The 144,179-nt window shown below is 37.8% G+C and overlaps 1 protein-coding gene and 2 long non-coding RNA genes across 3 annotated transcripts; 2 read left to right on the top strand and 1 right to left on the bottom strand.

Annotated features, from left to right (window-relative positions):
* The first annotated feature begins 33,936 nt into the window (after positions 1 to 33,936).
* Positions 33,937 to 102,866, top strand: NDFIP2 (Nedd4 family interacting protein 2). Its single transcript, XM_058682278.1, has 11 exons — positions 33,937 to 33,955; positions 35,088 to 35,200; positions 37,851 to 37,912; positions 38,645 to 38,986; positions 68,372 to 68,528; positions 74,949 to 75,082; positions 80,439 to 80,532; positions 89,168 to 89,292; positions 93,858 to 93,924; positions 96,770 to 96,875; positions 99,524 to 102,866. The coding sequence occupies exons 4-10, from the start codon at positions 38,714 to 38,716 to the stop codon at positions 96,871 to 96,873; spliced, it is 954 nt and encodes a 317-aa protein (XP_058538261.1). The 5' UTR covers positions 33,937 to 33,955; positions 35,088 to 35,200; positions 37,851 to 37,912; positions 38,645 to 38,713; the 3' UTR covers positions 96,874 to 96,875; positions 99,524 to 102,866.
* A 1,039-nt stretch (positions 102,867 to 103,905) lies between these two features.
* LOC131483970 (uncharacterized) lies at positions 103,906 to 128,951 on the bottom strand. Its single transcript, XR_009247969.1, has 3 exons — positions 128,855 to 128,951; positions 117,354 to 117,389; positions 103,906 to 104,626 (listed from the first exon to the last, which is right to left on the bottom strand). It is a non-coding gene; the product is annotated as an uncharacterized LOC131483970 (long non-coding RNA).
* On the top strand, positions 128,858 to 135,723 carry LOC131483978 (uncharacterized). Its single transcript, XR_009247971.1, has 3 exons — positions 128,858 to 129,308; positions 132,522 to 132,601; positions 134,839 to 135,723. It is a non-coding gene; the product is annotated as an uncharacterized LOC131483978 (long non-coding RNA).
* Positions 135,724 to 144,179: the final 8,456 nt, after the last annotated feature.

Genomic DNA, 144,179 nt, shown 5'->3' with positions numbered 1-144,179 from the left:
GGGCTCTGTGCTGACAGCTCAGAGCCTGGAGCCTGTTTCAGATTCTGTGTCTCCCTCTCTCTCTGACCCTCCCCCGTTCATGCTGTGTCTCTCTCGGTCTCAAAAATAAATAAACGTTAAAAAAAAAAATTAAAAATAAATAAATAAATAAATAGCATGATAACCAATGATAAGGTTATGGGATACATTTTCAATATGCCTAAAAATGAACTAAGGACTGTTAATAGGCACCAGTGATTTTATTGGGGGGCGGGGGGGATGTTAGTGTTCTAAAACTGACTCATGGTGGATGGTTGCACCACTCAATAATGTTACTGAGTCACTGAATTGTACACCTGAAATGAGTGGATTTTATAATATGTAAAACATATTTCACTAAAGGCATAAAGGTATAAATATAGGAAAAATGTATGAGTTAAAGAAATAATTGACTGATTTGAGTCAGAACCCAGAAACAAAGACCAGTGAAAGCAACTTTTAAATGTCATGATTTACATAAATAAGAAATAACTTCTAACTCAAGGGTTCTTAACCTTTTCTTATATCGTAGGCCCTTTTGGCAGTCTGGTAAAGCCTGTGGATTCCTATTAAGAATAATGTTTTGAATACAGAAAATATATAGGATTACCAAAAAAGTAACTATATTGACAACGTTATAAAATATTATTTTTCTGGAGCACCAGTTTGCCTCAGTCAGGATAGCACGTGACTCTTCATCTCAGGGCCATGAGTTTGAACCCCACACTGGACATGGAGCCTACTTTAAAAAAATTATGTTTGTAATGTAACAATATATGAATTTTTAAAAATATGCTACATAACAACAGATTTCAAATATAGGCAAATCAAAGTTAAATTGTATTTTTATAACACTTATCCATGTGAAGGCCATTGTTACTTAATATGAATAAGAACGATAAACTTTCTTTGACAGGGCAATGTGTATGTCATGTAAAATATCCAATTGATTTCCAGTTTGGGGTTTTTTTGGTTACAAGTGTTGACAATCCAGATTATCAAAAATATATTATCATAAATTTAATTAGTTTCCAGAGGTTGCTTAACAAGAAGTGGATAGGTTCCCCCAAGGAATACCAAAATTCTTTGAAGCTGTTGAGTTAAAGTTCTATTATGAGGTTATATAGCTTCCATAGGTGAAGGCCCAGATTAGTACTCCAGTGCAAGAGTGTCCATGGACAGGGAGGCTGAAAGCTAATACCATAGTACTTTTGAGGAGTGATCAGCATAAATAATATTTTAATATGTCTGTAACAACTTCACTGTGGTCTGAAAGTATCTGTGGATTCTAATGGTGACAAGGTCACAGGGACCAAGATTTCTGCCAACATTCATGTTTGAAGGACTCTCTAAATTTCAGTTAAATGTTACTGAAAATAAATTTTGTTTTTACCCATCAAGTTCAAATACCCTCTGAATTCTATCCATGGACCTTTTGGGTACCCAAGGAGTTCCGATTAAGAACTCCTGATATAAACAGATAGATAAATTGAACAGAATTCATAAACTCTCATATTTTGGTTATTTGGTACAGGGTTCCTAAAGACAATGTAAATACATCTTTAAGCCAGGCTGTTTTAAGAGAAAAGTCAAATTCCCTGGGTTTCATCTGTGTCAAGTTTAAAGACTTGAAAATAGGGGCACCTGGGTGGCTCAGTCAGTTGAGCGTCCAACTTTGACTCAGGTCATGATCTCACGGTTCGTGAGTTCGAGCCCCGCGTCAGGCTCTGTGCTGACAGCTCAGAGCCTGGAGCCTGCTTCCGATTCTATGTCTCCCTCTCTCTCTGTCCCTCCCCCACTCATGCTGTCTCTCTCTCAAAAATAAATAAACATTCAAAAAAATTTTTTAAAAAAGCACTTGAAAATAGAGTCCTAATTCTCAGTTTCTTTCAAGGTCTTCCTCATAAAACATGGTCAAACGACTTAGTGCTGTTAAACAAACAAACAAACAAACAAACAAACAAAACAAAACCAAAAAAACAACTCCAATGATGAGACATCTCTTTCTGCTCTTTCATTACTAGGCATTCTTACAGCTTTGGTTTTTTTCTGCCTCATCACTTTGACGAGAAGAAATTGATCTCTTGTTTTTTATTCTTATTTCCAATTTGGGGCTACCTTTTTAATTTTTTCATTCTCATCTATATTTAGATGTTGAATTCTTTTTTTAGATGTTGAATTCTTTTTAAATTCATTGCAAGTGGGAGAAGTCCAGTTACTGTTCTCAAGCAATTAGTTCTTTCCTATTACAAAACTCAATTTAGTCCCAAACTGTATTATCTGCTTCTTTAGTTCTCTGAAAGAAAAATACTAGAGATGAAGTTTCTGCAATCTATATTCTAATCAAAAGAAAAATTCTTGGAATTAAGATATAATGAAATATACTGCTGGAAGTCATATATGTTTAATCTTTTTAAAATGTTTTTAATTTATTTTTGAGAGAGAGAGAGAGCATGAGCAGGGGAGGGGCAGATAGAGACAGAGACACAGAATCTGAAGCAGACTCCAGGCTCTGAGCTGTCAGCACAGAACTTGACAGGGGGCTTGAACTCATGAACTACAAGATCATAACCTGAGCTGAAGTTGGCTGCTTAACCGACTGAGTCACCCAGGCACCCCTGTTTAATCTTTAATCTACGTTGTGCCAAATCAGGTACTCCTAAGACTATGTCTCTGAGCCTCAGTGCTGGTTATGTAGAAAATGAGTGGTCATGTTCTATCTAATCTCTAAAGTACATTCTACCTCTAAACACTTAATAAGTCATGACCATATCTTACACAGTCATCAACTGGACTATGTTGGTGGCCACCTTCCCTTGATCTGGCTGGTTTGTCTACCCCTAATCCCCTAGCTGTTAGGAGTATTTGCTGTTAGCAATTCATAGATGTCCCCATCTCAGGCAAATTGCTCTCTTCCTTTCAGCAGAACAGAGAGAGACTGGAGCAGCCACACCCTTGAAGGGCTAACATGGGGCACATAAGTTGGCCCCTTCCCTCAAGATGGAATGAGAATTTCCTGGGGGACTGGACTAAAGTTGAAGTTAATGTCTTGATGAGATTACATCCTTGCTAACCTTTATCCCATGTGCCGCCTTGCCTCTCTCACTCACCTCTTGAGATCACTTCCTCAACTAATCATTTCAATAAGAATCCTCATCTCAGGCTCTGCTTCTAGGACTTGATACAAGATAACCTCTTACAGCAGGCATTCAGCAAATCTTTGTGGAATGAATGAATGAATGAATGAATGAAGTTAATCTGTTTGGTGTTCATCATAAAAGTTTTAGACAAAGCCTTAGAATGTCTCATGTAGTTTTCCGCAATTACTATGTGTTGGGAATATTTCCTAGCAAGTACTATGAATATGTCTGTAAACTTGCTTCTTTCTGTCTTTTCTGATAAAATTAATTAGTTCGTTTGCAGAAGGAGCTTCCCGCAGATGCTTATTCAGTGTTCAGCCGAAGATGGACTTAACCACTGGCCCAAGTGATCAAAGTTACAAACTCAATATTTAGGGAGGAAAGGAAAGCTGCTAGCTCATGTTCCCAGAGTTCAGCACCTTTAATTAATTATTTATTTCTAATATAAGGGGGTACATTATCAACTTATTAGCAATACAATATTAAGAATGTATGAGAAGACAGTGCAGTAAGTGCCCAAATGTGAAGCTAACTTTCAATTATTCAGTGATAGAGAGGAGTCATGTAAATGAGTAGGTTGGAACAGATTATACAGCTTGTACCAAGCCACAGAGAACAGACAAAACTCATTTATCAACATATCTTGTTTTAACTAATAACCCAGTGGTTTTTTTTTTTAAGTGGAAAAAGCAGTTGTATAAATTTTTAAACTTTTCACTGGAGGGGAATTCTCTGTAATTACTCTTCAGAACAATCGCAAATACAAGAGCTGCTCCTGTTTTCTAATAGTAAAGTCCCAGATACCGTGGTTTGGATTCTAGCTCTACTGGTGTATGGACGCTTTCTCTACTCAGCTCTAGGTATCAGTTTCCACACCTCAAATTTTTATCTTTTAGGGGGTATTTAGTTGTTAATGAACACCTGTTTGGAGATCATTAGGACATTCTCCATTAAATGTAGTAAAAGTTTTATCATTTTTGCATTTGTGCTTCTTGCAGTAGTATGGTTAAGCTGGAAAAAAAAATGTTTTTCCTTAATAATTTTTCCATGATTAGGCTACATTTACATGTTATTGCGGGGATTTACGTTATTACAGTCAAAAAGCACTAAGATTTTAGTGATCATGAACAGAAAACTCAATTTTCTTTTGTTTATTAAAGAATGTAAGAGAATATATACGTATATTGTTTATTGTTCTGCTTGTTAGAGAATACAGGATTGATCTACCACTGTGGTCTTCAGCCCAGTGAAATCTGAATATTTTAAATTTCTTGAGTGAAATAACTGTTTCTTAAAATGCTCATATTTCCCACAGTGCCTAGCAGACAGGAAGCATTTTCAACTCACCTTGAAAAAAAATACTTTAAAACCCCTTGTGTTTGTTTGATAGAGCTGTCCTAACAAAGTAACACAGACTGGGTCATGTACACAACAGAAATTTATTTCTCATGGTTCTGACCACGGTATCAGCAAGTTGGGTTTCTTCTGAGGCCTGCTTGGATTGCACATGTGCATCTTCTTGCTGTGTCCTCACGTGGTCTTTCTCATGTGTGCATGTCTATGTCCTGATCTCTTCTCATAAGGACACCAGTCGTATCAGATTAGGACCCACCCATATAGTATCTTAATTACCTCTTTAAATGCTCTATCTTCGGGGCGCCTGGGTGGCTTAGTCGGTTAAGCCGCCGACTGCGGCTCAGGTCATGATCTCGCGGTCCGTGGGTTCAAGCCCCGCGTCGGGCTCTGTGCTGACAGCTCAGAGCCTGGAGCCTGTTTCAGATTCTGTGTCTCCCTCTCTCTGACCCTCCCCCGTTCATGCTCTGTCTCTCTCTGTCTCAAAAATAAATAAACGTTAAAAAAAACAATTTAAAAAAAATAAAATAAAATAAATGCTCTATCTTCAAATACAGTCACATTCTAAAGTACTGGAGGTTAAGACTTCAACATATGAATTTTGAGGAACATAATTCAGCCCATTACATTCCTTTATGTTAGTCTCATACATTTTAACTCTTATCGTTTGTATACTAAAATAAAAATAAATACTTAAATTATCTTTTTTATTTAAAATTTTGATTTTAGGGGTGCCTAGGTGGCCCAGTGGTTAAGCATCTGACTTTGGCTCAGGTCATGATCTCGTGGTTTGTGACTTCGAGACCCATATTGGGCTCTCTGCTGTCAGAACAGAGCCAGCTTTGGATCTTCTGTCCTCTTCTCTCTCTCTGTCCTTCTCCCACTTGTGCTCCCTCTCTCTTTCTCAAAATAAATATACATTAATATATATACATATATAATTTTTATTATATTTCACTTTTTTTTATTTTTGAGAGAGAGAGCTAGTGCAAACCAGAGAGAGGAGCAGGAGGTGAGAAGGGGGGGTGGGGAGAGAGAGAGAGAGAGAGAGAGAGAGAGAGAGAGAGAGAATCTTAAGCAGGCTCCACTCATGCCCCACTTCAGGTGAGCCCCACTTCTTTCTCTCTCTCTCTTTCTCTCTCTCTCCCTCTTCCCCTCCTGGGATTCTCTCCCTCTCTCTCTGCCCCTTGCTCATTTGCACACTCTCTCTCTCAAAAAAAAAAAAAAAAAGAGTCGGACGCTCAACCTACTGAGCCACCCATGTGCCTCTTAAATTATTTTTTTTCTGTTTTTGTGAATATATGTTTTATTTTTTTTCTATTTTTTTATTTTTTTAAATTTACATCCAAATTAATTAGCATATAGTGAAACAATGATTTCAGGAGTAGATTCCTTAGTTTCCCTTACCCATTTAACCCATCCCCCCTCCAACCAACCCTCCAGTAACCCTCAGTTTGTTCTCCATATTTAAGAGTCTCTTATGTTTTATTCCCCTCCCTGTTTTTATATTTTATTTGTTTCCCTTCCCTTATGTTCATCTGTTTTGTCTCTTAAAGTCCTCACATGAGTGAAGTCATATGATTTTTGTCTTTCTATGACTGACTAGTTTCACTTAGCATATATACCCTCCAGTTCCATCCACGTAGTTGCAAATGGCAAGATTTCATTCTTTTTGATTGCCGAGTAATACTCCATTGTATATACATCCCACATCTTCTTTATCCATTCGTCCATCGATGGACATTTGGGCTCTTTCCATACTTTGACTATTGTTGATAGTGCTTCTATAAACATTGGAATGCATTAGTCCCTTTGAAACAGCACACCTGTATCCCTTGGATAAATGCCTAGTAGTGCAATTTCTGGGTCGTAGGGTAGTTCTCTTTTTAGTTTTTTGAGGGACCTCCATACTGTTTTCCAGAGTGGCTGCACCAGCTTGCATTCCCACCAACAATGCAAAAGAGATCCTCTTTCTCCGCATCCTCAACAATATCTGTTGTTGCCTGAGTTGTTAATGTTATTCATTTTGAATCACATTTGACATGTGATTTTGATTTGTATTTACCTGATGCTGAGTGATGTTGAGCATTTTTTCATGTGTCGGTTGGCCATCTGGATGTCTTCCTTGGAGAAATGTCTATTCATGTCTTTTGCCCATTTATTCACTGGATTATTTGGTTTTTGGGTGTTGAGTTTGAAAAGTTCTTTATAGATTTTGGATACTAACCCTTTATCTGATATGTCATTTGCAAATATCTTCTCCCATTCTGCGGTTGCCTTTTAGTTTTGCTGATTGTTTCCTTCACTGTGCAGAAGCTTTTTATTTTGATGAGGTCCCAGTAGTTCATTTTTGCCTAAATTATTTTTAAATAAGAGTTATGATTATAGCATTTGTTTTTTCTAGCATTTGCTTGGAAAATTAGGTATACCAGTTACAATTTAGTAGCTGTTATAAGCTATATAAATGTTCCATATGTGAAGAAGCAAATATTGATGAGGCTAATGAGAAAAATTGAGCTTCCATTTCCTAAACACTTCATATAAATAAAATACAGAATTCTCTGAGACAAATCTAGGACTTTTAATTAGCATCTCTTTTATTTATTTAGTTTTTGAGAGAGAGAGAGAGCACAGGAGAAGGGCAGAGGGAGAGAAAGAGAGAGCAGACTCCACACTCAATACAGAGCCTGACTTGGGGTTCGATCGAGTCGGACGCTTAACCAACTGAGCCACCCAGGCACCCCTAAAATCACTTTAAGTGTAATGTAAGTAAGGAAAAACCTGGGAGTGTTCTCAACAAAATTCCTTTACTTGTTGTAATTATAATGAAAGGCATTTCATTTATATGAGAAACTTTTGTCTCAGGAAAGGTAAAAAAGATAATAAACTATACTTTGGAATTTTGTTTTTTTAAAAAATAATTATTTAATTAATTTTTTATGTAAGGCGAGTCAAGTGAAGTAGTGGGAGTGGAGAAGAAACAAAGAAATCTGTAACTGGCTATGATCAATTAATTGTAAACACCACTGCACTCAGACCAGCCTCTGGCTTTTTTTTTTTTTTTTTTTTAACCAAAAAAGTTTGGATCATCTGAAGATGATACAATATCCTGGGAAAATGGAAAGAAGGGGATGATTATCTTCTTTATGTGTTATGTATGCAAATAGGTGACCCAAGTCACCTATTACAGAAGGCCTCTATATCAACTTTATAAAATATGGATATCTTGCCTATGGCAAACATATATATTTCAAGAATGTGTACTTGATATTCGATTGAGGCTGTTCAACTTAGGGTTAGCTATAGCCTTTTCATAGATGCTATTATTAGGTTGAGAAAGTTCCTGTCTATTCTAGGTTTTGAGAGTTTTTATCATAAATAGGTGTTGAATTTTGTCCAATGCTTTTTCTGCATTAATTGGTAGTGATCCCATGGTGTTTTTCTTTAGGCTGTTAGTATAGTGAATTACAGTGATTGAATTTCTCATAGTGAACCAACTAGCCCTGTATTCCTGGGACAAACCCCACTTGGTTGTGATGTGTTATTCCTTTTTATATGTTGTTGGATCTAATTTTCTAATATTTTGCTGAGGATTTTAGCATCTATGTTCTTGAAGGTATGATTCTGAATTTTCTTTTCTTCCAGTGTCTTTGTCTGGATTTGGTATGAGAGTAACTCTGGCCTCATTACGTGAGTTGGGAAGTGTCTTCTATTCTATTTTTCTATTTACTTCTACTTATTCTATTTTTTGCTTCTATTTGCTGGAAAGAATGTATTGAATTGTTTTTATTTCTTCTTTCAATGTTTACCAGAATTCTGTAGTAAAATAATCTGGGCTGGATATTTCTTTTTCAGATTTTAAACTATGAAGTCAATTTGTTGAGTAGTAATAGGATTATTCAGATTAAATTTTAGTAGTTTGTAGTTTTCAAGGATTGGCCCTTTTCATCTTAGGTGCATAGGAGTTATTAAATTGATGTGCACAGAATTATTTATAGTATTCCCTTTTTATTTTCCTTTCCTTATTATTCTTTTATTGTCTGTGGGATCTATAGTGATATCCTCCCTTGCATTCCTGATATTAGTATTTTTGTACTATTTCCTCCATCTTGCTAGAGATTTATAGATTCTGTTTATCCTTTAAAAAAATTTTTTTTGATGTTTATTTACTTTTGAGAGAAAGAGACAGAACGTGAGTGGGGGAGGAGCAGAGAGAGGGAGACACAGAATCTGAAGCAGGCTGTAGGCAGTCTCTGAGCTGTCAGCACAGAGCCGGACTTGGGGCACAAACTCACAGACCGCAAGATCATGACCTGAGCTAAAGTCAAACGACTACTACTGAACCACCCAGGCGCCCTTCAATTCTATTTATTCTTTTCAAAGACCCTCCTTTTTGTTTCATTGGCTTTCTCTATTGTTTTTCTGTTTTCTCTATTGTTTTCTGTTTCAACTTGGTTGATTTCTGCTCTAGTCTTTGTTACTTCCTTAATTCTTCTTGCTGTGGGTTTCTCTCTTCTTTTGCTAATTCCTGAATTAGAAACTTAACATTATTGATTTGAGACTTTTCTTCTTTTCTAATATAAATATTTAATGCTATAAATATCCTAGTAGGCACTGCTTTAGCAATTGTCTTTCAGTTTTAAGATTCATTGTATATTAAGATTATTAGCCCTTTGTCCATCTTATATGTCACTAGTATTTCTCCCTGTTTGCCAGTTTATGACAAACTTTACGTTTTTTTTGTCATGCAAAATTTTTAAATTTCTATGTAGTCAAAATTATTATTTTCTTATTTGTCTCTGGATTTTGAATCGTGTTTAGAAAGTCTTTCATTACACCAAGGTTAAAAAGGAATTCACTCATGTTTTCTCTTTTTAAAAAAATTTTTAAAAATGTTTATTCATTTTTGAGACACAGAGAGAGACAGAGGGTGAGCAGAGGAGGGGCAGAGAGAGAGGGAGACACAGAATCTGTAGCAGGTTCCAGGCTCTGAGCTGTCAGCACAGAGCCCGATGTGGGGTTCGAACCCATGAACTGTGAGATCATGACCTGAGCCAAAGTTGGACACCTAACCGACTGAGCCACCCAGGCACTCCACTCATGTTTTCTTTTAGTACTTTTATAATTTTTTAATTTATGTTTAGATTTCTAATATATTTGGAATTTAGATATGGATCTAATTTTATCTTTTTCCAAATGGTTACCTAGTTGTCCAAGTACTTTTATGTTCTGAGGTTAATAGAAAACTCAGCAACCAAAAATGAATGAATAGATAAATGAATGACAAGATTGTTGAGAATACAGACTCCTCAGGAATTAAGTTTGAGATCATTCCACCAAGTGAAGAGCCCCAGGTAGCTGATATCTTTCCTGAGAGCAAACAAAATATGGAAAGGATAGTAGAAGAAAGAAGTCACAGATGTCAACGACAGTCTCATGGCCAATTACAAAAGCTGGGGCTATAGCAGCTTTGCATATTTTCTATTTGCTTAAATGCATATATTAGTGATTTTTTTCCTCTCTCATTTATGATTTTATATACGTGTTTTTGAAGGTTACATTTACAGTTTAGCCTTTAGATAACAGAATATTCAATTGGACTATGATTGAATTATAATACAGTAACTCTTGGCATTGTGTGTCTCTCCATTTTGGGAAGAGGGTAAGAACTTTTTCACGTGTACAGAGGACAGCTGTAACTTACTGGTGGAGAACTTGAGTTGTTTTGTCATAGAATAGAGGTCTAAATGTGTGGAGAAAAGTGTATATGGAAGCTGAATAGCCAGAGGATGGGCTGTGAGGTTATCGATTTATTGTCTGTCAGCTACAAATCCACCATTATTTGCCCTGCTTTGTAATATTACAGCTGGACTTTAAACACTGGTGTGACCCTCCAGGCAATAGCAGCAGGAACATACTTCTCTTCCAGATTCCTGTCTTCCAATATTATTCTTTAGAGCAGATTAGCAGCTGGCTGTTCAGAGGAGCTCCTGGCATACCCTAAGGTTATGATCTCCCTACCAGAGAAGCCTGAGCAGCTCTGGTCTGCCTACGCTTTCAGGCAATGGTGTATCACTTCTAGAAACCAGCTCCAGCCCACTCACAACTGCCAGCAATGGTGCACCCTTTTCTGCAGACCTATATTCAGTCAACTTCTTCGGCTACCAGCAGGCTATGTGCTACTGTGGTAGCCACTTTCTCTCTGAAGACATCAGAATCTCAGCCTGAGCTATGGGATAGCCTGCTTCTGGTGATTAGTTCCTTTATTATCTATGGTTTCACAGTCTTTGTACAAAAAGTAGCTGCTTTTTTACACCTAACATTTCTGGACTCTTTTTATTCATTTTGGTAGATGACCACCTTCTACTTTCTAGCAATTCTTTATATTGTGTTATTCCTGTTCTAATAACTGGTGTGATTTCTGTCTCCTGACTGGACTCTGACTCATAAACCCTTTGAAAAGAATATCATTTTTTTGAATTGTAAATTGCCTATTCTCATTGGTTTACTAGGTTAAGAATAAATGTCCTATATCAGATTGCATTTTGTTTTATAGTGAACTTTCTGTTCTCTAAGCTCCTGTCCCCAAAAAGAAGATGTGCTATGGAACTTGATTTCATCTATTATGAAATACACAATAACAACCTTTGTACTTGAGTAAGTGTAAAAGTTTTGTTGAAGCATTGTCATAAATAATTGCCTAAAGTCATGGAGTGAAAATTGATGACGGTTCGTAAATTTTATCGGTTGGTGCAAATGAATCAGCAGCAAGTTTACTGTTTTTTAAAGTCTTTCATTTTCAGAACTATGAAAAGTTCATTGTAACTCTCAGTAGTTAGAAAAAAGCAGTCACTTTTTTTTCTGCAACAGACCTTTTCAACAAAAGGATTTGTGACAGATTCCTGAAATCTAAACACAATGCAAAAATTTTGGATGGCTTTTTTTTTTTAAAAAATAAAAACCATTAACATATAACAATCAAGACAAATACTGGCCCTTAGAGTTAGACTGAGCTTTCTACTCTCATTAAAATAAGCTGCAGGGGTGCCTGGTGGCTCAGTCGGCTAAGCATCCTAACCATCCGACTTCAGCTCTGGTCATGATCTCACAGTTTGTGGGTTCAAGCCCCGCATTGGGCTCTGTGCTGACAGCTCAGGGACTTGAGCCTGCTTCAGATTCTGTGTCTCCCTCTCTTTCTGCCCCTACCCTGCTTGTGCTCTCTTTCTCTCAAAAATAGAATAAACATTAAAACATTTTTTTTAAAAAAGCGGCAAACACTAATGTTATAGAGAAGTAGTTCTCAAACTTTAGTTAAATCACCTCCTGGGCTTGTTAAAATCTGGGTTGCTGGATCCCGCCTAAGAGTTGCCTATTCAGTAGTCATAGGGCAGGACCAGAGAACCTGCATTTCTAACAAATTTTCATATGATACTCATCTGGGGTCCCCACTTTAAGAACCAATGTTTTCTAGAGCAACCACTCAGGGCCTACTTCCTCTATTATCTCCCATTTCTCTCCCTTTCCTTCCATTTAGTCCCAAACTGTTTGCACTTGGTATTATTATCTGGGGTTCCATATTCTTCACACCATATTCTGCCTTAAATTCCTGTAACTCTTTTTCCAACATTATTGCAAGGTAGCACATTTTTTTTCTCTTTTTTTCCTCAGTCACCTGACCTTGACATTTCCCATTGCCAAAGACTTTTAATTGCCTGCCCTAATGTTCAGTGTAATATTATACTAACTTAAATTGCAGCCCTGTAGCCAGTGTCCCTCCTTTTCCCCTCTCCCTCTCCTTGAAGATCACAAACACACTCTTCTATTCCTAGTAATGAATGGTAAGTGTGAAATTTGGAGAGATGAGTTCAGGGTGTGTTGATCTTTTCAAGTTAGTCCATGCTGGGAACTAGGAGGACATGAAGCATTCCTTAATAATCCAATTCGAATCCTCCCCAGAATCTATCATTTCAAAAATTTATGGAATGATCTTATCTCTTCTGAATGTTATATAATCTTTATTTTACTCCTTCTCTGCATCTGTCTTTCATGTGTCATGTGGGTAGCAGTGTTAAGAACAGGATTGCAACATTTCCTCTATGTTTAGACTTGATATTTCTTTCCTACCATGGTTCCTGATGCTTTTCCTCACTTCCTGCTTTTTATGATCTGATCTTTGCCTCTTGCTCCTAATGATTGATAAAATTCTTCTGATACTAACCAGAGGATCATATCCATTTATATGTGTCCTCTCTGAGTAAGCCCTATTTCTGGGACCATAATGTAATGGCTTAGTTTTGTAGAAATTGGCTTTAGAGTAGCAAAAGTAAGCACTCTGACATTCATGTGTTATACATTTTATTGTGTAACTTACAGTGATACATTTGCAGGAAAGAATAACAGAAGGTATGAAGCTAGGGAAGTCTTTCTTAACTAATTCCAGGAGAGAATCAGGCCTTATTGCAATAAGGCATCCCTTGCATGCAACGGATTGACTTCTCTCCTATGCATCTAGAGTGGTACTAGTTATGGAATCAACTTGGGAAAATTAAGAAAATTGTCACTCAAATCATTTTTCCATGTTCTTTGGTTGACATGGGTAGAAATATGGCTTCTAGTGTCCCACAGAATGGTGCCTATGGTTTTGTGATTGTTCAGGGTAAGGTCTTGCCACACTAAAGAAAGTCCCCCGTTGGAGCAAAGGCAGATTTAAGCTCAAGCTTTAGGGGTCTTTGCTTGCTTAAGCCTATCCCCAGGCCTTTGGAGAGACCATATAAATTTTGAATTTGTCAGTTTTTATTTCTTAAATAGGGCCCTGCTCCCAAACTGACTACATTTCAGACTGCAGAAAACCTGAATCTGTTACTGTTCTTATTCAAACTATGTTCACCCGAAACTCCAGGATAATTACCTTTTATGGTTTCTAAACTGTCTTAAAAGTACATTACATGCATCTCATCCAGGTTCTAGGTACAATATTTACTGTCATAAATACCATATTGCTACATGGTACATCGGTTATATAAAAATGACTAGGGCTTATCCATGTAGAGTGGCACTGCAGTCATGTTACCTTGGCAGTATGCAACAGTGACCAGTCTGCAAACATGCATGCGGCATGGCAGGCCTGGCTGGGACCCATCACATGTGGGTGCCAGCCTTAGGAGCTTGAACTTCGTGTTCTCCTTTCTTTTTCCTCTCTTTTCCTTTTCCTTTTCCTTTTCCTTTTCCTTTCCTTTCCTTTTCCGTTTCCTTTTCCTTTTCTTTATCTCTTTCTTTTTTCCTTCCTTCTTTTTTTTGTGAAATATAACAGAAAAAGAAGGAAGAAGGGAGGAGAAGGGGAATGCAGGGAAGTGAGCAGAAAGGAAAGAAACAACTTGCTGTGTATGGTATTTTAAAAATCATCTCACTTTATTTAGGCACATTACTGCCCTCTGACATTGCCCATAGTTACATGCTTTTATTTCCATTACATATACATACGTACACGCATGTGTGCATGTGTGTGTGCATGTGTGTATAAGTAATATCACAATCAAAAATATAACTTAAATGAGAGATTACTAAAAAATTCACTGTGAATCATATTGTTTCTTTTGATATCCCCCCATTCACTCACTCATACTAAACCAATAACACTCTATAGTCTAGAGTATTTATTGGTGTGATTACTGATGCCATTTGAACTATATAATGAGAAATAGATTTCTGGAGTTGCTTTTTTTTTTTTTTTAAGACTTCTGGAGTTTTAAACCCTCTTGAGCTATATAGGAGCCTTAGAATCTGTTCCTCTGAGTTTTTTGAAATATAGTTTCTTAAATTTAGGAAAATTGATTTATTTTAGATTTTAGACTTCCCAAAATTAGATTATGCCCAGTTTTTCTCTCCAGACCTATGACAAACTCTAAAATTACAAAACTTAAGCTCTTTAACACTGTCTCTCCTACGTCATCTCCTGCCATTCCCACCTTCGCACCTTGTGTTCCAACAAAATTGGGCTGCTTAAAATTCTCTAATCCAGTTGGCTCCAGGCCAGTGACAGGAGTTGAGGACATTCACAAAGACACATGTTTCATAGCCCCTCCACGTGGGTACTCCACTGTATGGGAGGTTAAGTTGCAAATAAGCATGCCAAGATCTCCAACATAAGATATCAATTCTAAAAGGTGGAGGATATTGACCTGTAACACTTTTAAGCTATAATATAAAATAAAACAAAGAAACGAATATACCGGAATCATGATTTTTTTTAAAAAATCCATTGACATTGCAGAATAGTACAGAGATCAGGTGCTGCAACTCTAGCTGCATTGGGAATCCTTGTCATTCCAGGAGAGGTATTGTATGCAAAGCTATGAATAAACAGATCCCAAATAGAATGCCAAGGATTGCAGTTCTGTATCTTATTTTGGACAATTACTGATAGCATTTAGTGGGAAATACAGTGGACTATACCACAGAAAATAAGATCTTCCTCCTGCACGGATTTTTTCCCCCGATGGAAAGAAAATATTTAACTGAGAAGCAGAATAGAAAACCAATTTTATATAAATGATATGCAAAACAAAGTTACTGATTTTAGACTTAATTTAGCTTGTGTTCAAATAAGTAAGGAGATGCCTACAAGAGAAATGACCAAAAATAAATGAAGTAAATAAATAAAGATAGGAGTTATGCTTGTCCTTTAAAATGGCCCTAAGGAGAAAGAGGATGAGTCATAAAGCACCTCAGCAGAGCTGAAGATTGGGGCAATTCCCCAGAACTCTGTGTGTGGGGAGGTGCGGGAGGAGTATGTTACTACTGAGCTAACAAGTACCTGGCAACAGCAGGGCAGTGACTCATGGCAGGGAGTCTCTTCTGAGACAGGAAGTGGCTCAGCCACTGCTAGACCCAGTCCTGAGATCTGTGTCTGTATAATGAAATTCTACCTGAATAAAAATGTTGGCTAACCAGTTGGAGGGAAGGGTGAAGCTGTGATGTTTGTCCCTGCCCACCCAAATTGTCCTAGAACTCCATAAAGAGAAGTTAATGCTGTTAGATCATTTGCGGGGGGTGGGGGTGGGGGTGGGGGTGGGGGGGGTGGGGGGGGAAGGGGTAGAAAGAGAAAAAGAACAAATCCAAGGCAAATTCAATAGCTAGATAAGGTGTAAAGATTTTTGGCTGGGGCAACTAGGTGGCTCAGTTGGTTAAGCATCCAACTCTTGGTTTTGTCTCAGATCATGATCTCACAGTTCATGGATTAGAGCCCCGCGTGGGGCTCCATGCTGACATTGCAGAGACTGCTTGGGATTCTTTGTCTCCCCGCCCTGCCCACCCCCCACCTCTCTGCCCCTTCCCTGCTTGTACACAGGCTCTCTTTCTCAAAATAAATTTAAAAACTTAAAAAAAAATTTTTTTTTGGCTACTTGGTTGGGCTTTTAGGAAAGACCTAACAACAGCAACAAAAACCTGAGAGAGTTACAAAGTGTAAGTTTAGCCCAGTTAGGAAAGAGGGTCATAAAGAACGAAACTGAGGGAAATCATTCTGGGTGATAAAGTTTGTGGACCTCAATTATTACTGTGCATCATATCAAAACAGAAACCCTCTTTCTAAAGCAGTGTGATTTACTTCTGAACCTAAGGAATCCTATAGCCAGAAAATTAGAAGACAAAATGAAATATAAATTGATCTTTTGGTTCTTGTGAGAGCTCAGATATAAGAAAATAGACTTCTTTTCTTAGAAATCATTCTCCATCTGTTATATTGTCGAATGCCTGCTGTAAACTAATCCACACAATTTGAGCTGTATCTGAATTCAAAAATTATAGCCCCACTCCGCGTCGCCCTGCCCCGGGGGCTCAGTTGGTTAAGCGTCCAACTTTGGCTTGGGTCGTGATCTCGCGGTTCATGTGTTCGAGCCCCGCGTTGACAGCTCAGAGCCTGGAGCCTACTTCAGAATCTGTGTCTCCCTCTCTCTGCCCCTCCCCTGCTCATTCTCTCTCTCTCTCTCTCTCTCTCTCTCTCTCTCTCTCTCTCCCAAATATAAATAAAAACATTTAAAAAAATGAATTCAAAAATTGTCGTTCCATTGATTTAGACAAGGGCAGTCCTGAAGCTACTTTGAGAAGTAAAAAGTTGGATCCTAAATCATTCCTGATGACGTTAGAAAGTGGGTCAATGCATTATTTCCTCATATTTCTCTAAAGACTTTTCAACGAACTTTTCTGAACCAATCCCCAAATTCTAATATACTGGTGCATACCTAACCCCCAAGATACTGCATTCCTAAAAAATAAAAATAAAAAAACAGGATGAAGTGGAAAATGGTAAAGAAGAGTTCTTAGAAATTATACAATAGACAAAATCTTGGTTAGAAGAGATGAAGGATAATGTTAAGAAAATCTCCCAGAAAAATAGGACAAAAGGACAAAGAAAAAGACCTTCAAAACTGTAATGGAGCCTAAGGATTGATCTAGGAGAACATCTGAAGAAAAGAGTAGTTCCAGAAAAAAGAGAACAAAAAAAATTTCCTGGAATTGAGGTCATGAGTCTTCAGATTAAAAGGACCCCATTGATTACTACCAGAATAAATGGAAAAAGATCCAAACCAAGGCATACAGTCATGGAATTTCAGAATATCAGGGATGAAAGAGTCAGACTTGCTAGCAGTAATTTAGCATCCTAAAGGACAGTATAACTATTCTTCCATTATTTGTGAGACAATGATTTTCACCTAGACAAGTTAACAGTCAAATATGAGGGTAAATGAGGACATTTGCAGACACATGGGAATTCAAATGTATGACTTTTGTAGGAAACTACTGGAGAATATACTCCAGCAGATGAGGGAGTATACATGATAGCAAACTTCAGAGACTACAGGAAGAAAGGGATCCAACACAGGTAGGGTCCCCCTCCCTGTTTTTATATTATTTTTGTTTCCCTTCCCTTATGTTCATCTGTTTTATCTCTTAAAGTCCTCACATGAGTGAAGTCATATGATTTTTGTCTTTCTATGACTGACTAGTTTCACTTAGCATATATACCCTCCAGTTCCATCCACGTAGTTGCAAATGGCAAGATTTCATTCTTTTTGATTGCCGAGTAATACTCCATTGTATATACATCCCACATCTTCTTTATCCATTCATCCATCGATGGACATTTGGGCTCTTTCCATACTTTGACTATTGTTGATAGTGCTTCTATAAACATTGGAATGCATTAGTCCCTTTGAAACAGCACACCTGCATCCCTTGGATAAATGCCTAGTAGTGCAATTCCTGGGTCGTAGGGTAGTTCTATTTTTAGTTTTTTGAGGAACCTCCATACTGTTTTCCAGAGTGGCTGCACCAGCTTGCATTCCTACCAACAATGCAAAAGAGATCCTCTTTCTCTGCATCCTCGCCAACATCTGTTGTTGCCTGAGTTGTTAATGTTAGCCATTCTGACAGGTGTGAGGTGGTATCTCATTGTGATTTTGATTTGTATTTCCCTGATGATGAATGATGAGCATTTTTTCATGTGTCGGTTGGCCATGTGGATGTCTTCCTTGGAGAAGTGTCTATTCATGTATTTTGCCCATTTCTTCACTGGATTATTTGTTTTTTGGGTGTTGAGTTTGATAAGTTCTTTATAGATTTTGAATATTAACCCTTTATCTGGTATGTCATTTGCAAATACCTTCTCCCATTCTGCGGTTGCCTTTTAGTTTTGCTGATTGTTTCCTTCACTGTGCAGAAGCTTTTTATTTTGATGAGGTCCCAATAGTTCATTTTTGCTTTTGTTTCCCTTGCCCCCAGAGACGTGTTGAGTAAGAAGTTGCTGCAGGCAAGATCAAAGAGGTTTTTGCCTGCTTTCTCCTTGAGGATTTGGGTGGCTTCCTGTCTTACATTTAGGTCTTTTATCCATTTTGAGTTTATTTTGGGGTATGGTGTAAAAAGTGGTCCATGTTCATTCTTCTGCATGTCGCTGTCCAAGTTTCCCAGCACCACTTGCTGAAGAGACTGTCTTTATTCCATTGAATATTCTTTCCTGCCTTGTCAAAGATTGGTTAGCTATACATTTGTGGGTCCATTTCTGGGTTCTCTGTTCTGTTCCATTGATCTGAGTGTCTGTTATTGTGCCAGTACCATACTGTCTTGATGATTACAGTTTTGTAGTATAGCTTGAAGTCTGGGATTGTGATACCTCCTCCTTTGGTTTTCTTTTTCAAGATTTCAAGATTGCTTTGGCTATTCGGTGTCTTTTCTGGTTCCATACAAATTTTAGGATTATTTGTTCTGTGAAGAATGCTGGTGTTATTTTGATAGGGATTGCATTGAATATGTAGATTGCCTTGGGTAGTATCAACATTTTAACAATATTTTTCTTCGTATCTGGGAGCATGGAATCTTTTTCCATTTTTTTGTGTCTTCTTCAATTTCTATAATTATAAGCTTTCTATAGTTTTCAGTGTAATAGGTTTTTCACCTCTTTGAAATCTAACCTCTTTGGTTAGATTTATTCCTAGGTACTTTATGGTTTTTTTGTGCAACTGTAAATGGGATCGATTCCTTGCTTTCTCTTTCTGTTGCTTCATTATTGGTGTATAGGAATGCAACCGATTTCTGTGCATTGATTTTATATCCTGCAACTTTGCTGAATTCATGAATCAGTTCTAGCAGTTTTTGGTGGAATCTTTAGGGTTTTCCATATAGAGTATCATGTCATCTGCGAAAAGTGAAAGTTTGACCTCCTCCTGGCTGATTTGGATGCCTTTTATTTCTTTGTGTTGTCTGATTGCAGAGGCTAAGACTTCCAATACAATGTTGAATAACATTGGCAAGAGTGGACATCCCTGTCTTGTTCCTGACCTTAGGGGGAAAGCTCTCAGGTTTTCCTCATTGAGGATGATACTAGCATATGGCTTTTATGTTCTCGAGTTATATGATCCTTCTATCCCTACTTTCTTGAGGGTTTTTATCAAGAAAGGATACTGTATTTTGTCAAATGCTTTCACTGCATCTATTGAGAGAATCATATGGTTCTTGCCCAATTGTTTTGTTGTAGTAAACTACATAACGTAAAATTTACCATCTTACCATTTTAAGTGCAGAGTTCAATGGTATTAAGTCCATTCATATTGTTGTGCAATCATCATCACTATCCATCTCTAGAACTCTTTTCATCCTGCAAAACTGAAACTCTAGTCCATTAAACAATAGTTCCCCACTACACCCTTCCCTCAGCCCCTGGAAACCACCATTCTACCTTCTGTCTCTATGATTTTGACTACTTTAAGTACTTTATGTAAATGGAATCCTACGGTATTTGTCTTTTTGTGACTGGCTTATTTCACTTAGGATGACACTTAATGTCCTCAATGTTCATCCATGTTGTAGCATGTGTCAAAATTCCCTTGCTTTTTAAGGCTGAATAATATCTCATTGTATGTATATACTGCATTTTGCTCATCCATCCCTCTGTCCATGAACTTTTGGGTTGCCCATATTTTAGCTATTTTGAATAATGATGCTATAAACATGGGTGTACAAATAACTCTTCAAGAATCTGCTTTCAGTTCTTTAGAGTGAATGCCCAGAAGTGGAATTGGTGGATTATAGTAATTTTATTTTTGATTTTTAAAGAATCAAATGGTATGACAATACTGCTTCCCACAATGGCTGCACCACTTTACATTCCCACCAACAGTGCCAAAGGAGTCTATGTTCCCCACATTCTCACCAACACTTATTTTCTGTTTTGCTATTGTTGTTTTGTTTTGTTTTTGATAATAGCCATCTTAATGAGTGTGAGGCAGTAAGTTGTTTTTGTTATTAGGTTTATTTGGCCTATTTTAAATAATTGGATAGCCTAAAGTGATTTTTAAGTATGTTTGTGGAGTTTTTTTAGTTGTTGTTAGCAAATAATAAATAAAACACACTGAGCTCATATCCTGAATATTGATCTCTAATGTTTCTGACACCAAGTGATCGGTCACCTTGAATTGATGACAACCTTGAAATCTGGTGTTAAAGTCAGAAAAGACAATTGGCTTTTTTTTTTTTTTTTTGGTTTAATGACTCCGTATTTGATAATATTAAGGGTTATTGTTAAGGGTTTTTTTTTTTCAGTTTGCTTTTAGCTATGATATTGGATATTTTGATTACGCTTTAAAAAAGAGTTCTATACATGAATTCAGCAAAGTTGCAGGATACAAAATCAGTGTACAGAAATCAGTTGCATTCTTATACACTAATAATGAAGCAACAGAAAGACAAATAAAGAAACTGATCCCATTCACAATTGCACCAAGAAGCATAAAATACCTAGGAATAAATCTAACCAAAGATGTACAAGATCTGTATGCTGAAAACTATAGAAAGCTTATGAAGGAAATTGAAGAAGATATAAAGAAATGGAAAAACATTCCGTGCTCATGGGTTGGAAGAATAAATGTTGTCAAAATGTCAATACTACCCAAAGCTATCTACACATTCAATGCAATCCCAATCAAAATTGCACCAGCATTCTTCTCGAAACTAGAACAAGCAATCCTAAAATTTATATGGAATCACAAAAGGCCCCGAATAGCCAAAGTAATTTTGAAGAAGAAGACCAAAGCAGGAGGCATCACAATCCCAGACTTTAGCCTCTACTACAAAGCTATCATCATCAAGACAGCATGGTATTGGCACAAAAACAGACACATAGACCAATGGAATAGAATAGAAACCCCAGAACTAGACCCACAAACGTATGGCCAACTAATCTTTGACAAAACAGGAAAAAATATCCAATGGAAAAAAGACAGTCTCTTTAACAAATGGTGCTGGGAGAACTGGACAGCAACATGCAGAAGGTTGAAACTAGACCACTTTCTCACACCATTCACAAAAATAAACTGAAAATGGATAAAGGACCTGAATGTGACACAGGAAGCCATCAAAACCCTAGAGGAGAAAGCAGGAAAAGACCTCTCTGACCTCAGCTGTAGCAATTTCTTACTTGACACATCCCGAAGGGCAAGGGAATTAAAAGCAAACATGAACTATTGGGACCTCATGAAGATAAAAAGCTTCTGCACAACAAAGGAAACAATCAACAAAACTAATAGGCAACCAACGGAATGGGAAAAGATATTTGCAAATGACATATCGGACAAAGGGCTAGTATCCAAAATCTGTAAAGAGCTCACCAAACTCCACACCCGAAAAACAAATAACCCAGTGAAGAAATGGGCAGAAAACATGAATAGACACTTCTCTAAAGAAGACATCCCGATGGCCAACAGGCACATGAAAAGATGCTCAACGTCGCTCCTCACCAGGGAAATACGAATCAAAACCACACTCAGATGTCACCTCACTCCAGTCAGAGTGGCCAAAATGAGCAAATCAGGAGAGTATAGATGCTGGCGAGGATGTGGAGAAACGGGAACCCTCTTGCACTGTTGGTGGGAATGCAGACTGTTGCAGCCACTCTGGAAAACAATGTGGAGGTTCCTCAAAAAATTAAAAATAGACCTACCCTATGACCCAGCAGTAGCACTGCTAGGAATTTTCCCAAGGGATACAGGAGTACTGATGCATAGGGGCACTTGTACCCCAATGTTTATAGCAGCACTGTCAACAATAGCCAAATTATGGAAAGAGCCTAAATGTCCATCAACTGATGAATGGATAAAGACATTGTGGTTTATATACACAATGGAGTACTACATGGCAATGAGAAAGAATGAAATATGGCCCTTTGTAGCAATGTGGATGGAACTGGAGAGTGTGATGCTAAGTGAAATAAGCCATACAGAGAAAGACAGATACCATATGTTTTCACTTTTATGTGGATCCTGACGAACTTAACAGGAACCCATGGGGGAGGGGAAGGGGGGAAAAAAAAAGAAAGAGGTTAGAGTGGGAGAGAGCCAAAGCATGAGAGATTCTTAAAAACTGAGAATAAACTGAGGGCTGATGGGGGCGGGGGGAAGGTGGGAGGGAGGGGAGGGTGGGTGATGGGTATTGAAGAGGACATCTTTTGGGATGAGCACTGGGTGTTGTATGGAAGCCAATTTGACAATAAATTTCATATATTTTAAAAAAAGCGTTCTTAGTTATTGTGGTAATCATTTCACAATATATGTAAGGCAAGGCATTATGCTGTGTACCTTAAACTTATGCAGTGCTGGATGTCAGTTATATCTCAATAAAATTTAAACAAAATAAAAACAACAACAAAAAAAAATCATCTTTCAGAGATACATACTAAAATGTACATAGACAAAATGAAATAATGTCTGATATTTGCTTCAAAATAATCCAATGGAGGTCAGGGTGAGAGAAGACAAGTTATAGATAAAGGTTGGTTATTAATTGATAATTGTTGAAACTACCTGATGAACCCAGGAAGATTTATTATATCAGTCTCTCTACTTCTGAGCAAATTGTGATTTTTCATTATACAAAGTTTGTTTTAAGCAGAGTTTGATCTATTAAGTATTTAAAAAGATAACAGGGTTGCCTGGGTGGCTCAATAGGTTAAGCATCTGACTCTTGATTTCAGCTCAGGTTATGATCTCACAGTTCATGAGTTTGAGTCCCTCGTGAGGTTCTTTGCTGACAGTTTGGATCCTGCTTGGGATTCTCTCTCTCCTTCCCCCCACCCCTCCCTCTATATCAAAATAAATAAATAAACTTTAATAAATAAATAATAGAGAGATAAATGAACAAATAAGTAAGAAGATAACATTTGTTAAATATGATAGGAGTAAGTTTTCACTTAATGCAGAAAAGAAAAATGTGAAATAAAACATTTGTATCACACTCACATATCATTTTTCTTACATTTGATCCTTACTATAGATGATTAATTTAGTTCTGAAATAATATTAAGTTTGTAGTATACTATAAAAAAAATTTCTGGTTACCAAAAATTGAGTAATTTATTGAATAAAATGGAGGCAAAAAACATAACTCATGAATTAATGCATAATCCAAACATGCCACTTTCTGCCTAAAGCCATAGTACAGCTCCAACCAACAGAACTTTCTGCAATAATTAAAATATTCTATATTAGCTCTATACAATATTGTAGCCACTAGCCACATATGGCTATTGAGCTGGCTGGTGTAACCAAGTGGCTAGTGGGACTGGGAAATGGAAATTTAAATTTTATTGATTTTCACTTATATTTTTAAGCACTTTTGATTATATCTGAGAAATTATGTTTTTCAGTGAAAATGTACATCCCTTGGACATGTGAAAAATAAAATTATAAACTTAGTCCCACCATATATTAAAAATTGGTAATTAGAAGTCCTACTACTTGACCTAAAATACTTTATAGTATTTATAGTACTTTATAGTATGTTAAAATTTAAACAGAAGGCTGTATAAATAATCTATAAATAATATTACAGATTTTAAGAGTAGTTAATTATTGTATTTGTCTTGTTTTAAGATTTCAGTATTTAGCATACCAAATATGCACTTAATAATTGCGTGTGTATTTAATGTGTTGTAGGTTAATACATTTAATTCTTATACCAATCCTATCAGGTAGGTACACTATTTATATTCCCATTTTTCAACGTTTTTTTTTTGTTTTTTTTTGTTTTTTTTTTTTAATTTATTTTTGGGACAGAGAGAGACAGAGCATGAACAGGGGAGGGGCAGAGAGAGAGGGAGACACAGAATCGGAAACAGGCTCCAGGCTCCGAGCCATCAGCCCAGAGCCTGATGCGGGGCTCGAACTCACCGACCGCGAGATCGTGACCTGGCTGAAGTCGGACGCTTAACTGACTGCGCCACCCAGGCGCCCCATATATTCCCATTTTTCAATGAAGAAACTGAGACACAGAGAAGAAATAACTTACTCAGGTTAATGCTAGCAACTGGTGGGACTAGGATTTGAACACACAAATTTGGCTTAGGTCTACATTCTTAATTGCTTTGTATGTTTCCTCTCTTGAAATAAATTACCAGGAAAGGAGTTAAGAAAGAATAATTAGTTAGTTGTTAAAAACATGTTCATAAATTTAGAGATTTTCATCACCTTGGAAAAATTGTATGTAAAGTATTATAAGTTCTAGTGGAAAAGGATATAAAATTGAATATAGAGTATCATTGACTATGTTTACTCTCTCCATTAGCCCCCTAAAAAAACTATGTCCAGGAAAAGAAATCAGAAATAAATATTTTATCTATTTTTTCATATATACAGATTTCTAAAATTTTAAAAAATGTTAATTATAAAACTTTATTATAATCATAAAGCATACTTAAATTTTCTTTATGGTATAAATTAATATTTTATATCAGATAAAATAAAAAACTATATTATTATAAAAGTTCATAAAAAATTTGTCTGAATAGTTTAGTTGTTTATTTTCCCAGATGCTAACTCTGAGAATTAGTTCAGTCTGAAGATGCTTTTATTTTTAATAAGTTATTAATTCCATATTCCTTAAAGATATGATTCTACTTACTTGTTAGAAAAACAAAATGAAACATTTTCTCCCTGAAGAGACAAATCACTGATACTCCTTAACCTCTTTGAAGTTGGCAAATAGATTGGGGATAGAGTAAAAAAAAAAAATGCATGTTTCACAAATGATTCTTTTCTTCCTTGGGTGATCTGAATATTTTCTTTTATTTTTTTAAAGTTTATTTTTGAGAGAGAGTGGGGGAGGGGCAGAGAGAGAGGGAGACAGAGGATCTGAACCAGGCTCTGCACTGACAGCAGTGGGCAGGATGCAGGCCTCAACCTCACAAACAGTAAGATCATGACCTGAGCCAAATGCTTAACTGACTGAGCCACCAGGTGCCCCAAGTAATTTGCACGCTTTAGAAGTCAAAAATACCTTTTGCATATGCCATATGTATATGACCTGAGATGACTTTTTCACAAAGCAGGTGATGCAGGAGATACATTGAGTACGTTAGTCTGGACTTCTGAGATGAATGGCACAGACTCTTGAATTGTTTGCCATCAACATGAATCATTATGTTACTAGCTACCCTTTATTTAATAGCAATTATATGACAGGCACTACACTAGGTATTTTGTTATCTTATTAAATCCTTACCCCAGTGAGATGGGTAATTTCATTTCCATTTTACAAGTGGGGAAATTAATATGCAATGGGAAAATGCAACTTGACCAGAGTCAGTTGCTATGTAAGTGACAGACTCAGCTTTCAAATTCAGGCCTACCAGGACTGGTAATTGTGAAAATTAAATAAAATAACCCAAGTGGAAACAACCCAAATGTCCACTGATGGATGAATGGATAAATAATATGTGATATATACATACAATGTATATACATACAATGTATATACATACAATATACAATACAATATACAATATACAATGTATATACATACAATGTATAATTCAGTGTTAAAAAAATGAAATTCTGACACATACTATGACGTAGATAAACCTGAGGACATTATGCTAAGTGAAATAAGCCAGACACAAAAGGATGAATCTATGATTCTACCTACATGAAGTACTTAGAATAGTCACATTCATAGAGATAGTAGTGGTTGCTGGGAGCTAGGAGACAGGAATGGGAAATTCGAATTTCATGGGTACGGAGTCTCACTTTGGGATAATGGAAGAGTTCTAGAGATGAATCATGGTGGTGGTTGCATAACAGTGTGAAAGTATGGACTGTGCCCTTAAAAATAGTTAGAAGGGTAAATTTTAAATTTTTTTTTTTTAACGTTTATTTATTTTTGAGACAGAGACAGAGCATGAATGGGGGAGGGGCAGAGAGAGAGGGAGACACAGAATCGGAAGCATGCTCTAGGCTCTGAGCCATCAGCCCAGAGCCCGACGCGGGGCTCGAGCCCACGGACCGCGAGATCGTGACCTGAGCTGAAGTCGGACGCTCAACCGACTGAGCCACCCAGGCGCCCCTAGAAGGGTTAATTTTATGTTATGTATATTTATGTGTTATGTTATATGTTATATGTATATGTATAAATATATGTTATGTATAATAAAAAGTAACTTAGGAAAACTCTTCTTTTTGTTTTTAGAGAGAGAGAAAAAGAAAGTGTGAGCTGGGAAGAGGGATGGGGTGGGGGGAGGGGGAGAGAGAGAGAGAGAGAGAGAAAGAGAACCTTAAGCAGGCTCCATGCTCAGCACAAAGCCAGACATGGGGCTGGATCCCAAGACCCTGGATCATGACCTGAGCTGAAATGAAGAGTTGGGTGCTCAACCAACTGAACCACCCAGGTGCCCCCCCACCCCCACTGCACCTTTTTTTAACTAGGCTTTATAACCAGTACAGAGCACAGCACAGGGCTTGAACTCACAACCCTGAGATCAGCACCTGAGCTGAGATCAGGCGTTGGACACTTAACCGACTGAGCCACCCAGGCACCTCATGAAAACTCTTTTTAATTCCTTTTTTTGGTGGGGGGCGGGGGTGTCTGGGTGGCTCAGTTGGTTAAGCAGCAGACTTCAGCTCAGGTCATGATCTCAATGTTTGTGAGTTCACGCCCTGCATCAGGCTGTGTGCTGACTGCTCAGAGCCTGGAGCCTGCTTCAGATTCTGTGTCTCCCTTGCTCTCTCTGCCTTTCCCCAGCTTTTGCTCTCTGTCTCTCTGTCTCTCTGTCTCTCTCTCTCTCTGTCTCTCTCTCAAAAACATTTTTTTAAAATGCTTATTTATTCATTTGGGGGTGGGGGGTGGGGAGGAATGGGCAGAGAGATAGAAAGAATTCCAGTCTCTGCACTGGCAGTGCACAGCCCAGTGCAGGGCTCGAACTCAGAACTGTGAGATCATCACCTGAGCCGAAATCAATAGTTGGACACTTAACTGGCTGAGCAACCCAGGAGCCCCCTCATGAAAACTCTTAAGTAAAGTTATAGCCCATTATAGAACCAGTACAAGGTTGAGAATCACGAGACTCTATCTGTAATAATAAATGAAAGTGGGGCGGGGCGCCTGAGTTGGTCAGTCAGTTAGGCATCTGACTCTTGGTTTGGGCTCAGGACATGACCTCATGGTTTTGTGGGTTCAAGCCCTGCATCAGCCTCAGAGCTGACAGTGTGGAGCCTGCTTGGAATTCTCTGTCTCCCTCTCTCTTCTGCCCCTCCTCCACTCTCACTGTCTCTATCTCTCTCAAAATAAATAAATAAACTTAAAAAAAAAAAGTGGGAAAGAGATCATTAGTGACATGCTATTTAAGTGGTCAGACCTAGTTCTATTTACATTTAGTATAAACCAGGAAAATATTCATGGAGAAATACTAGAGACTTTCTAAACCTCATTTACAAAGTATGGCATTTTTTGTTATCTCTTGGAATATTTTTTTTTTGATGTTAAAGATTCTTAAGAAACAAGACAACATTCTATGAATGGATATACTATGCATCTATTGCATGGCAATCAAATGGAGGCTTCAATCAATTACAGTCAACAAGTCAATAATGAGGGCCTACTTTATGCAAGGACCCATATTAGGTACTGAAAGCAAACACATACATCCTATCCTCTGTAGCCAGTGCTTGTAGGCAGGGGAAGTGAGCATACATAAAAAAAAACTGTAAAAAAGACAGGCGAGCAGGCCAAGTGGCTAAAGCCTTTGAAAGGAATGTTGAAAAGACAAGGCAGATAGACAGTCTGGCACTCTGACAGACATGCACACACTCACTCACTGAAACCAAAGGTCAGACTTAAAAAAAAAAAATCCAAATAGACCAGATGCTGATGGATAGTTTTGCACTAACTTATTCCTCCTGTCACTATTTTAGGATATGATTTTTCACCTTCTACTCCTGGCATTTTAAGCACGTGCATAAGAGAAGGCAGAAAGTGAAGCAAATTACCTATATCTGTCACTTGCCTGAAGCCTACTTCCTAACTCTGAGAAGAGTGAAAAGGGATATATGTGTATATATGAAGGACCCATTATCTCCGAAAAAATGAGTTACTGCAAGTCCCAAATAAACGCAGGTAATTAAATAGAAAAAAAAGCAAATGACCAGATCAACAAAATGATCTCCACATGATTAATAATGATATCAAAAAGGAGTTCGACTTTATTAATCATCAGAGAAGTCAAAATTGAAATCACAATGAGATACAACTATCTTCCCATCATGATGGTCTAAATAAAAAAGACACCATACCAAATGTTTGTGAGGCTGTGGCTCAGCTGGAATTCTCATACATCGATGAGAGGAGGGGATATTGGTATAATCATTTTGGAAAACTGGCAGTACCTACTCAAACTGAACATATACGTACTCTAAAATCTATCATATCCACTCGTGGGAGTATACTCAGCAGAAATAAGTACATGTATTTACTGAAATATGTACAAGAATATTGTTAGCAGTGTTGGCCCTAGTAGCCTTGTTATGGGTTCAATTGTGTCTCTCCCTACCCCCAACTTACATGTTGAAGTCTTAACTCCCAGTGTCTCAACTGGGGCCTTATTTGGAAATAGGGTCATTGCAGATGTTCTTAAGGTGAGGTCATAGTAGGGTGTGGCCCTAACCTGACTAATGACCTTTTAGAAGGGGAGATTTCGGATACAGACACACACACAAGGAGAATGCCTTTGTAAAGATGAAGACAGAGATTGGGGTGATGCTTCTACAAGACAAGGAGCACCAAAGTTTGCCAGAAATCCGCCAGAAGCCAGGGGAAAGGCATGGAATAGATTCTTCCTTACATCTCTCCAAACAAGCCAATCCCGATGACACTTGATCTCAGACGTCCATCCTCTAGAACATGAGATAATACATTTCTGTTGCTTAAGCCACTCAGTTTGTGATACTTAGTTATGGCAGTTCTAGGAAACTAATATGAGCCCCAAATTAGATGCAACCCAAATTTCAATCAGCTGTATTTATTCAGCAAAACAGATAATTAAGATATGATATATTCTTGCAGTGAAATACTGCACAGCAACAAAATGAACTAGCTACACCTATACTCAACTGTGTAAACAAATCTTACAAATATAAAGTTAAGCAGAAAAATCAGACTCAGAAGAGTACATATACTATGATTCCATGTATATAAAAGTCAAAACTATAAATTAGTCCAAACTACTATATGGTGTTAAAAGTCAGGATTATGGTTACTGTTTGTCTGGGAGAAGACCCAGGAATTAGGCCAAGGGTTTTTCTGAGGTTCTGGAACTATTCCATTTCTTAATATGGGTTCTGGTTGCATGGATTTTTTAGTTTATGTAAAATCTGTGAGCTGTATGTACACTTACAAAATGCATACAAGTATGTATATTTCTTTTTTTTGTAATGTTTATTTTTGAGAGAGAGACCGAGCATGAGCAATGGAGGGGCAGAGAGAGAGAGATGGAGACACAGAATCCGAAGCAGGCTCCAGGCTCTGAGCTGTTAGCACAGAACCTGACATGGGGTTCGAACCCATAAACTGCAAAATCATGACCTGAGATGAAGTTGGACACTTAACTGACTGAACTACCCAAGCACCCCAAGTATATACATTTCAATAAAAAGTTGTTAAAGTAAACAAACAAACAAACAAAAACAACAAAAACAAACAGAAAATTCCTTTTACCTCAGTTGTTGGTGACCTTTGGTAAATTTCTTGAGACTCTAGGTCTCAGTTTTCTGATATATAAAGTGGTAGTAACAATAACACTTATTGCATATATTTGTTGTAAAAGATATGATGCACTTAGCAAACTGACTGGCAGCATTTAATGAATGTTAGCTATTATTACCATAATTATAATGATTGACAAACATACTTCTGGATGATAAACAAATGACATATTTTCTATGGTTACACATATTGGAGTCTTTTATTTATGACTCCTGCAGAGCATACGCCCAGACACTTAGCTTAGAAAAAATAAGATGTGGCCAAGTTGGGAGGCCTAACCAGCTTCTGGGTTCTTTCAGCAAGTCTCCATCTTCTCCAAACTATAATATTTATTCCACATTTTAAGTATAAAAGGCATTAAACATCACTTTTTTTTCTCTTGCAGTCACTAGAAAATGAAAGAAAGGAAAAGAACCTCCAGGATTAATATTACTTTTTATTTGTATGGCTACATTTCATTTGAGCTTCACAACAGGCTGTGAGACAGAGAGGGAAGGCATTAGTATTCTGATATTTAAGAGGAGAAAACCAGCTCAGCAGGTTAAGTGACTTGCCTAGGAGCCACACTGTTAAGATATTCAGAGTTGGGACCAAAGCTATTAGAAAATTAGGCGGCTAATTCAGGAAGTAAAAGGAGGGTGGGGTGCCTGGGTGGCTCAGTTGGTTAAGCACCTGATTCCGGCTCAGGTCATGATCTCACGGTTTGTGGGTTCAAGCCCACCTCAGGCTCTGTGCTGACAGTTCAGAGCCTGGAGCCTGCTTCAGATTCTGTGTCTCCCTCTGTCTCCACCCCTTCCCTGATCACACTCTGTATCTCTCTCTCAAAAAATAAACATTGAAAAAATTTTTTTAAAAACGAGGGTAATTTAAGATGAATAGTAAGAGAACCTTTGCTTGAGCAATGATGGCAAATGGAACTTTCTGTGATGATGCAAGTTAAACATTTATGGTTAGTATCACTGAAGAACCAAGTTTTTAATATTAGTTTAAATGTAAATGATCACCTGTAGCTATCATGTGTATGTGCAATGTATATCATTTCCAGGAATCATGACAAAGTCCCATGGTCAAGGGGTTGAGGCTGCACTGAGAGCTGGCATCCTGTTCACTGTATGTGTTTAGGTCATCTTATATCCCAACCTTATCTGAATGGACATGCTTGTATGGGATTGGGATTGTTTAGTTTCTAAGCTTGCATGCAAGCTGTAACTTTAGTTGTAACTAATGTTAGGTATCTATTGTATTTTCAAAGACTATCTTTTTGGAGGGCTCATTTATTGTATGTTAAAAAGTAGACTTTCATGGGGAACCTGGTGCTAAACCATTTGTAGACGACCTGCTTCTGCATTGGGGTTTCATACTTAGCAGAGCAGATCTCTCACTGTGATCTATTCAAAGTCAGGCCTCAATTAAAGGGTTTGAAAAAAAATATATATGAAGAGGGGCACGTGGCTGACTCAGTTGGAAGAGCATGTGACTCTTGATCTTGGGGTCATGAGTTCAAGCCCCATGTTGGGTGTATAGATTATACTAAAAAATATATATATAAACTTTAAATAAAAGAAAAAAGAGGGGCCCCTGGGTGGCTCAGTCAGTTAAGTGTTGACTCTTGATTTTGGCTTAGGTCATGATCTCATGGTTTGTGAGTTCAAACCCCATTACGGGCTCTGTAGGGACAGTGCAGAGCCTGCTTGGGATACTTTCTTTCTCTCTGCCTCTTTCCCTACCCCTCAAAATAAATAAATAAGTAAACAAATAAATAAATACATGAATAAATAAATAAAAAGGACAAGAGATAAAACAATATTTAATATCTGTTTATAAAATTTTTAAAAAACACACACAAAAAGGACCAAAAAAAGTAGATGTTTTACTTGTTCTGAAGCAGCAACCCTTGAAAGAATTAGCAACAATCTTAAAATTTATCCTGTTTGGTGGCAATACATTTCACTATAATATTTCTTCCAAAAGAAATGTTGACATGTTGAGTTCATGATGCGTTGGAGTTCTAGATTTATTTTTACTAGTAATGTTTTGGAGGGCCGTTTCTTGTTGGATGTGGTAGGAACAGTCAATGGGGTATTTTTTAATGTTTTATAAGTTACCACATTTGAACTAAGCTGGAAGTGGAGTGGTAGTTTCACAGATAATCACTTCAAGGCACATTTACCCCTCTCAGCCTTAGTTTCGATATCTCCAAAATGAAGGTTTTGGAATAGGTGACAAGGAAGATCCCCTGAAATGCTAAAATTTTATTAATCCATGAAAACACACATTTCTCTCTTTTTCAGACATTTGGGCTCTAAGGAAATTTCAGTGACCTGTGAGCCAAATCATCTGTTGTGTTCAAACTGAAGGAATTAAATTTGATTTTCTATTCTATGTGCTATATTTGTAAGTACACATGTGTTTTTCGTAACATTTATGCTTTTTTTTTTTTTTTTTTAATTTTTAAATGTTTTATTGTTTTTAAGACAGAGAGAGACAGAGCATGAGTGGGGATGGGGCAGAGAGAGAGGGAGACACAGAATCTGAAGCAGGCTCCAGGCTCTGAGCTGTCAGCACAGAGCCCAACGCAGGGCTTGAACTCACAAACTGTGAGATCATGACCTGAGCTGAAGTCGGACGCTCAACAGACTGAGCCACCCAGGCGCCCCTATGCTTTTGTTTTTAAAAGTCAGTATCTGGATGCTATCATCTGAATGTTTGTATCTCTCCCCTCCCCCCTCCCCAAATTCAAATATTGAAAATCTAATGCTGAAGTTGATGGTATTAGGAAGTGGATCTTTAGGAGGTGATTAGGTCCAGAGGCATTGGATTAATGTCCTTTTAGTCCCTAGATAGATCCCTCAGGACCCCTTCTGCCATGTGAGGATACAATGAGAAGTTGGCAGGATGAAACCTGCATGGGGTCCCTCACTAGAACCCAACCATGCTGGTATCCTGATTTTGGCCTCCCAGCCTTGAGAGCTGTGAGAAATAAATTTCTGTTTATAAGCCACCCAGTCTATGGTATTTTGTTACAGCAGTCTAAACACACTAAGACACTGGATAAAGAAGATTTGAGCTTGATGTCTTTATTGGGGAAATCATGCCAGATTTCTCAGTGATCATTCTTCGTAAGGAGAATTTATAGACATTTCATGGGAGCTTCACATATTTTTGACAGGTGAAGTGGAATAGTATAAATATTTTATTTTTTCTATGATATCTAGCATATATAAAACAACTCCTTTTTTTCATTATCTTGACTTACTTAGGCTCTATAAGGCCACTAAGTTTGTTTGTTTGTTTTTCCCTATTTGAATCTTAAGGCCAGGAAACAGGTATGAATTTCTTCTTAATTATGGAAAAGCAGCATCTTGTAAGTCACTCTGTCTCAATACTGTCATCATTTCGTCCCTTCAGATATTGAATGCCCTTTATCCTCACTACTGAAACGAGGCACCTTTATCATACGGCAACCTTATTGGTAATGTTGTACAATGTTGTTAATAGCAAAGTGGCATTCTGACTTCAGATGATTTAACAAATGAGGCCTGGTTCCTGTTACAGAAGGAGAGCAAACAATGTCTTAGATGTTACGAAAATCTTGATATATAAGACATTTGTCTCTCCTAGTATTTTATACACACACACACACACACACACACACACACCCCTACATGCACACAAACATAGTATTTGTCTTCTTCCATGATCATCTTGTAGGTAGTTAGTCAAGAGAAACCTGTCATAATAGGCAATGTACTCAGTGCCAATTCTGCTCTTCTATGATGAAAGTGATTATCAGGCTTGCAGAGAAAACAGGAGACAAATAACACATAAAATCCTGCCTTAAAATGGTCAAAGAACAGCCTTCTGTACTCAGGGTAAAGCAAAGAACATTTTAATAATTTATGAATTAGCCCAATTTTATTTTATTTTATTTTTTTTAAATTTTTTTTTTCAACGTTTTTTATTTATTTTTGGGACAGAGAGAGACAGAGCATGAACGGGGGAGGGGCAGAGAGAGAGGGAGACACAGAATCGGAAACAGGCTCCAGGCTCCGAGCCATCAGCCCAGAGCCTGACGCGGGGCTCGAACTCACGGACTGCGAGATCGTGACCTGGCTGAAGTCGGACGCTTAACCGACTGCGCCACCCAGGCGCCCCTGAATTAGCCCAATTTTAAATACGTAATCCCTAAGGCAAAATGGCTGTTGATTTGATTTGCTCATGACTAAACAAAAATGAAAATGATAAATAAAAGTAGTGTTAGGACAGCTTATCAAAATTCAAATATTTTCTAATTGTTGCCTGGTGATGCCTCCATATATATAACAGTATGTATTTAAAATAAAGCTGATAGGAAATACTTATTATGGAAATTTATTTTAATCTCTAAGCTAACTCTCTGTACTTCTTTCTCTCTTCTGTTTCTCTCTCTCTCTATTTTATAGAGACAGTTTCAGCTTGTAGTATTTAATAAACATGGGATAGTCAGTTTTCTGTGTCAGCTTGGTTAGGTTATAGCTCCAATTAAAACTCAAACACTAATCTAGGCATTGCTGTGAAGGTACTTCTAGATACTATGATCAAAGTCCAAGATCAGTTGACTTTAAGGAGATTATCTTCTATAATCTGGGTGGGCTTGATTTAATTTGTTGAAAGGTCAAGAGCAGAACTGAGGCTTCCCTGAGGAAGAAGAAATTCTGCCTGTAGATAGCAGCTTCTAGAATCTTCTAGAGTTCCAGTGGCCTATACTATGGATTTTGGATGTTTAGCCAGCCCTCACAACAGTTTAAGCCAATTCCTCACAATAAATCTCTTCATATATATCTTCTATTGGTTCTTTTTCTTAGGTTGAGTCCTGACTTATAAAAAACATGAGCTGTATTTTAGATTCTTCCTATATTCTTACTATATTGATATTCAACATAGTGTATGAGAATAAAGAGAGAGACAGGAAGTAGATACCTGATTGTCAAATTGCTCACTCAGATTTCCTCTCTTAAATTATAGAGCTGAACAGATGACAGGAATCTCAGAACCAGTTAAATAAGGAACACTATGTGAAGCTAAATTGAGATACAAGCCTCCAAACTGCTAAAAGATCCACATACATGGTAACAGAGGTAAAACTTTGGAGTAATAATTATGCTCATTTTCATTTACCAAAATGACACAATAGTTTCTGGTATTTTCTAAAATCTACTTCAGAATTTAGTGAGCAGAAAATAATGGCTACTGAATTTTTTTAGGTAGAGTTAGAAATCTTCAGAGAATGCAATTTTACCTCTTTTTAATCATTCTCTAGATAAATATACAAAATCATACATATTCCAAATGCAATTAACCATTAGGATCTATGGTCACACTAACCATCAGCAGCTACTTGGGGAGTAGTTTTATGTTGTATGTTCTACGTTGTAGTGGAAGTGATAAAAAACTAGAAGTCAAGAAGTAAGGAAAATTTGGAGCATTTGCCTACCTATGATTTAGGCCTGTGTAGAAAGCCATGTGCTGGCAAGGGCACGTCTGTCCACTGTTCTTTAACTGGTGAGAATAGCAACAAAGAATCCTGGCACATGTACATGCAGTTTAGCATATCTGGTTTGAACTAGGAGGAGGGTATGGAGGATGATAAGAAATCAGTTTATCTCTAAAGGGAATGGCTCTGCTTCTGGGAAGGTAGGAGGGATTCCCAGTGGGAAGTATATCCCAGGAAAAGGGGTCTCTATGACTAGATAGCATCACTCTACAGAACTTCAAAGTCATTCTTGGTGGGAAGACTGTAGATACATTATGCCCACATGAGAAAATGGTAAAAATGGAGGGTAATGGGGGCGGGGAGGGGGGATTATTCTGGGGATGACGCATCAATTAATGTGAAAAGACTGTTGTCACTTCATACAATTTTGATATTAACCATGTTTTATCACTTTATGTCTTGGCACGTGTTTAGTTTGGGTTCTCTAGGAAGCAGATGCTGATATGAAGTTATGAGTACAAGAGATTTATTGGGGAGTTAACATCTGTGAAAAAGAAAAGGATTGGGCAGGGAGAGTCATCACAACATACTACAAAGCTAACAAAGTCTCTGCCAGGTTAGCAGGGAGTTCGGAAGCAAAGATTGCCTCTTAAAAGGATGTCAGGCAAAAGTGGCTCCACCTGTACCACCACCAGTTGATGGCCAGATGCCACCCTGAAAATAATACAACCACAGGTTGAAAACTGAAGGGAAACCGGGCAGAACAGCTGGAGGTTGTTAGTTAATCACACTCCTTATAACGAGTCACAGAGTATTTTCTTGATAGGGAATCCAGGCAGTTTATCTCCATGTCTGCCCCAGTATTGCAATGTGGCTCTGGTAAAATTTTGGGTGGCTGAGTATTTGAAAATGAAAATTGATCAGGCCAGAATAAGAGGTGTTCGTGAAGGGCATTAACATTCTAAAATTCCACCTGAAGTATTTTATAGTGGTATACTACCATCAATTCCTTAGGTGACTAGAGTTGTCACCACCAAAACATTAGGGGTTGAATACATCAGATGTTGTTAAAAGCTTCTAAAATGATAAGAATATTGTTTCTCCCATTTCATGCTCCCAGTGGGAGAACTCAGGGCTTCTACTTGTGATGGCCTGTTACAGGTCATACTGGCTTAGTTGTGAAATGGGCAAAAGGAGCTCAGAGTGGCTCTTTTTGCGATGGTAAGAAAGCATCATTCATTTCATGTAGATCAAAAAGGTGGGATTTAAGAAATTCAGATTGGCTCTTTGTGATGCATCACTATGGGGGAGGGGTATTTTATAGCATAGTGCTTAATATAGTGGAGACTCTGGAGTCTGTGACCACCTGCTAGTGATTTGGCTTTGGACAAGTTTCTGAACCTCTTGGTGCCTTAGTTTCCTGACTTGTTAAACAAGGATTATAGTTGTGCCTACATCATGGAGTTGCTGTGAGGTTAAAATCACATAACATATGCAACGCCTGGCTGGGGAAAGGCTCAATATCCATTAGCTGTTATTCTACTTCTTTCCTCTTTTTCTCTTCCTTTTCTTCACTGAAAAAAACACTTTCTGTTGAATTTTGTTGTCTGCTGTCTAGATTAGCAAAATGTTCACAAAGCTTGGGAGGAGGGTAAAATTGAAAGAATCTGTTACTTTAACAGGATTCAGGATGTTTGCTTTTGGTCTTTGCTTTTCACCATTATGTTCTCAGTACTGTTCTGGGTATGCTAGGTGCAAAAAATGGCCACTGCGCTGAGCAGTAGTCTATTTGAAAAACAACAAATGGGCATATAAATGATTAATGAAAACACAAGCACATATAAAATTAAGTTCTAAAGGAACAGTGCAGACCATAAGTGATGTAGGAATCTAATTACATTTTTCTGTTTCAACACTGTGTGTTGTTTTGACTATTTAAAGGTGGTATCATTTGGGGTGAAACTGTGAAGGTGACCTCTTGTACAATAATACAATAAAATGTCCTATGTTTATTGTCTTCGAATCCAAAATACATGAATTTATATTAAAAGAAAACAAGTTTAAAGACATTTCAGTGTGTTATTGCCTCCTTTTATTGTTAGTCTATTCATACTCTCTACCATTAGATGTGTTGAGATGGTAAAAATAGGAAGAACTGGTCAATGCTTTGAATAAAACTATCAAGAAAGCTTAAATGTTTTTAGCTGATTATTTCTCAGTGAGTTTGTCCTTATTGTATTTTTGCTATTTTAACTAGCTTATCAGACTCACTCAGTGTCTTTTTTTTATTCCAGGACTCTCCTTTGGAAATTCAGAAAGGAAGTAAAAAGTAAAGGAGATCGCTGGGCCAGCTTATGTGAGATCATAGTTTTTGGGGTATAGAAAGGTTAAAAGATACTTTACTTTGTCCCATCATACTCTTCTACTCCGTAGAAAAACATGCTTTGTGGCCTTTGGGAGATACTCTCACATAGTAGGTCACGTGTGCCTAATCGGACACTAAGACTGTCTTACAATGTTGCACACCAAGTGATTTCTTACTGTTATTTCCTTTGGCATTACTGAAGTGAGTACGATGACAAAATAGTCCTATCGTACTTCCCTATTTTCTTGTATCCTTCCAGTAACCTAGGGCTCTAGAGGCCTCCTTCCTTGGCGAGACGTGAGTATGGTTGAAGAGTCCCTGTTAGATTCTTAAATCTCATACTACCAAGAAGGAGACAAAACAGTATTTAAAAAGATATCCTTTACCTCACTAATGATTTTGAACGAGCGTTTTAGGAACGTCTTAGAGACGGATCTCCCCGCATTGTCCTAGCCTGGGTGAGTTATAAGAGGAAGTGTTGGGTAAACGGATGACCCATCCTGAGGTGTTCTAGGAATGCGTTCCCTTCCTCCTCGACTCCGGTGTCTGCGTGGTGTGATTGTGTACCCGCCTGTGCCGGCGCCGAAACCCGTCCAATAGAAAAAACCTATCAAGGACGGTGATTTTTTTTTTCCGTCCCTTTTGCCACCGCCCACTCCCGGCAAGCAGACAACCTAGACAGTTCCCCGGACTTGTCTTACTTTTCCATTTCCTCCCACCCAGCCAAACCCCCCCGCTCGCGACGCGAACGGACGCCGGAAGACCCCACGAGCATGCGCGACCACTGCGAGCATGCTCAGTAGCTCGCGCGGCGTTCTGGAGCTTCGCCGCGCGGTGGCCGACGCGGAGGTTTCCGCGACTGCTGCGGGAGCGACAGGAAGTGAAGCGGCCCGGCCGGGCGACCGCGGCGGCAGAAACAGCAGCGGAAGGGGCGCTGCGGCCAGGACGTCGTCGACGGGGGTGGACGAGGGGTCCGAGAGCCGGGAGGACTCGCCCGCTCGGAGGCCGGGTCCCGAGCCGGGCAGGATGGATCATCACCAGCCAGGGACTGGTCGTTACCAGGTGGTGAGTTCCTGCGTCCCGGCCCCGGCATTCTGCGCTGCCCAGGACCCCAGAGCTGCCTCCCGCCGTGGACCCGGGAGTCCCCTTCCTCCGGCTAGAAACTGCCTAATTCTTCTTTTTTTTCTTCACACCTTTCCTTGTGGAGCTTGTCTCTGACTCCTTCGAGACCCTTTCCTCTCAACCCAAGGCTCCTCCTGCCTCCCCATCCCTCACCCGCACCCTATATTTGGCTGTAAGATACCCTTCTCCCTCCCCCTTCCTAAAAGTTCTATTTGTTTTACTTCTCACCTTCTTGGTCATTCCTTATTTCCTGACCCAGTCACTTCTGAGATATTTCCAGTGGATTGTCTGCTGGAAATGGTGCTGAGTTCACATACCTGCTGGGAAGAGGATCGCTGTCAAAAATGGAGCGGGTAGGGGGGAAGGAGATGTAAGCACGATGTAGGGTGGGATGTGGATTCGGTGAAAAATGTGGGTTGAAAAATTGTGTAACTACGGAGAATAGTGGTGCTGATCTGTGTCTTCAGCTCTAGTTAACCTTGCCATTTTGTCCTGTTCCATTTTGTTAGTATTCAGATTTTATTTCTGTTCTCATTTGGGGGGGGGGGGAGGTAGGAGAGGAAACAGGTTTTGCTAGAAAAAATGCAAATCCTGTTTGAAAATTATTTTTCACTAAATACAGGGTTTTCCAGTTCAACCACACAAATCTTTGTATGTTAAATGAGTGAAAAGTGTCCCTCTACATTTTCAGTGTCAGTTTCTCTAATGTAGTTTTTCCTGTAGTCTTAATTCTGGTAGTGTCGTTAGATTTCTCTTCTAAACCCTCTTTAAAAAATGGGCTCAGCAATAGTTGACTGTTTGGTTGTAGCTAGGTAGCATGTTATAAACTTTCATGTGGTAATTAAACCTTTTCACTAAGGAAGAATAGGAAAGCATTAATATGTAGCATTGATGGTGCAATTAATAGTGCTGTTTGTGAAATTTTGCAGATGTAGATATATTAGTGCAGATTTCACCTCTCAAATATGTATTTGCAAATGTGAGACTTAATTACGAACAAAGAATTCCTATCAATAAGTGCATTTTGACGAATACGAACGAAGGCTACTGAAAGATGAAATTCCAACGTATGCAGTTGTGCATTTGTCTAAGATATAAGCTCATGATGCTTCCATTTCATTTGGTTTACATCCAGTAAACCTTCAAATGATCTATGTTGAATTTTGTGAAAATTTATCTATTTTCAGAACGGTTTAGAAAATATTGCTGCCACTGTGGAAGGCATTTTTCTTTTCTTTTCTTTTCTTTTCTTTTCTTTTCTTTTCTTTTCTTTTCTTTTCAATGTTTATACTTTTGAGAGAGAGAGGGATGGAGGGAGGAAGGGGGAGGGGCAGAGAAAGCAGGAGACACAAAATCCAAAGCAGGCTGCAGGCTCTGAGCTGTCAGCACAGAGCCTGACACGGGGCTTGAACCCACAAACCATAAGATCATGACCTGAGCTGAAGCGGGATGCTTAACCGACTGAGCCACCAAGGCGCACCCCTGGGTAGTTTTTTTAAAAAAGACCTTTTTTTGCAGATGTTAGCTAAAATAAAATGCAGAAAATATTGAGTACTCTTTCCAGTGTCTTTTTTCTAATCCCTTTCTTTTCTTATTTCTCTTTGTTCCCTTAATGGCATTAGCTTTATTTGAATTCTTTCTCTTTGGGGTTTTGTGTGTCAGAATCAACTGTGTTCTCATACACAAGTCACTACTCAAAACATTTTTAACTGATGTAGCTGTGTCTTAAAATAATTTGTTACAGTTGCTTTCAGTAATTATGACTAGTTGAGATTTGACTTAATTATTACCAAAAAAATGTTTTTCTGACATCAGTGTATTGAAATTTACTTACCCAGTTTTAAGATATTTTTCTTTTTTTCTACAACTCCTTTTGCAACAAATGGGTATTTGCAACAAATGGGTATTGCATACCTCCCCCCCACCCCCCACGCACAACTGGAGATGTGTCCTACATAAACTTTGAAATAGACTTTGAATGGGTGGAAGCATTCCTTCAGAGCAGAGGGCAAAAATTGGTTCTTGTAAAGATACTACTCATGGTAGGATATCAGTTGTTTTCTTTGTAAGGCAAAATGTTTGAGAATCTTAGCATAGTTTAAATTTGGATTTTAATTCCTGTTGCTTTGTAATTACATAGCTATTTCATCTGTCTAGTGTAACTCTGGGTTTTATTGAGGATGGCCTGATGAATAACTATATCTAGGTATTCTGAAGAAGCAGCTGAATTGTTGACTATTAGACTATTTGGGGACAAGTCTGCAGCTCTGGATTATATGATGAACACAACTGCTGTGTAGTTGTCTTTACTCAGTTTTTTTGAAAACTCTGGAATGATTAATAAATTATTGATCAATAAGTAATTTCAGTTGTTAAATGTTAAGAGCTAAGTAGGAGACAGGCAGATATGTTTAGGAGTACAATCGTCTGTAATGTTAATTTATCTCTTATTGATAGAGTTAAAATTTAGGTTTCCATATTGGAAAGTTAGTGGTGATGACCGTCAGAATGACTCACGACCATTAACCAGTGTAAAAGTTTAATGTGGAAACAGCTTTTTCTGTGATGTCTTCTTCCCTTCCATTGTTATAGGAGTCTGAATTTTGTTAAGTAAAGCAGTGAATAATAATGTAGAGCTACAAAAAGCCTGAATTATTACCCTTCTAATTTTAGAAAAAGCTAGATATGCTATATGGTTTCCTTGTGTTACGGGATTAAGTTTTGTTTGGTAGAAAATGAGCAATGTTGCCAAACTATGTAGTTGATTTAGCTTGGAGTTGTTAGGCCACATTCTAACTTTGATGTTTTCTATTGTAAAGGATTATGTACCTATACCAAGCTGATTACTAAGGTTTCAGAGATGTTCTGTATACAGGTTAAGTTAGCACTGTTGGTTGTAGCAGTAGTTTCCCAAACTGTTTTCCAGAATGATGGTGATAGATGGTCTTAGAAGATTTATGGCATATATTAGCATGTTAAAACATATATTTGCATATTAAAACAATGAGAAATTCTGCAGTGAAGACAATGGTTTAGATATTTAGTCTAGCTCTTCCTAAATTTTGATCACAGATTTTTAAAGAAAATTTTGAGATTATATTAACATTTCCAAAATGTTAGTTTTCTGTGAACCTAATGAAGTATTCATACTGTAAAGATCTAGATACTTTGGCCTTGTATCTGGAGAATTAGAGTTGTCCTTGATAAATCAGGGAAGGGGATTAACTGTTGATGGTTAAAAAAAAAACACGTTTTAAAGTCATCTTGGCTTATATTTAGGTTGTGCTGCTTACAATTTGTGAGCTCTTACCTTAGTTAATTTATTTAGCATTTTGAAGCCTCAGTTTTGTCATATCAGTACCTACCTCATAAGGATTATTATGAGAATTATACGTTGTAATATACGTAAAAGATGTAATACAGAGATTGTTACGTGGTAAATATTATGAATAACATAAGGTATGTAAACTGTAAAGTATTATATATCAGTTTTTGTTTGTGACCACTTTTGTATTTTTTTTATTCAGCAACAGGAATATCAACTACTTCTTTCTTGTTCATGTCAAGTACTGTGAAAAGTCTTAAGATTTGACTTTATCCTATTGACAGGCTAAGAAGTTAGTTTGCTAATGTTTCATGGTTACTCCCAGATGAGAAACAAATAGCATTCTTACTCATAGCACAGCGAGCTGCATGAACGTCAACATATTTGGGTACATTTTCCTTGCACCCACATCCCATTATGGTGATGGGTCTAGATAGATGCGCTTGGTGGGTCACAGCACAGGAACTCAGGACAAGGCTCTGGCACTTTAGCAAGCAACAACATTGTAGCAAGCAACAAACAACAAGCTAGTTAACCTCTCCCTAGGAGTACAGTTATGTGCTGTGGTAACCTTGACCTTCTTTGTTGCCTAGGTGACTTATTACAAGAATCCACTCAGTACCAGGAAATAGGTAAGTTTTGCAGACTTTAACACTCAGCAAGAATGTGCACAGACACTTAGGCCCATGGCAGACTGCCATACCCAATAAATAGTACATGTTCTGGGTGAGATAATAGATGGGAATTTTTAGGTGTAGTTATTTACTTTTGTTTTCCATGTTAAGGAAATATTGCAGTCTTTTACCCTATGTTGCTGTCTAGTTTTGCCTTCTTTTCTTGGCCCACCTCTGTTCCTTTGATCCTTAATTGTTTGTTTCCTTTGAATTTATCAGGATTCTTTGGTTTATATTCTTACCACACCACTTTTACATCATCAGAGTTGCCCATTGCTTAATCCAATAGATACTTTTCAGTTCTCATCTTACTTGATTTCTGTTACATTGACCCTGGGAACCTTCTTATTCCTGAGAGGAAGAAGCTTTCTACTCTTTACTTCTCTGACTTCTCTTTGTAACTCATTTTGTACTTACTCCTTAAATGTTAATACTTTCTAAGGCATCAACTATTGTAATAGCTTACTTACTACTTTCTTCCTTCATCCGACCATTCTTCAGAATGTCTTTTGCACTGTGTGAGTCCTATTTGTAGAACCTAAATTTTATTTTCATTTCTCTGCTCAAAAATCTTCAGTGGCCTCTTAATTGAATGACCTGTTCCCCACATTTAATATTAAAACTTTAAAATACATGTATAGAAATGTTGAAAAATTATACTGTTAACCCCCATATACCAAATACCAATTGTAGGATCTACAGTTGCCAGCAGTTAATTTTTTGTGTTGTATACCTGTCAGTCCATCTTCTTCTTCTTATTTTTTGATGCTTTCAAACTTGCAGATACCTTGCAGTGTACCTCACTGCAAACCACATGCTTATCATTAGCCTAGAGTTTGATATTTCATGGTTCTCTTTCTTTGAGGTTAACATTAACATAGAGTGAAATGCATAAATCTTAGGTGCTTTATTGGATGAGTTGTGACAAATGCATACACCTGGTAACTCAAGTCACTTTCAAAATACAGACCAGGGATCACAAACTATGTTCCAAGTACTGTTTTGTAAATAAAGTTTTATGGTAACAGCCATGTCTATTCATTTACAATGGCAGAATTGAATATTTAAAACAGGGCTACTGAAGTATTTATTATTCTGCCCTATAATATAGAAAATGTTTATAGAAAATGTTTATTGACCCCCTGATAGAAAACATTACTATTACCCTAGAAAGTTCCCTCATGACTCTTCCCTGTTGATTCCTATTCTCTAGTTGATCGCTGTTCTGATTTTTTTTACTTCAAATTAGTTTTGCTTATTCTAGAATCATAGAGCATATAGTCAGCAAAACTTCTTTCACTCTCTATGGAGTTTTGGAGATTGATCTGTGTTATTGTGTATATCAGTAACTCATCCTTTTTATTGGGGAATAGTTTTTCATTGTATAAATTGAATGAATACACTAAAGTTTGTTCATCCATTGCTCTGTTGTTGGACATTTGGGTTGTTTACAGTTTTTGGCTATTATGGATAAAGCTGGTAGGAATTTTGTACAAATCTTTTTATGGACATATGTCTTCATTTGTCTTGGGTGGAATTACTGAGTAATAGGGTAGGTGTATGTTTACTTTTATAAGAAACCATCAGACTTTTTTGAGTAGTTGTACTATTTTACACTTCTACCAACAATGTATGAAATTTTGGTTGCTCCACCAACTTCCAAAATTTTGGTGTTGTCAGTCTTTTTAATTTTAGCCGTTCTGGTTGACTGGAATTTTGAAGTATAAATTTCTGTTTTTAATGTACAGACAGAATGGATGGGTCTTCCCATACCTGTACAATGCAATATCTTAGCAGTTCCCCCTCTTAATTTTTATGCACTAACTGCTGTTGTCCAGCAGTACTACTTATTAGTTCTGTAGCCGTAACGTATTCTCTCTTTTACTTCCTTGATTCTACATGTTTGTTTATCGTCTGACATTCTGTACCACACCCCTCTGATTTGTTTGCCTCGTAAAATACTGTTCTTAAATGTGAAAACTACGAAACCATAATTGAAAGGTAGGGCAAGTTACTTGTGTCTGTCATCTACATCAAGGCAGAGAAAAGTTGAAAATCACAGTATAGTTATAATGAATCACGTTTTTGTATGTCTTTCTGCTTTCTAGACTGGTGTGTTTCAGAGGTGCATCAGGGTTCCTGTGAATGTCTGATTTTTATCTCTTTAAAATAGGTTTTAAACGTATAAAAACTGTAATTAAGGAAATTCGCACTCAGATGTACTTTATATCACGTTTCTACAGCTTGAAGATTAGTATTACGTTATTGTGTGTCGTCAGGGTAATTTGTTTTTGAATGGAGGGCGTAATTAGTTTCTTTGGCTATTTCTGTGCTTGTAGTGATATTTACTGTAAGTGGGTTACTGATTTGATTAGAGCAGCTCTTTTTTTTTTTTTTTTTTTTTTTTTTTTTAATTGTACAAATGAACAAGAAACAACAAGTTTTGGTGAGGACGTGGAGAAATAGGAACCCTCGTGCACCGTTGGTGGGAATGCAAACTGGTGCAGTTAGTGGAAAACATTATGGAAATTCCTCAGAAAGTTTAAATAGAACTATCGTACAATTCAGTAATCACACTACTAGGTGTTTATCCTCAAAATACGAAACACTACTTCAGAGGGATGCATGAGTCCCTATGCTTATTGCAGCATTATTTACAGTGGTCAAGTTATGGAAGCAGCCCAAGTGTCCATCGATAGATGAATGGATACAGAAGATGTGGGATGTGTGTGTGTGTGTTTATGTAAATATAAATCAGCCATAAGAAAGAATGAAATACTGCTATTTGCAATAACATGGATGGAGTTAGAGAGTATAGTGCCAAATGAAATAAGTCAGAGAAAGACAAATACCATATGATTTCACTCATGTGGAATTTAAGAAACAAAACAAACACACTAAAGAAAAAAAAGACAAACCAAGAATTAGATTCTTAACGGTAAAGAATAAGCTGATAGATAGTTACTAGAGGGAGGTGGGGGTGTGTGAAATAGCTGATAGGGATTAAAGAGTACACTTAAGATGAGTACTGAGTAATGTATAGAATTGTTGAATAACTATATTGTACATCTGAAACTAATATAACACTGTAAGTTAACTGTACTGGAATTTAAAAAGCTTAAAATACTCTTAAAAATTATACAAATGAGTATACTGTATTAGCAGACGTAATTGGAGGTTGAATCAAATGCTAGTCATTACTTAGGGCGTATTTGTTCATTACATGAGCTAGTAATTGTAAAAGATTTGTGCAGTGACAAGTAAATGCACTGGAATTGTATCATGAAAATACCACATTGTAGCTTATATGCTTATTTTATGTTTTGAGTGCCTCTTGTCAGATTTACACTTAAGGTATGGGAACAGTGTTAGATATCATTATTGATTATGAAAAAGAGGTCCTATAACTTATTTATTCAATATATAATTTATGAAGTATCTCTGCCAAATTCTGTTTTAAGTGCTGGTGAACAAAACAGCTAAGTTCTTGTCCTATGGCTTATACTTTGGTGGAGGAGGTAGAACTAGGTAGTTTAAAGAAAATGAAGCAGGCTTGTGGGATAAATAATACATTTCATCAATACTAAAATAGCAGTAAGAGAACAGTAATGACTTTGCATTATGTCAGGAATATGCTGAGAACTCTGCCAAGTGCTTTATGCATATGAGCACATTTAATCCTTGGACCACTTCTATGAAATAATGTCATGATCCTCACTTTGCAGATGAGAAAAAATGAGACATGAAGAGGTTAAATAATAGGCCCAGCTGTGATAGATCTTGTATTCAGATTTAGTTTTAGTTTTTTTGTTTTTTTTTAATGTTTATTTATTTTTGAGAGAGAGAGAGAGTGTGTGAGCAGGGGAGGAGCAGAGAGAGGGAGACACAGAATCCGAAGCAGGCTCCAGGCTCTGAGCTTGTCAGTACAGAGCCCAGTGCGGGACTCGAACCCATGGACTACGAGATCATGACCTGAGCTGAACTTGGACACTTAACCTACTGAGTCACCCAGGTGCCCCTGTTTTAGTTTTATATTACTTTGTAGCAAACTACTCCATACACAAGCATTTTATTATGTTTCAGGATCCCATGGGTTGGCTCTTATCAACAGAGTGGTTTTTCTGCACCATGCGATGTTAGCAGGGTCTGCAGCCATTTTGTGGCTTTTTTGGATTGAACACTCACTTGGCTAGCAGTTGATGCTGACTATTGATTGGGAGCCCAGCTGACACTGTTGACTCACTCATTTCAGTTCTCTTGTGTATTAAAAGTTAAAGCAGTCATAGGTCCAGCCGAGATTCAAAGGGAGAGGAAATGAACTCCATCTTTCAGTGAAGGAGAGGCATGCATGTACATGGTGGTAATAAATTAGTAGTGACCATCTTTGGAGATGTCACACCAGTTGGTTTGACCCCTTGGTTGATTGGAATCAGGATAATAGAGAACTGTATCCATTCTGAAGGTATGACAGTTAGGATGAGACTTGATTGAACTGTTGTAGTTGGTGAGTATTTCAGGTGTGGTAGTGGCCTATGGTGGAAGTGAATTTATTTAAGAAATATGAAGAAAACTGTGGTAGAGCAAGATGAAGGGAGTTGGCTCATAGTGCAATGGGACAAACCATAGTAATTTCATGAATTTGATTGAAGAATGGAACTTTCACTTACAACTTCAGTTTATAATTTTTGTTTTATGAAAACAGTGAAGTCTAGCTACATAATTTGCAAGGTCCAATGCCAAATGAAAATGTGGTGTCCTGCCCTGGGGCAGTCCCTTTCTGTAGGTCTGCTGTCTCAACCCACAGCAGATGGACAACTCCCAATGGATTGCATCCTCCATGCTAGGACTTGCTCCATACATGAATCACCAATAGGAGAAGACCTTGCTGGTTTGCCTGTGAATGTGTCATGGTGATACCAGCCTGGGATGGGGTGCTGTCTACTTCGCCCCTCTACTCATGGGGCAAAGGTGGGGAGATCAAGCTGAGCCACAGAGTTCAGCTGACTGAGAATTCTTCCTTGGGAGGTGGGCTGCTTATGAACCAAGGTTCTAAGCCCCTGGCACATGGTCTATTGTCCCTTTGGAGTTCACTTATAAAACAGAAGACCATGGGGGAGGGGAAGGGGAAAAAAAAAAGTTGCAGAGAGGGAAGGAGGCAAACCATAAGAGACTCTTAAAAACTAAGAATAAACTGAGGGTTGATGGGGGGTGGGAGGGAGGGGAAAGTGGGTGATGGGCATTGAGGAAGGCACCTGTTGGCATGAGCACTGGGTGTTGTATGGAAACCAATTTGACAATAAATTTCATATTTAAAAAAAACTCAGATTCAAAGATAAAATTATTAAGGATTTTAAGATGGTGACCACAAAGCATTAAACCCCAAGCATGGGGCCTTTTTGAGGCAGGATTCTGTGTGACTACACTGGTCATGTGCTCATGAAGATGTCCCTGAAAGTGGTCTTACTATGAAGGGGTGGTGATGATGATGATGATTATGATGATGATCTAGACCAGGTGTTGTCAAACTTTCTGTAAAGGGCCAAATAGTGAATATTTTAGGCTTTCCAGGGTAATGTGGTCTCTGTCATAACTTCTCCAATCTGCCGTTGTAGTGCAAAAGTATCCATACTTAATATGTAAACAAATTGATGTGGCTCAAAAGCAGTGGGCTGGATTAGACCTGCTGGCTGTAATTTGTCCACCCCTGTTGTAAATGATTTGGGAATGTACCTCAATCAGTCCTGAATTTGGGGCCCTTTGCCAGATGCTTTTGCCAAATTATTTATTTCACCCAGTCTCCAAAACAAACCCTTAGGAATGTGGTAAGGTTGTTTTGTGTCACTTACTTGTAATCGGGCAGCTACCTAGTCTGTCACTAGAATGGGGGTAGAGATGAATGGATAGTGGAATAGAGTATAACATTTTTCTGTGAGAATGGCAAAGACAGGTTTCTCATGTCTGGTAGAATCTTCATTCTGTTGGAGTGGTCACGTCATTGAAGCCATTCTTGGCCCTCTTATTTGAAATAACTACACTTTCTTTACAGTACTCCTAATTCCACTTTCTCAGTTTTTCCCATAGTACTTATCACCAACTGATACTCTAAATATTTTGCATATTTAATTCCTACCTCCTCCTTTCACCACAGGTGTAATCTTCATAAGGACAGGGATTTTGTCTGTTTAGTTCACTGCTGTATCTTTCAATACCTCGTATATGGGAGGCCCTTAGAAGTATTTGATGAGAGCGAATAAACAAATGATGCTAGCTCCAGACCAATTTCGTACACTCAAAACCTTGCTTATGTTATTTTATTCTATTTTTATATTTGTTTTTCATTGTTACTGACACTTGGGATCTCTAAGGTTGTTGTCGTGGTGGTGTGTGTTTATGTTACCTTCCAACTTAACATGTATTGCCTTGTCTTTCTGTGTATACATGATTGACACCCCCTAGAGTTGTTTATTAACCCATGAAGCCATTTGCAGTGGCCCGGCTTAGTGTCTTCATTAACTATGGAACTGTGAGTACTCCTTTGGTTTTCTCATCTGTTTTATATTGGTTACTTAACGACTATTTTCTTTTTATTCTTTCCTTAATGTCAGACTTACATTCTAAAACATTGTCTGATTATGTGTGTATTAATATTATTTCAGAATTTTGTATATATTTTATGTTTATAGGCCTGACAAGTTTATTTATTTATTTATTTTTTTAATTTTTTTTTTCAACGTTTTTAATTTATTTTTGGGACAGAGAGAGACAGAGCATGAACGGGGGAGGGGCAGAGAGAGAGGGAGACACAGAATCGGAAACAGGCTCCAGGCTCCGAGCCATCAGCCCAGAGCCTGACGCGGGGCTCAAACTCACGGACCGCGAGATCGTGACCTGGCTGAAGTCGGACGCTTAACCGACTGCGCCACCCAGGCGCCCCTAGGCCTGACAAGTTTAAATAACTATAGAATACATTCTATTCTGCTGATGTTTATTAAATGTAAATTTACTGACAAGATCCTTGTAATTTGGACTAGCCTACCTAGCATGTGATCATAATCCATCCTGTGTCTGTGTTTTCATGTCTTGTTGTTATGGTTTCTTCCAGAGTTTGATTACATAGCTGGAATTAAGGTGTGGATAAAATTCTTGTTAAAGACATGCCAAATGCAAGTTGGGAAATGCTGCAGTAGTCTAAGATTTACTATCAGATTATTTCAACTTGCTTACTTTTAAGATTTGTTTGAACATGAACAATTTAATATTTTAAAGTTAGGAATGTGCTGTCGTTTAGTTTGTGATGTTTCTCCAGTATTACCAGTTACATTATATAAAGAGACTGCTGTTTAGCATAGGCTTTGAAAATCAGGAAATAAACTGGGTGGTTTTACCTCTTTACTAATTTTGAGGTGCTTAGGACTTATAGACTTTAGATGTTGGACTGAAGAAATCCAGTAGTGACAGTTTTTATAGAACATTGTTTTCACTTAGAGCTTTCATTTATATCAGGGTAACTTCTGTGTGATTTCCCCAAAAGAGGAAGGGCCTTGAAATAAATCTTGACCCTTTTTGAGTTTTTGTTTAGAGAACAACATGAGCCTCTGCTTGATTTGTTATTGCGCTGTGCACTAAAGATATTTTGAACTCTTTTTACTTTTGTTCTCTTGCTCTGTTCCTCTCTAACCACCACTCCGAAGCATGCTCTCTTGCTTTTTGGCTTTTGAACATATTATCCCCCCTTTTTCTTATGTCCCTCCTTCCTCAGGATTAATTTCTGTTCTTTATTCAGATCTGTTTAGATGTGCTTTCCTCCAGAAAATCTTCTCTCACTGTCTGCTTCCTCCCTCCCCCATTTCCCACCCTTTACTACCTACCAAGTTCTGTGTGTTATTTTAATACTGTGCATGGATCCCTATCATAGTTCTTGTTCTTTGGTATGTATTTTGTAAACCCAATGGGAAGTAAAGCTTAGGTCTGTTTTGTTTGTGATAGTGTATATCATAGTTCTGAACCCATTATAGATGCATAGTGCATACTTATTGAAGAAATAGATCAGGCCTTTCTGAATGATTTCAGGTGTATGCATGAGTTACTGGTGTATTATCTTTTATTTGTAAAGTGAACAGTTTTCCAAAGACCGTTATGACCAAAAAACCCAACAACGATGTTTTGCCTAGCCTATACAATGTTGATATTCTTGATGTCCATAATTAGGGTAGGTACTTTCTTTTAGAATAGCGCTGAGGAATCTGTTTAGATGAATTCTGCAATTTTTACATAATTCTTCATCTGACTGGTGGCTTGTATTTGCAAGATAGTGAACCATGGTTAGGTTATTTGATCTACTTATGGAAAGAAGGAGAATAAACTGTTTCCATTTATTGTGGAAGTTAGCTAGTGATCATTTTCTTCAATATTCTCATTTTATAGATTAACTGAAGGAGGAGGGTCTGTTCCAGGTTGTGCAGCAAAGGTGGGAGGACAGATGTTACTTTATTACTTGCAAACATATCAGTTAAGTTAAAATATATTACATTTTATAATATATGTTACAGTAGTAGATATTAATATTAATGTCAAATACTGAGAAATAGTCCCCTTTTCCATTCTTTGTCCTCTAAGCCATTCTCCTCAAAAAAAAAAAAAAAAAATCTTTTTTAGCTGCTTTAACTCTGCATTTTTAACATATATGTATATTCATTTACTTATTGATTAATTCTACAGTTGATCCTTGGACAACGTAGGTATAACTTGATGTTACATGTATTATATACTGTATTCTTATAATAAAGTCTTCTAGAGAAAAAATCTTTTTTTATTAACTTATTTATTTTTATTAGAAAGTGCACAAACGGGGGAAAGGAGAGAGAGGCAGAAGGACAGCTAGAGGGAGTGGGGGGTAGAGAGAGAGAGAGAGAGAGAGAGAGAGAGAAAGAGAGAAAGAGAAAGAAAATCTTACGCAGGCTCCATGCTCTGCGCATAGCCCAACATGGGGTTTGATCCCATGACCCTGGAATCGTGATCTGAGCTAAAATCAAGAGTTAGACGCTTAACTGACTGAGCCACCCAGGAGGCGCCCCTCATTATAATTTTCTTAAGATTTTCTTTCCTCGGGGCACCTGGGTCCCTCAGTTGGGAGTGTCTGACTCTTGATTTCAACTCAGGTCATGATCTCGTGGTTGTGAGATTGAGCCCTGCATGGGGCTCCGTGCTGGGTGCGAGCCTCCTTAAGATTTTTCTCTCCCTCCATCTCTCTCCAAAACAAAACAAAACAACACAAAACAAAACCCAAGAAAGTTATAATGGAAATACAATTACAGTACTGTATTTATTGAAAAAAAATCCGCATGTAAGTGGACCCACACAGTTCAAACCCATGTTGTTAAAGGGTCAACAGTATTTTCTTACATGTCCTCCTTTCCCCTTTCAGATCATGATCTTTGTAGTCTCACCTCTAGCGTTCAAATCTTGGCTCCTCACTATAGGCACTGTAACCTTGGGCCAGTTACTTAACCTCTCTATGCTATAACTTCCTCATCTATAAAGTAAGGGCAGTACAAATGCAGGACCTACTTCATAAGATTATTGTGAGTATTAAATATATGAAAGGTACCTAATTTTTAAATTAGTAATAGTGTTTACATTTTACGACATGAAAATATTGCTCGTTACTGAGTCAGGTGGTGTATTCTGTGGAACTTTTTAATATTTTTAATAGAGTTGCCTAATTTTTATTTCTTTATTTTTCTCTGTATCTGAGTTAATTCTTTGCATACCCAATGGTGGTTTTTCAGAATTTGGTCTTCAGCTGTATTCTTTGTATCAGATAATTATTATTTTGTTCTTTGAAGACAGTCTTTCTAGAGCCCTTCTTCCTCCTTTTTCCATTTGTACTGTTTTCTAGGCTTAGTACAGAGCTATCATACTGAGACTTCTTTGTGTAATACTTTGCTATGTTGGATCCTGTTTCTTGAATTACAAGTCTTACTCTGATTTTGATTTATTCTTTTATTTCATTGTGACATGTTTTCTGGTAGGTTCCTAAGAAAAGATGCTTGGAGGTAAAATTCACTCAAAAAGTTTGTTGCTGTTTTTTTTCCTGTTTTTCTGCTCAGATTCTCTGTCATTTCATTGATTTCAAGGTAATTTTGCTTTACTTCCTGGAACATAATTATAATAGCTGCTTTAAAATGCTTGCATGGTGACTATAATCTGAGTCATCTTGGAATTGGCATCTCTTGATTGCCCTTTTCCTGGAGAATGTTTTATATTTTCTAGTATTTTTTATTTCTAGTAATTTTGGATTTTATCCTGGATCTTCTGAGTTTTGCTGTGGTCCTCTGGAGAATATAGCTGTTTTGTTTTAAGAGCCATCCTCTCAGCTTTAGATTTTAAGTACTGCTTCACACTATGTGTGCAGTGGTTCAGATATGATATTAAATTTTAGGCCTTTACTAATCTATTTTGGGTTAGTCTTAACACCTACATGGTTCCAAAGGTAGTGATGTTTCTGTACTTTCTGGCCGGTTTGGCTGCATTCCATGCTTCTTTTGGCCAGGAATAGGATTTCTATTGGGGTTTTAGTAGCCCAAGCCACAGTGGTTTTCCACAACTGTGGTTCTACCTCAGAGCAAAGCTGCAAAAAGAAATAAAAGGCGGGTGGTGGTGGGGTGCTGGTATTTTGTGCAGGTTGTTTCATCAAGTTTTAACTTTCCTCTACATCCCTATTTTCTTTAGTGTTCAGAGTGCTCAGGCAGTTGGGTTGCTTTGTATGTTGTCCCAAGTTTTTAGTTGCTATCAGTGGGAGGGTTTGACTTTAGGGGGCCTATACTGCCATGCTGGAACTAGATCCAACTGTAGATTAGTGAGATTTTTTATTTTCTACTCCCTACGTTAACTTTCTTTTTAATATTTTTGTTTTGTTTTTCTTTCATGTTGGAGATTTTCTTTAAATTGGGTACTCCTCTAAAGGAGATATTTTTCTAAAAAGATTTGTGTTTTATAAGATGTGTTTATGTGTTCTTGACTTACATAGGTGGGCTTCAGTGTTGTATTATTTCTTGGTGAACCAACCAAGAATTAACAAATGTTAGTGTCTGCAATTTAGTTAGGAAGCTATGGCAATAGTTTAGGTAAGAGATAGTGGTGGCTTGGATTAGAGGAGTGGCACTGAAGGGAAGTAGATGGGTGGATTCAAAGATGGGGTGTGTGTGCGTGTGTGTGTGTGTGTGTGTGTGTGTGTGTGTGTTCGTACTTGAATCAGCATAAGAAGTACTCAAAAAGGTCATTTTGTGGCAGAATGGATTACTACCCCTGATTTTTTTATTGGAGGCATTTTGAATTAGAAAGAGTCTGAATTTAGAGACAGTACAATCTGTATTTGAATCTTGGACTCTGCTTCTAACTAGGTGTGTCAGTTTAATTCATACTTGTTCCACCGTGCTCATTTTACTCAGCCATACTCAGAGGGTTATCGTAGAGACAAAAGTGGGTGATACATGTAAAGTGGCTTTGTCTTGTTTTTTTAAACTAACACTTATTGGAGTTTTACTGTGTCAGGCATTATTCTAAGTGTTTACAGGTGTTAATTTTATAATTCTTACAGAAACCCTGTGAGTAACCATTTTGTGTTTAAGATGATAAAACTGAAGCCCAGGTAGATCACAAGAGTTAGTAAGTGCTGGAGCCTAGATTTGAATCTAGAAAAGTTGATTCCAACCCCGTTGTGTTTAAACCCAGTATGCTTCTTATTTTTAGCCCAATTCAGGTGATTGAGGATGGGCTCAGAACTGTTTGTGCTAGTATTTTATTTGTCTATACGTAATATATGCCTACACAGTGCTATTCATTGACTCTAGTTAAAAGCAAAATTACTGTATAATGAAATATGTACTTTCAAGTCTTTCACTGTTTTACTTACGCTAACTAAAGATTTCTTTTAAAAGCAAAATTCAGTTTTGCAGAGAGTAAAGCATTTAGATTACCAGGTTTCCCCCTCCCCCACCCCCCCCGAAAAACCTATTTGGTAAATTTGTTTTATTATGTGTGCTGAGATTTGCTGACAGTTGGAATTTGAGTAACATAGAGAACCACCTACTCAGCTTCTCTCTGGGAAGTAATTTTGCTCTGGTTTCTTCAGAGGCACAAGTTATAACATGTTTTTGTCTTGTGCATCTTTGCTCCTAGGGCAAATCAATACAGTAATGGAATTCACGTGTGTAAATTTTTATTAGAAAATGCCAGCAGTCACATCAAGTTGTGTGGAAAACCTAGGCATAATGGTGTTTCTGTATTGACCATGCCTTTAGAAATGTGGCAATATAGTGATCACTATAGCATGAGAATAACTAATATTTATATGGGAGTAAAGAAATATATAGTGTGAGTCAGTGTAGAAACACACGATTTTTTGAAAGGAACAGAGAGAATGTGTGTGTGTTTGGCTTCTGATATTGTGAAGTTATTGAGATTATGTATTTCATTTATCAGCCAACTTTTGAAGGTTTGCTTTCGCACGTAACACTGATGGATGAGTCCTTTGACTTTTGCCTGTAGTGGCATCTTGGCATTTGCTATCCTTCCTGGATGAATCATTAACAGCTTGTCTCATAATTGTTATTACTGTATTTAGTTTTGCTTGAGGATTCTGTTCATAGCTTCTCTGTGTTTGCTGAGGGAAAATTGATGTTTCAGGCCTGGGTCCTTGCTGGTCTTGGCTCTCTGGTTTATCTGTGATAGACGATACAGACTTTTGTTTTCCTTTATTCTCTCTGTTGTAGCCCTAGTTATACTGTATCATGGCCTTGCCTAGAGCTCCTAGTTGTTAGAAGCTAGAAGTTCTCGGGATTGATGGTTTGGAATTTATACCCATTTCTTGCACCCAGTGTGGTACCTAGAACATATTAGGCACTTAGTAGATGTTAGATAACTGACTACTGAATGAAAATGAATGATTCACAGAAAGAAGATGAAGCCCAAAGACCAGTGAAGATTATGCAGTTAGGAGGGGTAGGAAATTTAGATCTTCTGATATCAGGTTATCTTCTTTTCTAGTTTATTCATTAGCAGCTACGCAGCCATCTAAGAGAATGTAAAATCAGAAGACAGTACACTGTGCTATTTTTTTAAATGATGAATGCTTGTAATAGCAACTTCAGCATTGTTACATGGGGTTAGTTGCTTATGCCCTTGGTAAATGAAACTAAATCATATCAATTACACACTATCCAGCTTCAGTCCAGTCTGTGTCTTCGAGGCAGTCTCCACAGCTCTTGATTCAGTTTTAGCTAAGACTTTTTAAAGTTGGCAGAGTAAAATAAGGACCCCTGCAAAAGAAACAAAATGAGTAGTCAGAGGTAGGAGGAAAACCAGAAGGAAATAGTTCTGTGGAGGCTAAAGAAAAACCAATTAGAAGTACACTCAATCGAGTTGAATGTATTAAAGATTTTCTTATAATGAGGACTGAAAAAAAGGCTTTTGGATTTAACAATTAGGAGGTAGGTGTTCCTAGCAAGAGCTCTTTGGGTGAAAGCCAGTTGGTGATGGATTGAGAGGAAATGAGAATTAGAAGTGCACAGAGTAAGAATAGATCTCTGTCTCTCTCTCTCTCTCTTTATAGGGTGTTTGTCACTGAAGGAAGGAAAGAAAGGCAAGATGGAAATACTTCAAAAAGCACAGGGGAAAAAAAACTTTATTTTTAGCTGATGGCAGTTTTTCTCTTTTAACTATGGCATGAATAGAATATACATGTGGGTAGAGAGGCAGAAATTAGTGGAGAAAGGAAGGAGAGACATAATTTAAAGAGAAAATGATCCTTTGGGAGGCAGGATCTTCTCTGTGCAGTTGTCTGGCATTTAGGAGTAAAGAATATGTTAGGATGGATGCCATAATGCTAAATTTAGAGATGCAGGGGAGAGAAGTTGAAGGAATTTTTGCTTGAAAACCTGTTTTCCTCTGTGAAGTAGGAAGCAAAGATTTTGACTGAGCTCCAAGGTCGGAAGTGGAGGATAGGAGGTTGACAGAGCTGAAACACCTGTCGTGGTGAGGACTATTCTGATGGCCCTGCTGAGATGAGAACCTAAATTTGTGTGGCACAATTGTGTGATTTGTTTTCCTCTTTCTACCTGGAGAATAGCAGAGAGACTCATTCCAGATTGGATCTCAGTAGTGTACATGTAGCAGAGGATATAGGAGCTAGAAAATTGAGTGTGTCATGTAAATTTTTCACTTTATAATCCTGGCTGCATGGGATAGAAAGTAAAACCAAGTGGCAGTGAATGGAGGGCCCAAAGAATAGACTTAGTGGAAGTAAGGAAGTGAGAAAGGTAAATGCCAGGAGTTTGTGAACCAACTACTAGATGTAGAAATCTTTTTTATAGAAGCAGGAATAGATGACTGTCAGGTCAGGAAAAGTGGTGAACTGAGGTAGTCTCTGGATAACTCAACTCTGAATAGCATCACTTCCTGTTTTATAGCTGGGGTGTTAAGTTGGTTTAGTGATCCTGTAACATAGTAGGACTTAAGGCAGAGGGGATGTTGGGGGTAGAGAGCTGGCTTGTAAGGCTTAACTGGGGAATGATTTTTGACCCTTGTGAATAGTAATAATAAGATGTAAGTGGGTCTAACAAGCTGTATAGATAGTGTAAACTTTAAGAGAGCCTCTTGATCTAGATCTGGCAATATCCAAGAAAATGTTCCTTTTCTTCTTGTTCCCGGATAAGGAGGAGCTGTGGGAGGATTGACATATTTGTTTGAGAGGCCTTTGAGGGTTGTAATGCCATCCGGGGAAGTTGGATTTTGATTAAATGTGGAGAAACCATTTTCTAAAGTGACTGAAGGTGTGGAGGTTTTTCATGATCTTATAGGATTTCTAATGCTGGAATGGAAATTGTTAGAAGCCAGATTGTAGAGTTTAAGTTAATCTGTTGGTTTTTGTACAACATATTGTTCTATTTTCTTATTGTATACCATTTTGTTTTTTAACTTTTATTTTAAAATAATTTTAGACTTATAAAAAGTGTGGAAAAAGATTCCAAAGAATCCTGTATACCATGTATACAGTTTCTTCAAATGTGGATTTTTTATTATATTTGCTTTGTGATATTCCCGTTACATTGTGTATATACAAACATACACTGTTTCCCCCCCCCCCCCGCCCCCTCCCAAGCATTTTTGAAAGTAAATAGCAGACATGCTGTACTTTTACATCTAAATATCTCCGTGTATATTTTGTAAAATCAAAGGCATTGTCTTATAAACTTATAGTGCAAATTATCAAAATCAGTAGCATTGATATAATAATATAATCTGCAAAGTTCACTAGTTTCCCTAAGATCTTTTATAGCAAAAGAAAAATATCAGGATGTAGCTCTTTATTAAATATTGTGCTTCTGTTAGTCTCTTTTAATCTGGAACAGTTGTCTAATTTTTTAAGTCTTTCATGACAATGTTTTGGAAAGATTCACATCTGCTATTTTGTAGTATACTCCACAAATGTCCATTTTTTTCCTAACAATACTTTCACCAACTGGCTTTAGAATTTACTGGTTATTATTGCCTGAAATAGTTATACCTATGGTAGTCGTCACGGTAATTTTCTAGTTCTTTCATTTCTTCTACATTTATTTAGAGTTGTACAAGGAAACATTTCCTTGCCTCCAGTTTATTTATTCATTTATATCAGTATGAATTAATGGATTCTTATTTTATTCTACTGATTATAATTTGGTACTGTTATCATTTATTATGAGGCTCAGCTCCTCCCAGATTTGACCAGTGGTTGCCTCTTTCATCTCCCATGTCCTTTGATATGTCCCCATCATGTTTGCACTTTCCTACCATACAGAATCTAGATAATGTGAAATATCTGATTTCTAGAGTTTAGTTTGGATTGAGGAAGTACTGTTTACACTTAAACATAGGGCTGTAGTGGAAGCAAACTGACCAGCACAACAGTCACTGCCATAGTAGCTTACTATTGCTCTACTGGGTGCTTACTGAGCATTTTCTCACAGAGTTGTTTGTGGAAAGTTTGCAGAGTCGTTTATTAGCTGAGTTGTTGAATAAAACAGAATATTGGCGGCATGTTGCTGATGATGTAACTGTGCCATCCTTTTAACTGGAGTACTAAGGACTAGATAGTGTTCCTGTGCAAACAGAATGACTTTGTAGATGATGTACATGAATATGTAATGTGATTAACAAAGGCAAAGGGACCCCATAAAGCAAACTCTGCTATAGATGGATAAGAGACCAAGAAAAAGCCCTTATGAGTAATTTTGGCCTCTAAAGTGTGTTTTATTAGAAAATCATCACACAAAAATGGGTACATATTGGTATTACTTTATGTATTAGTGCTATTAATACATAATTGTATTAAAAATTGATGGAAAATAAAGATGATCATATCAGTTTATATACCTGACTTTCTTTTCTTGTAAAGATAATGGTTATAAAAGGTTATTGGATGTATGTAGAGTATGTGGTGATTTTTTTTTTTTAATTTGGTAATGGAGAAATTTTATAGTGTCTGTTTTCTAGCTTACAGAAACTTCTTTAAGCATAGATGGAAATGTCTTTAATATATCACTTTGTGTCTTAAGAATAAATACGAATGTTTCTTACTTTCTTCTCAGTTCTAGAGAACTTGGAGAAAATAGAAAAGTAAAAAACAAAGAAACATAAAGTACAACTTGCAAGCGCTCATGCTGCCCATTTTGTCACCTGTCAGTTTGAAACACTTTTTCTTATTTAAACATAGAATAATATATAATTTATCCACACAATTTTGTCAGTTTTTTAATACTATATCATGATCATTTCCTTATGTCATTAAGTATCCTGTTAGAAACACCATCTTAAATGGCTCCATTCTTTTGATACTCCTATATTATTTTGGATGAATAGATTGTTTCCAGTTTTCCATTACTGTAAAACTGTGATGAACAGCTTTATAAAGAAGTCTTGTTTTAAGTTTCTGATTAGTTTGTTTGGGTGTAGTCTTAAAGTAAGAATTACTAGACTAAAGTGTGTTTTTGTAATGACCTTTTTAATTTTTCTAAAAAGTTATATATACTTATTTTTAAAAATGTAGGCCGTAAGAGTACAAAGAAAGAAGCAGTATAGGCATCCATACCTTAGCAACCAGAAATAACTTATGTTAGCATTTGGTGCGCATAATTTCATTTGTGCTTATAGAAAGGAATAATGTTATAAAAATAGGATAATGCCATTTATGCTATTTTAAAAAACGAAAACATGAAATATGATTTTGTTTGAATTCAACACCAGGGGAAAAAAATCTAAATGAACAGCTGAATTCTAGATAAAGGTTTAACACAGAGCTGTTTGGTTATGTAAGATTTCACCAAGATTAAGAAAAAATACAAAAACCAGTAGGGAATTAGGATAATTTAAAAAAACTGCATGTTTTAATTTTAGGTATTAGAGATTAAATCCCAGCTGTGATAGATGAGATAAATGATACTTTCTCTCATCTCTTTTTTTCCTCAGTCCCTCATTTCTATGTTACGTATATTTTTACTTTTTCAGGTTATGTAATGTTTGCTTTTTGGGTTTTTTTGTTAAAGTTTTTTTTTTTAATGTTTATTGATTTATTTTGAGAATGAGAGAGGGGTGGGGAGCATGCGCAAGCAGGGGAGGGGCAGAGAGAGAGAGAGGGAGAGGGAATCCCAAGCAGGCTGTCAGTGCAGAGCCCAAGTATTCACAAACCATGAGATCATGTGAGCTGAAATCAAGAGTTGGATACGTAACTATTAACTAACTGAGCCACCTAGGCGCTCCAGGTTTTTGTTTCTGTTTTGTTTTTTTTTTAAGTTTATTTATCTTAAGAATGAGAGAGAAAGAGCGTGAGCAGGGGAGGAGCAGAGAGAGAGGAGAGAGAGAATCCCAAGCAGGCTTAGCACTGTCAGTGCAGAGCCCAGTGTGGGACTCCATCCCACGAACTGGGCAGTCATAACCTGAGCCAAGGTCAAGAGTTGGACACTTAACTGACTGAGCCACCCAGGCGCCCCTGATTTCTGCCAGCAGCTTAGACTTTAGCTCTATGTTTAGCATTAGTTCTGTATTTAAGAGGATTCAGTGCTAACCACCATATCTTTTCCTAATACTTTTCTCTTTGCTTGGTATTTGACTCATTTTCTGATTGCCTGTTTTTCATTGTGGATTAATTTTTTTTAAGGAGTCGTGGGTGCTATAAATATACATGGAAGACAACTTGGCCAGCTCAACTTTTTGTTTTAAATGTAAATATTAAAATTATGAAACATTTCAAACATAAAAGTACAGAAAATAATATACAAGATAGTTTTTTTTTTTTTTAATGTTTATTTATTTTTGAGACAGAGAGAGACACAGCATGAGCAGGGAAGGGGCAGAGAGAGAGGGAGACACAGAATGGGAAGCAGGCTCCAGGCTCTGAGCTGTCAGCACAGAGCCCGACGCGGGGCTTGAACTCATGAACTGCGAGATCATGACGTGATCCAAAGTTGGACGCTTAACCGACTGAGCCACCCAGGCGCCCCTACAAGATAGTTTTATATCCACTGTGGAGATAATGGCAAATGGAGATAATAGCATTTTGTCATATTTGTTTCAAGTTTTGAACTTTTTTTTCCTTTTTTTAAGGAAAGGTATGCTTAAAGCCTTGCATTCATGCCTCCCCCTTCTTCCTCGTATGCTGTCTTGAAGTTGATGTATATGATTTCTATGGATGTTTTTACTATATAAAATAGATAGGTTTTAGATTTATGTGAAAATGTACTTATTACAGTTTTTTGCTGTTTTATACTTTTGCAGCTTGCTTTTTCACCTGGAATGTTTTAAAGATTTATCTATGATGATTCATATTGATCGAATTCATCAATTTAAAGTGTTGAATTGTGTTATAAAATCATGAAATAATATTCATTTCCTGCTGGCAGACTGTTGTTTTCAGTATCTTACTATTACAGATAGTACTGCTGAGAGCAATCTTGTACATGTATTTTTATGTCCTAGTGAGTTTTCTAGCGTTGACATCTGGAAGTAGAATGATTGTATCCTACACGCCTTCAGCTTTCATAGGAATTGCCAAATTGCTCTTCAAGTTAGTTAGTGAATTTATACTCTTACTAGTTTGAGTCCCAACACTATCCTTCCTAACAGTTTGTGCTCTTTTAATTATTAGGAATATTTTCATTTTTTTCATTAATAATTTATATTCCTTCTATGTGATGCTGTTTTGTTTCTTATGTCCAGTAAAATTTGTTTTCTTAGAGTTTTCATTTCTACTAACTTTTATCAAAAGATCACCCCTTTTATGACCTGTTTTTGGTTTTGTACTTATATTCTTTCATAGTAAACCATTTTTTGATGAGTAAAAATCCTGTGTATGAACTTTCGTTACTTATCTGTGCTCTGAGTCCCTGATGCTTCTTCTGTCTGTACGTACAGTCTCAGGTAGTTTGTCTGTAATCCAGTGACCCTTACCCTTGCCAACTCATTGATTTGCTTATGGGAGAGGATAGCTGCATGTGATTTTTGTGACTTTCTTTGTTGTTGGTTGTCTTGTCTAGCTGTGGTAAGAAAGGCTGACTCTAGTGTAGTTTTTCTGAAGACTTGGGTGATGTGGGGTTGGAATTTATTTTCTTGTTTAATGTAATTCAGAGATTTTTTTCTGAAAATATGGTTTAATTTTAGTAAGCTTAATAACAAACATTTTCTTATTAACTAATAATAACTGCCCACAAAAGTTGAATGACTAAATATTTCAGGTGTCTGCTATATGTAGAGCACCGAGGAAATCCTAGAAATATGTGAAATATGATTCTTGATCTTGAAATGTTAAGTGCATCTATTACTTGACTAAACTCCCTCCCCCATTTTGGTAAAAAAAACTCTGGGAGGCTTAGACGACTGTATTTTATGTGAAGCCTACTCAAGCTCTACACTCAGCTACCTGTTTTAGGGTATACCAGGATGGATAAAGCATACTTTATAAATTTCTGAAGGTTATGATCTGATCGGGAAGGTAGAAACATTCCCAAATCTAATTAGAGGTTGTCAGGGTCCCTAAGCCCCCACAGGGCATCATGAAGCACAGTACAGACTTGCAAGTGGTAGTTTGCTGGAAGGAAATGGTTGCAATTAGAATTGACTAGATCTTGTTTTTCATTCTTGTGCCTAAATAGTTTTGATTTTAAAACCTCTTGAATGTTCAGATTCTGATTGCTGAATTAGGGGCTTATTTCATGTGTGGTGACATTTATTTTCATAGTTTCACTCTATTTTAATGTCTGAGATCTCAGTTCTTTTTTTCAGTTGACGTGTTGGAAGCAGACAATAGCAGTTTTGAAATGAAACCAAAACCCTTATTTGTTTAAGAGAAAACTAAGAAGTGTCTTGATAAAATATCTGATGACACTTTTTTTTGTTGTTAAGTTTATGTATTTATTTTTCTGTAAGAAAGAGTGTGAGCAGGGGAGAGTCAGAGAGAGAGAGAGAGAAAATCTTAAGCAGGCTTAGCACTGTCAGTGCAGAGTCCAATGTGGGGCTTGAACTTAAAGTCATGAAGCATGAGATCATGACCTGAGCTGAAATCAAGAGTCAGACACTTACCCAATTTAGCCATCCAGGTGCCCCGACACTTGGTTTTAAATAGTTATTTTGCAGCCTTGTTCAGGTGATGGAGCATCTAGCACTCATGGTACCGTTTGTGGAGCACTATGAAATAATGATACTCTTTCATGCTAAGAAGAAAGGTTTTACTAGCAGAAATATGTTTATATTATGAAATATAAAACAACTAAAATTCTGTACTTTCAAGAGAAGAAGCTGAAAATTAAGCATGATTTGCCAACTGACAGTTTTTTATTAATATTCATTCATTGCTTATACATTCTTTCCTAATTGTTTATATTTTTGCTTTATCATAAGCTAGCTCTCATTAGTGGATAAATGTCCAGAGACAGGAAAGTTTTAGCGAAGAAAAAACACCCTAACATTAAGACAGTTCTGTTACTTTGCTTAATAGTATATATATATATATAAGGAAGACTGCTATAATTTAGTTTTATTGGTAGAAAATCTAACTTCATATACCAGGCAGCGGTGCTTTGTGGGAACCTGTGTTCCACGCTATTGGTTTAGATCGCTTGTGCTGTCTGCATGGATTTCGTAGCTCCTGCTATTATCACCTTATCCCTAGAGGCATAGATAAGGTAGCTCATTTTCTTCTTGGGTGATTAAAATGAGTAGCTGGATTCTACCAGTTGATTTTATTGCATCTCTAATCTGTTTTCTCCTCTAATTGAGGTGTTAAGGCAACATAGAATGATAGAGACTACCATAGGTTTTTGCTAGAGTCATGTTATCTTATAGCAGCCTTTGCCATCTATTAATATTATATAAAGGGCAAGAATCCCATTATATGTAGGTTGACTATTGAATTGACCATTCAGTTTTCTTGAGAATGAAAGGGGTGGAGAAAATGCTAAGTTGAATGGAGCCCTGCAATAGTAGATATAAAAAGTAGGACTCTTCTGGGAAAAACAGCTATATGGTGTGCAGCCTTGCCAGAGAATCATCCAAAATCTGCCTGAAAGTGTTGCCCTTCAGAAAAGCTAGCATTCTAATAATTTAAAAGATCTAATTAAAAAATTTTAAAGGTTTTTTATTGAGGTAAAATTTATCTCCTTGCATCTACGAACTCTTCTTCCCAGTTTTGTTTTGTGCTAAAATTAAATGTAAGAATATGGTAGTATACAAAATATACATTAGTTCTTCACGTACTTTTTTCCCCCCAATAACTTAGTTTTTTTTTTTTCTCTTTCAAACACTGCTCACTGAACACTTCATAGTACATCCATACGTTCTCATCTTGGTATGTTTAGAAAACATTCATTAGATTTCTGGCTTCTCAGAAGCAAAGCTCACAGTTATTACGTTAATCTTTTATCACCTTAAGATAGAGTGAAGTGCCATAGCATAGGAGAGCTTAAAGGAAAATAAATAATAGTTTACACATGAGAAGACTGGACGGCAAGGTAGAGTTAATCATAATGGTTAAGGTTGACTATCATTAAAAATACTCAGCATACATCAGTAAGGATTAGCTACAGGTATGTTGAAGATAGCCCTCTTGTTATCCTAGTATCCTTCAGGCTAAAAAACTGTGGCTCCCTGTGCAACTTTTCATCACCCTGGTCACTATATAAAAGACATGTTTTAGTTTTCATGTGCTATTTTTTAAAAAAATTTATTTATTTTGAGAGAGAGCACATGAGCGAGCCAGGGGCGGGTAGAGAGAGAGGGAGATAAAGACTCCTATATGGAAGCTCAGTATCACAACCATATCATGACCTGAGCTGAAATCAAGGATCAGAGGCTTAACTGACTGAGCCACCCAGGTGCCCCTTCCTGTGCCCATGTTTTTTTTCAGGAGACTTATAAATAGGATAAGCTAGGAAGATAACTTTGGAGGTGCCTTGTTCATTATTGTATATATGTAGGTCCTACCCTATTTATCCCTGTCTCTTTTTTTGCTGTTTATGGTAATCCTTACAGAATGTAAAATAGAACCATTGCACAGCATGATTAAGGAAAAATTTCCACAAATGACACTGTCTGGTTTGATAAACGTGATTTGGTTTGAGCCCTTGAATGGACTTAGTTAAAAGGCACTCAAAGTAGGTCAATTTACAGAGGCACCAAAGAGATCAAATAAAAAAAATTGCATTTTGGAAGTTCTCTGCTACAGTGGATAGACATTATTGACTGAGTTATTGGGTTTTACTATTGATACATGGCAAATGTTCACTGTACGTTATAATTTTTTTTTTAAATAAAACTGGAACTGTAGGGCATTTGAAATAATTTAGGGTATGTTTTACAAGTTCCGAGCTCTACTTCTGAGATCATATATAAAAATATCTGTAGTTAACTCTTTTTATTGCAGTTATTTAAGTACATTTTGATAGGTTTTAAAAATGAGCTGGTCATTCTGGGGAACACATTTATGTATTTGATATGGTAAGGAGTGTTTCTTAGGAACCAGAGGAGAGCTGTTTTGTCATAAGGCGTTTTCTTTAGTATAGTTCACCCACATTTGCATTGTTAATGGTAGCGGTGGAGCAGTGGTTTCATTTTTTGACAGCATCGCTGTTAATTGTTTAGTTGTGAATGTTAGTATATATCCGTACTTCACTTTTATTTGCCTCAATTTGCTCGTCTAACATTTTTACTTTTCAAAATATGATCAAAGATGACTAAGTTAGGTGTTCCCCTGCGTAACTTGTACTAGGAAACATGGAAGATGCTTTGTGACTCTGAGGCAGTGTTGCTAGTCAGGAGGGTGGTCGTGTAGTGCCTGCTTGGAAAACTGCAGGTAAATACAAAGCTCATGCAAAATTCACTTTATGATTATTTGACCTTACAGTTCAGTTTCTGTGAGTGAATTCTGTCACATAAACCTTGGTGTTATGGAGAAAAAAACTGTCTTAGTAACTTGAGAAGTGATTTTAGGTATGTTTATGGCAGTTCTGTTAAAATTTATGAACTCAACAAAAGTATTGTGTTAGTGAGATCACTTACCAAGACACATGCAAACAGCAGTGAAGTAAATTTTACTTTGCATATATATATTTTTAATTTTTTTACAGGCATATGAATGACTATTGGACTGATAGCACCGAATTATTTCAGGTCACAGAATAAAGTATATTAAAGGGGAAGAAGGAGGAAACTAGTATTTATTAAATGCCTTCTGTGTGTTAGATGTTAATGTTGGGTGCCTTCCAAATATTATTTTACAATCCTATGAGGATTTTGGCTGCATTTAGAACTTAAACTTGGAGACACTGAGGCACAGAGAAGAGGTTTCTCAAAGCTCCTAAAAGGTAGAGAAAGAATTTGCATGCTCTTTTTAAACTCCCAAGTGCATGTTCATTTCACCACATCACAACACTCAGATTTGTGTTTATACAGTTTTGCTCTGTGACAAAATTTGGGGGATTTTTAACATTGAATTTCTTTACAAGAATAAATTAAGATGTGAAAATCGAGTAATATTGAAGACCTGTAGTTTCTTTTCAAAACAAGATTCTAATAGATTTAAAAGTATCTTAAAATATTTCATAAGAGAAGGGGAAATAATAGTTACAAATAGAGGGAGGGAGGCAAACCATAAGAGACTCTTAAATACAGAGAACAAACTGAGGGTTGATGGGGGGGGCATTGGAGGGAGGGGAAAATGGGTGATGGGCATTGAGAAGGGCACTTGTTGGGATGAGCACTGCGTGTTGTATGTAGGCGAAGAATCTTGGGATTCTACCCCCAAAACCAAGAGCACACTGTATATACTGTAAGCTAACTTGACAATAAATTATATTAAAATTCTTTTAAATAGTTAATACGGACTCTTTTGCAAATATAAGGATCAATTATAGTACCTTTTTGGTGAGTCACTTTTTAGATACTGATGCTTTTGGTTGACCTCGAATTAGTTTGTATGTCATTACCATCACCTCCTAACAAATTTAAAGTTTTTAAAACACTTTTTAAAAGGTTACTTGTAAATGAAGTAAGAAGTCTGCAGCCCTGCTGCTCAGGTTTGAGTCCTGGCCTTACCCGTCCTGGCTGTTGTGATGTCTAGCAAGTTACTCTAGCCCTTTCAGGGTTGTTCCCTTCCCCCATTTTAATCTGTCAAATGGGGATAATACTATTTCATAGATATGTGGTGAGGATTAAATGAGTTAAATACAGATCCAACGTATTATTTTGCAATTCTGAGCTTTCAGTACGTTTGTTGTGTTGAAGAGCGTCTTCCAAGATTTTATATACACATTGGTTCATATTGCTTGATAAGTAATTCTTCTGGTACTTGAGAAGACCTCCTTAGAGTATTCTGCATTTTTGAAATGTTTATATATTATTATTTCATTTTATTAATTCAGGTTACATTTCAGTTATCCTAGATGCTAGTGTAATAGAAATGGTATTGTGGTTGTATTAGTTGTTTTCTTTGTAGCGATTAATACATGGTAGATGATATTAACTGTAGGATTGAATGGATTTGAATGTATTTTAGTCATGATTTTTTTTCTTTACAAATGCTTAATTTGAACCTCAATTTTATTGTAAAGAAACTACCAAAAATACAATTTTTTAATGACTGCTTAGATCTCTTACAAATTTTGTTCATCTTTTTAAATGCTATTTTTCTTTGTTTTTAGCTAAAAAGTGATCCTTTGCCTAAAACAGTCTTTGAAAATCAGCTTAAATTTTTAAAAAATAATAATGAGAATTACATTATTGTTTTCTTTTTCCTTGTTCTCTTAGCTTCACAATGAAGAGGATAATTCAGAGTCGTCTGCTGTAGAGCAACCATCGACTTCAAACTCAACACCGCAGACTGCTCCTTCTGCATCAGTACTTGAAACTGACTCTTCTCCTCCACCTTATAGCAGTATTACTGTGGAAGTACCTACAACTTCAGGTATTGTTTCTAGTTTGAAACGACAAGTAATATTTTTAATATCTCTCTCTTTTTTTTTAACCAGTATGGTTTTGTGTAATTATCGAGTCTATTAAGAGGCTTCCTGGTTTTATGATTTTTTAAAAAAAGGTTTTCCCAAGGATAGTTTGTAAAATGTTTACTCATATATTACTTGCCTCATATTCTTGTTGTTTTCAAAAAAATTATAAGTATAAACTTGCTTATGCTTATTACTATTTCCAACAGAGTAGCATATTGCTTTTGGAAGAAATAAATACATTGTATGTACACAACATATTTTTATATATTTGTGTTTGTGTATATCTACTTAGATAGTTGTAAAACAAGGTACTATTGATGCTGAGTGTGAACAGGAATGTGGTATGTGTGAACGGAGGTGAAGGGTGTACATAATGTTATCACATACATATGGTAGTAATTCCTGGACATACGACAGTGGTTCCTGCTTCTTACTGTTCATCTTATCTTTTCAGGTCATTCTAAAGAAATACCCTCCTCAGTTTCTCCGGCCACAATTTGTATTTTCCCAGTAATGCTAAGCTAATCATTATATAATTTATTTTTTATTCTTTACTTTTATTCCAGTACAGTTAACATACAGTGTTATATTAGTTTCAGGTGTACAATAATTTAGCAGTTCTGTACATTTCAGTGCTCATCATGATAAGTGTACTCTTAATCCCCTTCACCTATTTCACTCATCCCTTTGCTCACGTCCTTCCGATAACCATTTCTTTGTTGTCTCTGGTTAATAGTCTCATTTTTGGTTTGTCTCTGTTTTCTTTCCTTTGCTCATTTGTTTTGTTTCTTAAATTCCACATATGAGTAAAGTCATATGGTATTTGTGTTTCCCTGACTTATTTCACTTAGCATTATACTCTCTAGCTCCATCCATGTTGTTGCAAATGGCAAGATTTCATTCTTTTTTTTAAAAAGCTGAATAATACTCCACTATATACATACACACCATATCTTTTGTATCCTTTCATCTACCAGTGGACACTAGGGCTTCTTCCATAATTTGGCTATTTGGCTATTGTAAATAGTGCTACAATAAATACAGGGGCGCATATATCCTTTCAGATTAATGTTTTCATGTTCTTTGGGTAAATACCCAGTAGTGTGCGATTACTTGATCATAGGGTAGTTCTATTTTTGACTGAAAAAAAGGTTTTTTTAATGTTTATTTAGTTTTTAGAGAGAAAGTGAGAGAGCACGCATGAGAGTTGGGAAGGGACAGAGAGAGACGGAGACACAGAATCGGAAGCAGGCTCCAGGCTCTGAGCTGTCAGCACAGACAGCACAGGGCTCAAACCCATGAATGGTGAGATCATGACCTGAGCTGAGGTCAGACTGTTAACCGACTGAGCCACCCGGGCACCCCCTATTTTTGACTTTTTAAACTTCCATACTGTTTTTCACAGTGGCTGCACCAGTTTGCATTCCTATAGCAGTGCATGAGAGCTTATTTTTCTGCACATCCTTGCAAACATTTGTTGTTTCTTGGAGTTAATCATTATATAATTGAAAAAATTTTAGGGGCGTCTGGGTAGCTCAGTTGGTTGAGCATCCAACTTTGGCTCAGGTCATGATCTCACAGTTTGTGAGTTCGAGCCCTGCATGGAGCTCTCTGCTGTCAGTGCAGAGCTTGCTTGGATCCTTTATCCTCTTCTTTCTCTGCCCCTCCCCTGCTTGCACTCTCTCAAAAATAAATATTTAAAATTTTAAATATGCTTTTGTATACGATTGTAAATAACCTCTACGTATTTTATGTATTCTTTAGGAAACACTTTAAAAATTTTTTTTTTTTCAACGTTTTTTATTTATTTTTGGACAGAGAGAGACAGAGCATGAACGGGGGAGGGGCAGAGAGAGAGGGAGACACAGAATCGGAAACAGGCTCCAGGCTCCGAGCCATCAGCCCAGAGCCTGACGCGGGGCTCGAACTCACGGACCGCAAGATCGTGACCTGGCTGAAGTCGGACGCTTAACCGACTGCGCCACCCAGGCGCCCCAGGAAACACTTTTTAAATCTATTATAAGAAACATTTTAATATTAGAAGACCCTTCACTAGAGTATTTCATCTTTCTTGTCTCTTATTCTGTAATCAATATCAATACTTCTCAAACTTCTGCCAACTTTATCTTGTTACCATTTCTGCTTCTACAAATTTTATCTAGACCATATGGGTGTGTAAAAAGATCATACCATTTACTTTTTCCATTTACAATTTTATGCAATTGCTGAAAATGATTTTCTTATGAAGGTATTCTCACTAATTTAGTAAATGCTTACTCCTTTTATTTGTATATAATGTTTATTTGATCAGTGTGCTTCTTTAGTGCCCAGTTTGATGGACAGTTTTTATATTGATTTATGTCAGTTTTATTTGTCTTTGGCCATAGGATTTAACAGCTGGATTGGTGCTAGCTAAAATTTATTTTGGGCTAATTTTTTTTTTGATTATTCTATGAGTTTCCAGAATATAGTGCAGTGAATTTGCTATTCTAGTCTAGGTAAAAGAAAAACAAATCTATTTAATGGTAGTCTTGAAGAAAGAAAAGGAGTTATTTTCCTGATGCTTTGCCTGTGTTTGAATGATGGACAATGCTAAGATTGAAATTACAGGTTTTTTTCTTGTGGCCACCATTGCCTGGCTGTATAACAAGCTACCACAAACCAGAGTAAAGTAGCAGTCATTTAGTGTTATCAGTTCTCATGGTTTTTGGGGTGGGCTAGATTCAGTTATGCGATTGTCTCCCAGAATCTCATGTGATTATTATCTTTTGGTGACCTGGAGCTGGAGTCATCTTGAGGCTTCCTTATTTACATATTTGGCAGCTGATGCAAGCTTCCGCTGGGGCCTCCGCTGAGACTGTTGGCCAGAACACCTGTACGTGACCTCTTGTGGCCTGGGCTTCCTCACTGAATGGAGGCTGAGTTCCAAGAACAAGCCAAATAGAATCTGTGTCACCTGTTGTGGCATTACCACTCAAGTCACACAGTGTCACGTCTGCCACATTTGATTTGTTAGAAGTGAATATCTGGGGTTAGTCTTTATTCAAGACAATTAGTCTCCACCTCTTGATGGGAAGAGTTTGAAAGGATAAAGGAGGTTTCAGTACCTTTAAAACTGTCAATGGCTTCTTCCTCCATCACTGAACCTTTTCCTTGTCAGTTGTCTTCACTTCGGTAAATGGCTCCACTAGGCCAGAAACCTTGAAGTCATCTTTTTGGGTCTTTATCACAGAATTGTGTTTTTTTCTCCTTTAATTTTTGACATAATGAAATATGTTATTACTAGATTTCTTTTTAAGCCAATTCATTTCTGCATTCATAGGCTAAATTGTTACCATATTCTAATCCATTCTGGATTTATATTTGTTAATGTTTTTTTTCCCAAAAGTTTTGCAATTTTATTAGTGGGATCTTTAACCCTTGTACTGTCTTTGTGGTTTTAGTATTAATATTATGTATGGAAGCAACATAGCATGAATTGAGAAGTTTCTCATTCTTCTATGCTCTAGAATAGTTTTGATAATGGACCATGTCATTTTTTTTTTTTTTTAATTTTTATGTATTTTGAGAGAGAGACAGTGTTAGTGGGGAAGAGGCAGAGAGAGAGAGAGAGAGAGGGAGAAAGAATCCCAAGCAGGTTTCACAGTTAGTGTGGAGCCTGACATGGGGCTTGATCTCACAGCCATGAGATCATGACCTGAGCCAAAGATTAAGAGTCAGATGCTTAACCAGCTAAGCCACCCAGGTGCCACACAGATCATGTCATTTTTAGAGATTGGATAAATTTCCATTGTAAGACAGGTTGTCCTTGCTACCTAGGTATTCAGTTATTCTTATAATCTGTATGACTACTGGTCTCTTATTTTTACACTTGTACTAAAAGGCCATTCATGACTGTAATTGAGCACAAGAACTGAGTAATTCTAGAAGTTTGCTTCTCTTTAATGAAAAACATCAATAGTGTTTTTCTTCAGCCTTTTACTGTTAAATTTTAAGCATGGACAGTACGAGTTTTCTGTGGAGATTATGTTCTTCAGTAGGTCACTTTATGACTGGTTTTATAGATCTGAGCACCATCAATAATAATAGTTGACATTTGTATAATGCTTTACAGTTTACAGAGTCCTCTTGACTACTCTTAAATCCTGTCATATAACAGCAAGTAACAGCCTTGCTGAGTCAGTTTTGTGGATGAGAAAGTAGAGCTTCATAAAGTGCTTAAGTGATTTGCTTGAGGTCACACAACTTAAGACGAGCAGCTAGGATTGGAGCTCCCCAGACTTTAAATTTTCTGGTTGAGAACTGCCGCCTTAAAGGGTAGATAAAAAATAAGTAAAATTAACCACTGAAAGTTAAAACTATAGCCGTGCTTTTTCCCAGTTTGCGTTGCATTTGTTAGTTTCATTTTGCCTTTCACAGGAGTTAAAACTTTTCAAAAATTACATATCTGTTGTTAATGTAAAAGATCTCATCCTCTTGGGTAATGTATGTCATTGTTCCAGTTTTTAAATTTATAATTTTAATGTTACTGCCTTAAAATTTATAACATTGCTTTCACTTAAATTTTGCTTCTATTCGAGGCTTCAGAACTAAAGAAATCTATTTTCCTGACTGTGTGTGGTGTTTTTACATCTGAATAAGAAGTCATTTCTAAGGATTTATGACCCTTGTACCATTTTGGTGGTGCTCAGTGTTCTGCTGCTACTAGCATTACCTGTCATTGGATTAAAAATTGCCTAGCTTCATATCCTTAGCTCTTATTGATAGCATTTAAAAAACTTCTTTTAAAACCAGTATACATTAAAATACAAAAGGAAAAGAATTGCTAGAGTGAAATGTGTTTTCATGTGGAAATGCAGGAAATTCTGATAGAGAAAATTATAAACCGATATAGAAAATGTGCAAATACTGTATTTATAATCGAGGAAATCACAAAAGTGATGTCAGACATTGGGGTGTGGACAACTTTGAGAGTCTGATTTTCTTGGCAGTGATGCTAGCATGAGTCTAATCAGTATATCAACCTGTATGTATCGCTTTACCTGTACTGCTGAAGTTGGTGATAAGTGATGCAGGGTTTTTTTTCTAAATTAGCACTCTTTGGGGCTCCTGGGTGGCTCATTTGCTTAAGCGTCCAACTCTTGGTTTCAGCTCAGGTCATGATCTCACAGGTTCGTGAGTTCGAGCCCCGCATCAGGTTCTGTGCTGGCAGTGTGGAGTCTGCTTGGGATTCTCCTTCTCTCTCTCTCTGTTCCCTTCCCAACTTGCTCTGTCTCTGTCACTCTCCAAATAGATAAATAAACTTAAAAAAAAAAAAAGTAAAATTAGCACTCTCCCCTTGCTATTGTGTTATATTTCTGAAGATCATATTTTAAAAATCATCTAAAAATTGGGGATGGAAAAATTCTTCATATTTTTTTTTTCAACGTTTTTTTTAAATTTATTTTTGGGACAGAGAGAGACAGAGCATGAATGGGGGAGGGGCAGAGAGAGAGGGAGACACAGAATCGGAAACAGGCTCCAGGCTCCGAGCCATCAGCCCAGAGCCTGATGCGGGGCTCGAACTCACGGACCGCGAGATCGTGACCTGGCTGAAGTCGGACGCTTAACCGACTGCGCCACCCAGGTGCCCTGGAAAAATTCTTCATAAAAAAAAACTCTGAAAAACTAGGTAGATATGGAAAAAAATGAGAAGAGGGGAGAGGAGTAAAAAAGAAGTAAAAATCACCAGTCTTTTTTAGGAAAGAGAAATGTTGAGTTTGCTGAAGAGATTTGGACAGTTGCTAAAACTGACATGTAAAAAAAAAAATGAACCTCACATGTTATGAGAGCAAATATTGGTAATTAGGAAATCCCTGGACTCTGCCACTTGTTGGTTGTGTAATACTGGGCAAATTCCTTAAGTTTTCTGAACTTGAGAGTTGCTAGGATTAATGTCTTTAGAAGTGGCATATTAAATAATGAGTACTATACAAGTGTTGTTATTCCTGATACTTCTACTTTTAGGCTATGAGATTATGAGCAAGTAAATTAAATTCTTTGAGCATAGCAGTAGGTAGAATGGATGCTCATATGTGATGACTTTCTCACCTCCCTTGTCTTGTACAGATTTTCAGATTTCATTCTTGATATTTTTGTTTTTTGTAATAGCCTTTAGATGATATTTATGAGTCTTTTCCCTTTATAATAGATATGGGACTAAACTAACACATAGGATTGAATTAGTAACTTACTACTACCTAGCTTTATAAAATAAGACTACAAATAGCAGTAATAGTCTTTAGTAGCCTGTTGTAAATTATTAAATTATGTTTTTGACTATAAAAATTTTATTAAATAGTTTGTTTTAATGGTTGTCCTTTTTTAATCCCTTTCTTCAGATTCAGAAGTTTACAGTGAGTTTTATCCCGTGCCACCTCCCTACAGTGTTGCTACCTCCCTTCCTACATACGATGAAGCCGAGAAGGCCAAGGCTGCTGCCATGGCGGCTGCAGCAGCAGAAACAGCTCAGAGAGTAAGGCGGTCTGATTGCTTCCTTTTGAGAATATCGTCTAATAATTCTGAGTACATTCAGTAATGTCAGAAATAGTTCTCTAAGAGTGTTTGTGCATGTAGATTGTTTTTTAGTATTTTCTCTACTACTACTTATGTGTGTTGTCATGCTATGGTGAAATTGGCACTCTCCTAGTTAAATCCACCTTCTCCACCGTTTCTGTTTCTGTTTATCTCTATATCAGTCTTCCTCCTACACTCCATCTTAGTTTGTGGACATCCTAGTCCTTATCAGTATGTTTACCAGTATGTTTCCTAAGTCTTGATTTGTCTTCCCTCACGTGCTGACTTTTACCCCCCTCACTCTAGTTACTGCATCCCATTGACCTCTTCACTGTTGATATCCTTATTTCCTTCTTTATATAATTTGGATTTTGTGGTCCTTAACTACAATCATAAAGCATCTTTTTTTTCCCTACTCAATTGTGTATATTAGTATAGCCAGTCTAGTGACTCTGAATGAACTCAGTGTAGGTTAAAAAACACAGAGAAATAACATCACAAGGCCTCCAAATTATGTTTGTCAGCCAACTTTTTAATATTTTTTGGCGTTTTAACACATCCCACACTAGAATTTTAGAATGATGGTCAAGGATTCCACCTGCCCCTTCTCCCCTTACTGTCTCAGTAGGAGAGCCAGTGATACATATGGATGCTACTTCTTGTTCTGGTAAAGGAGTGACTATCTCAGTAGTGGACAGTCAACAAGATGCATGTGTGCTATTTTACAGTCCAGTAAAAGATGGAAGTTATTTCATTTCAGCATGGCTGCAAGCCAGGCTAGAGTTTGTTGCCCTTTTTTCTTGCTTTAGACGTTAGAGATGAGTACCATTTCAGAGTCCTAGATTCATCCCATTTTTTTTCAGGAAAAGACACCCAAACTTATGTTTACCCAGAAAGCTAGAATGAGGTGAGGCATAAAGGGAGAGAAAGGAGTTTTTGTGTACAGCGTTCTCCTGCCATCAGGCCAGAGCCCAGCAAGTAGAGTATTTGATAGGTGAGTGTTTTCTCCTGGATGGGTTTCTTTTATCAGTACAGCACTTTCCATGCCTGCTCCCACTCCTGTACTCCAACACACAGAGTTAAATGTCAACATAAATAGCTTTGGGCACATAAGTAAAAACAGCAAGCCTCAAATTTATTATTTATGCCTTTTCCCTCTGAGGGGGAAAGCAAGTCTTTGTTAAGACCGTGGCATAAATACAGCTCAGTCAATAAGGGTTTTTTGATGCTTGGAGGAGAGAATCATAGAGAAGGAGCATAGATCTGTATAGAGTGTGGAGTTTCTATCAAAATCAACTCTAGGTTGCCTGGCACATATGTGGTTGTCCATGCATTGTATACATGCATGCACTCTCCGTGAACCAGAAGGACTCCTTTTCTCAGGGAGTGTCTCTCTAGAGACGTTGGAAATGGCAGAGGTCCTTAAAAGGATGTTAAGCAAGTTTGGGACCTCTATTGCCCTAACTTGCACACAGTAGGGTAGAACTCTCCAAAGAAAGAAGCAAGCCTTGTCTTGCTCTCTGTGAGGAAAAGCTTTTAGAACATGGCTTGTTCACCAGGTAGTCTTATCTTACAACCTAATAGTGAGCAGTGTTTGGTTTTTTGTACCTTATTTTAAAGTTTGTCAGTAACTTGTCTGTTGACACAAAAACTAACACTTTATAAATTGTGAGCAACTCCAGGATGAGGACCTCGTGGTTACATTTCTAGCACCTCGCTCTTATCTGGCACATACTTGGTATTTAATAAATTACAGTTTATTAAGTTGAATACTTTTTAAAAATTAGCAATGAAGAGAAAAATTAGGAAGAAGAAAATACCACACTTGTTCTCTTACAGCTTTTCATTTTAAAATATGTTGGTGTCTTTTACCAGTTTTGGGATTTATAAAGCTGTGTTTGATGTAGTTGAAATTATCACAGAGTTTCTTTTATTTTTTAAGCATTTTATATAAATGTTTCTCTGTTATTTTAATGGTTGAGTGAAATTCCATGGAATCAATTATGCTACTGTAATTTAGTGGTCATTCCTCTCTGGTAAAGTTATCAGATTATTTTGAAATGTGTGTTGATGTGTCTATGTTTTACATTGTTAATGTCGTAAAGGTATCTTTGCATATATGTTTTCTTTTTACAAATGATGTGTGATAAAAATATCTGGACTGATATTTAGAAAAAATATGAAATGTTTATATTCTTGCTATCATACTGACTGGTTTGGAGGGGCTTACACTGGGTTTTAATGCTTATTTCTTGAATTCACTTGAAATTATACAAAATCTTACTGTGTATTTAGTCATTGCCAATCACTGAATTTTCTACGATATATGATTGCAGAGTACTTGAGGGATCTTTTGGCCCAAATAATGAGTAATATGGTTCTGAAAGTCTTTTTCTTTTGGCAGTGTATGTAGTGAGACTGCCATGAATATATTAGCATTTTCTTGACCAGTCTCCTGAGCCTCAGTTCGCACTAAGAAACACAAAGAGGACCAAGTAATGTTTCCACACACAGTGTTGAACCTTGAGTTTAGTGAACCCGATGTATTTTTAATGGTCACTAAACATGCCCACATCTCTGCCCTAGGGAGTGACACGCTCTCTCTTCCAAAGCTGTCTGCAGTATAAACAGCCTTGAAAAGATAGTACAGAAGAAGGGCAGCCATTGCCTCCACCTGGAAGACAATCAGAAACATGAAGGACTCATCAAGAATTGTCTCCTGACAAGAGTCCACTGTTGGTGGGCGTTTAGATTGTATCTGATCTTTTGCTCTTATTAACACTGCTGCAACAAATTATCTTTAATACATGATTTCTTATAAGTGGGAATATAATAAGTAAATTTGTACAGAGTATTTCAAGAAGTGGAATGCTGGGTCAAAGGGTGTGTGGGTAAATTTTTTTTTCTTTTTTAAGAGTTTTTATTTCAGTTCCAGTTAACATACAGTGTGATATTAGTTTCAGGTGTACAGTTTAGTGATTCAGCACTTACATATGACACCCAGTGCTCATCACAAGTGCAGTCCTTGATCCCTATCGCCTTTTTGACCCATCCCCTGCCCCTCTGGTAACCATCAGTTCTCTATAGTTAAGTCTGTTTCTTGGTTTCTCTCTTTCTCCCTATGATCCTTTGTTTTGTTTCTTAAATTTCACATATGTGAAATCATGTGGTATTTGTTTTTGACTGACTGACTTCGCTTAGCAAAATACTGTCTTTAGCTCCACATCACATCCACATCATTGCAAATGGCAAGGTTTCATTCTTTTTTATGGCCAAGTAATATTTCATTGTATGTATGTACCATGTCTTCTTTATCCATTCATCAATCAGCAGACACTTGGGCTGTTTTCATAATATGGCTATTGTAGATAATGCTAGTATAAACACTGAGGTGCGTGTCTCCCTTTGAATTAGTATATTTGTATTCTTTGGGTAAATACCTAGCAGGGCAGTTGCTGGATCATAAGAGTTATTTCTGTTTTAACTTTTTGAGGAACCTTCCTCCATTCTGTTTTCCGGAGTAGCTGCACCAGTTTACATTCCACCAACACTGCAGGAGGGTTCTGTTTTCTCCACATCCTCACCAACACCTGTTGTTTCTTGTGTTTTTGATTTTAGCCATTCTGACAGGTGTGAGGTGGTATCTCATTGTAGTTTTCATTTGCATTTCCCTGATGTTGAAGTATGGTGAGTACTTTCTTGTGTCTGTTGGCCATCTAGATGTCTTCTTTGGAAAAAAAATCTATTCATGCCTTCTGCCCACCTTTTAATTGGATTATTCATTTTTTGGGTGTTGAGTTTTATAAGTTCTTCATACATTTTGGATACTAACCCTTTTTTAGATATGTCTTTTGCAGATATCTTCTCCATTCCATAGTTTGCCTTTTAGTTTTGTTTCCTTCACTGTGCAGAAGCTGTTTGTTTGTTTATTTATTTACTTATTTATTTTTGAGAGAGAGAGAGAGAGCGCAAGCAGGGGAGAGGGGGAGAGAGAGGGAGACGCAGAATCCGAAGCAGGCTTCAGGCTCCAAGCTGTCAGCACAGAGCTGGATGTGGGGCTTGAACTTATGAGCCACAAGATCATGACCCGAGCCAAAGTGGGATGCTAAACTGACTGAGCCACCTAGCCGCCCCTATTTACTTACTTAAAAAAATTTTTTTAATGTTTATTTTTGAGAGAGAGACAGAATATGAGTGGGGGAGGGGCAGAGAGAGGGAGACACAGAATTCGAAACAGGCTCCAGGCTCTGAGCTGTCAGCACAGAGCCTTACCTGGGGCTCGAACTCATGAACTGTGAGATCATGACCGGAGCCGACATCAGATGCTTAACGGACTGAGCCACCCAGGTGCCCCAGAAGCTTTTTATTTTGATCAAGTCCCAATAGTTTATTTTCTCTTTTGTTTCCCTTGCCTCCGGAGAGATGTATCTAGTAAGAAGTTGCTACGGCTAATGTCAAAGAGGTTACTGCCTGGATTTTCCTCTAGGATTTTAATGATTTTGGGTCTCATATTTAGGTCTTTCATCCATTTTGTTTTTGTTTTTTTTTTAATTTTTTTTTCAACATTTATTTATTTTTGGGACAGAGAGAGACAGAGCATGAACGGGGGAGGGGCAGAGAGAGAGAGGGAGACACAGAATCGGAAACAGGCTCCAGGCTCTGAGCCATCAGCCCAGAGCCTGACGCGGGGCTCGAACTCACGGACCGCGAGATCGTGACCTGGCTGAAGTCGGATGCCCAACCGACTGCGCCACCCAGGCGCCCCTTCATTTTGAATTATTGTTGTGTATGGTATAGGAAAGTGGTCCAGTTTCATTCTTCTGCATGTTGCTGTCCAGTTTTCCCAACAGCATTTGTTAAAGAGACTGTCTTTTTGCCACTGGATATTCTTTCCTGTTTTGTTGAAGATTAATTGACCATATAGTTGTAGGTTACATTTTTATTTTTGATAAATATTGCCAAGTTGCCAGCCATAGAGGTCATATAATTTAGACTCCACCAATGATCATGAAAATTCCTCTTTCCCATTGGATGCAAATGCACAGTGTCAGTCACATCTTTCTTCACATCATTTTCATTAATCCAGTATTTAGTTTTTATCTTTTTTGTTTAACCCTTTTTAAGGGTGCCCATGAAAAATTAATTCTTGCTAATGTTTTTGATTACTTTGTGCCAGATATTGTATTCTCTGTATCATTTTGTCTATACAACAAATTGAGGACATTTGATTTTATTTAAATTTTTATCTTTATGCTTAAGATAATAAAGTTGTAATTGGTTTTTAGTGTGCTATTCTAATGTTACATGTTTTACAGATTCAGGAGGAAGAGTGTCAACCAAGAGATGACTTTAGTGATGCAGACCAGCTCCGAGTGGGTAATGATGGAATTTTTATGCTGGCGTTTTTCAGTAAGTGATTTTTCATTTCCACATTGTTTCTTTGGGTATACTGGCTACATGTGTATTTAAAGTAACATAGATAGTGAAGAAAGGCAAATATTGTTAAAGTGTGTCTAATTAGTGTAAAATATAAATTGTTTCTGATATGTGATCATGTGAGACCATAAAAATCCTAGAATTTATTAAACACAACTGTGTATTGCAATCATTATGCTAGATACTGACTGTATAGAGTTATATAAGCATATTTAAGCTAAATATGTTTTTGCATGAAAAATGTTGCATGTCCATGCAGTGATGTAGGACCAGGCAGAATGAAACTATTAACTTCTGCTTGTGGGGCAAAGGACTTCCATTTGAGCGTCTTTATAAGGCACGAAAGAAGGGTTGGAAAAGGAAATATTTTGGGCAACTGGAATAATGTGATTTGAGACACAAAAGAAAGCAAGTATGTCTTCTTTGGGGGAATGGTAAGTGATTAGAAGACCAGAAACCTAAGTAAGATTTTTTTTTTAACATGTTGCAGAATTCTTAGTTTAATATCTGAACTTATAAAGTATACTTTATACTTTGAGGGAAGACTGTGTTATAGTCTTATTATTTAAATTCCTAATACAGGGATTGGCATATAGTATACTCAGTACATAATGTTATGACACCTGAATTGTTTAATTGCTAAAATTAAGTTTTAGAAACCCAATATTCATGTAAGTAAATTTCTTAGACTAGGATATGGTGAATTTCTGCCCTCAACCTGGTTAAATGACCAAGCTTTCACAGAATGCTTATTTCATTCATTTTAAGTATAATGTTTATTTTGATAATAAAACTGAGGAATATTTTACTTATTTAAAGTATCACATTCAAATTTAAAAATAGAAAATTCTTGTTGAGTTACTTTTGAGTCTGGGAAATCACTAATCCTCCATTTTGAAATGGTTTCTTGCTTGCTTGCTTTCATTTCACCTGCTGAAGAATAGAAGTAGATAACCACTCAGAAATGGTAGGTGAGTGGGAAGATAGTTACGTTTTCTCTTCAAATTTAGTACCTTATGTTCTGCTTCACAGCCAGCTAATGTATATGCAATATTTAAATCTTGTGGTTTTAGTTAAAGTTTGTAATTAGATACAATGTTGGGTATAGTAGAAAGGAACACTTTGGCTACAGATAACTACTGTCTTGTGCTGTCAGTCTAGTAAACTGGCTTTTTTCTTAGTTTTAGTTTAACTAGTAAGCCTTTATTATCAAGTCTTCCACATATTTTGCTAAGAGCGTAAATATTAATTCCTCTAATGGTTATTATAGCTTTTAAAAATCTTAATTGGAAAAGAGAATTTAAATTAATTGCGCTATTTTTAGTATAAAGACCTGTTTCTTAGGAATAAAAATGTGATTTAATACCATCTAGTTATTTGACTCCGAGCTTAGTGATTATTTCTCTATTTCTCAATTTCACTTAACCCTGCTGTCTTTTTAACCTTTATTTTTTTTTAGATTTGAAAACATTTTTTTTGATTAAACAGTGTTGTGTTTGGTAACCTAGACACGTGGTTGACCTTATTTGGCCTGTGGTGGTATATAATTTAATATAAATATATTTAATATATTTAGTGTAAATCAGCTACTTTTACTGCATTTTTACTAATGCCTCTACACCTTATTTTTTTATGCATCCCATTCTATAAGTACTGCACCAATATTATAAGAGTAAAAATATATATTATTTTCAGACTTCATTTCCTAATATATTTTTTTGTGGTAGACTGTAGGCCAGTGTTTGAGTTTATTTGCTTTGATGAGCATAGATTTATTTGTAATCACTACCATCTAGTGGCTGTTCTTCAAATTGCAACTTGGTATATTTTTCATGCTTCCACTGATAGTAGCTATTGTCTAGATTCTGTTCTATTTTCTATTTCTGTGGTTCAGAAATAGATTTTTTTTAATTTTTAAAAATTTTTCATTTTAATTTCAGTACAGTTAACATAGTGTTATAATAGTTTCAAGTGTACAATATAGTGATTCAGCAGTTCTGTATATTTTCAGTATTCATCATAAGTATCTTCTTTAATTCCCATCACTTATTTCACCCATTCCCCTCCCCCACCGCCTCCTGTCTGGTAACCATCAGCTTGTTCTCTATAGTTAAGAGTCTGTTTCTTGGTTTGTTTCTCTCTCTTTTTTTTTTCGTTTGCTTGCCTTTGTTTCCTAAATTCCACATAAGCGTAATCATATGATATTTGTCTTTCTCTGACTTATTTCACCTAGCATTATACTCTCTAGCTCCATCCTTGTTGTTGCAAATGGCAATATTTCTTTTTTTTTTTTTAGTTTTTTTTTACGTTTATTCAGTTTTGAGAAACAGAGAGAGTGCAAGCAGGGGAGGGGCAGAGAGTGAAGAAGACACAGAATCCGAAGCAGGCTTCAGGCTCTGAGCTGTTGTCACAGAGCCCAATGCAGGGCTCAAACCCATAAACTGTGAGATCATGACCTGAGGCAAAGTCGAACATTCAACTGACTGAGCCACCCAGGTGCCCTGAGATTTCATTTTTTTTTTAATGGCTGAATAATATTACTCTGTGTGTGTGTGTATGTGTATACACATCACATCTTCATTCATCTATCGGTAGACACTTGGGCTGTTTTTCATAATTTGGCTATTGTAAATAATGCTGAAATAAACATAGGGGTGCATACATCCTTTTGAATTAGTGTTTTTATATTCTTTGGGTACGTACTCAGTAGTGTGATTACTGGATCATAGGATACTTCAGTTCTAACTTTCTGAGGGACTTCCGTAGAGTTTTCTACAGTGGCTGCACCAGTTTGCATTCCTACCAGCAGTGTGTGATGGTTCCTTTTTTTCCACATCCTCACCACACTTGTTGGTTGTCAGAAATAGATTTTCTTTAATATGGTTTATAGCTTAAGCATTTCAGGTAATAAAAGTTGTGTGAATACAAACTACAGTGAATATCAGTAAGAATATTTCAGTTAAAACTCTTTGGTGGCTTAATTCTTGCCTATTCTGTTTCAACATCCATTTTTCAGTCTCTTACCGTAGGTAATCCTAAAAAAAGTTTACACATAAATTTGTAAAATAATTGAATGTTTATGTTCAGAAAATGTAGAGAAAGAAATGTATGTATCCCTTGATAATTTTTGCTTTTCATAATCCCTTGAAGTGTCACAGCAAAATGTCTCATACATGCCTAACTTGCTTGTTTAACAGACTTCTTAAGACAATGGAATGAAAGTCAGTCGTTAGTTAAAAGCTAGAAATTAAGATTGAATTCATTGGATAATTGATAGTCTGGAAATGACCTTGAACTTTAGTGCTTAAAAATGGAATGGACTCTGTTTAGAAAACTTTACTTCTAGGGTTTATTCCTACCTTTTATACTTACTGTAGTGATCTTTGTGGTGTGAACATTTTGTAACTTTACTAAATGAGAGCTTGTTACTACATGGAAAGAGCTTTGAAAACAAAAAAATCGAGTTTGGGTCTTATATCAGTGTTCTAACTTTAAATTTTAAATAATTTTGAGCATTAGTTTCTTCATAATGGGCTGGTAACAGCTGCGTTTCATGATTTTTGTGAGGCTTAGAAGTGATATGATTAAAGCATTTGCCCAGTTGCTACACAAATACCATAGATATGATGCGTCCTTCTCAGTGCATCGTATCAGGAGGCAGTGATCCAGTTATGTCTTTTTACTGGTGATGTCAGTTCTCATCAGGTTAAGGTGGTGTCTGCTAGCTTTCTTCACTATTTTTTCCTTTTGTAATTAATAAGTGTCTTGTGGCTTTTGAAAATTTTAAAGTAAAGTCTTATTAATGGATAACTGTAGTGTACAATGTTGCTTTCTAGGCTGTTCTGCTACCCTCTTTCTGTAGATGGGAGGTATATGTAAGAAAGAGATCGCTGCATAGAAGACATGAAAGGCTTGGATGTGCCTATCCTACCTATACCTCTTACTTGCTTTGTGAGTTTATGTGGCACTTTGCTGTTTTAGGTCTCAATTTGTCCTTCTGTAGAATGGAATTAATTCTGACTTTGCCCTTCTTAAAAGGCTAATGAGAAGATCAAATAAGTTAAAATATGTGAAATGTCATAAATTACAGAGTGCTGTTGGGTGAAGGTAGTTCGTAGTAATGTTCTCCTTCCACATCCTTAATTGAGAATTCACCTTTTACATGATTTAAACTAATTGGCAGCCTTCTTTCAAATGTCATTAACCTGTCTGACTCACTTTCATACAAAGAAGGCACTGTGAACGTGACTGTGGAGAGTGTAATTGGAGCAACACTTTGCATTCTTTACCAACTTTTCTTAATTGCCCTGCTTTGTAGCTGCTTGCTCCCCCCAGTTTTATTTTTTCTAAGGAATATAGGTTTTGGAAGTCTGTTCCTTCTTTGGATTCCATGTTGGGCCTTGACTGTGTGGCGACTAGGTGCCCTATGCCTTTTAAGCTTTGTCCTAAGTTTCCAGGGAAACATGGCACAAATGAAGTAAAGCTGAAAGAAAAGTGTTCCTGTCTTTTTCCCTAGGCATATTACATTCACCTGCCTCTACTACATGTTTCTTTTATGGATTTTACACACTTAAGGTTTAGCATACATTTATTTTCTTTTTTGCCAATTCAGACATGTCATAGAGGATTCAGAATTTAATGCTTCTGCCCTTTCTGTGTTTTAAGACCTGTTCAGCTTTACTTGCTATCTTATAGGCCAAGGCCATAAAAGGTGAATCTGTTGGGGCCCCTGGGTGGCCCAGTTGGTTAAGCATCCCACTTCAGCTCAGGTCATGATCTTGTGGTTCGTGAGTTCAAGCCCTGCGTCGGGCTTTCTACTGTCAGCACGGAGCCCTCTATAGATCCTCTGTCTTTGCCTCTCTCTGCCCCTACCCTGCTTATGCTCTCTCTGTCTCAAAAATAAAATAAACAGGGGCACCTGGGTGGCGCAGTCGGTTGGGCGTCCGACTTCAGCCAGGTCACGATCTCGCGGTCCGTGGGTTCGAGCCCCGCGTCAGGCTCTGGGTTGATGGCTCAGAGCCTGGAGCCTGTTTCCGATTCTGTGTCTCCCTCTCTCTCTGCCCCTCCCCTGTTCATGCTCTGTCTCTCTCTGTCCCAAAAATAAATAAATGTTGAAAAAAAAAAATTAAAAAAAAAAAAAAAATAAATAAAATAAAATAAACATTCAAAAATTTTTTTTTAAAAAGTGAATCTGTCTACACTCAAGTAGTCACCAACTTTGTTTTTTTCCTAGTGCTTAAATCATTTACAGATGGATAAAGTTATGTATTAGTCTCTTAGAGCTAATACCACCATCTGGGTGGCTTAAACAGTGGAAATTTATTTTCTCACAGTTCTGGAGGCTAGAAGTCCAAGATCAAAGTGCTGGAAAATTTGGTTTCTGGTGAGGGGTCCTCTTCTTGGCTGTGGACGGCTGTCTTGCTGTGTCTCACATGGTCTCTTTTCTACATGTGGGTGGAGAGAGAGCTCCCTTAGTGCTCTTCCTCTTCCTATAAGGTCACCAATCCTAGTGGATTAGGGCTCTACCTTTATATCCTTAATTATCTCCAGAAAGGCCCTATCTCTAAATTCAGTCACACTGGGGAGTTAGGGTTTTAAGGAGACACAGTTCAGTCCATAATACGTTATATTGCACGAGCATAGCTTGTAGGAATCCCTGCTGCTGGCAGAGTGCAGAAAAAGAAAACATGATGACTCAATAGGTACTTTTTTGTTTTTTGGATCTTATTTCTGGTGTGGGTACAGTGGTATGTGTACTAGATACCAGTAGATCTGATTTTGAAGAAAACAGTGTTGAATTTTCCCCTGAACTAAACATGCTCAGAGGTGAAAATGCACTTTTGGAATATTTCGCTGTTTTGTATTTTCCCCATCAGTGCTTCCTGTGTTTTAACCATGTGACATGCTTGTAAAATGATAGACTGAGGCATCACTGGGATAAAGTAATAAGTTGCTCATGGCTGCTGGCAGTCTGTCCTCTGCCCCAGACCTCACCCACCTGCTGAGGAGGAGGAGAGTAACTGTCTCAGCCAGTCACAGCACACGTATGGCACATAGGTTGGGAATCTTTACTGCTATTTATTAATGTAAATTCTTTATTTTAAATAGACAGGAAGATATTACATAAAGCTGTTGCATGGTTTCTCCACAGATAACACAAATATTAACCCATTGGATGTAGAACAGCTATGTCAAATAGTATATTCTATGATGCTGGAAATATTCTGTATCTCTGCTGTCCAATATGGTAGCTACAAGCCAGATGTGACCATTGAGCACTTGACATGTGGCTAGTGTGACTGAGGGACTAAATTTTAAATTTCCTGTCATTTTAATTAATTGAAGTGTAAATATCCTGCTTTGTAGAGCAGGGTAGGTTCCTGGAGCAAGTGGAAGAAGCAGTGTGGCTGGGGGGCACTGGATAACAGATGCAGAGGACATGGAAGTACTGATCAGTATCTGGGTTTACAAAAAAGAAAATGTGGAGTGTAAACAAGTTTTATTTCCAGTAGTGTCACCTGAATTTTTTTTTTTTTTTTTTTTTTTTTTTTTTTAAAGATACAACCTATTCTGTAAAGAGATCATCTTGTATGGGTAGTAATAATGGCTACCATTTCTTTAGGGATCACCATGTGCCAGATTCTGTACCATGTTAAACTCTTTAAATTGATTATCTCACTTAATCCCCTTATCAGCCTTGTGAAGTAGTACTACAGATCAGAGAACTGTGGCTCACCAGAGTCAGCAGTGAGTCCAAGGTCATTTATCTAGTGAGTACACTTTGACTCAAACACAGGTCTCTTATTTCAAAATTCATTCTCCTGACTGTTGCACCATATAACATAGCTTACCATAAATGATCAGGAAAGCATTTGGAGAAAGAAGAAATTATAGAAGACATTGGGAAGGAAGAAATTATAGGAGTAGGGAAATTGCTTTGAAGAAACAGCTATTTCATTTAAATTTATCCTAAAATGTTTCCTCTCTGTCTTCAGAATTCTGAAAAAGTCAGCATTTCTCTAGGTAATTTACTTTGTTTACCCTGAGAGTTGGGTGGAGATATTTGGGGTAAGAGGATGGGCAGTGAACAGGACAAAGTTCTGTTCAAATTGATCTTCGGTTTTACTATTGTTACTGTTATTATTTGATAATGTTACTCTCTTGGACACAGGGCACTCTGATTATATCTCAAGGACCTGTGTCAGAATGGTTTCTGCTACAAGTAATAGAAAACCCTCACTCAACTATTTTAAATAATTAGGAGATTATCTCACAAAACAGAAAATCCATGAACAAGCAGATCCCAGCCGTAGCAAGTATCAGTGCTATAGCTCTGCTCCTCCTGGATTTCCTTCCTTCTCTAGCCCGTTTGGAGTTACAGTTTAATCCTCAGGCTGATAGCAAGATCCCTGCAGTGGTTCCAGGTATCACATCCAAACTAGACATCTGGGGGAAAGCAGTATTTAAAAAAAAATGTATGTACACACACACACACACACACACACACATATATAGTAGAAATTCATAAACTAGGCAAGAGTGTAATAAACTTCTATGTATTTATCACTCAGATTCAACAGTGATTAATTTAGAGCCACTGTTATTTAACCTATATTCCATTCTCCATCTCCTTGATGTGTTTTTAAGAACTGAAGAATGGTTTTCAGAAATCCTATTTCAAAAAAAAAATTGGCAGGGAGTTTTGGCCTCCTGTGATTTTTTTCCCCCCAGACTACTCAGGATTCACCTTTTGGAGTTAAGTATGGAGTCCAGACTTCCCTAAAATAAAGACTTTATAGGTAGGTGGATTCTTCAGGAGGGGGAAAAACAGGTTTTGTTAAGTAGGAGGAAGAGGCAATGAACAGTATCTTCTCTGGAAATACTTTATAATTTATGTGACTCATCTTTAATATTGCTTTTTATTTTTTATTTATTTATTTATTTATTTATTTATTTATTTTTTTCAACGTTTTTTATTTATTTTTGGGACAGAGAGAAACAGAGCATGAACGGGGGAGGGGCAGAGAGAGAGGGAGACACAGAATCGGAAACAGGCTCCAGGCTCCGAGCCATCAGCCCAGAGCCCGACGCGGGGCTCGAACTCACGGACCGCGAGATCGTGACCTGGCTGAAGTCGGACGCTTAACCGACTGCGCCACCCAGGCGCCCCTAATATTGCTTTTTAAAAAATCCAGTTTGGTTGGCTGATTGCTTAGGCTGGGTTTATTGGGTGGGATCACAAGGGAGCTACCCTGTGACTTGGTTTATTATTAGCTGGTTTATTATTATTACTATTATTATTATTATTATTATTATTAGCTGGTTTAAAAATGCAGTTTAACCTAGTGGTGACACATTTTAAGGAATTGATTCCTCTTGGCCAAACTGACAAGAAACCAAGCGTACCTGTTTGTTAATGTGTAGTTAATAACTAATACATTTGCAAAAGGTAAACTACAGTCTGTAAAGAAGACTTAATTGGTACAGAGTCAAAAGAAAGGGGAGTGTTATTTCCATTGTGCAGTAAAGTAGTGTTAATATTATGTCTTTGTTAATTTGTTTCTGAAGTGTGATCTTTAAAAGAACTTTTTACTTCTCTTGCTTTTAGTGGCATTTATTTTCAACTGGCTTGGGTTTTGTTTATCCTTCTGTATCACCAATACCATAGCTGGAAGATATGGTGCCATATGTGGATTTGGACTTTCATTGATCAAATGGATCCTTATCGTTAGGGTGAGTGTTTTGATAGCGTCTATTACTCTTATCTCTAAAATTAAAATGTATGAAAATCTGTCTGTGGTTCATGAATGTTCATTTTATGTCTAGGAGTTCAATTATTTTGAGACTTATTCTTACCTCTTATTATTGTAGTGATCTCTGTGGGATGAACAGTTTAAATGAGAGCTTGTTTACTACGTGGAAAGAGCTTTGAAAACAGAAAAAATTGAGTTTGAGTCTTATTTATATCAGTGTTCTAACCTTAAATTTTTAATTTTTCTGAGCATTAGTTTCTTCATAATGGGTTGGTAATAGCTGCCTTTCAAGATTTTTGTGAGTCTTAGAGGTGATAGAATTAAAGTATTCACCCAGTTGCTCCACAAATGTGCTCAGTAAACTGTGTCTATGACTATTGTGATCAGTCAAAACATAAAAATTTCTATCAGTTAGTAAATTGTCACAGATTTAGTTATTTTCCCACTCTTTTGGGGGGGGGGGTAGCATTAAGAACTCAAAAGTAAACTAAGGCCCCTGAGGTGGCTATCAGAACTCACCTTTTTTCCTTTATGTTCCTTCTCAGCCTTTCTTCTCATTTCTCTGTTGTTCCTGGGATTCACCCTCTGTCTACTTCTTATCACTTACGAGATGGTGTGTTGGGAGATAATGCCAAGTCCTCTTCTTTCTCCCATCTCAAAGCTTGTCCCATAATAAATTTCTGTGTCCATTCCACCAGCAGTAGTGTTGTTAGCATAGCTTTCCCCCAGCTCTTTGCCTTTTGAAGGCCCCCTTTGGCTCCTTTTTATGAAGCCTTTTCCCTGGTTTCTTTAGGGTAAGGCCTAGGAGAATGATTAGGAGTGCCTTTATTTATTGTTTTAATAAGTTTTCTTACAAGTAACCTATACATTTAAATGCTATTCTACAGTTGATAAAATGCGTAATTTCAACAAGTCATATTTATTTAAACATAGATTTCTAATTGAATGAATGCTCAAATGCTCCTAAAATATTCGGTACAGTCACATAGTAAAATGTCAGCTTCCCTTACGTGCTTCAGACACTTGTTATGCACCTATATTATCAAATTGATTTAAAAAATTAAAACTGGATTTAATGTGTTTTTGCTTTATTTTTAAACTTACTGCCTCCCAGAGTTTCAGTAATCTTATCAGACCTTGTCTGTGTTCAGACCAGATTAAGGTTTTGGCTATTAATCAGTTGATTCTTGGGTGAGACCTTATTGCATGGCTTCTAAGATGATTAAAACTAGAGCCATTGTAAGAATAGCCCCCTGGCAGATTCTTTTTATAATTTCATTTCAGAAGTTGTGGAGTGGATTCCCACGATGAACAGAAATCTGTTAAGGTGTTATGGACCATACAAATATAAAGAGATGATATAGGAGTAGATGATGTAGAAGTTACTACTAGAGAACCTCAAAAGAGTTGAAGTTAGATATGTCCATTGGTTATGGTTATATTAGTAATAGAACTAATTACTGTTATTCAAATAGGATTTCTCATCTTAGTCACAGAACACAAATTGATTTGAGGACTGTTTTTTCAGTTTTCCTAAGCTTAATAAATGTGTGTATTCTAAATTTATAAAAAAGAAGGTAGTCTAGTCCATTATATGCAACCAATGCCCTAGGGGTATTAGCTCCTAATTCTCCCATAGTAGCCCTAGTTGGGAGGGGGTTGATTAGTAATTAACTCCAGTTAATGTGATAAGGTGGGGAACTTAAATTCAAAGACTGCAGGTGCTCAGAGCTTTGTAAGGTATATACTAGCATCAAGTTTGATCACCAGGACTATTTAGTTTCCCTTTATAATAGCGCTACTGAAGGGTACCTGACTGGCTCAGTCAGAAGAGCATGTGACTCTTGATCTCAGGGTCGTGGGTTCGAGCTTCACATAGGTGTGGAGATTACTAAAAAAAATAAACTAAAAAAAAAAAAAAACCCAAAAACCATAAAATGTGCCTTTAAAAAAAATAAAGTACTGCTACTGAGTTAAGGTTAATGTCATGCCTTTAGTGTATACTGAGAATTGATACAAGAAAAGGATTTTTAAAGATCTTTTGTATAAAGTAATAATGGCAGCCAATCATTGAGTACTTACTATGTTCCAAGCAGAATTCGTTACCAACATCAAATTCTTGACCCCCTACTTGTATCAGTGATGCTCATGACAATGCAGCCATTATATTGATGATGAAGCTAAGAATAAAAAAAAGTCTAATAACTTGCTCCACATCCCATAGTTTGTATGTGAATTAGAAACTAGCTTGGTCCCAGTTCAGTGCATGTTCTCTTGGTTCTGTACTGCCTCTATGACACTGCATTTTGACTTTTATTATAATGCTCCAAACAATAAATTCCCTGTGGAGCTCAGTGCTGAGAGAAAGGGTTTCTCCTAAAAACCTGTTTTATTTTATTAGACAATAAGTAATTTATAAATCATACTGCAGCTTTTCTTTTTGTTTCTGAGTTGCCATGAACCTCAGATTTAATGTAAATATCTTTAGCCAATTCTGGTATTATTTCTGTCTACGGCTTTTGATCTTTTTATTATTTGTTTGAAAATGCATATGTGTTTTGTTAAAAACTAACAACTCTTTTTGAAAGTAGACAGGATGTAAACAATAAAATGCTGGTGTTACATTAATAAAATAAAATTAGATAAATTCCTATTGTCAGTTAATTTATTTTTCAAAATTTGATTTTTGCATCCTGTGATTGGTCAGTCAGCATGATGGATTTATTCATTAAAAAACCCAACTTGGCTCAGCCCTGCGACTGTTGGTGTTTTAAACATTTTTGCTCACTCAGTAATGAGTTCAAAAGCTTATTTATCCTTTTTACGTAGTGGACTTTATAAAGTCTCTCTTCGATTTCAAGGTGAAGGTAATTATATTTTTTACCCAGAAGTAAATAAAAACTAACTTTGGTAAATATTTTTGGTGAAGAATGATGATGTTCTTTTCTGGTTGTCTCTTGCCTGTTAGTATTATTTATTAAACATATTCTACAATATATTTAAATATTAGTTAAATGTATTGCTTTGCTTCTTTATTTCTTTTCGTTCTTATAGACTCTAAAACCCATATGAAAATCTTTTATTTATAATTAGTAATCACTTGATTAAAAAATATAGTGCAGTCCTACTTTACAAGCTATGTTTTCCTAATTTTTTAGCTCTCCCTTGTACTTATTTTAATGATGTAGGAGTCTGGAATTTGCGTCTATAATGGCACTTTAAAAATTTTAATCTCTGAAATTTTTGAAACTCTAAGCTGAGAATTTAGATTATAGTTGATTTATTAATTATAAATACTTCCTATGGAAATATTTAAGGTTTTAAAAATAGATTTAGATAATCTTTAGTACATATGCCTCCTCAGTAGTGATATTTTTATTACAGTTTATAAGCATTTTGGTTATTACCAAACCTATAGGATTTTTAAAAATGCTTCTGTGGAAAATACCAACGGATAGTTGGAAATAATTATCAAAAAAAGTTGGAGATAGATACTTTTAATTTCAGACTTGAGGGCAAGTCTCCATTTGATAAAATCATTTTTAGTTAAATCAGATTCAGTTTGGAGACCAATGGAAACAGAGTAGATAAAACGACGTAATTTTTAATAGTTTTAGACTAGGTTATATTACTTTCAGCAAACAACTATTTGCAACACTGTTTAATGCTAAAGGGTCATAGAGAAGAATTATCTGAAGTAACTCTGAAGACAATTAGTTTGACTTTTTACAAAAATTTTTTCAGTAATTAAAATCATGACGTCCAGAGTCTAATCAAGGAAAAGATAGCCGTGTTCATTGTCATCAAACTCTCCCTTCCCATCTGCCTGTTCATATTCTCATTTTACAGAACATATAAAACTGTCTACCGTGGTCACTAATAGGAACTGTTGAAATGCCACTTCAAGGTTCATTTAGCTGTTCTCAGCTCACTGTTGAGAGCTGAATACTGGAGCATCTAGTTTGAAAATAAAAAGAGTCTAATGAGTTGGGGGTCTTTATGTGCCTAGTATTCTTGGCAGTGATTAACAGTAGGGGGTGTACAGAAGGTCAAAAGCTCTTCTTTTTAGAGGTCAGCCGAACATCCCCATCTGATAAGATTAAACTAATGTGGCTTTTGGTGTTAATATCTAAAGCAGCGGGTTGCTGTAGTGTGTTTGGGATGGTAGTTGTGGCTTTTAGAGATTATGAAGAAAGAACCGACATGTGAACTCTTTAATGAGAAAGTTGGATTCAGATACAGAGAATTTACCTTTCTTTCTTACAAGCATCTTGAAACTGATTTTTGTTTCTAAAATACTTTGTATAAGTTTGTTAGCTATTGTATAAAAGATTTTAAAGAGTTTTTTCTCAAGTAACTATGTATATATTACATAATGTATTAAGTAATTATGTATGTATTACATAATGTATTAGGCATTTTGTTTTCTCTTTGTGTTAAGTGCTAGAGATTATTTGAGGTACATGATTCTGAAATTGAGGCTGATCTTTCATTTTCAAATTCAGGTACATAAATATGGTTAATATATTTATGTTCACTCCATAGTTTTCTGATTATTTTACTGGATATTTCAATGGACAGTATTGGCTTTGGTGGATATTTCTTGTACTTGGTAAGTTTATTCTTAATTAAATTTCAGTTTAATTTACATTTAGTTTAACTTTGATATTTCCCCAAATTGTAAGATGTAAACCCATTGTGTTGGAACTTAGGTGGTAATAATTTTTCTGTTGTAAAGTTCTCCTGTCCTAGCACTTAAATCATCTAAGCTATTTGGGTAATTATACATAGTACTCTAGATTTTGGATTTAAAAACCAGAGCCTTTCGATTTAAAAAAATCAGTGGTTGGATGATAATTAAATATATAAAACTTGAACACCCTAAAATGATTTTTAAAAATGTCTTCGGCATTTATCTTGGAAAATATACATGCATAATTTCTTTTAACGATCCTAGGAGATGTTGAGAGTAGGATAGTTGTTCTATGCATTTTACTTATTTTTGGAACATTGAAACGTTCTTTATATTTTTGAAACATACCCTGCATTAATCATTAATCAGCCAGGCAGAAGACTTCATGCCTAACGACCCCAGTACTTCTGTTGAGTTTTCTTCTTACAAGGCATGTCTTTTTATTAATATTGATGAATTTTATGGATTTCCAATTTTTGTTGCCTGGTGATTTTCACTTTAGATATATGATAAGTTAATCTTAAAATCACATGATGCCTTTAATCCACATTTCAAATTTATTTACTGGCGTGAAGAATATACTGAAGTTTAAAAGCCCACATTTCTCTAGGAACATTATTGTACCAGAAAATAATAGCATTTCAGTAGGTGGCAGTGTTCTCATTGAGTTTTTGTTTAGTCCTGCTATTGGATCTTTAGGATCTTTATGGAAACAAATTCTTGCGATCAGATAAGGTCACTAAAGATCCTGTATTCTTTCTTTAATAATTATAGTGAAATTATTCTGCTGTTGTGATTTTGTTAGGGAGCCAGACTCTTATGAGGGTTTAGGCAGTTTTTTTGCATTGTTAATTGTGTTCTGACTGCCTGAATTCTGTGATCGTTATTGAGCTACTTATTTAACAGTGAAAAAAATATATAGTCTATTAGATGTTTAAGCATATTAGGTGAGTATAGTTGCTTCTGAATATATTATTAATGATTGGACCTTACTATAGGCCTGAGTGGAATGCAGAGGATGACCTCATTTCCACATCAGAACCATAATCTATCTAGCATTTAGGGAAATACGGAAATTTAATCCATGATGAAAATGTTGCTCTCACATATACTCAGAAGAATGTTGAGTACATTGTAGAACACTGAGAAACGATAGCTGCTGAATGATTGATTGGTTTCTAGGTATGAATTGGCTTATTTTAGAAAATGGTTGAGCAGAATAAAATATGTCTTAGAAACAGCAGTTTTCATAGACAAAAGGAGGGATTTCACAAATAATTTTGGTTTACATTATTCAATAATGCTTTTACATTTGGATCACAATAGCATTATCTTTGAACAGCATCTGCAGGAGCACGAGGGTGGAATTCAGAGTGGGAGTCACAAATGGAAGGAGTTAGGATATGGGAAGCAGATGTGATCAGATTTAGCTGAAATTTATACCACTTGTTTAAGTCATTATTTGTGTATCTTCTATCTTTTTCGTTTATTACAACCATGCTCTTTTTTAGTACTTTGGTTACTGTCTTGCATTTGGGGTACGAATTTAGTTTGGGACTTTGCATTTGTATATATTTGCTATATGTATATATATCTTCTGTTTTTGTTTTGCATCCCCTCCCATTACTAGTTAAATATTTACTGAAGTTAGTAAATGTTTCTCTTAGAATTCTATGCGTAATATCAGAGAATTTACTAATAATGCTAATGCTTTTTGTGGTTAACTAATATTTTTCATCTGAAACTTAGAAGCATTTCACAGGCAATGCTTGCTCTCCTTCAATTACTAAGGAGACCTGTTAGCAAATGGCTGTTATTTAAAATTCCTATTACAGAGAATACTAAATAGATATAGTAAGACCTATCCCAAATCATTTAAGAAATCACTAGAGTGGTTGCTTCATAAGTCTTTCCTGATTCTTCTTATGTAAATTTGTATTATAAATTAGTCTTTTATTATTACTTGAAAATAAGAAGTAATAATTAATTATTTATGTAACACACATGTCTTCAAATACAGATTTAACAGATGACAGGCACTTGATATTGCTAGACAGGCTTCTTGGTTTTATCCCACAGTTGTTAGCAAATTACATGCATATATTCCTTCTTGAATACTTTATATTAGCAAATATGTCTTAAGTTTGCTTAGTAGTTGTATTAATTGAAAAGTTTTATATGGGGGTGCCTGAGTGGCTCAGTCAGTCAATCTGACTTCAGCTAGGTCATGATCTCATGTATCTTGAATTCAAGCCCCGTATCAGGCTCCGTACTGACCATGACAGCCTTTTTGGGATTCTCTCTCTCTCTCTCCCTCTCTCTTGCTTGCTCTCTCTCAAAATAAATAAACAAACTTAAAAACCCAGAAATTTCTTTAAAAACAAAAAAAAGAAAAGTTTCATATAAAAATGGGATTTCTCTGAGTTGAATCACATTAAATGCATTAGGTAACTTTTCTATTTAAAGAAATGGAATGAATGTATATATTTTTTATAATTCTGGATTTTCATGGCTGGATTTGCTTTACTTTAATTTAGATACATCTGGACTTAACAAATTGAAAGAATTTTTGGGAGGCAGTAAACTTTTATTAAATTTTTCCAAGATGACATTATCATTATAATGTAAAATAGGTTATGGAATGAATGGAATTTTACAGATTAAATTCTTTAAGCCGAGAGGATCTTGTTTATAATTGTCTATTTTAAATTTGTGGTACCCCTCTGTATAAGAACATAATGTATCTGTGATTTTAACCTCTCAGGCCTGCTTCTTTTCTTCAGAGGATTTGTTAATTATCTAAAAGTCAGAAACATGTCTGAAAGTATGGCAGCTGCTCATAGAACAAGGTATTTCTTCTTATTATAGAGGTAAGAAATCTTAACATATTAACTGTTCCCTTCATGTATTCATATTCACCAGATGCATATAATGTGCACTCATATTGTTTGTTTAAATTTAGCATATTTAATATATTGATATACTGTTAATCAACTAATGAAAATTTAATAAGTTGTGAACTTTTTAAAGTAGATTTTAAAAATTGAATTTCTTTGGAAATTTTAATTTTTTAAAAATACAATGAATAAGCAAACTTTAAGTCAGACTTTTTACACTTCTTTTTTAAAGATTAACCACAGGATGTAACCATTAGCACAAAATTTAAAAGGTTGAAAAAATAGGACAAGGCACTTACACAGAAGGGATGGGCACTTTGTATAAAACAATGTGAAAGTCACACATGGTGTTGAAGAAAACAAGAAACAAATTTGTGATTGAAAAGTAATTTTCTGTGCACTGATCTTAACAAACAAGATCGGAGAGTTAAAAGCTGTGTGAAGAAAATAGGAGCTCTGATATTGTTTACTTGAAGTGTGTCACTTTATACTAATAATGAAGGCTTCAACTTGAATAAACGGGAATAAAGAAACGAGCAGGGATTTCTTACTACTTATCCAGTGAGTTTCTGGAGGCTGTGTGTAACCAGTAGTATCTTCACCTGAAGGGACCTTGTATCTCTATTTTCTATAATAGATTCTTTTTTATTGAAACACAGGTAACATACAATATTATATTTGTATTATAATATAATTTGTAATATATTATATTATATTTGTATATATGTGTATAATACAGTGATTTGACATTTGTATATTTTGTGAGCTGGTCATCACAGTAAGTCTAGTTATCATCTGCCACCATACAAAGTTAATACAGTATTATTGACTGTATTCCCCATGCTGTAAATTACTTCCCCATGACTTACTTGTTTTGTAACTGGAAGTTTGTACCTCTTGATCCACTTCACTCATTTTGCCCCCCTCACTCCAAAACTCCTTCCCCTTTGATAGTTATCACTCTGTTCTCAGTATCTATGAGTCTGGATGTTGTTTTATTGTGTTTGTTTGTTTGTTTGTTTGTTTTTTGGTTGCATTTATAAGTGAAATCATGCAGCATTTGTCTTTCTTTGACTTATTTCACTTAGCATAATACCCTCATGGTCCATCCATGTTGTCACAAATGGCAGTATCTTTTTTGTGGCTGAGTAGTATTACATTTTACACACACACACACACACACACACACACACACACACACACACACCCCACATCTTCTTTATCCATTCATCTATTGATGGGCACTTAGTTCCCATATCTAGGCTATTGTAAATAATGCTACAGTTAGCACAGGGGTCCATATATCTTTTTGAATTACTCTTTTCATTTTCTTCACACAGATAGCCAGAAGTGGAATTGCTGGATCATAGGGTAGTTCTACTTTTAATTTTTTGAAGAAGCTCCATGCTGTTTTCCAGCATGGTTGCCTTAATTTACTTTCCCACCAACGGTTCACAAGGTTTCCCTTTTCTTCATGTCCTTGTTAACACTTGTTTCTTATCTTTTTGATTATAGCCATGCTGACAGGCATGCGGTGATAATCTCATTGTGATTTTCATATGCGTTTCCCTGATGTATAGTGATGTCGGGCATCTTTTTCGTGTGCTTGATGGCCATCTGTATGTCTTTGGAAAAATGTCTATTCAGACCCTCTGTTCATTTTTTGATTGGATTGTTTGGTTTTTCAGTTATTGAGTTATACAAGTTCTTTATTTTGGATATTAACTCCTTATTGAATATATGGCTTACAAATATCTTTTCCCTCTATACTATTTTTAAAACAAGCACCATATACTTCATGTCTATAATTGATTTGAACTTTTAAAGTATTTGAACTCCATAAGCAAAATGTCTGCTAAAACACTTAACTTTTGTATCTGTCTACAAGTACAAAATGTTCCAAAGTTACTATAACTAAATATCCTTTTTATAAATAAATTGTATGGTTTTTTTATTTGAGCGCTTAAACTTTATAACATGAGTTTTACATTATCTAATATAATTTATTTATTTCTGCTGAAGAGTAGAGTGAATGTAGTTGTATTTCTGGATAATATTAAAGTATACTTTTAAATGTTCTTTTACCTCGGGGCGCCTGGGTGGCCCAGTTGGTTAAGTGTCTGACTTAGGCTCAGGTCATGATCTCACAGTTCGTGGGTTCAAGTCCTGCATCGGGCTCTGTGCTGACAGCTTGGAGCCTGGAGCCTGCTTCAGATTCTGTGTCTCCTCCTCTTTCTGCCCCTCTCCCGCTTGTGCGCACGCGCGCTCTCCCTTTCTCTCTCAAAAATAAGCCAGCATTTTTAAAGAATGTTCTTTTACCTCTACCTAGAAGAGGTCAATTTTCTCTTTAGCCACTAAAATGTCTTTGCAAGAAATAATATTGAGTGTATTGTGATTATCTTGTTTGCATTTTCAAGAGTCTATACTATACATATTTTCTAGATGGTTTTCTATAGAAGCTTAAATGTTGGAATATATTCTGATATATGCTGTTTTATGTCATCTTTACCAAAAGAGCATTATATACTTGATGTACTACTGCTATAAAATGGGTTTTTGTACTATCATTTAGATACTTGCATTTTAATATACTTTAAGACTAATTCTTTCTTTGTCCCTAGACTACATCGACCAGACATTCTTTTCTTATATCAATGTGAAATTTCCAGATCATCTGTAAACCTACAACTTTAATAGAATAGAAGACTACTAAAAGCAGAAGAAAAATTAGTGAAGAAAAGATAGATCTTCAAGATTGAATGGCAGGGTGGTTTATGCTTAAAGGCCAATTCTGTTCATTCTCTTAAATATTTATATTTCATTGGTTTTGCACATTTGCATATGTGCCCATTTAAAAGATTTGCGTATACTTGAAAGAGACCGTAAAGTTGTATCAGTAAAGTCCAGTCATATTTGGTCAGTCGGTGTTTGGTATAATTGAAAGAGCTGAGTAAAAAACAGTCTTCCAGCATGTAAATGCCATTGACTTTTGACCTGACATTTAGTATAATAAAATGAAATTATTAACCATGTCAAATGCTTTATAGTTTCTGGCTTCTAGATTCATCTAGTAACTCTACACATGGAACATCCTTTGTTATATATAGGTTTTTGAAACCTGCAGTGCTGATTATAGAAAAGCTTTGTCAGATTTGTGAACATGATATTTACATTATTATTTAGCATATTCTTTCTGTAAATAACCATGCATAAATTACTTTCTGCTTTGTTTTAGAAACTGTCTGGATATCTTTTAATTTAAAATTAAGTGAACTTAATATATAGAGAAAATTTGGGTGTTAAAGATAGTTTGTTTTAGGACAAATTTTAAGCAAATGTAGGTATTCCACATGTCCTTTATTAAAAAAAAAAAATCTTCCTGTTTTTTTTTCTTTTTAAGGGACATGCCAGTTTTAGGGACTCTTAATTGAGAAGCTTGGTTTTTAGCATTGCCATCTTAGAGATTCTTGGAGGAAGAGATTGTATTAGATGTTCTATTTATTTCATTTAAGACGTTTTTGAAAGTTAATTTTTTGAATAAGATACTCTCATTTGCATTTGTCTTTTAAAAAGCCAATAAAAGTATCTTTCAATTATGATTGTAATAATTTTTTCTTTAGAGGTTTAGTTTGTTAAACGAAGCAAATCAGAACTTGTACTAGTAGCTTCTTGCTTTGATTATAGGATTAACCTATAAAAATCCTATCTTGAATTGAGATATGCAGAATAATCTGTCTTCAAGTTATGGAAACGTGTGGAATATGGGGGTGTGGTGTGTGTGTGTGTGTGTTGCAAGAATATGTGTGTCTGTGACCATTATTACAACTGGAATCTACATTCATAAGCTACTGCCATTTTGCAAATCATTTAATGTCTCATCTGTTTTCTTTTTAGTTATGTTTTTGCTTTTGAATGCCAACATCAAAAATGATGGAAATTATATCCTCTTTTCAACTTAAAAATCATTTAATACGGATATATAGAACATATAAAATTTGTTGCTCGTTTATTATTTGACGCTGACTACTAAAAAATACATCTAAAAGTATTCAGGGACATTTTTCCATTTCTGAAAAAATAAGTTATACTTTATAACTTCTTTTGTATTTCTCTGTATTTTCTGATTTATTTCATTGTCTTTGATAAATAAAACATGCAGTTTTGTTTTGCTAATTGAGCCTGTTGTTTTTCCTCATTCATTCTCCCTGCATGGAATTCCTTATTGTTGATTGAGGTACCTGTGTTACCCCCTTGAGGTCAAACAGTAGCATGGGGTAAAGAAAACAAAATATTTAATTTAGTTACCTGATTTGGAAATTAAAGTTAGAATGTACTTATAAGAAATATGATCTAATACTAGATCTCTTCTTTATCTCATATTAAGTTCCTGTACACCTGTACTTGTTTTTTTGTGGTAATTTTCAAATGAAATTAAGCTTTCATACATGGTAATTTTAGATTACTAGATCACCTATCACATCACTTTATTAAAATGTAGTATTTTAGTCCTTGTGGTATTTATACTTGGTTTCTGATTATGGATGTGTCACTTTTGGTCCAACATCAAAAACTTCATTTTCTGTTTGGATTTTTTTTTTTTTTCTTCCCCCTTTCAAATCTATAAGGTTCAAGTGTGCATGTTGCCGGATGCTTTCTAAGTGGTACAATTCAATGGTAGCCTTAAATCTCATTAGTCAGGGGCATCAGAATATTAGTTTTAAAAACTTAACATTCTCTTCTGGATCTGTGAAATCCTGCACACTTCCCTTCATTTGCTGTGAGCTGGGGTAGAGCAGCTGCTGTTGTGCTTGGGGGATTCTGAACCACCTTTGCACTCCGTCCTGAAGTTCACAAATCGGAATCTTTGTTAGGATGTCTAAATAATTTTTGAATGAATATGAATCGGGGCTTGGAAGTTGATGTGAATATTTATTAAATTATATTGATTATATTTGAATAAGCTAGTTATGGCCAGGATAATCCATTTTTATGTATTTATGAAATCAACTGAATTTAAGGTGAAAATACATTTTTCTGTACAGTGTGTTCAGGATCGAATTAGAAATTTGAAATTAAAAGATATTATACTCAGTTAAAATAAAAATCTCCATTTAACAGAAAAAAAAAACTAATGTCTAGCCTTTTGAGACTGTGAGATACCTCCCTTGCCTTTGAGGTTGTTCATAAATTTTAACCTGTTAGGACAGTAATCACTAATTCCCAGCAAAACCTTTCGTCACAGGAAAAGTGAAATCCAAAAAGTCCAATTGGAGAAAAAAAAAATCAGGGTTTCTTAATTTAACATGTCTTTTTCAACTGGTCCTTTCTGTCCCCCAAAGCACAAACATAACAGTGGTGAATGTGATACTGTATTTAACTGGAGTGACATGTCCTGAGCTTGCTCAGAAACAGTCGTGATTATTTGTTTTCTCAGCTTAAATAGTGCCTCTTCTCTGAAAAGTGTCCTAAAAAGGAGAAAAAGTTATATGAACCCAGTGTCTATATAGCTATACCTTTCACTGCGAAGTGACTGCCTAAGCCCACTGCCCTTTGGGAGAAGGAGCTGGCGTATTAGGTCAGGAGTTAATTGTTGTCACAGCCTTTCCTAGCCAGTGCATTTGTCTGGCCTGTAGAATATGCACAGTATCTTTTTTTTTTTTTTTCTTCCTTTTTTCTTTTTAAGTAGAAATTGTATTGGAATGACTCCTGCTTATAGTAAAGAGTAAACAATGAGCTTTTATATTTTAAGACTGCTGTTAAATGTTATGTTAATTGTTTATTAGTTATATAATTCCTCCGACATATGAAATGTTAGTGTATTCTTTTAAAAAATCTCATTCAGGATAAAGTTCAACTGTTAGATGATGATGTGCCAATTATTGTAAGAATATCCTTGCCCATATATAAAACATGCTGACATGTGTTTTACTTGTTAATAAAGTTCTATAGATGTGGAAATGTGAACCTGTGCATCCTTTTGAAAATCAGTTTAAGACTGACAACATATTATTGCCACCTTGGCCTCACAAAATGGTTATATGGTAGACGTCATTTAAGATGAAAACACCTGGCATGGAATTAGGTTAGAGTGGGGAACAACATTTAACTTGTCACAGTAATTTGTTGGGAGGTGATTGTAGTTTAATTTTAATAAATGCAAAAAACCAGCTTTATGGAAATAATTTATGTTCATTGCTACTTTGCAAAATATCAGTGGTAACCATGGGCCAGACCTGCCTGTGTTATGGGCTTGTATTTTCATTTGGGACATAAGACCTAAAGTGCAAAAAACTTCAAGTTACTTAGAAAAAAAGAAACCAAAAAGCTCATTCCATACTTCATAAAAGTTTTTAAAAATGTTTATTTTGAACTCCACATGTTTGCATTAACTTTTCTTTCTTGAAGTTTTCAGCTTAGCTTTCATTCTTTGATTTTGGTTTTGAGAGATTGAGCTACCAGCTTTTAAAAACCCACTTGATTTTCATGAAAACCGTAAAAAAATTCAGTAGAGTATTACTGTTTTAGCAGTTGAGGTTATGGCAAGCGAACGTCATACACTCCTGGTTTACAGAAACTTACAGGTGGCTTTCCTATCTCTCACACTTGCAAAATGAGTCACCTCATTATTTTCCCACTCCTTGTGTGTTTGTTTTACTTAAAATCAACATTTTACCTTCAGTGACACAAGAAGGGGTATAGGCTATCCTTACAGCATACTTTCCTCTTTTAGCTTTGTCAGAAGCATAGCAAAGTCAAGAAACATTAAGTTTACTCAAAGCTCCAAAGAAATTTGGAGGAGCCTCTGCCCTCAGCATATGAAAAGTAGCGGATAACCTTGTTGGAAAGTATGAACTCAGAGATTCAAGAACAGTTCTTGTACATAAATCCCCTGTGTGGAAATACATTTATCATTCCTTTCCCATCAAACTTACTTTATCAGCCATCTGAATTCCTGCTTAGTGATTTGGTTTGGCTATGAAATCTATGTATGGGATTTGGGCTCTACAATTTTAATTTTCATCTTATTCAGAGATAAGACCTAGAGACTCTAATTGCTAACAAGCATTGGTGATGGCATAAATGGGAAATATCACTTCCTAAATCCAGCTTTTAAAATGGCCAGCAGATTATGGAAAAGAACATCAGTTCATTGAGAGGTATGAACTTTTAAAAGATAAATGAGTCTTAACATTTCCCTAATCGAGTGGCATCTCCAGGGGTGAATTCTTGATTGAATGATTCTTAGGACCTCTCTTTAGAGCTGTGTATGGTGCATTATAATCACCTGGAAGTTTGGGTAAATTAACATTCCAGCTTCAACTTCCAGAGGGTCCAGTGCAATATACCTGCCCAGTGGACAGCACATTTCCTTCCCATAGTTTGAAGTTCCGGGATTTGGGTCTGATAGTACTGCTGATTCCTTTTTCACCATTGTGTGCTCTCTCTAGCTAGCTCCTAGTACACAGGTGATTAGTTAACAATGTTAGGATCAATGGAAGACTTCTTGCAGGGAAAGGGAAAAGGCACATAAAACAGATCTTAAAGAGTTAATGAGCATTTCTTGAGTTCTTGCTTTATGACCTCTCTGAATGAGAGCCCTTCTGGTTTTCGTGCCTTTATACACACAGCGAGGCTCTGCAGGGCTGTATCAACAGGGCAGTGTGGGAGCGTTGTGGCAGAATAGAACTGTTTGTGCTGAGAAGGCAGTTGTTTTCTCCATAATCCTGTAAAGTGAGCAGAATTGGATTAATTTTCAGACAGTTGATTTTGCCTCAAAAAATGTAACTACTTTTCCACTAGCACCTTCCCTTCTCTATCCTTGAGGAGCCTATGGATTATTAAGAGAAGCAGCTTTATGTAACAAAGACTGGGTTTGGGAGCCAGGTTTACAAAACCTGAGCTCAAATATCAACTTCCATGCAAGCTGAGGCAATTTGCTTAACCAAAGCCTCAGTTTCCTCACCCGTTTGTTGAGGGGCACAACATGTACCTGAAGATTAGGGGAGGTTTAAGCAAAAGAAAAAGGTGGGCAATATTATGTCTTTGCTCAGTGTTTCCTGACCAAGACTGCCTGTTAGTGTCAGCAGATGCCTCAAGGATTTGAAACAAGCCCGACCCTTGCCTGATGTGGGCATTGCACCTGCCAAAAAGGGTGATTATAATATCCTGTTGATCTAATGTTTGTTCCTTGTATCTTCTTTGCAGCAAGTGGAATCAAAACAAAATTTCTTAGGTGACAATTGACTTTAAAGGACACAATCATGCCAAGGGGAAGGAAGTTGCCTGTTTGATGAGCAATAAAGCTCTCTAGCTGGTGGGGAGAGAAGAAGCTCACACAGATCTTTCCAGGCCAAAGCGTGGAGGCCCCCAAACCAGTCCCTCCAAGCTTTGCTGTTGAATTGGAATGAGGTTACTTTTTTTTTTTGTATTGATGTTATTTTTTATAAGTATCCCCTGCTTTTTGAAAGTCTGCAGTATGCCACTTCACTTCTGTGAAAACCTATGTTCTCGTTTTTGCTAACTGAAAGAAATCCGAAGAGGATTTTAGCTTTAATGAAGAAAGGTGAAAAGCAAAAATAGCATTCAGCATTTGTTTTGCAGCAAGCTGTTAAAGGAGCAGCGTGCACCCCAGGTGGCCAGCGTGGCCCCGTCAAGCTGCTTCCCATGACCGGCTCCTAGTATCTCAGCATCAGGCCGCCAGAGCTCTGAACTGTGTCTGTGAGCATCTGTGACTTATCATGGTTGGTTTTGTGCATTTGTTAGCAAGATGTCTCCTAAGGTACCAGGAAAGCCTGAGAGAGAGGATTTTTTGGATCCAGGAATACTCAAAAATTAATGGTAATAAATTTAATGGTAATTGCTTTCATATAAATCTATGGTAATTGCCGCTTTATACATTTTGGCTTACAAAAGGTTTCATAGGAATGCTCTACTTTTGGATAGCGGGGGAAACCTGTAATTGGTGACATATTGCTTTAGCTCAGGGGACCCGTGTGCTGAAATCCTGGTTAAGAAGCAATCGGAAGATAGTTTGTGGGCAGGTTGTTTCTGATTCTAGGAATTCTAGGACTCACCAGCTTTCTCTTATAATTATGGTTTCTTAATCTTCAATTTATTTTCGAAAATGTCTATTACGTTGGAAGGGAAATACTTAGATGGGAGTTAAGTCCCCTCCCTAGACTCTACCCTGATTATAATTGGGGTCAACTAAATATTTTTGAATGCTGAAGGGCTGGTGCTGTTGCCTTCACATGAAATCCATCTACCCTATTCATTTTTCCACCTTCTTTAAAAAGAGCTTTTGGGAAGGCCATTCTCTCTCACCATCTCACTCTGATTCTGGTCCTCTTGGTTTTCATAGCCATGTGTATTATTTCTATCAAGGCACTTAGGACACCGCATTATCATTACTGACTTTCGTGTTTCTATCCTCAGTTGCAGATACTAAATCTTATTCAACTTTGCCTGCCTCCCAACACCCAGCACAGCTCAGAAAATGGCTGGATGGGATGGCTGCTAGTGCCAAGCTGTGTGTGCATCAGGATACGGGAAATACTTTCTGCCCTTTAACTCAGGGTCCAGTGGAGGAAGATTTATAAACAGAAAAATGTGCTAATATGAGGTAGGGACAGAAATCATGGATCTGAACTGACCTCTGGGAGAACCAGGGCTCCCCTCACTACAGAGGTGACACTGGAACTAGATTTAGAGAAAACAGATGTGCAAGTATGTTGACATGTATTACAAACATTTCAGAGTTTGCCGTGTCTTCCATGATGCTCTGCCTTCCTTGGTCCTCCTCAGAAGGAAATAAGCGTTCTTCCAATCCTCATGACACTTCATCTCACTTCATGAGCCCCGTTATTATCAATCTGCTTTCTGCTGTGTGGCAGTCATTTGCATTCATGCCTCATCTCTCCTGCTGGAGGCTGGGCCCATGCCTGCTGTAGCTTCCTAGCCTCCGATGTGCCCGGCACAGAGGAAGCGCTTGCAAAACCAACCTGAGGTTCTCCACATGACCCTGCGAACCACTCGCTTTGCCACTGCAGCTACTACTGGCCTCAGAAGTTAATGATGGTACAGCACCCTCTTCTCTAATTACACTGGTACAAGACGTATTAGAATAAACTGTGATCTCTCCTTTTCACATACCTTCCAATGTTCTCTCCCTTTCCAGAAGCAATCACTGTTAACTATTACAGAATCCTACAGACTTTTTCCACATACTTTTTTTTTTTTTTTTTTTTTTTTTTTTAACTAGGACGGCCCTGTCTTCTATGATGTCAGCAGAACTGGTTTCACATGAAGGTGAGCTGATCCGAGGTACAACGTCTGAGACAATGTGCCTTTTTCTCTGTATCCCAGGAGACCACTCTCAGGGGGAGATTACTGTTTATTCCTGCAAATGTACTTTGTTTCTCCTGAGAAACCAAGGTTTATTTTCTTGGTTCTTTAGTCTCTAGATGAGGCATGACATGTGACTTTAGGGCCTTTGGGAGCTGGGCTATTCCAGGATCTGATATCTGCAGCATTTAGATGTCCTGCTTTGTGATCTTTTGATAGGTCTATTTTTGGTGAGAAGTTCTCTGGAACGAGGTTATTATAAGGAGGAAAGGGGTCGGAGTCAACAAAATACCCAGGCTGGGTAGGTTTAGGGAAGACCAAAATGATTCTGGGTTTCAAACTAATTCCCTTTGTTTCAGGACCAAAATTGTGTTCCAGGATGTGGCAGTCACTATTCTCTGGCTAAACCAACAAACGTTGGCAACCCCTCACTCACTTTTTCCCAGTTTTTCCTTTCTTGAGCTCAAGTGTGACATCTTGAGCTGAAGCAACTATTGTGCCATTGAAGCAACAGTTGATAGACTTAAGTATGACAGCAGTAAGAAAGGAGGATCCTTGATTTTGCTGACATCACAGAGCACTGCATGAGCCCTGGACCTGCCTACCTTCCAACTTTCTGCTCAAAGAAAAATAATTGCTTAGGTATTGTTACTCAGGTTTTTGTTACAGATATTTAAGAACAATTCAGACTGATACAGGTGTAACCATCCATTTCCCCAAAGCCACCCATTTTCCCAGAAGAGCAGCTCAAGGTCATCAGAAGCCACCAACATGAGCCTGCCCACAGGATCACTGACCATCCAGTCTCCTTGCACTTGATTTATTGATTGTCAGTCAACTCAATACAGTGGCAGTGTAAGCAGCGGGTTTACATCTGCTTTGCTCACCCCTTCATTCTCTTTTTTTTCTCTAATTGGGAGTCCCATGGAGCGACTAACTTCCCAACAACTGCTAACAGATAGGCTTAGTGAAAATATCAGTAGCCATAATTCAGCCCCCATCGCAGAGACCATTCAGTGCTATCCACACTTCCTGTCAACAAATTTTGCTAGGGAAGCAGGTGCCATTTTTAAATTATTGCTTGGTGGAACAACAATGAGAATGGTTCAGGTGAATTAGGCAATCTCTTTTTACAGTAATCTAGCTCCCAAATTATGATTTTGGTTTGTATATTCAGAAATGAAATCAAGTCTGATCCTTTGGAGCCAAGTAGCTTTCTAGATAGAGACCCTGCTGCCCAAATAGGCCCCCCAAAACACCATCTCCGCTCTCACCTGCCTTGAGTTCTGCCCTCTGACCAGTACAGGAGATATGACTCTGAGACTCATTGGCTGTCCCCACCAGGGAAGTCTGTGCAGACACTTCCCTAACAGTGTATTTGCAATGATTATGTACAGTTTGGAGCTTTGCTTTGCCTTCCCCCTCAATGTTAGCTGGAAATCCATATTTTCTCACTCCAAACTATTCCCCAGAAAAAAACCTATTTTCTCAAAGAGTTAAAGAAAGAATGTGTAATGAAGCCCTATAGAAATACATACCTCTTGCTTGTTAATGTTCCAGATTCTGAAATTGATTTCCCTCTCAACTCTGTAGCGCAATGCAGAGAAGATGTAGAGAAAGAAGTCTGGCACTGTTTATACCTACTTGTTAACAGCGGTTGCCCTTCCCCTCTTTTGTTTCTACCTCCCTCACTTCCTGCCTTTTCTCCCTTTTCTGCCTTTTCCTTCAATTACCATTTTTTTGCTAACATAAACCTAGTTTGTCATTGTCTGAAGTCAAGAGTAAAGGCCAAATATTAAAAATTCTGAATGAGAAATTACTTGTAATGTGAGCTCCATCCTGTGTATTAACTTCAGCCATTTGTCTACATTTGGCAAATCTCTGGGACCTCAAATTCTAGGGAAATGTTTCTAATAATGCTAATATTTTACAATTTGTGAACTACAGGTGTTTGTTTGTTTGTTTGTTTTTAAGATTTAATGTACTGTTGGAAGATGGGGGGATGTTCCTCCACCACTTTTGATGTTTCTTCCTTGTGGATGAAATGTAATTAGTATAACTTCTGACCTCCCTTTTTATTAGGTCTTCCTCTGGGGAGTAATTTATTTGATGGATAAATTTGAAATGTAAACACCTAGGCATGTTCTGCTCAGCTTCTCTTCTTCCTCTGGGGAGCTAGCAGCTCACAAGGGTTGCAGTTGTGCTCTGTTCTTCAGGGCAAGCTCTGTTCTGCTCCTGCCCAGGGAAGTCTCACATGACCTGGGTAGGGTACATCTGCCTAATTCTGGAATTCATTTAACCAAACTATACCCTCCAATCTAGTTTTATCAGCAATAAAGTTAGTATTTTAATTCTCCATGTTCCACTCTTTTGTTGTATTGCTTATATGTATATAACCCACGTGGGAAAGAGAAGTGCTTTACTGGGACTGTCAGAAACTCACAATACACATCCCATTAGATTGCTGTTGACTAGATGTCTCATTAGCCATCTTCAATATACATGAGTCAAATGCAAGACTATCTGAATTCTTAAATTTGAAATCTTTCAGAGGAGGATTTTTGGACAGATCCAACAGACAAAATCAGTAAGGATATGCTGAACTCATCACCATCAATGAACTGGATGTAATTGATATCTACAGACTACTTCATCTAACAAGACACATTATTCATTCACCAAAGTAGACTACGTTCTTGGCCACAAGGTAGAGCTTAATAAATTTAAAAGAATAGAGATGACACTATGTCTGCTCTCAGATCACAATGGAATTAAGTATCAATAACAGAAAGATAACTGGAAAATCCCCAAATTTGTGAAGATTTTAAATAACACACTTCTAAATAACACATGGGTCAAATAAGAAATCTCAAGAGAAATTTAAAAATATTTAGAACTAAATGAAAATGAAAACATAACTTATTGGGGTGCCTGGGTGGCTCAGTTGGTTAAGTGACTGGCTTCATTTCAGCTTGGGTCACGAACTCATGGTTCATGAGTTTGAGTCATGCATTGGGCTCCACAGCTGGCAGTGTGGCGCTTGCTTGGGATTCTCCCTCTTTCCCTCTCTGCCCCTCCCCAGCTCATGCTGTTTCTGTCTCTCTCAAGATAAATAAACTTAAAAAAAAAAAAAAAAAAAGACAACTTAGCAAAATTGGTGGTGAAAGCAGTGCATAGAGGGAACTTTATAACAGTGCATACATTAGAAAAGAAGAAAGCTAAAATCAATAATTCAAGTTTCTACCTTATGAAACGAGAAAAAGAGTGAATTAAATCCAAAGTAAGCAGGAGAAAGAATTAGAGCAGAAATCAGTGATATTGAAAACAGGATTTCAATAGACAGAGTCAAGGAAACCAAAAGCTAGGTCTTTGAAAAGATAAAGAAAATTAATAAACCTATATAAAGCCAGGCTAAAAAAATAGAGGACACAAATTAGGAATGAAATATCAGAAATGAAAAAGGGGCATCATCATTACAAATCCCAAAGGGTAATAAAGGAATATGAATAATACCTCTATACCCCCAAATTTAATAACCTAGATGAAATGGACCAACTCCTTGGAAAACACAATTTGCCAAAATTCACGCAAGAAGAAACAGATGATCTGAATAGGCCTATCTCTATTAAATAAATCAAATCAGCAATTAATAACCTTCTAAAATACAAAGCACCAAGCCAGGTGGGTTCACTGGTGAGTTCTACCAAACATTTAAAAAATTATACCAATTTTCTACAATTTCTTTCAGAAGACAGAAGCAGAAGGAATGCTTCCTAACTCATTCTATGGGGCTGGCAATACCCTAATACCAAAACCAAAGCCATTACAAGAAAAGTAAACTAGACCAGTTGTTCCCATGACCATAGACACAAAAATCCTCATTACAAATCCGGATTAGTAAATCAAATCCGACAGTCAGTGCATAAAAAGTAAGATTTATCACCAGATATGCAAGGTTGGTTCAACATTTAAAAATCAATGTAATCCATTACATCAACAAACTAAAAATGAAAAATCACATAAATATATCAATAGATGCAGAAAAAACATCAGACAAAATTCATCATCTATTCATGATAAAAGCATTCAGTAAACTAGGAATAGAGGGGAACTTCCTCAACTTGATCAAGACTGTCTCCAAAACCCTAGCGCTAACATCATCCTTAATGGTGAGAAACTCCAAATTTTCCCACTAAGATCAGGTACAAAGCAAGAATTTCCCATTTTACCACCTCTTTTAAAAATTGTACAGAAAGTCCATGCTAATGTAATAATGCAAGGAAAGGATATTAAAGCTATACAGATTGGGAAAGAAGAAATAAAACTGTCTTTCTTCACATTTGAGATGAATAGACAAATTCCTGGAACCAACAGGCAATTATAGCAAGGTTAAAGGATACAAGGTTAATATATAAAAAAAAAAAAAAAATCAATTGCTTTCCTTTATATCAGCAATGAACAGGTGGAATTTGAAATTAAAAACATAGTACCATTTACATTAGCACCCCCCCCAAAATGAAATACTTAGGTATAAATCTAACAAAATATGTATAAGATCTATATGAAGAAAATTATAAAAGTGATAAATAAAATTAAAGAAGTAAATGGAGAGATAGTCTATATTCATGGATAGAAAGACTCAGTATTGTCAAGATGTCAGCTCTTCCCAGTTTGACCTATAGATTTAATGCAATTCCAATCAAAATCCCAGCAAGTTATTTGGTGGATATCAAGCACCTGATTCTAAAGTTTATATGGAGAGGCAAAAGAGCCAGAATAGCCAACACATTATTGAAGAACAAAGTTGAAGAACTGACCTGACCTGACTTCATCACTTACTACAAAGCTACAGAAATCAAGAAAGTATTGTCTTTTCTTGGTGAAAGAAGGGACAAATAGATCAATGGAACAAAATAGCCCAGAAATAGACCTAAATAAATACTGTCAACTGATCTCTTACAAAGGAGCACTGGCCATACCATGAAGCAAAAGTAGTCTTTTGAACACATGGTGCTGGAACAACTGGCCATCCACATGCAAAAGATGAATCTAGACACAGACCTTACACCTTTCACAAAAATTAACTCAAAATAGATGACAGACCTACGTGGAAAATGCAAATCTATAAAAATCTTAGAAGATAATACAGGAGAAAACCTAGATGGCCTTGGGTATGGTGATGACTCTTAAGATGCAACACCAAAGGCACAATCCATGAATGAAATAATTGATAAGCTGGACTTCACGAAAACCAAAAACTCAATCTCTGTGAAAGACAGTGTGAAGAGAATGAGAAGACAAGTCACAGAGTGGGATACAATATTTGCAAGAGACATCTGATAAAGGACTATGATCCAAAATATACAAACAACTCTTAAAATCCAACAATAAGAAAACAAACAACCTGATTAAAAAATGTGCCAAAGAGGGCCCTTGGCTGGCTTGGTTGGTAGAGTGTGTGACTCTTGATCTCATGTTGGGTGTGGAGCCTGCTTAAAAATACATAAATTAATAAAGGGCGAAAGACTTTCACATCTCACCAAAGAAGATACACGTAGATAGCAGCTAAGCATATGAAAAGGTATTCCACATCCCATGTTATCAGGGAAATTCAAATGAAAACTATGAAACACCACTACAAACCTATTAACATGGCCAAAATCTGGAACATGGACAACACCAAATTCTGGAGAGGATGCAGATCAACAGAAATTCTCATTCATTGCTGGTTATTATGCAAAGTGACACAGTCACTTTGGAAGACAGTTTGGCAGTTTCTCACAAAGCTAAACATACTCCAGGATCCAGCAATTGCACTCCTTGGTATTTACCTAAAGGAGTTGGAAACTTATGAACACACAAAAACCAGTGCATGGATGTTTCTAGAAGCTTTATTCATAATTGCTAAAACTTGGACGTAATGAAAATGTACTTCAGTAGGTGAATGAACAAATAAACCGTATTATCAGACAATGGAATATTCAGTGCTAAAAAGAGGGTTTTGCTTTTTGTAAGATTGAACAGACGTCACTGGGATTGTATACAGAAAGCTCAGAAAACATTAGAATTATCCTCTTAAAAATAAGCTATTGTCCCCTCCAATAATTTAACCATTTTCCTGGTTGTATGATTTCTGCACTGTCATCTGGATTTAGGAATCCCAGTAGTCAGTAAATTACACAGTGCCCGTTTTCAGTCTGTTGTTTATGCTAGACACGCCCTAACAGTCTTTGGTGTGAGCAGTAACGTGACTTAGCAAAAGGAAATTTGAGTTGGTATCTATCTCCTTTGAGCTTCCATAGCTGTTGGACCTTCTTTTATGAGATGCTGTGTTTTCTTTTTGTTTTTGTTTGTTTGTTTGTTTTTGTTTTTTTTTTTTAACCACATGATATGGTCATTTCTGGTTTTAACTTGTCGTCTTTGATGGCAACTTTTGGCAACTCTTGGCCAGTTGTATGTCCTTTGTATTCCCAAACTGTGTAATATTTCTCAAATTTCAATAATTATGTTGAAGAACAGAAGAGAAAGTGGGCAAAGAACACAGAAGGAAAGCTAGGAGGGAGAGTGGAAGGAAAGAAGGTAAATACGTAGATGAGAGCGAGGGCATTAGGGTCGCATGGCTATAGACAAGAAGGCAACTACATAGGAAGGGAACGTATGTTGTGCCAATAATTCAGGCTGTGCAGTGACTCTAGCAGCCATGGTAGATGTTTCCTGTCATGGTCCATACGGAGAGCTGCAGCAGCAGGACCAGAGGTCCGTGGTCATCCAAACTCCACAAGTAGACACTCCTGTTGCAAAGCTCAGAAATCTACGCGAGAAAGTTATTAGAGGGATATAGGGATATTGGGACTCAGGAAACCTAAGGGCACGAAATGTGGCTTATATGCAACACGACCTGAAACTGGGCACTGGACAGTGAGCAGGGGCCAAGTCAGGAACACATTCACACAAATCTTCTCTGGAACCCCATGGTTTCTTGTCTCTTTTCCCTGTGTGTCTGCTTTGTTATTATTTTTTTCTTTCTACAGACTGATTTCTTCAGTTTTTCCTTCTTGTGCCTAACTCATAACAGTCATCTTCAAGTGCCTGCCTCAGCCCTTTACTTGACCTGACCTTGAACTTAACAGAAGTTAGCTTATGAAATCTGTGTCCCAACCTCAAACTCTCTGGAGATGGAATTTCATGTGCCTCTCTCCCAGGCACCCTGGATTCTGTCAGTCTGTGGTACTCACCCACAGCGTCACCCGGCAGGAGGGAAGGACAGGGTCACAGCTGCTTTCATGTGAAGCCGTGGCAGGGGCGGATTCTTGCATAGAAATGAGAAGGCAATTATTGCATCTTTAGTATACTGCGTACCCCTAGAAATATGATCAAGGTGGAGGATCCCCCAACCTAGGATGAAATTTCATCTTAGGTCAGAACTGATTTGGGCTTAAACTTAATGGAGTTTGAGTGAAAGTTGTCTTCCTGTCAAAATGGTACAGCTTTTCCAGATTTTGTTCTGGGCAAAATAAGATTGTTAAAGGATTTTTTCTGAGGACCTCTGCTTCTAGAAAGATGGAGCGGACATGCTTTTCTATTCTACCCACTGAGTATAACTAAAAACCTTGAACATTATATAAAACAGATCTACCAAAAAAGGTGGAGAGAGGAAGGCAGACCAGCTAGGGACCTTGGGATTCGAAAACAACACTGGGGTGAATTCCTTGAGCTTTCCTTTGCCTTGTATATCCCAGACATGGAGCCAAAGAAGCCAGCAACTGGAAACACCAAAGGCCACAGACACAAAAAGTGCCCAGCAAAACCGTGGTCTCTCTACCCACAGGACCAGAGAAGGGGCAACCTAACAGGACAGAAAACTTTTGGACAACAGCTACTCTACAGCAACCAACACCACAGAAACAAATTGTGTTCTCCTCCAACCTTGACCAACAAAGCGTGGCGTCCAGACTTCAACGCTCACCAGGTGGTCACGAGGCACTCCACCCTCCACCAGGAGTCAGGACTTTGGTCTTCCGGTGGTAATAGGACCACCCCAGTGTCACCATGTGGGGAGCTGGAACACCCTTCCTGCCAGAGAAAGCCAGCTAAAACAGGTTTCAAGAAGATCCAGAGTCTCATAACACAATATGAAATGTCCAGGTTTCATTAGAAAATCATGCATCAACAAAAGGGTTTCAATGGTACAGTAACTAAAATCTAAACCAGGAAATAAAGGCCAAGAAATGTTCATGTGACTGTTAAAGTATTTAATCTTTTTTAAGAAAATGTTTATTTATTTTGAGAGAGAGAGAGATAGTGAGCAGGGGAAGGGCAGAAAGAGAGGGAGACTGGATCCGAAGTAGGCTCAGTGATGACAGCAGAGAGCCCCATGCAGGGCTTGAACTCGCCAACCATGAGATCATGACCTAAGCTGAAGTCAGTTGCTTAACCGACTGAGCCACCCAGGTGTCCCTAAAGTATTTAATCTGACAAGTAACTGAAATTTTTTTTTTAATGTTTTTATTTATTTTTGAGACAGAGTGAGACAGAGCATGAGCAGGGGAGGGGCAGAGAGAGAGGGAGACACAGAATCCAAAGTAGGCTCTAGGCTCTGAGCTGTCAGCACAGAGCCTGACGTGGGGCTTGAACCCACAGACTGTGAGATCATGACCAGAACTGAAGTCGGATGCCCAACCGACTGAGCCACCCAGGCACCCTAATCTTACAACTTAGACTGGAGAGAAATCCAAGTAATTTCAGCCCTCAGTTGTTTATTTCAACATATTTCAAGAATGCTAACAGGTAGAAGCACATAAAGACTTATAACTGAGTTTAGGCCCTGAGCTTATGCTGTGCTGCATATATGAAAGATAGAGCCCTTGGGAGGAGAGTTTGAAAGGAGAATAGAATGGAAGGAACAAGATTATCCAGAGAACCATGAGGATCTTGAGTTACAAGATCGAAGCATCAAGATGTACGATGGGATCTATACACTAGGGAATTTTTCTGGAAATATCTGGACAATAAAGCTAGTAAGATTCTTGGAGGGAGGAGTATGGTTTTGCTTTTACTGGAGAGGTATTTTATATTTTTCTAAGTAAGTAGATGGCCTATTTAGTTGCCCATGTCAGCAAAAGTTAAAAATGCTTTAAAAAATCTTAAAAATTTCCATCGCTCCTGTATATTGTCATTGCTGATCAGTCCACAGATTTCTGGATGAATTTTGAACATTTTTCAAAAAGCGGAAAAGATATCATTCTTAAGTGAAGAAAAATACTGCCAATTCTTTAAATAATTTATTTTGCACCACTCCCATCCCCCAGGTCTGGCACGCTTAGCGCTCACATATCTGTAATGGGGGTATGAGGGATGAATGAGCTGTTTAATTGTGTAACCAAGTTTGCTTTCTTTTAATGTCTGAGAAGAAGGGGAAGAGAAAGATCAGATGTGTTGACTTAAGGGTAAGTAATAACCGAATGCTTTTTGAGGGGCTAGATGAGTATCAGAGAAATGGTTTATGTAAACTTTGGTTTCTGCCCGCTGCTGATGCCCACCCAGAATGCTCTCTATAAAACCTTCAGTCTTGCTCTCCTCAGGTTCAGCCTTCCTGAATTTACCATATAAACTTTTAATGAGTGCCCTATTTGCAAACCTCCCTTCCGGATTGGCAAACACAAGTTGATAGGGAACGTCTATGCCTTTTTTCTTATAATTTCCCTTTCCTTATACTTCCCTCGCTTAACCTTACTTACCAAGGCAGGAATCACACACACACCACAGAGAGTACACTTAGTGGCCAAAGGAAAACAAAAAGCCAACATTTACAGTGGTAGTTTACAGCATTTTTGCACTGTGATTTCAGAATGAAATGATGTCAAATCATGTTGTACAGCTAAAGCTAGTATGACAGTATTTGTCAATTATGTCTCACTAAAGCTGGAAAAGAAAAGAAGGGTTTTAGAAAAGGGTGAAATGCGTTAGGCACTTTGATTTAGAAAAAAATTAACTACCTGAAATTTAAATTTAAAAAATAAATAAATGAATAAAAATGGTATCTGTTTTAGCCTATGTGGAAGTTTTTAGACATAAAACAAACGCTTCTTAGTAAATGCTAGAACCTACCTAATTGTTGAAGGATAAAGTGACATATAATGATACCTGGAAACAAAAGGAAGAAAGGGTTGAGATCTGTTATATTTTGATTTAAAGTAAGCAACTAGAATGCATTAGTGCTATTAGCTATCTTGTAAGATAATTTTACAAATAGAGAAAAGATTTGATTTACTGTTCAAACAAAGCAAAGCCACTTAACTCTCAGTATTATTCCCTTCTTATTGTGTATTCTGTCTTTCCTCTGGAATGTACATACAAAATGTGAATTAAATTTAGAATTTGAATGAGGAATAAATTCCGAAAAAATTATTCAGTTATGTTGAATTAGTAGATCAGCCATAATCACACCCCCTCAAATGTGCATGTTTGTAAGAGCAGTACAATTAAAACAGGGTACTTTGAGACTGTGCTGTTACTGTTTGTCAGCTGCTTTTCAAACACTGAAATGCCAGTAGATCATGCAACCAGTACAAATTTGATTATATCATCGAAGGACTATAATGCTCTAAAGAAAAGCCATTCTTTTTTCACATATTCTTTTTTTTTTTTTTAATTTTTTTTTTCAACGTTTTTTATTTATTTTTGGGACAGAGAGAGACAGAGCATGAACGGGGGAGGGGCAGAGAGAGAGGGAGACACAGAATCGGAAACAGGCTCCAGGCTCCGAGCCATCAGCCCAGAGCCATCAGCCCAGAGCCATCAGCCCAGAGCCTGACGCGGGGCTCGAACTCACGGACTGCGAGATCGTGACCTGGCTGAAGTCGGACGCTTAACCGACTGCGCCACCCAGGCGCCCCATTTTCACATATTCTTTAAAGAATAAGAATACTTTTTCAATGGAGAACTCACGTGCCCCTATAATCAGAAGATGTCAGTGGTCTTTTCAAAAAAATTCCAGGGGCTTCTGGGTGGCTCAGTCAGTTAAGCATCCAACTCTTGATAGCGGCTCAGGTCATGATCTCATGGTTTGTGAGGTGGAGCACCCCCTACCTCCCCACCCCCTGTTTGGCTCTGCACTGAGAGTTCGGAGCCTGCTTGGGATTCTGTCTCTTTCTGCCCCTCCCCACTTGTGTGTGTGCACACGCACACACTCTCAAAAGAAAGAAATAAAACATAAAAAAAATTCCAACAAAATTTAAACATTGTCAAGTTTTGAAAGAAAAAAGAAATCACTTCTTTTTTTTTTTTTTTTTTTTTTTTTTTTTTTGAGAGAGAGAGAGGGAGAGGGAGAGAAAGAATCTCAAGGAGGCTCCACACCCAGGGTCAAGCCTGACAGCGGGGTGGCGGGGGCTCAATGTCACAATTGTGAGATCATGACCTGAGCCGAAATCAAGAGTCAGACGCTTAACCGACTGAGCCACCTACACACCCAGAAATCATTTCTAATCTCATTATCTTGATAAAATTTTCATTTTGGCTCATTTTTTCCTGATTTTGACCCCATGCAGTTGTTACTATTTTTCAAACAAATTGTGTTCTCTTTTTTCCTTAACAATGTTTGACCCTAAAATCTATTTTTTATACAATTATCATAATTACTGTTTGTGATAGTTGTAATAATCTCATTTATGGGAACTTATCATATAGAAAGTATTCAGCAAAGAAAAAATACTTTATATAAAGATGTTCATGACACCCTTACATATAATAATACTTAAAGTAATGATCACATAATAGTAATATATTACTGAATAATATAAAAGTAAAATAATGAATACAGTCACTGTCCAGCAATGGTAAATCATGGCCTATAAACTGCATGGAATATGACATTAGTGTTTTCAATAGTGGCCGAAAGGCTGAACACTCTGATTCACTCTCTGGTCAGCTCCATGGACTCTTAATGGTCGAGTGTCAGGGTTGGTTGAGTAATATTTCTGTGCTGCCTTCTGTGTTATGTTTCCAACAAAACGTCTTATTTGACAGTCAGAACGTGAGAAGAAATGAGTAAGAGAGGCCCGGGGATGGCAGTTAGAACAAAAGTGAAATACACCCTAAAATGTGGCAGTGCCACAAGCAGAGATGAGTTGACAAATTGTAGACGTTTTTCTTTCCCCTCAGGATTTTCTATAACGAGGGACTAAAATGCTGGGCTGACTTAGGTCACCTGGCTCCGGAAACCAGAATAAGGGAATCTGGATATAGGTCAGAACAGCAAAGATACCATGTGGAGGAACTGATTACACTTCACTGAGGTGCTGAATTGAGATGCTGGCTGCAGGCAGCCTGGGTGGGGCAGGTCCCACACAAATCAGAATGTCCAGCTCCCAACGCAAACTGCAAATGCTCCTTCAGTGGAAAGAGCCAAGGCCATGGTTGATGCCCACAGTATCCTTGCCATTCTGACCTATATCCATATAGGCAGGGCAGATTGGCCAGGTCAAATTTGGACTTTGGGTTTTCACTGGGTATACTTATTCCACTGGTAATATATTTAAGAAATGTCTTAAAGTTTATTTATTTTGAGAGAGAGTGGGAGCACCAGTGAGGGAGGGGCAGAGAGACAGAGGGAGAGAGAGAGAATCCCAAGTAGGTTCCATGCTGTTAGCACTTGATCCCATGACCCTGGGATCATGACTTGAGCCAAAATCGAGTTGGATGCTTAACTAACTGAGCCACCCAGGTGCCCCTAAGAAATGTCTTAATTTCATGTCATTATCTTTAAATTTTTAAAAAATATTTATTCATTTTTTGAGAGACAGAGAGCACAAGCAGGGGAGGGGCAGAGAGAGGGGGAGACACAGAATCCAAAGCAGGCTCCAGGCTCTGAACTGTCAGCACAGAGCCTGATGTGGGGCTTGAACTCATGAAATGTGAGATCATGACCTGAGCCGAAGTTGGATGCTTAACCGACCGAGCCACCCATGCGCCCCTCATGTCATTATCTTTAACAAAGGTTCCTCAATATATATAAAAATTAAACTAAAAATAAAAGTGGATTAGGGTTTTCATGAATAGGTTCATTGTTCATTGATACTTCATTCATAAATGTTCTATTTCAGGGGTGCCTGGGTGGCTCAGTAGGTTGAGCGTCTGACTTAGGCTCAGGTCACGATCTCGCGGTTTGTGAGTTTGAGCCCTGCATCAGGGTCTGTCCTGACAGCTCAGAGCTCGGAGCCTGCTTCGGATTCTGGGTCTCCCTCTCTCTCTGCCCCTACCCTGCTCATGCTCTGTTTTTCTCTGTCTCTTAAAAAGAAATAAATGTTGAAAAAAGTAAAAAAAAATAAAATAAATGTTCTATTTCACTTATTCATCGGAAGGTAAAGGAAAATATCTTACATTTTAAATGTCATACTTATTTTGAAATGAATATCAAAATGATTGCAAAATATTTTAGTGCAATGAGATAGTAGCCTACAGTATTAATCTATGCATTTTTTTTTTGGTCTCCCCTGTGACCCCTACCATGTGCCCCTCAGTCAGGCAGCAGGGAAGGTTAATATTAACATTTCTCGGTGTATGGTTATTAGAACAGCAAGACGAGGACTAATAAGTAAGGGGCTCGACTAAAAAAAAGTGAATGTTCGGTTTCATGTTCTCAAATAACACATTCATTGCAGGAATAGCAGTTGGAAAGGAAAAGTTTTTTGAGTTGTAGGAAAATCAGTGTCAAAACTCAGAACTCTGGAGAACTGAAGTATATAAAATATTATGCCACAAAAACAAGGTAGAGAGGGCTATTACACAGATCCAGGTAGCCCACCTACCAAGACTAGACAAAGTTATATCTCTCTAGGGGAAGAAGAGAGTAAGCAAGGAAAGCCACAATTAGGGGATGAAAGGAGGGAATGAAGGACTCCATGCAGGGGTGCACTGCAACTCTTGTTTCCTTGGTGGGAACTGGGTGACAGGCAAGGTTCCAGATTTCTCCTACATTACAGCATGGGTCATGATGTCTAGGCAAAGTGGCAAGGAGAGCATCGAAAGCCTTACCCTCTCCCTAAGATGGACACAGAAACAGGCAGAGAGGGCTGTTGAACATATGGAACCCCACAGTTAGGACATGAGTGATGCAGAAGAACTGCCAAGGAGTTTAGGCTGCGGGCCAGGTGGGACTATGGCCATGGGACTACGGACTATAGATGTCCCACATTAGAGACCAGTGAGAATGAGGACCAGCAGGAAATGCCAGGATGAGCAGATGACAGCTGGGCCCCGAGGCACACCTGCTGCCTATGCCTGGATGTTGTAGATCTTTCTGTATCTTTGATGCAATGTTGGAGAAATAGAAAGGGGATGGGAAGGGCATTGTGCATCGGCCAAGGAAATTCTGCTGGACTAGTATTAATTTTATGTCATCAGTGAAACGAGGGCTCGAGAAAGAAAATAAGTTTAGTTATAGAAAAATAGATATGTTTTTGCCTATCTGAACTCGTAGGCTATGAGATTCAATGTCTCTACATAGTTATTAGTACAAAGACCTCATCAAAAATTTATATCAGAACCTGACATATCCAAATAAAATTAAGCATCTTAAAATAACCACATGTAAAAGGTTAAATATCAACCCTTGGAGGGAGATTTTCATTTTATAAATTTATTCCATCAAAATGTAATGCATTTGGAAGGGGATCTTGCTCAGTTTCCACAGCGTTCTTATGACATAAATGTCAGCACTGTTACAGTAGTTTCCTTTGTGGAAAAAAAAATATTGTAACATTTAAACTAAGTTTAAATGAGGACTTTGATTCAGGGGAGTCAATAGGTTAGAACTTTGCCTTTTCTCTCTTTGCGGAAACAGGTGTATTCTGAATACTGGGTCACTGTTAAGCTGAATCTGTATCTGGTTCTTTGAGAAGAGCTTTCTGCTTTGAACATGGAGGTGCTCTTCCAGCTATCATGGTTCTTTTTTTTTTTTTTTTTAAGTTTATTTATTAATTTTGAGATAGAGCACGAGCAGAGAAGGGGCAGAGGGACAGGGAGAATCCCAATCAGGCTCTACCCTGTCAGCACGGAGCCCATCCTGGGGCTCGAACCCACGAAACCGTGAGATCATGACCTGAGCCGAAATCAAGAGTTGGAGGCTCAGTGACTAAGTCACCCACGCGTCCCCCAGCTATGGTGTTTCTGCAGTCCCATGGACACAGCTAATTTGTCCAAAGGTATACAACTGACCCAGGCCGGGCCAATCAGATTCTGTTCCAGAAATTCAGAACTTAAAAACAGAGACTAGGAGTTTTTGGTAACTGAGACACTGGAAACTCAAGTGGTGAGGTTCCCAGAGCAGCCCTACGTGGATCCTGAAAGCTTGTTTTTCATCAATCCTTGAATTTCATCAGCTTTTCTAAAAACATCTTTCCATCAGTTTTGCTTAACTAGATTGGTTTCTAGTCCTTAAAAACAAAAGGGTCTAAAATCCTACTTATAAATTTACTAGAAACAATTTAGGCAACAAGGCCCTACTCCAATGACCTGGGTGAAATCAGGTCTTGCTTGGGATGCTGGCCTCTATTTTCCTGACTGAATACACATCTCACATTAAGCATGTAAAAACACACACACACTAAACAAAGTGTTCTTCCTGAAATCAGCTCACAAAGGTTGTTGAGGCAACCCTGTAAAACTTAGCCCTTGTTCCTGGAGTCTTTTTTTAAAGAGAAAAATAATTTTCTGTGTTCATCTAATTTATTCTTAGATCATCACAATTACTTACCAATGGCATGTATGCACCTGTTGGGTACTACAGAACTTCTCAAACCTTGGAATCAGATTAGACACACCACCCTTGTTTCCTGTTCTAAATTGATGTTTCCAAGTCATGCTTGCTTATTTTTTATCACAGCAATCGCTGACAACTCAGCTTCACAAGGTATGGTGTTATGGAAACAAATATAGTGTGATCTCATGTTAACGTTGTGAAACTAATTCGAATGAGCTGTTTGTCCATTGTCCGATAAATGGTGCTGTATTTCTCTCAAAAAATGTAAACAGCCCGGGGGCCCCCATTGTGACTTGGCTGCTGTAATTCTGTCAATTTTTTGTTTGTATACATTTTGAAGCTAGGTCACTGGGCATCTAGTATTATAATTGTTAAGCTTCTCATAGTGGGTTGGATGCTTTTATCATTCAGGAAAATCTGTCTCTCAAAATGCTTCTTGCCTACATTATTTGATAAGAGGATTTCTGAAAACGTGTCTTTCTGTTTCAGCGAAACTGTTCTTGACAGCATTTGAAACCTGTTCTAGAGAATATTTATATGTGCTTCCTGATGAGAAAATATTAGGGCTGCTTGAAAGTGAAATTAAGATTCTGGAGTACTCTTTTCTGGCTTATTCCTGTCGATTCTGTAAATGTTATTTAAAATAATTCATACCGAGTTTTAGAGAGCCCTAAGTGGCCCACACACCCTTTTGCACAGGTCTGCTCTTTGGAGTCCTGCTCTGTCCCAGGGAGTCTGCCCACTGGAGGAAACCTCTCATCCCGGCCAGCACCATGACTTTTCCTTTTGCCTCCCTTCCCTTTTCCCTTGGAGACCTGTAAGTGTACTCTTTAGGTCAAAGGGAAGAAACTCAATGTCTTACTCATAAAGTTTTACTTATAAAATTTAAAAGTCTGCAGAGTGAACTGTGAGCTGCCCATTTCCCATCAGACATGTAAAGGGCTTGCGTGTCCCTCTTGTCCTTATAACAAGAAGAAGCTGAACAAACTGAAAATCAAGACCTGCACTTAGATTTCTCAGAGGATGCAGGTCACAAGGCCAGACATTGCCTCAAGCATTGAAGAGATAGGTGAACACAGAGAATTACGGTTTAATGGGAGCAGAAGGCAGTCCCAGGGTAGAAAAACTTACACTAATTGATGAATTTCTGGAGGCTTAGTGCAGATGAGCTAGAGAGTTAAAATCTCTAGGAGGCTCAGTTTTAGGAGTCTGCCATGCTTTTGTTAGATTTACCTCCCGGTGCCCCACCAAGTTCTCAAGGTGAAGATCAGAGAAAAATCTGGTGCGTCTGGTGGCAGGAAGGGGTAAGGTCTCTTTGAAATCTGCCCAGAGCGTTCTGTTCTTTTGAACAAAATCCTGCCTGCTGGAGACATTATTTATCAGAGGCTCCCTGACTTAGGGGCAGGGAAACACCCAACTATACCTTCTCCCTCTAGCCTTCCATGTGGGAGAAGAAAACACCCAACTACTGCCCCCTCTAGCCTTCCTGTTTCATCTGAAGTTGAGGAGCATGTTTGAAGATCACATCCCAGGGGCACAGGCTCACTAAAAGGTTGAGACCTGGTCACAGGACTAATAGAATACTTCCCCTCTCCTCACCTGTTACTACCACATGGCCTGTGCCTCTGTATAATAACTAGGGATTACAACAGAAGGGACTGTCTGCCTCAGATCCTATGTAAGAAGGAGTGTCTAGGGAAACCCAACAGACAACAGGGGAGACAAAAAACAATGAAGGTAGAAGGAATTTTAGCCTCTGACACCTGCAGCCACAAGAGTAAACACAATCTGACTTCTATACAGACAAACATGAAACCTCGCACTGACAGCCCATTTAACTGTGAGTGGCCTTGACCCAGGATCTGATCACGCAATCTCAGATGAAAGTAGGAGGACTTACCCTTCTCAGAGAGTCAAAGGAACTCTGTTCTCTAAATAAAAATATTGCAGTATTTGCAAGTTCCTAACTGGCCACTTGACAATATTCTCTTTATTTTGCAAATAGTTTTTTTTTAGAAATTACATATTGAATACTATGCAGGGATATTTATAACCTGCAATGCATAAAGAACAATAGTAACTAGAACATGTGAACACCTGTCTCCTGCCACCGGGCCTGTGAATAGGATTATCCTAGGGCTCTTCAAGGCCTAGTGGATACTCCTGGACCCTAACCTTCTACCTGTACCACAAGGGAAATTCTCCTGAACTTTGTATTTGTCATCCTCTTGCTTTTCTTTATAGCTTTTCTGTAACTTTAAACTTTTATTCATTTTTTGAGAGAGAGAGAGAGAGACAGAGACAGAGACAGAGAATTTGTGGCAGAGGGGCAGAGAGAGAGGGAGACACAGAATCTGAAGCAGGCTCCAGGCTCCGACCTGTCAGCACAGAGCCCAACCTGAGGCTTGAACCCACGAACCGCGAGATCATGACCTGAGCCGAAGCCGGACGCTTAACTGACTGAGTCACCCAGGGGCCCCAACTTTTCTACAACTTTATAACCAAGAGATGTTTTTTAGTTTTGCACAGTTTTGAACGTTATATAAATGCAACCGTCCTAGGTGGATTCTTCTGCAGATATTTTATCAATGCTGAGATTCATCCATAACAATATATGTGGTTGTAGTTCATCTCTTGATTTTCTTGGCACTAGTTTCTCTTTTGTTAAGGTGTATTATTGTTCTGTAGTTTGGGTTGAGTCATTAAGGACCTATGTCAGCCTGTTATTATTGTACATTTTCTTGTATGTTTTATATATGTTTATTTTATGTATATTGTCCACTGGTCATAAGTATTTTCCCTTTTTAGTCCCTCCCATTCACTCCCATTAACACATGGGGCTTGGGCCCAATAGTCTCTCATGGGCTCCCTTTCTTCCTCTGTGACTACAACATTCAGAGGCAGGAAAAGAGAGAGGCTCCCCCCAGGTGTGTTTTAAAACCTCTCCAGAAGCCCCTCAGAGCCTTCCCTCACATCTTTTTGCCATTCCTAACCCGTTCACTGGCAAGAGCAATATAATTATGATGGCCGAGGCTAACAAGATGGAGGAACAACCAGCTTCCTTGAAGCGTATCGCCTCCCCAAATGCAGACTGAGGTAACACTCTCTCAGACAGAAGTGAACAAGGGGAAAGAGAGCACTTGCCACACAACCCTGCCGCCTCACAGGGTGACAGTGGAGATGAAATGATGGAAGACAAGCAAAAGATGAACAAATGATGTAAGAAAAACCAAAAAATATAAGATGTCATTAGATTGAGAAACTTAAAGCATAAAATATGTTATTTCCTAAGAAACTACTATCTTCGCAGTTTTCAAGAATAACTATGAACAAAATAAAAATAGTGTGTGTTCTGAAAAACCAGTATTTGAGATGTGCCTTATTTCAACAACTACCATCCAGGACACAGTGGAATCCAGGGTCTATGAGATGAAAGACCCTCTAAGTTCTGGGGTCTTACTCTTGTAATAGACGGTTGCTGGCATTCTGTTAGATTTGTAAACTGAGGTGGTGGACTAAATTTCCTGTTCTTCTTGGGACGCCTGCGTGGCTCAATCAGTTAAGCGTCCAACTTCAGCTCAGGTCACGATCTCACAGTTTGTGAGTTTGAGCCCCGTGTCGGGCTCTGTGCTGACAGCTCAGAGCCTGGAGCCTGCTTCGGATTCTGTCTCCCTGTCTCTCTATCTGCCCCTCCCGTGCTTATGCTCTGTCTCTCTCTCTCTCAAAAATAAACAAACATTAAAATTAAAAAAAATAAATTTCCTGTTCTTTGTGACTTAGGAAAAATAAAACTTAAGAAGGAATTTAATAAGATACTTGAGGCTTAGGCTTTTATAAAGGAGTATCTTTCCTATGAACATTGCCACATTATTTAAAAATCAGCTTTGAATTTAGATTTTAACTTTTTTTTTTTTTTTGTCTAATATTGTCTTGAATGAGAACATGGTTGACAAGACTCACCCATTTGAAGTTTTCTAGGAGAGATTACATTGGCTAAATAATTTGGAGAAATTAAAGGCTTTATATTAGATATAGTAATTCTACAATTATTAATTGATAACCAAAATATCATTATATTAAGTATAATAAGCTTTCTAAATATTTATATTGTCTTCTATCTCTTAAGTTAGAACTTTGGTAGCAAGATACGGTTTAAATATTTGATTTGTGTTACATATAAAGATAGAAGTTATGTCTACTGAAAGTGACTTTATATTGTGGAAAAAGACATTTTTGACACATTTCTTTTACAGTTTACTTAGATCTGAGCTTTTGGGCTTGAGAGCATTATGGCCAGTTTTATAAATCTACAAGGCATTTTGATGCAAGAGTAAAGAATGGAAATAATATAAATAAATTTATAATAGAGTTTTATAAAAGCGGTAGCTGGGAATGAGGCATTGTGGTAAAACTGAGCAAAATTACACACCTTGTCCACATGCTGTGTCCATTTAAAATTGGAGATCATAAAGAGAAATAAATCTTTTCTTCTGTTAGGTCCATAAGTTGTTGTTTTGCTTTTTTATTTAACTTTTTTAATTAAAAATTTTTTTCGAATGTTTATTTCTTTTTGAGAGAGAGACGGAGTGCAAATGAGGGAGAGGTAGAGTGAGAGGGAGACACAGAGTCCAAAGCAGGCTCCAGGCTCTGAGCTCAAAGCCTGCTCTGAGCTCAAAGTCGGCACAAAGCCTGATGTGGGGCTTGAACCCAAGAGCCGCAAGCTCATGACCTGAGCTGAAGTCAGACACTCAACCAACTGAGCCACCCAGGTGCCTCTGTTTTCCTTCCTTCCTTTCCCTCCTTCCTTCCTTCCTTCCTTCCTTTTTTCCTTTCCTTTTCTTTTCTTTTCTTTTTTCTTTTCTTTCTAGTGAAGAGAGGAGGTAGAGAAAAAGAATTACAGAGAAAAGATCCTGAGCAATGGTAAGAAGGGGAGAGAAAACAATAAATGTCAAAACTCAAGGAATTTTGTGTGATGAGCACAAAGTCAAGGGTAGTGTGTAATGGGAGAAGAGCCTAGAGACTCAAGCAGGGGCCGATGATGAAGTCCTAGTGGGAGACGAGGGAGCCGGAATAGCTCCCCAGGAGAGGGGAGAGGGGAGATTCCTGCTGGATCATTTCCTCGTGGGACAATGGGTGACAGAGTTAAGATTCCAGGTGGTGGCATCTCTGGGCTGTAGCTGCAGGCCAGCTTGCAGAGGCTGAGCAGGTGCCTTTAATCTTCTCATTTACAGAGCACAGTTTTCCAAATTATAGGACACTTACATAGGGTAATCATCTTAAGTGGTGTGTGCATGAACATTTCTACAAAAAAGTATCTCCATGGTACAATTGGGACCTTCTGAATGTTATTGCTCATACATAAATTAAACATTTTAAATAAAACGATTCGTGTTTTAATTTATTATTTTTTAAATGTTTCATTTATTTATTTATTTTGAGAGAGATAAAGACTGAGCAGGGGAGGGGCAAAGAGAGAGGGAGAGAAAATTGCAAGCAGGCTCCACACTGTCAACCCACTAACCCTGAGATTATGACCTGAGCAGAAACCAAGAGTCCCATGCTTAACGGGCTGAACAACCCTGGTGGCCCTGAACACTGAAACGTTCCTAATGAGAAAAACTGTCCTCCAAAATAAGGTGGACTTGGACAGTATTACATTATGTCTGGCAAGGGGGAACCTATGCCATTATCCAAACAGAATATTTTGTGTTCCTACATACTAATGTATCATCTTTATTAAATCACATGAGGACACAAGTAAATGTCCTGAGGGATCCAATTCCCAGCCTAGGGGACTTAATAAATCAGAGTTCAGATCATGAGGCTCTTAATGTACAAAATTAGTACTCACTTTGTGAGTCATGGTCTTAATCTGTGTTTTCTCTCGCAGATACTAAATTGTTACTGTGGCGTCTGCCTCCGGCGCAGCCAGTTAGCTACCAAAGGAGGCACCCCCGTGCCAAGAACGCCCCCTGAGGACCGCTCAGGACACACTTCCGGGGGTGGGAGGGGCGTGTAAGAGTGGAAGCGCAGGCCCCGGGGCTGCAGTGTTGGAGGAGGAGGTCATCCAGAGGACGTGACCGCTGGTTGACCCAGAGCTGGATTGGTAATCAGAATTTCCCCACCCTTCCGCTCTCCGTGGAATGTACCTTCCGCCCACCAGTTCCACGGCGGGGGTCTCTTTTCAAGGGCACAGCCTTGAGGGCACAACGTGTTGTTTAGACCATCTTAGATGGTATACGTGGCTGAACCCCGTTAAGGCCTCTATAAACGGTCCGATCTTACTGCTGCTGAAGACAAGCCTTGTAAGTAGGCTTATTTTAAAACTGCCCCCCCCATGCTTTTTTATTTTTATTTATTTTTTAACGTTTATTTTATTTTTGAGACAGAGAGAGACAGAGCACGAACGGGGGAGGGGCAGAGAGAGAGGGAGACACAGAATCGGAAGCAGGCTCTCAGCCCAGAGCCCGACGCGGGGCTCGAACTCACAGACCGCGAGATCCTGGCCTGGCCTGAGCTGAAGTCGGACGCTTAACCGACTCTGCCACCCAGGCGCCCCGCCCCTTGCTTTTTTAGAAACTGCCGCCTAGCAGCCTGGAAGGGTCTGCCTCTTTCTTCCATCTCTCCTACCCCTCCCTCCACCAGGCCAGTTTCAAATTTCAGCGCGGAAGCCCCCACCCTAGAAGAGTCGTAGGTGGAGGCAGGAAGTAGAATAGGAGTGACCAGGGGCAGGGGGAGAGGGAATGGGCCATTACTGCTTAATGGGTGCACGGTTTCGGTTTGGGGTGATGAAAAAGCCCTGGAGATGGATGGTGCTGATCACTGCACATTATTGTGAATGTACTCAATGCCATTGAGCTGTACAGTTAAATATGGCTAAAATGGTAAATTTTATGTTAGGTCTGTTTTGCTGCAATAAAAGAAAAAACCCCTAAGGGAGCCTGGGTGGTTCGGTCGGTTAAGCCTCAGACTCTCGGTTTTGGCTCAGGTCATGGTCTCCCGGTTTATGGGTTGGAGCCCCGCGTGGGCTAACAGTGTGGAGCCTGCTTGGAATTCTCTCTCCCTTCTGTCTCTGCCTCTCCCCTGTTTGCACGCGTTCTCTCTCTCAAACATTAAAAACAAAACAAAACATAGACTTTGTATTAATTGAGTGAAAAATCACTAAGGCGGTCACATCATACTTGCAGTCTTATAGACTGCACCTTTACCACGGGGCCTCTGAGACAGTCTTGCCAGAGCTGAAGGTCCTGCAAGATCTTTCAGGAACTTAACTCTTTCTACTTCTCAATTTACCCCTCTCTCAGAGAGACTCAGAATCAGGCCTGCGCTGTGTAACACATACCAACCCTCATTCTGTATCTCTTCCCTTCTCCGGAGCTTCGGTGCACTGAAAACATAACTCCTGACTCCTTCTTTAGCTACAGTTCCGGTCGGTACCCTCACTGGATAAGCCTGGAGACCGCATGCCCATCAGTTCAAGTAAATAGGGCCCACAGGGACAGGGGAATTGCTTCCTGATTTAAGATACCAGTTTCAGCCCAGAAGTACCTACTAGTGTAAGATATATATTATAGTATATGATAGATCATATTATTCTGAAATGAACTTTTTTAAAACAAATTTTTAAAAATGTTTATTTATTGAGACAGAGCGGGACAGAGCATGAACGGGGGAGGGTCAGAGAGAGGAAGACACAGAATCTGAAACAGGCTCCAGGCTCTGAGCTGTCAGCACAGAGCCCGACGCGGGGGCTCGAACTCACAGACCGCGAGATCATGACCTGAGCCGAAGTCGGCCACTTAACCGACTGAGCCACCCAGGCACCCCCTGAAATGAACTTTTTACTTTGTGTTTAATCCCCTTACAGGAAGCTGGTGGAAGGGAGGGGCCATGTCTTAACTGTGTATGTGCCTAGGGCCTAACTCTGTACCAGACACATAGGAGTAGGTATTCAGGAAATTTGTGCAGTTAAATTAGGGATCTTCAAGTCAATTAAACCAGTTAAACTAACATTTAGTAAGTACCTGTATTAGTCATCTATTGCTGTGTAATAAATAACCCCAGACTTAGTGGTTTAAAACACTAATAATCGTATACTACTATTTACAGTTTTGCTGAGTCAGAAATTCAGGGTTAGCACAGGAAAGAGGGCTCCATGAGGACTAGGTCCACAGGCAGATGACTTGAAGGCTGGGGACTGGAATCCTATGAGTCGCATTCACTCCCATGTCTAGTGCTTGATGTTGGTGTGAGCATGTCTGGCTTCTCCATGTGGCCTGGGCTTCTTCCCAATATGGTGGCTGAGAATCAAGGGTAAGCATCCTAAAAGAGAGAAAGAGAGAGAAGCTGAAGCCATATGTTTCCTTGTCTGACTCAGAAGTTACACAGCATCATTTTTGCAACCTTTGGAACAGTTGCAAGGTATGCCTAGATTCAAGAAAAGGAAACAGACCCTAGTGGAGGTGTGTCAGTCTCACTTGGTAAGAACATGTGGGAGGGGTCATGTTAACTGTGGCCATCTTTAGAAAATACATTTGCCACAGAGCTTGTAATGTGTCAGGGACTGTGTCAATGCCTTTCTCTAGGCTTTTTTTTTTTATGTTTATTTTTGAGAGAGAGAGACAGACAGAGTGCTAGTGGGGGAGGGGCAAAGAGAGAGAGACACACACAAACACACACGAAGAATCCGAAGCAGGCTCCAGGCTCTGAATTGTCAGCACAGAGCTGGACGTGGGCCTTGAACTCACGAACTGCAAGAGCATGACCTGAGCCGAAGTCAGATGCTTAATTGACTGAGCCACTCAGACACCCCTCTAGGCTTTTCTTTAGAATATCTATTTAAGTTCTTTTAGATGATTAAATAGTGATCAATGAGAGCAACATTCTTTTGCTCTCGTTCTTCTAGTTCATGTTCTCTTAAGTCTAAAAATGCAGAATATAATTGGTCATCGTTTTCATTATTCAAGGTTGATTTACTTATTAACTTGTTTTTTTGGCGAGTATTTATTGAGCACTCACTGCCAGGAAATAATGTTTGGTGATAAGGGGAGAGATGCACAACACAGAAGTGGTTTCTGCCCACGTAAAGACTGTGGTCTGGTTGGTGATGGAAGAAAGCCTTGTACCATCATTTTATCCATGTGCAGAATGAAGACTGAGTCAGATAATAGACTCATAGATCGACAAGGGTACCATCAGGGCCACCGTTCTTAGTAGGCCATGTTGACCAGATAGCTGACCATTCTAATTTTAAAGCTCTCCAGGATATAAAAGAGGAAATTTCTGATGATAAAACCTGATGGCAATTCAAGCTCAATTCTCTCTTGTCTGGTTTTCTGTCAAGCCACAGAAGTGGTTAGTTCTCTCCTTATAAAAACTTGTTATATATTGAGTAATTATTATCAAGTCACTTAACAGCTCTTCCCTTTTCTAGCTAAACTTCCTCAATTTTTAAACTTTTCCTCATGGGGCCATTGTTTATTCTGTAATCATTTTATTATTTTGTCTCGTTTCTGTAGGGAATCTCAAACTGTATTTTGGGTAAAGCCAAGAAGCCACGGGAGTGAAAGAATAACGTGTGGGCTCCAAATGCATTTCTGTGAGTACACACTGATAACACTGACTTTTAATGCGACACCAGCTTGTAGCTTAGAGTTCACGGACTCTTCTTTTCCTCTTCTTTGCAATGTGAGTTCCAAATCACATTTGTAGCCTTGCTGTAGTTTCTGCTTTGTTCTTAAATGACCATGCTTACCACCACCATTGGAATTAACACTTTACCAACTGAAATAGGGTCTGGGATTTTATTTTCTTATTTTGATACCTTAAATAGTTTAGCTTTTTCTCTGACCTAGGGTTGAGTGTTTGAATCTAATACGTTTAGACAAACCAGTTCTAAACACCCTTGAACCTGGTTTCTTTCATTCAGCAAATATTTATTGAGTACCTACTATGTGCCAGGTGGTGTGCAATGCGCTAGGGGGTCAAATGCCCAGCAAAAGCTGACATGGTGCTTGCGTTCTCAGAATCTAGTGCTTGCCAAGGGAACTAGATGTTGATTGAATTGCAGACCAAGAAGATGCCTGCTTAACAAGAGGTAGAACTGTATGCTCTTATAGAAAGTTGTGAGTTGGAGGGGTGCCTGGGTGGCTCAGTCGGTTGAGCGTCCGACTTCAGCTCAGGTCACGATCTCGCGGTCCGTGAGTTTGAGCCCCGCGTTGGGCTCTGGGCTGATGGCTCAGAGCCTGGAGCCTGCTTCCCATTCTGTGTCTCCCTCTCTCTCTGCCCCTCCCCCGTTCATGCTCTGTCTCTCTCTGTCTCAAAAATAAATAAATGTTAAAAAAAATTATAAAAAAAAAAAAAAAGAAAGTTGTGAGTTGGAGCTCAGAGCCTGATATTTTAGTTAAATAAACTTTTAATTTTTGAACAGTTTTAGATCTACAGAAAAACTGGGAAGATACTACAGAGCAGTCCCGTATACCCAGTGCAGTTTCCCTATTATTAACATTTTACATTAGTATGATCTGTTACAATTAATGCATCAGCATTGGTACATTTTCATTCAAGTCCATAATTTATTCAGATTTCCTTAGTTTTCACCTACTGTCCCTTTTCTGTTCCAGCATCCCGTCTGGTGTACCACATTACGTTTAGTAACCGTGTCTCCTTAGGTTTCCACAGGCTGTGATAGTTTCTCAGATTTTCCTTGTCTTTGATGACCTGGAAAATTTTGAGGGACACTGGTCAGGTGTTTGTAGAGTGCCCGTCAGCTGGGATTTGTCCAGTGTCTTTCTCATGATTAGACTGGGGTTATGGGTTTTGGGGAGGAAGACTATGGAGGTAAAGTTCCATTCTCATCACATCAGATCTAGGGTACGTGCTATCAACATGACTTATAAGTTGATGTTGACCTTGACCGCTTGTCTGCGGTTGTGTTTATTAGGTTCTTCATTGTGAAGTTATGCTCACCGTTCCATGGCAGCTTCTTTGGAAAGAAGTCGCTATGCACAGCCCACACTCAAGGAGTGGGGAGTTGTGCTCCACCTCCTTGAAAGCAGAGCATCTCGGTGGATTATTTGGAATTTTTCTGCATGACAGATTTGTCATTCCTCCTCCAGAAAGTTTATTTTATAATAGCTAGCTTTGTTGTTGGTTAGCCATGTGACCTCTGGCAAGTCGCTTTGCCTCGATGGGTTTGTTTCCTTATCTTAAAAATCTGTCTTCTTCACATAGAGTTTTGAGACATGGTAGGCCAAAATGCTTTGTGCTTTATGAACTGTGACTATAGGAAGGACTTGATTGTTTCTCTTAGTTCAGCTTTCTTGTCCCCCCTGGGACGGCCTTTCCTGAAGGTTATCTACGTGTGCTTTGTGCCTAGCTGTTAGTGGAATGGCCACTGGTGGAGGGGGATCTGAGGCCTCAGGGGGCAGTTGCTGGCTCTGGAGGGACCCACAGATCCCAGTAGGGAGTCCTGCATTGCTTTCCATTTCTTCTCTTCCTGCCAGGAAAGTTCCTCATCTGGGGTGATTGCTGTGGTTAAGATTACCCAATATCGCTGTTTTAAAGCTGCTAACCAGGTCAGAGGGATGAGGAAGAGAAGGGCTTTTTCTAATCAGGTGACACGAAGAGAGCCCAGAGCATTTTGGTCCAAGGATTTCAGTACGCCTTGCCTACTCTTTCCTCTCTTTGCTTCTCTCTCAGTCTCTCTTAGGAGTATTTTTGGTTTCAGTTTTGTGCAAGTTCCTAACACAGTTGCAGGTTGTGATTAGGATGATTGTCTTTATACAAGACACTTGAAAGTCAGGTTCAAACACAGCACATGCACGTTCTTTGCAGAAGATGTCAAGCTTGTTGACTGGAAGCCTGCCTGCCAGAACAAGATCCTTCTGCGAACACCAGAAACAATCTGCTATTGTCTCCTGGGATGAAACGGTGCCAATAAAGAACGAAAACTCTGAGCCAAGAGGAGGAATACCGCATTAACTGCTTCACCACTAAAAGTAATTATGGGAAGGGAGAGACGGGGTAAAACCCTCCCCTTTGTTTTTAGCTTGCAAGGACACACAGAGCACAGATGTGACCAGAGCAAAGCCTGCTGTGTGTCTTGGCCCAGTGGAGAGAATGGTTCACTCCTGTGTGTGCACTGGTCAGGGTCAGAGCCCCTGCCTGCCTTCTGAGCACACTTGATGCTGCCGGTGGAGAAAGCTGGGCACCCCCTTAGTTTCCTTTCCGCTTGGTTGTCTTGGTTCCAGAAGCTGTTACCACAGGGACAGGCCTGTGCTGGGGCTTAGGGGGAGGGTGGGGGGAGTGCGCATAGCTTTAAGGGCACCTTAAGAGAAGAGGATAAAATGCATTATCCATGGAGGGAATCTGGGAAGAAGAAACGAGAGGGAATAGACCAAAGAAAATAAATTGAATTAGGTAATGGGGAGGCTTATCTTGTTTTTTTTCTAATTGTTTTATTAATTTTTTTAAATGTTTATTTTTGAGAGACAGAGGAGAGAGAGACAGAGCACAAGTGGGGGAGGGGCAGAGAGAGAGGGAGACACAGAATCCAAAGCAGGCTCCAGGCTATGAGCTGTTAGCCCAGAGCCTGACGCGGGGCTCAAACCCATGAACTGTGAGATGGTGACCTGAGCCAAAGTCGGCCGCTTAACCAACCGAGTCACCCGGGTGCCCCAGGCTTGTCTTAGTTTTATTAATTCTTTGATTTGTGACTGACTGAACATGGGGACAAGAGAAGACAGGGGTAGGGGGCTAAAATTCTCACAGCCCCTCTTCCATGTTCACCCCTAGCCTCTTATGAATAAAAGTAAAGGAATATTAATTAAATCTTTGTGGGATCTCCATTTTCTTCCGTCCTACAGTCCTGGTCAGCAGCCAGCCTGCACTGCAACTCCTAGCAAACTCTCTGCTGATGTTCTGAGCCCCCTGCTCTTCTCCTGACCACAAAGCCGGTCTACCCTAACGCCTGTCCTCGCACAGAGTTCAGCTTTACTTAAAAAATTCAGGGGCGCCTGGTTGACTCAGTCGGTTTAGCATCTGACGTCAGCTCAGGTCATGATCTCACAGTTTGTGAGTTTGAGCCCCGCGTCAGGCTCTGCACTGACAGCTCAGAGCCTGTAGCCTGCTTGGGAATCTGTGTCTCCTTCTCTCTCTACCCCTCTCCTGCTTGTGCTCTGTCTGTCTGTCTCTCTCTCTCTCAAAAATAAATAATCATTAGAAGAAATTTAAAGGCTGTGCAACAATTCAAGACTCTAGGAGATTTGGGGAGGTACTGGGTTCATGTGAGTAATCACTAAGGGTAATGAATGAGCCTCTGGGACGGCAGTCAGTTTTCCCTGCTATTATTCAAGGTCTCTCCACACACATGTCTTCCAAGGAGAAGCCCATTTCTGAGTTACCGAGATTCCTAGCTGGGCAGGGCCCCATTCTAGTTTTAGGCACTACAAGTTTGTCTGTGGTACTTTGTGAATGATCTGTGGTAGAGGTGGAGGGGGAAGGGGGATCTGCCCTTGTTTTAACATTGGTTTGATAATTTCGATACCTGAATCACAACTGTGTCTGTTTCTATTTTGATTTTTTAATCGTAGTTCTCCATCTGGGTGTGCCTGATAATCTTCCAGGGAAGTTTTATGAAACATTGTAGAGGGTCTAGATGATACTCTCTGTGGAGAGGTTGTTGTTTGGTTTCCGGAAGGCAGTTAGTGGAGATCACCTTAATCCATTAGAGGGAAACCAATTTGAGCCTGAGTCTCCCTCTTATAGGCTTTGACTATTTAAGGTTTGTCCCCCCCCCCTTTTTTTTTTTTTTAATGTTTATTTATTTATTTTGAGAGAGAGAGAAAGGGAGGGGCAGAGAGAGAGAGAGAGAGAGAGAGAGAGAGAGAATCCCAAGCAGGCCCTTTACTGTCAGTGCCGAGCCCTGTGCAGGGCTCAAACTGGACAGTTTGCCTGGGCACATCCACTTTGGCGACCCTGAACTCTTATTATTATTATTATTTTTCCTAGCACAGTGAGACTCTTAATAGCTCTGCTTAGTGTTTCAGCCGCTTAGCAAGCACTTTCTGGATTAGCTTCTCTATCTCTTGGCCAGCACCACAGACAAATGGATGACTATCCAGAGGAAACATGGGTCAGACTATCAGGCTGATTTTCCTATGGATCCCTTCTGTCCAGGATCTTGATTTCTTATATCTTGGGTTTCTTGATAGTCCTGACCTCCCATTTTTGACTCTCCTGTTCCATCAGACTGCTAAAAGTTTTGCTCAGTTTCTCTGCATCTCAGCAGCCACTTTCTGCCCACCTTCTTGATTAACTTTTCTTCTTTCAAGGATCTTGATCTCTTCAAGGAGCTACTTTTATAGTTCTTCAACACATTAAATAGGTGTGGGTGTGTGTGGGGGTGGGGGATGTGTGTATGGTCCTGCTTGTCTGGTTTTTCTTTTTTAAAAATTTTTAATGTTTTATTTATTTTTGAGAGAGAGAGAGACAAAGAAGAGTGTGAGCAGGGGAGTGGCAGAGAGAGATTGAGACACAGAATCTCAAGCTCTGGGTTCTAAGCTGTCAGCATAGAGCCCAATGTGGGGCTAGAACTCACGAACCATGAGATCATGACCTGAGCTGAAGTCAGACACTTAACCGACTGAGCCACCCAGCTGCCCCTTGTCTGGTTTTTCTAAGTAGAATTAGTCTGCTCAAAGCCAGATAGCAAAGTTCTGCCCTTGTTTTTTTAAATTAATTAATTGATTAATTAATTTTTATTTTTTAAATTTACATCCAAATTAGCATATTGTGCAACAGTGATTTCAGGAGTAGATTCCTTAGTGCCCCTTACCCATTTAGCCCATCCCCTCTCCCACAACCCCTCCAGTAACCCTCAGTTTGTTCTCCATATTTAAGAGTCTCTTATGTTTTGCACCCCTCCCTGTTTTTATATTATTTTTGCTTCCCTTCCCTTATGTTCATCTGTTCTGTGTCTTAAAGTCCTCATATGAGTGAAGTCATATGATATTTGTCTTTCTCTGGCTGACTAATTTCGCTTGGCATAATACCCTCTAGTTCCGTCCACGTAGTTGCAAATAGCAAGATTTCATTCTTTTTGATTGCCGAGTAATACCTCATTGTATATATATATACCACATTTTCTTTATCCATTCACCCATTGATGGACATTTGGGCCTTTCCATACTTTGGCTATTGTTGATAGTGCTGCTATAAATGTGGGGTTGTATGTGTCCCTTCGAAACAGCACACCTTTGTCTCTTGGATAAATACCTTGTTAAGTATTTAGTGCAATTGCTGGGTCATAGGGTAGTTCTATTTTTAGTTTTTTGAGGAACCTCCATACTGTTTCCCAGAGTGGCTACACCAGCTTGCATTCCTACCAACAATGCAAAAGAGATCCTCTTTCTCCGCCTCCTTGCCAACATCTGTTGTTGCCTGAGTTGTTAATGTTATTCATTCTGACAGGTGTGAGGTGGTATCTCATTGTGGTTTTGATTTGTATTTCCCTGGTGATGAGTGATGTTGAGCATTTTTCATGTGTCGGTTGGCCATCTGGATGTCTTCCTTGGAGAAGTGTCTATTCATGTCTTTTGCCCATTTCTTCACTGGATTATTTGGTTTTGGGGTGTTGAGTTTGGTAAGTTCTTTATAGATTTTGGATACTAGCCCTTTATCTGATCTGTCGTTTCAAATATCTTCTCCCATTCTGTCAGTTGCCTTTTAGTTTTGCTGATTGTTTCCTTCACTGTGCAGAAGCTTTTTATTTTGATGAGGTCCCAATAGTTCATTTTTGCTTTTGCTTCCCTTGCCTCTGGAGACGTGTTAAGAAGTTGCTGCGGCCAAGGTCAAAGAAGTTTTTGCCTGCTTTCTCCTCGAGGATTTTGATGGCTTCCTGTCTTACCTTTAGGTCTTTCGTCCATTTTGAGTTGTTTTTTGTGTATGGTGTAAGAAAGTGGTCCAGGTTCATTCTTCTGCATGTTGCTGTCCAGTTTTCCTAGCATGACTTGAAGAGACTGTCTTTATTCGATTGGATATTCTTTCCTGCTTTGTCAAAGATTAGTTGGCCATACATTTGTGAGTCCATTTCTGGGTTCTCTCTTCTGTTCCATTGATCTGAGTGTCTGTTTTTGTGCCAGTACCATACTGTCTTGATGATTACAGCTTTGTAATACATCTTGAAGTCTGTGATTGTGATGCCTCCTGCTTTGGTTTTCTTTTTCAGGATTGCTTTGGCTATTCAGGGTCTTTTCTGGTTCCATACAGATTTTAGGATTATTTATTCTAGCTCTGTGAAGAATACTGGTGTTATTTTGATAGGGATTGCATTGAATATATAGATTGCTTTGGGTAGTATCAACATTTTAACAATATTTGTTCTTTCTATCTGGGAGCATGGAATCTTTTTCCATTTTTTTGTGTCTTCTTCAATTTCTTTCATAAGCTTTCTATAGTTTTCAATGTATAGATTTTTCACCTTTTTTGTTAGATTTATCCCTAGGTATTTTATGGTTTTTGGTACAATTGTAAATGGGATCAATTCCTTGATTTCTCTTTCGGTTGCTTCATTGTTGGTGAATAAGAATGCAACCAATTTCTGTGCATTGATTTTATATCCTGCAATCAGTTCTAGCAGTTTTTTGGTGGAATCTTTTGCGTTTTCCATGTAGAGTATCATGCCATCTGTGAAGAGTGGAAGTTTGACCTCCTCCTGGCCAGTTTGGATGTCTTTTATTTCTTTGTGTTGTCTGATTACAGAGGCTAAGACTTCCAATACTATGTTGAATAACTGATGAGAGTGGACATCCCTGTCTTGTTCCTGACCTTAGGGGGAAAGCTCTCAGTTTTTCCCCATTGAGGATGATATTTGCGTTGGGTCTTTCATATATGGCTTTTATGATCTTGGGGTATGATCCTTCTATCCCTACTTTCTTGAGGGTTTTATCAAGAATGGATGCTGTATTTTGTCAAATGCTTTCTCTGCATCTATTGAGAGAATCATATGGTTCTTGTCCTTTCTTTTATTGATGTGATGAATCACATTGATCGTTTTGTGGATATTGAACCAGTCCTGCATCCCAGGTATAAATCCCACTTGGTTGTGGTGAATAATTTTTTTAATGTATCGTTGGATCCAGTTGGCTAATATCTTGTTGAGGATTTTTGCACCCATGTTCATCAGGGACTGCTCTTGTTTTAAATGCCACTGATAGAAATGTTCTAAAGTTTCCCTTTCTTCTGCCTTGTTTTGAGTCTTTAGTTTTAACCCAGGGACCAAAAAGGTACTTGTTTGACTTTACTTACAGTTTAAATATGACTTGTCTCATATTTGTGATTGTGAATGTGTTTCTATAGGACAGGAGTTCACATTTCTTGCTTCTCCCATTGTTACTTACAGAGTAGGCACTCTAGAATAACTGGAAAGTAAATGGATTTTATAGTTACCATCTTACTGGCAAGAAATATCCCCTCCACACCTCTGGGAATCCAGCTGAATCATTCCAGGTGTCAGCCAGACAGAGACTTCCTGCCTGAGATAGGACAGACCATCTGCACCTCACTTGAGGCAGAGGAGAAAGGGAAGCGAAAAGACAGACCACATCAATTTCTTCAGCTGTAAAATGAATTGGATGAATCTTGACATCATCAAAATTTCTGCAGGCCTTAATAGTTTGTGAACCTTTTAGCAAACTCACCTCTGTTCTTTGGTCCTCTTATTGAGGACATTGTTAAGGCCAGCGCCCATCTGTACCTTTATTTCCTCTGGCCACTCACATGCTCAGTGGCACTCTGCGATGAGAGACTGTAGTCTGCATGCTGATTTTTGCATTAACACCACTGTATTAGTGTCCTAGGGCCGTCATAACGAATGGCCATGGACTTGGTGGTTTAAAACAAAGAAATTTTGGGGCGCCTGGGTGGCTCAGTCAGTTAAACGTTTGACTTTGGCTCAGGCGATGATCTCATGCTTTGTGAGTTCGAGCCCCGCGTTGGGCTCTGTGCTGACCGCGCAGAGCCCAGAGCCTGCTTCAGTTTCTGTGTCTCCCTCTCTGTGCCCCTGCCCCACTTGTACTCTGTCTCTCTCTCAAAAATAAATAAATATTAAAAAAATTTAAAAAATAAAACAAAAAAATGTATTGTGTCATAGTTTTGGAGGCCAGAAAGTCTGAAGTCAAGGTTTCAGCAGGGTTGGTTCCTTCTGGAGGCTCTGTGGGAGAACCGTCCCATGCCTCTCTCTTGGCTTCTGGTGGCTGCTGGTGGTTCTTGGCCTTCCCTGGCTTGTGGCTCCATCACTGCAGTCTCACCTCCATCTTCCCATGACTGCCTTCTCTCTGTGTCTACTCCTCCTATGAGGACAACAAACACTGGATTTAGGGCCCACCCTAAATCTCAAAATCCTTAGTTACAGCTGTAAAGGCCATATTGCCACATTCTGCGGTTCTGGATAGGCTTGAATTTTTTTTTTTTTTTTAAGTTTAGTTATTTATTTTGAGAGAGCATGCATGAGCTGGGGAGGGGCAGAGAGAGAAGGCAAGAGAGAATCTCAAGCAGTCTCCATGCTGTCAGCCCAGAGCCCAATGTGGGGCTCAATCCCACGAACTGTGAGATCATGACCTGAGCCGAAATCAAGAGTTGGAGCCTTAACTGACTGAGCTACCTAGGCGTCCCTGAGTAGGCTTGACGTTTGGGAGAACCCTATTCAACTCACTATAACCACCAAAATCAGTCTTAAAATAAGAAACTTTGTGAGGGTGGTAATTCTGTGTCTTGTTCACTGCAGTATTCTCTGTACCTAATTGAAGGCATTTAATACTTGTTAAATAAATGGATGGATAAGGTTGAAATTGGGTCTAAGTGGTAGAAACTCAATATATATGGCCAGCTGCATTCAAATTAAGATGTCATTCATGGGCTAATCTTGTAGAGTGCTTGCTCTTTATGAGTTTTCAGTGTTTTTATATAAGGTTCTATACCTCAAGTGGGTTGATGGCTATGCAATCCATTAGTGAAAAGCATATTGCTGTGTAGCCTGCTTTAAAAAAAATTAACCTTTTAAAAAAAAAATTATTTATTTTGAGAGAGAAAGAGCAAGGAAGGGGCAGAGGGAGGGAGAGAGAAAGAATCCCAAGCAGGAGATAGCATGGAACCTGACATGGGTCTCAGCCTCACCAACCATGAGATCATGATCTGAGCCAAAATCAAGAGTTGGATGCTTAACCAACTGAGCCACCCACGCTCCCCCTCAATATTACCTTTCTTTATATTTGAATTTTAAAAAAAATGTTTGTTTATTTTTGAGGTGGGAGGAGGGACAGAGAGAGAGGGAGACACAGAATCTGAAGCAGGCTCCAGGCTCTGAGCTATCAGCACAGAGCCCAACGTGGGGCTCGAACTTACAGACTGTGAGATCATGACCTGAGCTGAAACCAAGAGTCAGACACTTAACCGACTGAGCCACCCAGCCCCTCGCCACCTCCAAATTACCTTTATATTCTTTACTTTTACTTTCTTTTTTTCCTCTTTCTTTTGTTTTCTTCCTATTTTCTGTTGGATTCGTTTACTGTTACCAGTTACGGGTCCTCTGTTTCCTTCTCATTTTCTTTCCATTTTTGTGTTTTTTCCTTTTTTCAACTCCTCATATTGTGCTTTCAAAACGTATGGGTCTGCGATGTAAAAAAAAAAATGTATTTTTTCTATGACTATATATTTCAATATATTCAGTAAATATATATTTCAGTAAGATTTAGATGAAAGAGATCACAAGCCTTCAGGTAGATTAAGCTGAAAAAAGAATGATACTCAGTGATTTTTTTACTGTTCCCCTGAAGAAAGGAGACACAGCTTATTTTGTATTTTATTTTATTTATTTAAAAAAAAATTTTAACGTTTATTCATTTTTGAGAGACAGAGACAGACAGAACATGAGCAGGGAAGGGGCAGAGAGAGGGAGACACAGAATCTGAAGCAGGCTCCAGGCTCTGAGCTGTCAGCACAGAGTCCAACGCGGGGCTTGAACTCACGAACTGCGAGATCATGACCTGAGCCGAAGTCGGACGCTCAACCGACTGAGCCACCGAGGCTTCCAGTATTTTAAATTAGTCATAAGAGGAAGGTATTGCGTCTGCATCTCTTCTAACTAATAAACTAGGAACATAATGAGGGAGGCGACATTGTACATAATAAGCCTCTAGCTGTCCGACTAAGGAATCCTTTCTCACGCTGTTTCCTGCAGAGTGAGATTGTGCGGATGCCTGCAAATATGTAAACTTGCTGCACTGTTTGAACATCCCTATTACCTTGCTGTGCCTCAGATCTGGTTCTTTGATTTGTTCTCTCAAGCTCCCTAAAGCTTCTTCTATGGCAGTTTGGATAGTATTTAGGAATCTTGCTGCATATGCTCATTATATAACACAAAGTGACATAAAACATTGCCACATAACCGTCCCCTGCTCAACTCCCGTGATTCACTTGGTACTAGGTTAATAGCATTTATGTTATTCATAGATCTCAGTTGACCTTGATCTGCTAGAAACTCCTTCCTTTTTATCTCTGTTCCATACTGGGGAGATTTTGTCCTACATAAACAATGGTTCTTTTGTACATCAAAGCACATACCCCCCTTCCCCAACATCCAAGTTTTAATTTTCCTGGCATGCATAGTATGTATCTCTCTTCTGTTCAATGTCTGTTACTTCTTACCTACGTTTAATTGATGGATAATAGAATTTTCTATTTAGTTTGCAAAAGAAAAGTATTTAAAAATTAAGTTTTTGGTATCTGAACAACAACAAAAAGACTGCAGCTTTGTGAATGAAAAAGTTCACAGGAATGATTTTTCTTCTGTTTTTCCAATTTAAAAAATACAGATTAAGTGGGGATTTAGTCTCATATACCTCCATTTATCCAGTATCTTTCAAATAATAGTATTTGTCTTGGAAAACAAAAGAATCTTAGTCACACTGAAATATCCCTGTTTGGGTTGAGAGTTTAATATTTCCCTATGTATTTTGTATTTATGTGTATACATTAAACATATGTATGTATGTGTATGTGTGTGTGTGTATATATATATACATATATATATTACATATGTTACATACATATATATGTATGTATATATACATACATATATTACATATATATGCATGTATATATATGTATATGTATATATA

This window comes from Neofelis nebulosa, chromosome 1 (assembly GCF_028018385.1).
Source record: "Neofelis nebulosa isolate mNeoNeb1 chromosome 1, mNeoNeb1.pri, whole genome shotgun sequence".
NCBI classification, from domain to species: domain Eukaryota; kingdom Metazoa; phylum Chordata; class Mammalia; order Carnivora; family Felidae; genus Neofelis; species Neofelis nebulosa.
This window is presented reverse-complemented; position numbering and strand designations above follow the sequence as displayed.

Bases quoted from the DNA above. Each gene is read 5' to 3' on its own strand.
- NDFIP2 (XM_058682278.1), top strand. From the start codon at position 38,714: ATGCTCAGTAGCTCGCGCGGCGTTCTGGAGCTTCGCCGCGCGGTGGCC. The intron at 68,529-74,948 runs GTATTGTTTCTA...CCCTTTCTTCAG, and splicing joins GGAAGTACCTACAACTTCAG to ATTCAGAAGTTTACAGTGAG. The intron at 93,925-96,769 runs GTAAGTTTATTC...TTAACCTCTCAG, and splicing joins GTGGATATTTCTTGTACTTG to GCCTGCTTCTTTTCTTCAGA.